Source organism: Ammospiza nelsoni, chromosome Z (assembly GCF_027579445.1).
Source record: "Ammospiza nelsoni isolate bAmmNel1 chromosome Z, bAmmNel1.pri, whole genome shotgun sequence".
Taxonomy (NCBI): Eukaryota; Metazoa; Chordata; class Aves; order Passeriformes; family Passerellidae; genus Ammospiza; species Ammospiza nelsoni.
In genome coordinates this window covers 38,833,580-38,977,758 of record NC_080669.1, presented here as the reverse complement: position 1 = coordinate 38,977,758, position 144,179 = coordinate 38,833,580, and the positions used below count along the sequence as shown (strand labels likewise).

The window sequence follows — 144,179 nt, the reverse complement described above, 5'->3', positions numbered from 1 at the left end:
TTTCCACTCCCCCAGTCCTGCCCCGCTCTTAATACATGATTCTTTGAAGATTCCTCTGATTTTATTGTTGAGAATGAAGGTAGATTATGATACAGAAATATTCACGGGGTAAAAACACCATTTATGATTTTATAGATTATCATCTATGAAATCAGACACAGGTTAGCAAATGCTAGACAGACACTGGTTTAATATATTCTGGGATATCAATTTCTTCAACTGCATTGATTTCTGTACTGCAATAAGAATTTTTTTTAACTGTTTGCCTAAAGTTTTTACTACTTGTTCTTTTGTTATGGGACAATTTAGAGATTTATTTGTCAGCAGGTTCATCGCAGATTAGCTCATGTCAACATTTTGTTTCATTACAGGGTTTTCCATGATAATAAGCCTGCAGACACTGATGACCTCCAACAATACGCCTGACCTCTTATGTGTTCTGTATTTTTGCCGTTGATTCTTTCCAGTTCAGCATGCATCACTGAAGTCATAAACAAAGTAGAAAGGACATACAATAGGGCAGATAGCTAAGTGGAGTATGTGATCAAAACAAGAGATGGTTTTTGATGTTATCTTGTGTAAGGTACTTGAACTGGTTTTGGCTGGGGTAGTGTTAACTTTCTTGGCTGGTATGGGACTGTGTTTTGAGTTTGTGCTGAACACAGGATTGATAATACAGGGATGCTTTTGTAACTGGTGAGCAGGGCTCACACACAGCCAAAGCCCTGCATTCCATACTCCAGAAGGTTGAGGATGCATGGGAGACAGGGAGTAGAGACAGCAAGGACAGGTGATCTCAGCTAACCAAAGGGATATTCCATACCATGCAATGTCATGCTCAGTGTATAAAATGGGGAAAGAAATACAAAGGAGAGAGGGAGCATTTGGAGTGATAGAGTTTGTGTTCCCAATTAACCATCATTCGTAATGCGGCCCTGGTGCATCTCCCTAGGATGGCTGAACAACTGCCTGAACATGGGAAGCCGTGAATTAATTCCTTGTTTTGCTTTGCTTTTATGCACAGCTTTTGCTTTCGCTACTGAGCTGTCTTCATCTCAATCAATGAGTTTTCTAACTTTTGCCCTCCCCATTCTCTCCCCAGTCCCATTGGTGGGAGAGTGGGCGAGCAGCTGCAGAGGGCTGTGATTTAAAAAATGCCAGTACTGTAGGGGCACCAGCATTGGACAAGCTAAATATTTTACTTCAGATCAATAAATAGAGGAACTGAAATTATGCTGTGCAGGCACATTCATATCCACATAGGTGAAAGACAAACTTATGCCAACTTACTGCAAAACTTCCAGAACTCTGTTTTATTATGCTGGCATTCTTTCAGACAGTGAATGGCATAGTGTACAGGAGCCTTACAGCCTGACAGAATATATTTATTTTTTCTCCAGATATTTTCTTTTGTAGATGATTAGACCACAAGGTATGAAACCAGTGTACTTTCCTGCAGTGCAACTATGGAGTGCTGCAGTTTTTCTCAGCTGACCACAGTCCCCAAGGTAACATGACACTGGGGAAAATGGCAGGACCAAATCTGGAAAAAATATTTGCTCTGTTTAAAAAAACTTCAGTAACTTCTGAGATCTAGGTATTGCTTTGTTGACTTCACCATGAGCTTCAGATACATAAATCATTTCACTTCTTGGCACACTGGAAAGACCAAAATAAGGTAAGATCAATCTCTGCTTTGTATTTGTTGATCTATACAACTCTATGGGGCCTGATGGGATTCATCCAAGAATCTTCAAGGAGCTGGCTGATAGCTTTGCAAAACCTCAATTGATGATTTTCAGGCTGCCTTGGGAAACTGGAACAGTCCCAGCTGACTGGAAACTGGCAGACATTGTCCTGATTGTTAAGAAGGGCAAGAAGGAGGACCTTGGAAACTATAGGCCTGTCATTCTTACTTCAGTGCCTGGTAAAATCATGGAAAAGATTATTCTAGGCAGTATTGAAAAACATCTGGAGAACAATGAAGTAATTGGTTAAAATTTGAGCCAACACAGTTTCATGAGGGGAACGTCCTATTAATCAAATCTGATTTCTTTTTACAACAGAGGAACCCACCTAGTTGATCCAGGAAAGCCAGTTGATGTAATCTTTTTAGGCTTCAGCAAAGCTTTTGATGCTGTCTCTCACAGGATCCTTCTGGACAAAATGTCCAGCACACAGCTGGATAAACACATCGTGTTGGGCAAGCAAGTGGCTTATGGCTGGTGCACAAGCTATTACAGTGAGTGGGGTGACATCCGACTGGGGACCTGTCATTAGTGGGCTTCCACAGGGCTGCATCCTCGGCCTGGTGCTCTTCAATATCTTCATTAACAACCTGAATGCAGGACTTGAAGGAATAATAAGTAATGTTGTCAACACTAAATTGGGTAAAACTGTTGGCTCCCAGGAGGGCAGAGAGGCCCTGCAGAGAGACCTTGACAGAATGGAAGGCTGGGCAATCAACAACCATATGAAATTTAACAAGGGAAAGATGCTGCATCTGGGCCAGTTCTTGATGTACAAACACACTGGTGAATGAGAGGCTGAAGAGCAGCCCTGTGGAAAAGGAGGAGGGAGTCCTGGTCAATGAAAAGCTGAACCTGAGTCAGCAGTGCCCTGGCAGCCAGGAGGGCCAACCCTGTCCTGAGGGGCACCAGGGACAGCATGGCCAGCCAGGCAAGGGAGGGGATTGTCCTGCTCTGCCCTGAGCTGGGACAGCCTCACCTCCAGTGCTGAGGGCTGGTTTGGGTGTCACAATATAAAAAAGAAATTAACTGTTAAGGGGTGTCCAAAGGAAGGCAATGAGGATGGTGAAGAGCCTTGAGGGGACACTGTATGAGAAGTGGCTGAGGTCACTTGGAGAAAAGGAGACTGAGGGGAGACTCACTGTAATCTTTATCTTCATTAGCAAAGAGGAGGGACAGGGACCAATCTCTTTATTTGTGACCAATGACAGGTCTTGAGGAAATTGCATGAAAGTGAGTTAGGGGCAGTTTAGGTTGGATATCAAGGAATGATTCTTCACCCAGAGGGAGGTTGGGCACTGGAACAGCTCCCCAGGGATGTGGTCACAGCAGCAGCCTGACAGAGCTCAAGAAGCATTTGGACGCTGCTCTGAGGCACATGGTGTGATTCTTGGGATGTCCTGTGAAAGGTCAGGACTTGGGCTTGATGAATTTGATGGGTCCCTTCCAACCCAGCATATTGTGTGATTCTATACAATTACCAGTCCATTGAAAAATAGAACAAAAAGATGAAGCTAAATAGGCATCTTAGTGGGCATATTTACTGCAAAAGTCGCTCTCTATTAGAATTGGAAAGTACCTAGGGATATAGGGTGACATAAATGATTGCTCTTTCTAACATTTCAGACTGATATTTACAGCTGTTATTATTATATGTACCAAAATCTTTGGGTTGAGTGTTTTTTTCCAGGGAGCCTATTGAAAATAGTTTTTTTTCTTTGTCAGTCATTTACATTTAACTAATATGGCTGGTGTAATAGTTTTTTGTTCTTCATAGCACAAACATATTTTCTCTGATCAGCCATTCATCAGAATTGCCAGTTCAGTGGTGATGAATTATTGGTTCATTGGTAATCACAATTACAGTTTTTTGTTTGTTTGTTTTTACCTAGGCCATGATTTAATTAAGAATTGTTTGAAACAAGTTAGACGTTCTGCTGATAGCCTTTCCTGCCAAATTGATAATGAACTCCAAAAATTATCTGACATCCAAAAACCAAAGAACAAGTAAATATTACATGGAAGCTAGTAAAAACGTGTTATTTTTAACATGACAGCATTTCATTTTCAAACACCGAAGAAAAATCCCTTTCTAATGTCATTTCTTACCACCATAATTTGAGACAAACCAGAAAGAATTTGAATTTGGCCATATCATTATTTAAGCAGCTTTACCCTTTGGGTAACACAACATACTACTTTGTATTTTCTCTCTGCTCTTGTCTCTCTGCAATAAGACTGAAGAAATTAACATTACAAAATAAAAGAGATTTTGTTCTGGCCACACAAATGCAAAATCCCGGTGAGTAATATTTGGAGGAATGCTGTTGTCTGATTTCCATTTATAACTGTGACATATACATATACAGAGAGCCAGGGCACAGCAATAGCAGGCCATATGAAAAACTGTCCATGATAAGTATTTTTGACTACCAAAACCAAGAAAAATCTAAGGGAAGAGCCCCAAAAACATGTAAGGCGCATTCTGGCCAGAGAAAATATTCTTTTGAATATCTGTTTTTATGTCCTTTTAGAGAAGAAAATACTACATTTTCAAACTTTTCATATTTTCCTTCCTTTTTTATTTTCAGAGCTGCATAGAATGTAATTGTCTCTAGGGAACGGATTTTACCAGGAAGATGTGCAGATGTAAGGAGCAAAGGTTCCATGAGGGAAAAAAAGTTATTTGCATTTTCTGGCAATTATAGAGAAATCCTAACCATAGATTTCAATCTGCAGCTGCTTTTATGTTATTTTCATTCTTTACTTGAAACAAAATTGATCACCTTTGCTTTCAAAAGAGTTTTGTCAGGGCTCCTCTTCACTCTATTGCCATTTAGTCTGCTAACATCTCTTTGACAATAAAGTATCTGGACCCAAAATTAGCATTGCTGCTCACTAAGGTATTTATGACCACACTTAACTGTCCATAATATCCATGAAAACCACATTGGAGAAAGAGGAAAATATGAAATACAGTCCTATGATTTAAGCTACTTTAAACAAGAGTGTTAAAAGTGTAAGCTACTTATACTGATCTAGTAGGTATAGTAAGAAAGTGTGGGAAATGACTGTAATTGCTCTGCAGTTTTGCAGTTTCATCATGGAACCCTTTATAAGGAATTCTGATTTTATAAGGAATTGTCAGGATCACAGAAGTCAGCTCGCTTTGAGTTTTCAATTCATTACCAATGTATGCAAAGTTTGCAGAAATGCATGTAGGAGTAATAGTTGGACTCAATGGTCTTGGAGGTATTTTCCAACTTTAATGATTCTTTGTTTCTGTGAACACTTATTCTATTCCTCATACTTCTGTATTTCTGTCTTCTGCAATGTTATTTATGCTAGAACCCTTGGCAATAGTGACACAACCTTGCTTTCTGCTCTGGACCCATTTATATAGATTTCAGTTTGCTGAAATAGGAGATCTAATGTTAGCATTAATCACTGGTTTTCAGCTGTCTCGGTGCTCTATTTATTAGATATTTTCTAGGCAAAGTGGAAAGTTTCTGCATGATCAATAAACATTTAAGCAATGGTAGTTTATATTATTTTCTTTTTTTTTTTTTCTCCCAACAGTTCATTTAACATCTGAAGGTGATCTGTTGTAGGATATCCTGATTAATAGTATTTCTGTTCCTTTGGAAATCTGGAGCTCAGCGTGAAACGAACTGCTTATAAAATGAAGACAATGAGACATAACTTGTTCAGAGTTGATTTTATTTGGAGCAAGCAAACTCCTCTTTGCCTTTTTTTTTATAAGTAGATAGATAGGTGGATAGACAGATCAGAGTACACAATATATTAAATATTTCTTACATGTATATATATGTATATATATACATATATATATATATCCTTATATGCATGCGATGGGACTGTATCCCTATGCCCCCCAAGCACTGGCTGCCAATTACATTCCTCAGGAAAACTGCCAGGATGTGAGCAGTATGTAGGGAACAACTTACGCTGAATTTCCTCTTATGCCAGTGCTGAAAGAAGTTTAAAGGATTTTACACAGATACTGATGCTGTCATGTTGTTAAAGGTTTGAATGTTTGCTTCATTTGCAAATTGAACTCTGACCCTTAGAGCACTAGGAGTTTTTTAAGGTATCTTTCCTGAGATTCAAGTTTCAGTGGTCCACATCTTTAGGCTCAATCAGTGGTGTTTTCTATTACATTCCTTTTTTTCTTCCTGGTATTTACCTTACCTCTATGAATTTCAACATTGCAGTTAAGTTGGCAGGCAATACCACAAATTACTTTGCTCATGGAAGTGGAAGAAGTCTTTGCTTGTCTATTCATGTTTGACTAGAAGCCTTGTTTTTTTTTGACTTCAGCACAGTGCTGACTATGGGACACCATAGACCAATGTTCTAAATTTCCATTCTTTTTCTGTTATTCTCTGGGGAATCCGCTGCTTTGTAAATTATGGGCAAGAGTGAATATTTCCTAAATGGATTCCTCATTAATTATTTAATTTTTCTAAATATTATTTAAGTTTTTAAATTATGTTAAAGCAAGGTTTTTCCCATTCTAGTAGGATTTGTTCTCTCCACATGAAACAACATGTGGCAATCTCCACTAGCTATTGGATGTATAGTGCTTTATACATCATCTTTGCAGAAAAACTGCCCTATAATTATTCAATATGCCAGCACAGATCAGTAGCAATTCTTTACTCAAAAATTATGGCATTTCAACTTGGGGCCAAAAATTCCCAAGTCCTTCATCTATGACACCACAAATATCATTTCTGGGACCATTGCAAATGCTACTTCAGTAGTTATTTTAAAATTTCATCCTAATTTATGATATTACAATAAACTTATACTTAAAGAAACCAGGCTTAAATGTGAAGAGAAAACTTGCTGAACACAATTTAATCCTGGTAAGGAAAAAATCTGTAAATGCAATAATGTAATAAAATCTGTAATAAAATCTTATAGATCTGGCAGGAGAAATGTACAGACTATGTGACCTAGCAGTTGTTTAGCATAGCCTGAAGAGTTACATTTAAATATCGCAAAAGGAAAAGACTTGAATTTCCCACCTGCCTCTCCCCGCTTAAATAGGCTTTCTGAGTCATCAGTTTTGGAGCAAAAGTTATTTGTGTCCAGCTCTGAAGTTAAGTTTAGTGCAAGTGTCCTAAAATTCAGTGAAAACAGATTTCCTTAGATGAGCAGGTTATAAGAGTTCAAGATATCTAAGATATATAAGATTTCAAGATTGTGCTTTTTCAAATGCATGTATATTTTTTGTTCATGATTATGCATCTAGAGATTCCTATTGACTCTATTAAGAAGTTTTTTATATATTTGGATATGTAACTATATATATAAATACATACATGTAGCAAATTTTACACTTAACTATTTGCTTTTATTTATGTTTTTTTTTTTTTTTGTTAGGTGACATATAATGAGTTAAGGAGAATTCCTCTTGTCAAGGAGAGAACTTACTTCTTATTACAGCCTGAACACATGCTGTTATCTTACTTTCCCTTGCAGCTGTCATTTACTGGTATACTGAGTTGGTCCTTGTTTGAAAACAAGCCCATCAGCTTTTTTAGCTAAAGGATTAGATGTTCAACATGAAACTGAGCAAACTTCTGAATCTCTCTCTGATATATTGATGTACTGATGCACTTCTGCTGGGATATGTGCCTTTCAGTGTAGGAACCCCTGTAGTAACCTTAACAGATATCAGCAGCCTCGTTACAGCAATGTGGCACTGCTGTCACTCTTACGGAAACACCCTCGAGACATCCATCCTCTCTTGGAAGTACCCTAAAACTCCCTGGGAAATTTGCACTTGACAGCTCACAAGTTACAAGCAACTGTGGTACCTACTAGTTTTCCTTTTTGGTACGTCTCTCTGGTATTTACAATCCTCTGCCTAGCGAGTGGTAAGGGCTGATGTGTTTTGATGACAAATTTAATTAAGTCTAGTCAGTGGAAGCAAGCAGCACTGCTTTACTTGTAGCAGATTGCTCTGTCTGAGCAAGAATACAGCAGCTCAAACTGGCTTACAAGTCTGGCTTACAAGTTACCAGTGGTAGATTGAGCAAGGAGGGTCTTCTTATCAGTGATAAGATCAAGCAAGAAGGGTCTGCTGGTTTTAGTCCTGAAGAATGCTGAGACCTGCTTGACGGTCCATCAAACCCATTTGTGAGGATATGCAAGAAAGATGCTCCCTGGCCGGGCCTGTGAGCAGCAAGGATATGCAGGCCCTCATATGGAAATGAGAGTCAAAATTTTCAAGCAGCAAAAAACAAAGAGCTGATAACATCTTTTTCAGCAGCAAGGAATATTTTGCTGAGTAAACATGACAACACAAAATCTAAAAATGCGTAAAATGATAAAAATTAAATTCACTCTATACTATGAAAGGCCAGTCCCATTTTGGCACAGTAAGGACTTCTAGCACAACTCCCAAAGGTGAAAGGACTCAAATAAATCATTTAATATGCTTGTATAAGTACATTTTATTTGGCATCCTTAATTCTGTGGGTAAAATCATATAAAGGTCCATTTAGACCTGTATAATTTTAGATATAAACTGTTGACTAAGTCTGGGGCTAGGATTGGACTTACCTAGACTCCTCTCTAAGAAGTTCATAGAACAAGGGGATTCTTTCTAGACCACATGCCTCAATGGAAAGTCTTTGCTAACAAACTTTATTTGAAGGTCCCTCTCTGCCCACCACGGTCCTGTGAGGGTCTGACTGGCAGCCTTTAGCAGAGTGGGAGCCGTGCCCAGCCCTGCAGCGGCAGGAGCAGGGCAGCAGTGGCCCCGCAGGCCGCAGTGCCCTGTGCCACAAGGGCGCCCCAGCCACGCAGGGCACACCCCGTCCATCCTGACCTTTCTGAGCGAGCCAAAGGCTGACTGATGTCAACCATTGTAACGGTGACGAGAGGTAACCTTTGCAAAGGAAAAACCTGGGATCAAACCGATTCCCTGGAGCCAGTCCTACAACCTGCCTTCACCCTTCATGAGCAAAGCTTTCTTCTAGCGGCAGTAAGAAGAAGCTCTTGATTTTTGTATTGGACAGTAAAAGCCACAGTTTCTGAATGATTCATGACAAGCAGTCCCAACTGAGACATGAGTGTCCAAAATTTTCTCAGCAATTTTAACACTGTCCTTACCTAAAAGACTGAAGGAAGAATAGGTTTTGTTTTGGATACCCACAATGATATCCATAATTAAACTTATTTTGTTACTGAAACTAATGCAGATTTAAAATCTGCATATCTACAGTAGAACAACCTTGTGTTGACCCAAATACCAAACCAGCATCCATTCAGTGCTAAATATCTTCATTTTTTAGTTAAATTTGCAATAGATAAAGTCTTAAACTCATTTAAGATTGTGATCAGTGTTTTATAACTGTTAAACCCAGTCTTCTGCCAAGTAACAACAGTTTCTTTTTCTCAAAGCTGAATGCAGGCTGTTCTATGATGCCTTTGGTGATGTCACTCTCTCTTCCAGATCCAGTTTGTACAGAATAGCAACAATAAATGGAGAAGGCACTGAGGTACTTAGGGGGACTGCTAGATGTTTTCTGTTTTAGTATTTACTTCTTGTTGTCCAGTCTGCCTTTCCTCAGAATTAATAACATATTGTTTTTCCCTCAGCACTGGCTATATGGCAACACAACCATGTATTAATAAAGGGCTTAAGATCAATAATTTACAACTTGTGACACAGGGATTAGTACTGAGTCCTCTTCAATGACATTCCAGTTACCTGTGGGTCAGTTTTAATGGGCATGAACAGATTTCTTAAATCCAACACTTTTCATTAGGAGTGGAGTTGATCTCACTCAACTTTGGTTGTAGAAAACATTAACTGCCTGGATAGATTCCAAATTTAGTCATTAGAAAACATCATATTCAGTGTCTGATTCATTCCATTCTGAGGTAAATCAGCCACAGGAAGTGCAAATCTCAGTGATTATGTCCAAAAAAGCAACAAGATCTCAACGTTTGATACTGCTGAGAGCATCTAGTCATCCTGGAAATGCTTCTGAGCCAACACTGCAGGTCTACAGTGCTTTTTTAGATCAGCTTTGAGAACAAAGACCCCAATGCACAGAAAGTGGTGCCTCAGAAGGCCGGTCTGCCAGTTCCCTCTCCTGTTGAGCCTATCCTTAAAGAAGTCTGTCATAGCTGAAGTAGTATTCAACTTCCAGATTTTCTGCAGTTAAAAGTGCTCAAACACAGGGAATGAAATTCTTTTCTGCGGGGTTTGGGATGAGTGTGAAATAATTTTTTTCCAGAATGGAATCTCATTTCCATACAAGACTGCTTGTCTGGTGCCAAGGAATAAAATAAATTGGTAAAGATTCAAAGGGGAAGGTTTAATATGCTATTCACAACATAAGGCAGAACAGCAACAGATTACTTAAAAATTTTATTTACAGACCTTTATTTTTATTTGACCTTTGAGCTGCTCTTCTATCAGAATATAGAAGTTCTGTATTAACATAAGAATATAAAAACCTTCAACATGATGTAATAGAATTTTTAAATAATTATTCAATTTTTGTAAAATTTTATTTAAAAATAAATATTTTGCAGAAAAGCAAAAGGTAAAAATAAGCAAATACCCTGAGGAGTTTTCAGCTGCTGACAGCAAAACCATTCCAACAATTAAAATCTTGCATATAGATTTCTGAATACAAGAAGCAAAATAACAGGCAAAAGTCGTAAGTGGATGATAGTCAAAATATATGCAGAGAGGAGGCTTTTTGAATGTTCAGTAGAAAGAACAATGACTTTCTTATGTAGGCTGATGCTCTCAAAATATTTACTATGGACATATATAATCCAGACAAATTTCACTATCAGAACTCTTTGAACTATGGAAAATGTTGTGGTTTTACGTCAGTGTCTTCTAATACCAAAACACATGAAAAAAACTTATGGAAAATAACTGGAAAAACAGTTACTCATAGATCAAGACTTGAACATGTTTGCTTACATTTAGGAGCTTGAATAGTTGAATTTACAACACATGAGTATATTTTCATCACTGTCTTATAAAAACATACACTGGAAACAATGGGAAACCATAATCATGGCAGAAGACATGATGCTGGTGTTTTCAGATGAAGTTTCTTGAGCACTAAAATGCCTCTCCAGCCTCAAACATACCAGAAAAATGCTAATACACCTATCCATGTTTCCCAACATTGAGCTTTACTTTGGAAAACATACTTTTAGTGAGCTAATTACTTCTTAGTATTTACTGTTGAAGTCTTTTGCTACAACTTAAAGTTGTTTTTAGAAAGTGAATCCTGAGTATGAGATCATTAAACTGGAAATCATTGCAGTTTGCAAAAATTCTTGTAACGTAAACATGCCCCTTGGCTGACTTTTGCTTTGATAGTGACAACCAATATAGCATAGATCAAGCCATTGGAAGAGAAATCCATAGGATATACCATAAACCAACTATAATAACCATCATTTCCAATGAAAACTAATTTTCTGATAATCAGTTCAATTTGTAATCTAAATGGAAGGTCCTCTCTTCTCTCCTAGCAACCCTAATGCAAATCATTCTCTGTAACAACTGATCCATCATCTGCTGCCACTTGTATGTGGGTTTTTTTATACATTACCAGGATTTACTTCAACAAGGTAAACCTATACTTTTTGGAAAGGAATGGAATTTTTTTATTCAGAAGTATTCGCTCCCATTAACCACATTCCTACAAAAAATTGAGTTTTATTTCCTGGTGTCTGGAATAATTTCAATGACTCATAAATTGTTATCTAAGACACTATCTGAATAATTATCCTTAAGGAAAATCTGGTTGTGTTCTTTTCATACTTTTTTTTTTGTACTTAGAGTACATATGAAGTTGCCAAACTGAAAGGCACAGTGAGGAGGTAGTAAAATCCATCCTGAAACCCCTGTCAGACAGAGACATTCCAGTAACTCTTTAATCTCCACTGTCATAAATCAGAAACCATTTTTAACATTCAAGATCTGAAAATTCATAATGTGTAACCTTTCAAAGGTGGTGAGAAATTGAATGATGGGCCTCTTCAACAACGACCTGCCTCATAACTCTTGCAATAATCCATTGACTATGCGGAAAAGAAGTTTTAGCAACGGAATTATCAAATTCCACAGAAGTACTGTATTACCGCGACCTGTGTGGGTCGCAGTTGGTGAGAGAGAGACGGTGAATCTTGTATCTTGATCAGAAGGCTGAATTTATTAATATATGATATAATACATTATAATTATACTAAAAAGAATATAGAGAGAGGTTTGCAGAGCAGCTAGCTAAGCTGAAAAGAGATAGAAAAGAACCCACAACAAAGTTGTGGCCAAGGACTCAGTCCCCTGGCTTGAACTGGTGATTGGCTCTTAATTATAAACATAGAAAATGAGCCAATCAAGGTGAATCCTATTGCATTCCACAGCAGCTGATAATAATTGTTTACCTTCTCTTCGGGGGCCTCTGGCTCCCGAAGACACAGAAATATGAAAGGAAGGATTTCTGTGGAGAAATGTCTGCGACAGTACTGGTGAAGCTCTGTTTGCTTTTCTTCTCTGTACTTTTTTGAGGCGGGTCAGCTGGGAGCTAGGTCACTTCCCAGGTCATATTGTTGAAAGAGCTCACCAACAGTCTCTGGAATTACGTCTGCAGGTTTTTGCCCTTAAAATAAAACTGTCCTGTGACCTTCTTTGTATCTAAAGCAAACTCCAGCTGATGAAGTGGGTGGCCATTTTACATGGGTAAGAGAATATTCAACTTATTTCATCAGTGAGTGAGGAAGGCATGGAACAAGTTTTTCTTGAGGGTATCCCCCACATGCTTTCTTAGCACCAGTACTCAGGTTCTCATTACGTTAGACTTCTGAATTATTCATACTATTATCAGGATGTAATCAATCTCTTCCCTCCAGAACTGCCTGCTGAATGTCTTCCTTCCCTTCAGAACATGAATGTGCCACCTCTGTATTACTGAGGATGAAGAACGTGCACTGCAGAGAAGTTATCACATGGAAAGGTTAACAAGAACAGAGAACCAGACGCCTCATTTTTCTTCTTAAAATGATTTGTTTATTCACACTTGACACTTGGACCCAAGTGCTGCAATGAATTATACTAATGTAAATTTAAAGTAAGCTCCATATGAGTGCAGTTCAGAAAAATTCACAAAAACGAAACTGAAGGTGAAACCTACCTGGCCAAACTGCTTTATTTAGCTTCTTTAGAGCTATGTTTGTCTCCCCAGATCTTTCACTAGGTGTGACCTGACTGGAAAAAACCCATGAAAATTCTGTCAATGATGTAAATAAAACATGTGGAAGAGACAAATTCTTAAGTGGTTGTATGTGCCAATACCTTGGGTTTTCATCCAATTTGGAATAAGGCCTAACATCCTGAAGTTTGGCTTCCAATATCAAAATATGTTCTTCTGCAATTACTTCAATTCATTACAGTGACTTCCATGTAATACCAGGAACTGTACTTTTTTTGTGTTATCATAAAATCAACTCTACTGAAGCAATAGCCTTTTTAACCAAGAAATTTTATTGTAAACTCATGGAAAAAAAATTGCTTGGGAAAGCATCCCATCTTATTGGGGAGAATGTCAAGACGACACAATTAATTCAGGGTTTACTCTACCTTCTCCCACTCCCCCTGAAATATTCCTTCCAAAAGGGATCACATAAAGGAATTGTGTGTAAAATATTAGTATATTATTTCCTCAAAAAATAGTCTTAGCTATGGCGAGTGGGCTTAGTTGCCACTAGAACTCTTAGAAAAAACCCTTAGTGTAGTTCTATCTCCCTTTCTGGAGTTTTAAACCAAGATTTTCTCCACTGTATTTTTAAATCCATCAATCCATGCCATCAAATACCTTTAGTGACATTAATAGTACAAATAATTATCTTGAACAAAGAGCGCATCCTTGAAAGCTGCCAACCTACTTCATGATTGTGCTGTCATCCTTTACAGCAGCGCTGTTTTTCCCCCAGTGATCATAGTGTCATACTGGGCTGGATCTTGGTTCAGTCTGCTGCCTATCCTGAAGGAATGCAATAAACACAGTGCTGAAATATCTTACATGTCACTCGTGAATTTTGTTTTCATTTTGTCTCTACTTTAGGGCAGTGCCCAAGAGCAGCAAGAACTTCTAAAAGAGGAGTGTTTTCATAGTGATGTAAGAAATAAAACAATCAAGTATGTCATCAGAATCTTATTGCTGCATTGAGGTAAAGAAAATACTGAATTAGCTAAAGTAATTTTTTAAAAGCTAGTGAGTATTTAAATATCAATTGCTATTTTACCATTTGAAGTACCCTGGAGAGTCTAAAGACAGCATGTTTTCCAGCCTTAAGCTATTTAAAATTGAGGGTGGTTTCTTTCTCATCACAGTTTACCATAGGTTGTCCAGAGTTAGCTTTTTTTTCTATAGGAAACAGAAATTAAAGAATACTCTGGGTATTTTGGAGAATAGAAGTGTGGTTACTCCATGTACAAACCTCTTTACTTGAGATAGGTTGTGAAGCCTCCACTGCAGATGGTTTTTTAAACCTATTTTCCACAATTAATTTGCAAAATCCGGAGACAGAATCACAGAATCATCAAGGTTCAACAAGATCTTCAAATCTTCTAGCCCAGCTGTCAACTTAGCACCACCATAATCACTTTTAAACCTTATCCCCAAGATCTATGCCTCTTGAACACTTTGACAGAGGGTGACTCTCCACCTCTACTCACCATGTCTGCTGTCTAATCTGACATCACTTGAGGCTGTTTGCTTTTGTCCTTTCACTGGAAATGTGCCAGAAGAAACTGATCCCCACCTTTTTACAACCTCCTTTCAGGTTATTGTAGATAGAGAGAGCAATGTCATTCTCAACTGGTGTAACACTGAATGCGGGATTTGGGATGCGGCCACATCAGTGCCAAGGTACAGGGAGACAATCCCTGCTCTGCTCCTGCTGGCCTTGCTGTTGGTGACAGCAGGATGCCATTGGGCTTCTTGCCAACCTGGGCACACCCTGGCTCATGTTCAGCCATTGCCACCAGGACCCCCAGGTCCTTTCCCAGTGAACAACTTTTCCAGTTACTCTGCCCCTGGCCTGTGGCACCACCTGGGATTGTTGTGACCCAAGGGCAGGACCTGGCCTTAAACCATCTTGTTTGACTTCATATTGCTGTCCTCTGCCCATCAATCCAGCCTGTCCAGATCCCTCTGTCGAGCCTTCCTGCCCTCCAGCAGATCAACATTCCTGCCCAGCTTGCTGTCTGTGAGCTCACTGGGGGTGTGCTTGATACCCTCATCCAGATCATCAGTAAAGATATCAAACTGAACTGGGCCCCGGGGAGCACCACTGCTGACTGGCTGACAGCTGGATGTAGCTGGATTCCCCACCACCCTTTGGACCCACCCACCCAGCCAGCATTTCACTCAGCAAGGAATGCACCCCTTCACAGCAGGAGAAGCCAGTTTCTCCAAGATGCTGCGCAGCACACTTTACTATAAAGTCCAGATACACAGCATCCCCAGCCTTTTCTTGATCTAATAAGTGAGTCACTCTGACATGCAAGTTATTAGCTTTAAATTTTGGTGTTTCACTCAAATACACAAAGAAGAAACATTATTCAGGGCCTAGTTATTATATCCAAGCAATAGAAATAAAATTATTCCTCCACTTTTACAACTGAGGACTTCTGTTTTGCATAACTAAAAACATGATGCCTGAGGTCTGTGGTTAGTTTCATTCATATTCTTGTGATTTTCTCAGAAATATTTACTGTTAAAACTCATTTAGAACTTATTTTCTAATATCTATAGAAGAAAAGTAAGCTGAAATAAGATTGTGATTGTTAGATTTAAGGCAATGAAATACCTCTCTTCAGAAAATTTCCAGTATCACAATATTGTCATAATAAAGTTGAATGCAAGTTTAGTGGCAGGAGTCTAAATTCAGCATTGGTTTGATTCACGAGAGGAAATCTTGAATAATACAGCAGAAAAACTTAGAATGTCAAAATATTCCTTCTCCTTTTTTCTCTCTTTTGGTCCTTATCCTGGAGTGGTCCCCACAATATTTGTTTTTTATCCCTTTTTTTTAAAGTCTAGACATCTGCAGTAAAAAACAATCTTGAAAAATAGTATTATCTTTGTTGACCCATATGCTGACTAGTAAAATCTCATTTGTCTCTTGTGTTTAGAGAGATGAAGAATTAGAATCTCTATTGCATAAAGTCAGATGGTTAAGGGATTTGAAACAAATCTGAACAAACCATACATTTTGGTTTGTTGCATTAGTCACTGTTTGTAGTTAATGCAAACTTTTCAAGGCTCACCAGAATAAGTGAACCATAAGATGTTCATACTTAGAAGTGAATGGAGAAAATGGAAATACAAAAGAAAAAATATAAATCACTAGTAAACTTAGCTCTCTCTTTGTTCATAGCTTTTATCCCATCCCAGTTATGTTAAAAATGTTTCGCTTAATCTTGAGCATGCAAAATGAAAACTGTCAGCCTGAAAATACTAATTCTGCATTTCCTGCAGACTCAGGTTTGTGCTAACAGTAGCCATAGGCCAGTAATACATCCACATCAGCTTCTCTCTTTAGGTACATAACTAATCCCACTGAAACAAGTACAGCTACTTGAATATTTAATGCTTTTTTTGTCAGATAATTCCAGTATATGGCAGTTGTCTTTTATCATGAGCTAACTAAAGGAATATGCATACCACCTTAATTCTACCTAGATTAAATATTAGTTTGATGAACTTCAAAAAAACTGGCATTCTGCTGTGAGCAGAATGAAAAAATATGTAGGACCATTAGTGGAGACACCCATTATTATAAGACAATGTATGAAAAGTCTAAATTTAAAAACCTGTCTCTATTTGATCTCTGAGTCTAATCATTTTGCCCACCACAAGCCCAGGAGAAACACCTGGCTTTATTGCTCAATGTCTTCTGACATCTTAGCATTCTAGACATAGGAAAAGTGCATTGAAAACATATACTAGTTATGTGAAGTCAGTTCAAGCTAAACAGCGTCCCAGTGAGTTGGTTTTGTTTCAGTTTTGAAGTACATATGTACTCAAATTAAATAGCTCCAGCATACATGCACAGCACTTCCCTCGTCTAACTCAGAGCCCCTGGGCTTCCAAAGTTGCCTCTTTGAAGCAAAACTCTCACACATCTGCCCTTTGGAATTTTGTTGTAGACTCTGGGCTTCTCTGAGCTATGCCCAATCCTAGACGTAAGCCTGGAATTTTTTACTTCCTAGATGAAGCAGGCAACATCTCACAGGTTCTTCAAACAGGGAACTGAAAATTTCACAACTGGCTGAGTCAGTTGGCAAAGGGACTCTACCCAAACCTGTGAGAGTCCATGCAAGCATGGATAACCTGGAACTGTTTAGGTGAGCTATGACTACTCTATAAGCTGGTCTCCACTGCCAGAGATGTTCAACCTGCCAGAAGTTCCTGCTTTGAGGAACTGAGATACAATAATGAACATGTTGGAATGCGTTTTGTGTAAAGCTGTACCAACTTGTTCACAGACTGTAGGAGAACAGCTTTTCAGGATTCACATGCTACTGAACCAGTTCAAGCATGAATTCTTAGTGTGTTATTAAAATGGATTTTCATAGAATATCATGGTGTGATGCTATCACATAATGTGTTGGAAACAAGTTTTTTCTGTGAGAAAGGCTCTTGTGTATCCACCCTAGACCACGTCACAAAGATAAAAGAAAAATCACTGTCTAAAAATGACATCTCTGAAACTGTTTTGGGTTAGAATTGCAATAGTAACCTATAACAGACTAATAATTGTGATGACAGTGTTTTTACAGCATTGTTTCAGCATGACTCAAAAGGTAAAATAGAAGCCAGCCATACAGCAACAGGTCATTGGAGTCTGCTAGCCTGAATTAAGACAGCAGAAAGCATAGACATCCAGGAGGTCCTGGGCCAGCACATCCCAGAAGCTAACCAGCTTGCCATCTGTATCCTGTATTCTGAGCTCTTCTCTCCCTGATTTATCTAACTGCATGCTATATTTAGACTATATACCAGAGAACAATGACTGTATATCAATCATAGCCTCGGAATCCCCCCCCATAGAAATATGGTGCTCTGTTGAGAAAAGGAACAGTCCATTGCCACATGCATTAAGAAAACACTATGAGAAGCAGTTGCTGAATCACATGATGTTCAGAAAATATTATGTGAAGAAACTGCATGTGCTGTTCTTTTGTAATTATGTTTATAGGTAGAAAAAAAGTTACTGGAAGTTTAAGTTAGCAGAACAGGATAACATTTTCAGAAAAGAGTTAGTCTTTTTCTTAACTCCTTGTTTCTTGTTTGTTGATAAATTTCATCACTAAGTAATCACCTATAACAAGGACTGAGAGTAGCCTGCAGTAAGTATCAAAGACCTCAAGGATGAACTGGTCCAACCTTTCTTAGCAAAAGCACAGTCCAGAGAAGATGGCCCTGTTCTTTGTCTGGGTGAATCTTAAAAGTGTTCAATCTTGAGGAATCCACAATTTTCTTAGGGAGATTATTACAATGGTTAGTTATTCTAACTTTAAAAAAAAATCTCTTTTGTCTAATTGGAATCACCCCAGAAGTAACTTGTACCCATTGCTCCTCATCTTCTCTGTGTGACTCCTCATAAAAAGGGAATCTCCTTCTTCTTTGTAGCCATCCTTTGAATATGGGAACATGGTGATAAGGGTTCCTCTAAACTTTCTTTTCTTAGTCTTTTCTTTCTCAAGCTAGAAAAGCTAGATATAGATATAGTATAGATACAGCTAACCATAGGTTAGGTGGCCTTTCATGCTCCTTAGGGCATTCAAAAGCCATGTCCTACCTTTCCTCCTCCCTCCCGGCCTCCACAGCCAGCAGGCTTGTCCATGGTGAAATAGACATGAAGCAGGATGCTCTGTAAAATCTGCAGAAGGGAAACACACACCCATGTGCTCCTCAGGGAGCCACCCACAGTTCAAGGTTTCTTGGGAAGGGACAGTCATTTGTGGGCTGAGAGGCAGGTTTTGCTGAAAATGGTTCAACTAGGGTCAGTTAAAGTTTTAGCCTGGTGTTGAACTGAAGTTCCCGGGGGAGCAGAGAAGCAGAGTCGTGAGCCAAGCCTTAATTCACTGTGCAGAAAGTCAAATAGTGGGCTAGCTCAAACTAGATAATGTGAACCCCTTTTAATGACCTGCCCATATGTTGCTGCATAGATCATCTATTATTAAGTAAATATGCTCTCTGGGATTTGAGCTCCAAAACAACACCAGGTAGCTATTTATTAATGAAGGGAAGTCGTACAGACAAAATTTACCAAAGTTAGGTCATATAAGGTAAAATCCATGAACAATTTACTGTTTAGATAATAGAGGAGTGAAACACTATTACTTTTAATATGTGTGGAGGAGATGGCTCAAAAAAATTAATTTGGAATCAGGAATAACAGGACATAGTGGCTACAGGATAAGAGTAGTAGAAGAAAAGCACCACCCACTTTTGAAAAACATGCTGTAGCTCTTTTCATCTTCACCAGCATTGTTGGGAGGAATCTAAGCACTAATGCAGCTCCAGCTTTGCTGTCCAAGGACCTATATTGCCAAACACAGGCACAAGATTTTAAAGAGTGTGACCAAAATAATAAGTCCTTGCAAGGGGATTGTCTGCAAAGCATTTCTCAGTCCACAACTCTGGAACACTTTCAAACAGCTTCAAACTCAGGTTAGTGCTCAGGGGTAGCTGAAAGCAAGCATTTGAAGGCAACTCAGACTTTTAAACCATGTATCAGATGACACGAATTAAATCCAATTTGCTACCAGATGACTGAAAAGTGAGCTGAGGTTAAACACAAACCTTCATTTTTGTTAAAATTCTTATGAACTCAACAGCACTGCTCTTCCAGAAGCACCAGCACCAGTACCAGAAGCTGCTGGAGAGATGTGAGCAGTGTGTTGTGGTTGTGGCTGCATTTGAATTTGGATACCTTCATCCTGTATATTAGAGCAGAGTGCTTGTACCTGAGCTGTGTGAGCAGCCTGGTTCCTTCAGGACTTCATCTTGCTGTGGAAAGCCACATACACCAAATACAGACTCAGAATTCCAGGTCAAGCACCAATCCTAGGAGATTCTTTGGGATTTGCTGCCAGCAGAGCAGGCTCCCCTGAGCATATTGCATACTGACCTCCCTTTGGTTGGCCACAGGACTGTGTCTGAAGTGAAACATTTCCCTACATCCTGGCTGTTGCACAGAAATCATCTAGACCAAGAAAAAGCACAAAGGCTGCTCAGGCATGGCTGCAACTTTTTAAAAAAGCTGGATAATTAATCCTGGTAACAAGTTGGTAAGAGAAAGTTAGATCTGTTGCTTGTAGATAGAGATGGGTTGGTGGGAGATGGTGGTTGGAGGTCGCTTGGGGCACAGTGATCATGGAATTATAGCATTCTTGGTATTTGGTGAAGTCAGGAAGAACATTAATAAGACTTTTAGACTGGACTTCTATGCTGCCTTTCAGATGGCAGACTTTGGCCTACTTAGAAGGCTTATTAAAAGAGTTTCTTGGGAAGCAGTCATCAAAAGCAAAGGAGTTCAGGAAAAGTGGATGTGCTTCAAAACAGAGATCTTGAGGGCAGAGGAGCAGACTGTCCCCGTGTGCTGAAAGACAAGGCAACAAGGCAAACACCCAGCCTGGATGGGCAAGGAGGTTTTGGAGGAACTTAAGAGTAAAAAGAGGGTGTATCATCTTTGGAAGGAGGGTAGGGTCTCTCAGGAAATATTTAAGGGAGCTACTAGAGTGTGTAGAAGGAAAATTAGGGAAGCCAAAGCTCAGTTTGAATTTAGAATGGCGACTTTGGTAAAGGATAATAAAAATGTTTTTACAAAAATATTAAAGATAAAAGGAAGTGTAAAATCAGTCTTTGTTCTTTATTAGATGCAGAAGAGAACTTGGTAGCTGCAGATGTGGAGAAGGCAGAGGTTCTTAATATCTTTCTTGCCTCTGTTTTAGTGGGAAGACAACTTGCCTTTGGGAAAACTGCCCTCTTGGGTTGCTCAGTGGTGTCAGGGAACATAATGGTCCCGCTGTTATCCAGGAGCAGACAGTCAGAGAACTGCTGAGATGTTTGGATGTTCATAAATGCATGGGACCGGATGGGATCCATCCCAGGGTGATGAGGGAGCTGGCAGATGAGCTTGTGAAGCCCGTCTCCATCATTTGCCAGCAGTCCTGGCTCACTGGTGAGGTTCCAGATAACGGGAAGCTGGCCAGTGTGACACCCATCACACAAAGGGTGGGAAGGAGGACCCTGGCAATTATAGGCCAGTCAGCCTGACCTCAGTACCAGGTAAAGTCACAGAACAGTTTATATTGATTGTCATCACACAGCACTTACAGGGTGGGCAGGGTATCAGACCCAGCCAGCATGGGTTTAGCAGGGGAAGGTCGTGTTTGACCAACCTGGTCCCTTTGTGTGACCAAGTGACTCACCTGGTGGATGCAGGACAGGCTGTGGATGTTCTCTGTTTGGACTTCAGCAGGGCCTTTGGCACTGTCTCCCACAGCACACTCCTGGAAAAGCTGGCAGCCCCTGGCTTGGACAGGAGCACTCTGTGCTGGGTTCAGAACTGGCTGGGTGGCCGGGCCCAGAGGGTGGAGGTGAACGGTGCCACATCCAGCTGGGGCCAGTCAGCAGTGGTGTCCTCAGGGGTCTGTGCTGGGCCAGCTCTGTTCAGTATCTTCACTGATGACATGGATGAGGGGATTGAGTCTTTCATTAGTAAGTTTGCCAACAAGACTAAGCTGGGATCATGTGTTGATCTGTTGGAGGGTAGGAGAGCTCTGCAGAGAGTGGACGGGATAGGCAAAGTCTAACAGGATGAAGTTTACTAAATCCAAGTGCCGAGTCCTGCATTTTGGCCACAATAACCCCCTGCAGCGTTCCAGGCTGGGGACGGTGTGGCTGGAAAGGGACCTGGGGGCACTGGTGACAGCCGACTGGACATGAGCCAGCAGTGTGCCTGGGGGCCAAGAAGGCCAAAGGCATCCTGGCCTGTGTCAGGGACAGTGTGGCCAGCAGGAGCAGGGAGGTCATTCTCCCCTGTACTCAGCACTGGTGAGGCCACACCTCGAGTGCTGTGTCCAGCTCTGGGCCCTCAGTTTGGGAAGGACCTTGAGATGCTTGAGCGCATCCAGAGGAGGCAACGAGGCTGGAGAGGGGCTGGGAACACAAACCCTGTGAGGAACGGCTGAGGGAGCTGGGGGTGTTCAGCCTGGAGAAAAGGAGACTCAGAGGTGACCTTATCACTCTCTGCAACCCCCTGAAAGGTGGCTGTAGTCAGGGGGGGTTGGTCTCTTTCTCCAGGCAAAAAATGTCAGAATGAGACACAGTCTCAAGATGCATAAGGGGAAATATAGGTTGGATATTAGAAAGAAGTTTTTCATAGAAAGAGTGATAAAACACTGGAATGGCCTGCCTGGGATGTGGTGGAGTCACCACCCCTGGATGTGTTCATAAAAAGACTGGATGTGGCACTCAGTACCATGATTTAGGGAAGGTGTTAGGGCACGGGTTTGACTTGATGATCTTGAAGGTCTCTTCCAACCTAGTGATTCTGTGATTCTGAGAATGGCATTGGCCCTGCTATCAACTGTCATGGAACGGAAACAGTCACTGAGATGGAGAGAGAAAGCCACCATTTGTTAAACCCCAGCTGCCCAAAGTTGATCTTACCCTCTCCAATCCAGCCTGATGTCTGCCACAGAAGCTGGTGGAACGTTGTAAGACCAAAGGGTTTTTTCTGTGACAGAAATCTCTATCTCTCCATCATTGGCAGGAGCAGCAAGTCTAGAGGGTGGTGCAGGTCTTCTACAGCTTGATGACCCTGCCTGAGCTTGTTTTTTTTTTTCTGAAAATCCTGTCAGAAAAATTTCTGCCTGAAAATTTCTGCCAATCCTATCTGTTCAGACAGCTCCTGTCAGCAGGAGTGGCCTCCTGTTGAGGCTGAAGGAACCTTGGAGGCATTTGATGAACTGAGCACAGCCCCCATTCCCTGTCCTCTTGCTCCACTCAGGAGAAGGAGTTAGAGAATTCAGGAGCAAAACCTGGCAAGAAAGGAGATGTAGGGGGAAAGGAGTTTCAAGATTTAGTTTTTATTTCTCATTATCCTGCTCTGATTTGATTGGTAATAAATTCAACTAATTTTCCCCAATCAAGTCTGTTTTGCCTGTGACAGTAAGTGGGAGTGATGTCTCCATGATGTCCTTATATTGACCCATAAACCTTTTGTAGTATCTTCTCTCCCCTGCTCATCAGGTAGCATGACTTTGATGGTCACATGGCATCTAGTCAAGGTCAACCCACGACACATCCATTTTCCTGTCCCAGAAGAGCTCCTTAACTCTTCCCACTGCATGACACACAAAATTATCAGTGACAATCTTCCCAATCCTCAGCATGATGAAGCTACATGTTCCCCCACATCCCATTTTTCTCCCCCTAACTTTCTCCTTCCTTTTCCAGGAGCACATTAACTTACTATATTTGAAGAATATGTACTGATGGCCACTGAAAATTCCTTTGCAATTTAAAAAAACACAAACCAACTTAAAATGGAGTTTATTGTAGTATTACTGATGGTTTTGTGACTACTGACAGGGTAAAGCTCCTTTTCTGTAAACCTAGTTCTGCTATGTAAAACTATACTCCAGACAAATCATAACTTTTCTCAGACAGAAATTGTAACTTTCCATTCCCTTTTGCAGTAACTTTGGTGGCTGATCAATTCCTATCTCAAAGGGAAATATTCCTCCAAAACAATGTTATAGTAACACAGTGCAGATGAAAGAGCAAAAGAATATATCTCCATTGCTAACAAAACACCTTCTTTACTCATGTCAGGATGTTCTAATGTCTGGAAGAACAGAAAATGAAAAATTCTCATGCATGGGCTGATGGCAGAAGCATCTGAGAAGGGAACCCTTATTTCAGACCCTGCACTTAACTCAAGGTTCTTCTTAATGTTCTGCTGGTGCTGCCAATAATGGGTGCCCACCAGTCACACAGACATCATAACCAAAAGTTTAAAAAGTTTTTTTCATCTTTACTGAAAACCGTCCTCATCTGATAGGTTCCCACACCATCAGTAGAGAAACAGCTACATTTAGAAATCGCACAGCATCCTTGAAGATTAAATATGTGGTCTAACTACTGACAGAGAAATAAGGTTACTCCTCTTAAAGCAACAGAAGCAGAGAGGATTCCTGTTTGCTGTCTTTTGTCATGACCTGGATGCGAATGAAGGCCGGGAAGAGAAGAGGTTACTGGAGTATATTTTACCACAGTCTGTTGCTGCTGTATTGCTGGTAGCAGTCCTGCTCTAGTCACAGAAGAAGGGAGGTTTCTGTCAAGCTGGTTTGGGTATGTGCAGTGTACAGGTGTTTATCTTGCTTTGTGCTCAGTGGGGAGTGAATGATTCACTTTGACTCAATGTTTTTTCAGTCGTTGAAGAGAGGTGCTGTGTATTTCCCTTCTTTGCCAAACACCAATGTTTAAGAGTTGTTACGGAACAGTTTGTACCTTGCTTGGAGATTGTGAGATATTAAAGGAGAGAGAGGATGTAACCTAGTACTTCACAATGTACATATACAGCGTAGAAATGCTGTCACTACACTGGCTGCCAGCCCAAAGCAATAAGATGGAAATTTGAAAAATTAAGACCAAAGTCCTAAAGTTCCTATTTCATTATGCCAAAAAGCTGAGGGTACTTCATAACCCCCCATTCTGCAGTTCATCACACAGAAAACAGGACACAAAGAGTCTGCTTCTAGTTGTAACATGATAATTCACCCATTTATCCTGAGTATAACTCCTGGATCCAGCTGACAGTGGCAGAAAATAGATAGAATTTTATATTACATTATGTTTTCACTATTCAGGGAGAATTTAACCATGCCTTTGGGCCTATCAAAATTTTCTACTCCCTTCTGCAGCCTGTGCTGCATACCAGCCACAATTCTTCTCAAACACACCTCTTCATTCAAAGGTTATGCCACATGGCTGTGGAAAATCATTATTTTCAAACTTCATTTCTATTATATTTTAAAAGCAGTCCCTGATGCTCTCAGAAAGGAAGATAAAGGTTATAAAGAATAAATATTTGAAAAAAAATGAAAAGCTTTTTTCACCACACAGAGTAAACAGCCTGGAAAATACATTGAATTTTTACTAAATACCAGGTTTCACTCAGGGGAAATCTATGGGAAAAACAAAGGAAAAGATGCTCTCCTGCCGTTCTGTTTCTCCCAGTAAATCAACATCAGCATTTATAAAGAGAGAAGAGACCACATGCTAATAATTCCAGCTTCATTTCACATGAAGATTAACCCCATTCATAGGAAGATTCTTACCCATTTTCATACAGATTGCCAGTGCTCACAAGTGTGAACTAAGCCCTAAACCAAACTTTCCCTGGAGAAATGTCTTTAATCTGAAAGAGCAGCAGCCACTGTGGGTTCAGTCTGTTTTACCACAGCATTATTACGTTGTCCCCTTGCGGAGCACATGATTATCTTGTATGTACAGCATTAACCCACTCCAAATTGTGGAGCTGATTTGTACTCTTGGGCTGTGCAGGATGGGCAGGTGCTCTCATGGGGTTGTTATGATGTGGTGTTCACAGTGTCAGTGCTCTGAACAAAAAGGCTTGGCAGATCTTGTGCTTCTCTTCCACACGTGTCAAGAGGTTTGCTGGAAAGGACAACTGTACTCTACAGCCCACTCCAAAGACCTCTTGCTAACTACCTCAAAACCCCTGATTTATTTTAAAGAGTGGTTTATGAAGCCACAATGTCCTTGAAGGGGATATGTCTAAGTTCCCCTAAAATGTGTAACACTTATCATACATTATGACATTGAACAAAATATTCAACCTTAGTCTAGTTGTCTATTTGTGGAACAGCTGCTACAATGAAGTGTGAAAAACAGAGCTAATTATGGCTCTATATTTAACCCATACACATTGGCAGTAAAACTGTAATTATCCTGTTTAAAAAAATTTTAACTACATATATATTAACTTAAATCACCAAAATCAAGTCTTTCCACAGAACACTGCATCAGCATGAGGTACTGGTCACTTGAATAGTTTTTTTATAATTTGCAAGGCCAGCAATATGTTTTTATTAACATATTCATGGCAGTGTTACAGGAATTGAATTATAGAAAAAATCATTGAATCCATGACATGCAATCTCTGTTCAACATGAGTGAAATTGTTTATAATACAAAAGCCAAGCCTTCCACAAGCAGGGGCTATTAACTGTGCCTTGTTTATTTGTATCATTTTCATATGAAATTACAGATGTATTTTAGTGCCGCTGTGTTGAAACACTAAAAAGTGATACTAAATATCCTGATTATATCCTGCTCAATACCATACAATTTGCATGCCTCTGAAAAGGAAGAAAATAAGGGGCTACTGTTGTCAATTACAAAAATCAGTGTGCAGATACTAGGAGGAAACCTGATGCACACTGTGGTGGCAATTTTTGAGGTTGCCTCCATGTTTCCCCATGCAAAGCAGAATTGTGCTTCGTACAATAGCGCAACTGAAGCTCCAAACTGAACAGCCCTGCCCTTTGTGCTGCCCCCTCACTTCCAGATGGAGCACATGGTCTGTTCCTTCATTGCTCTTCACCCACACAGCAGAGGATTGTCAGGGAAGGCCAGAAGAAATGAGCTGCCCCCGTGGTGCTTTCACCCTTGCAGCATGATATTTGTATTGATTTCAAGTGTTTATTTCACGCACAAAGCTTTTGACTGCAGCCCTCAGGAAGCTTTGATGCTGTTAATTTAGCTTAGTTTATCTACCCAAATCTCCTTTTCTTTGATTTGACAGTCTGTAGCCTGGCATTTAAATGTTCATTTTTCTGTCAGTGTATTTCAGTTGCATGTTTGTAAATAAGTATTCTCGCTACAGTAACTGAACAGAATTGTTTTCCATCATTGAGGCCTTCACACAGAGCAGGGCCTCTAGCAAAACAGGGTTCTAATTTCCATAGATTTGGAGTTACAGAGTTTTTATAAATCAGCGAGGGAAATACCACAACAACAAGCCCCAATGTAATGACACACATTACACTGGCTAGTGAGGAACTTCTACACTTGTTAACAGTAAAATATCATTTCTGGAAACACAACCTGCTAACCTTGGAAAAGGGATAGCTTGAAGACTAGTTATTTGGCCACAATAACCCCCTGCACCGATATAAGCTGGGGACGGTGTGGCTGGACAGTGCTCAGGTGGAAAGGGACCTGGGGGTGCTGGTTGACAGTCGGCTGAACATGAGCCAGCAGTGTGCCCAGGTGGCCAAGAGGGCCAAGGGCACCCTGGCCAGTATCAGGAACAGTGTGGCCAGCAGGAGCAGGGAGGTCATTCTTCCCCTGTACTCAGCACTGGGGAGGCCTCACCTGGAGTATTGCATCCAGTTCTGGGCCCCTCACTTTAGGAGGGACGTTGAGATGTTTGAGCGTGTCCAAAGGAGAGCAACGAGGCTGGTGAGGGGCTTGGAACACAAGCCATATGAAGAACGACTGAGGGAGCTGGGGTTGTTCAGCCTGGAGAAAAGGAGACTCAGGGGTGACCTTATCACTCTCTTCAACTTCCTGAAGGGTGGCTGTGGTGAGCTGGGGGTCGGTCTCTTTCTCCAGGCAACAACAGACAGAACAAGAGGACACAGTCTCAAGCTGCGTCAAGGGAGATACAGGCTAGAATTAAGGAGGAAGTATTTCACAGAAAGAGTGGTCAAATACTGGAATCATCTACCCAGGGAGGTGGTAGAGTCATCATCCCTCGACGAGTTTAAAAAAAGACTGGATGTGGCACTTGGTGCCATGATCTAGTTGAGGTGTTAGAACATGGGTTGGACTTGATGATCTTAAAGGTCTCTTCCAACCTAGAATTTCTGTGATTCTGTGATTCTGTGATTTGCTCTGCCTAAAAATGTTTTAAAAACTGATTATTTTTTTATTCCGGGCAAGAGATGGAATCTCTTGCCAGGAATATAAAATCTCTAAGAATGTTGCATCTGAGATAAAGTCAGCAGACCTGAGATTCAAATCCAAACACATTTCTCCTTTTCTCTCCCACATGAGGCTTTTGTTATGTTTTGTTTTGTTTTTTTTCCTTAGCCCACGTAAAATTATTGGGTTTTAATGCCAGGAGTATTCTGAATTATTTTTAATGAAACAGGGAGTTGTGTCCATTGAACCAGCCTGTAACTAAAAATTTACAAGTTAAAGGTCATCAGCAGGAAAAGGAATTATATATAATAGAACCACAAAAATACAACTCCTTGTTGCTGTAGTGACAAGACAAACAAAAACGAGTCATGGAGAAACACTTTCAGACTGAGGGTTTTGTCTGTCCAAAGTACACAGGAGGTTATTTGGCAGCTGTCTTATCACTGGGGTGCTCTAAGTGGGATAGGAGCCTGAGCAGCCTCTACTCACCGTGGCCACACAACAAACAAATTACTGCAGCCAGCAGCCTCAGATCCTCACAGCCACAATCGACTGCTGCAGGTAGTTGGGGGATGAAATCTGTGCACAATAGAGAATTAGTTTGCATTTTGGCATGTAAGAACAAGGAAAAAGGAAGCCAAGATGGAGTCCTGCACCAGATCAAAATGGTTCATCTGCTGTAAATATCACTGGGAAATGAGATCTCCCTGTTGTCTCTATTTGTTTGATTATTTTTTAAATCCTTTTTTAACAGTGTAATTATCAGAGATGACATTTTGCCTAGTTTGAAACAAATGCAACTTATGACAAAGACACCGTGCAAGTCAAATATTCATTGTATGCTTATCTACATGACTGATTGCCAGAGACTACAGTCAGTAAGCTGACCTTCATAACTTTATAAAAATGCTATTCATGTAATCTGTTATCATTTGTCCAGTAAATCATACTAAATTAAATGTTGTCATTTTACTGCATGCAAACTATTCTAAAATCAGTTTATTTTTATTTCTTTGATTATTTCACTTTTCGCTTTCAGAAGAATTGTCATGACATGCTTGCCTTACTCTTGGACACATGTGATTAAAAATCTTTTAAGAATAACTAGGCTGCAGTTACATCTGATATTATTTTAAAGAAACTTTGATTTAAACAGAAAAAAACATGTAAATCATCATGGCTCAAAAATCAAAACTGCAAGGAACTAGAAAATTTATGATAGTAAGAATATGTCTAACAAGTAGAATTTGTTTGTTAAACCTTTGTCTCTGATTTAACAAAAATAAAAGTTTAGTATTCATGCATGCTAATAAAGTTCTTCCTATTAGCAAAAAACTCTATTAAGATATTTCAGATATTCACAAATCTTCATATTTCCACATATGCTATTCATTTTTCCAAAGTACAAGAGACTACTTCTATTATCAGAGCTTGAGAAGAAAAATGCACAGTATGGTGCACAGTTAATGGGAAAAAAATGCACATAAAATACACATAAAATGTAAAGGTATTGAGGAAGCAGGTGTATACGTGAACTTTTCCAAAAATTACATTCTGAAAACCTTAAAGCTTCTCATTCTTCTTTTCTTTCATCTCAATAATATTGCTGTTCTAATGTTTTGTTGTCAATTGCTATTTAAAAAAAAACAAGGCAACAGATCTTCTCAGTAATGCAGGCATTGAATTGTCTGTTTCTAAGCAGTAATGTGAAAGAGGACTACTAAGAGATAGCATTTCGAAAATTTAAACCCTCATAAATTTAAATATAATTTTTAGCATGTTCTATGTTATAGAGACATTTAGTGTCCTGTAATCCTTTCTAAATATTTTTAGCATTCAGGCCAGGCAAACTTAAAAGCATACTTTATCTATCAGACATCTTAAAAAAAATTATGGAGAGATAGAAATAAGCTATAAAAACAAATAGGAAAAATTCAAGCATTCTGGTCCCTCAGCTCATGGCAGATTATGGTGCCAAACAGACTGAACAAAATGAGCGAGGTGAGAAGTCTAAAGCATTCATACAGCTGCAGAAGAAAACCCCAAATGAAAACAACTGAAAAAATGGAGAGGGTCAATGCCATTGGCCTGGTGGTAGAACATGTGGCATGAAAAAAATATCCACCTGCACCCTGTCAGTGTGGGCAGCTGGTCAGGGGCTGGCAGAATGCACATCAACAGCCAGCAGGAAAACAGCAGTTTCTCTGCTTGACATTTTGAGGAAACCTTGCCCCACTTACTTGCCTTCCTTTTCCTTCACTTGTGGGCAGATGTAGTGCTTTTCAACGTCTTCAACCTTTTGACACATGCATGTGTCTTCTTCTCCAGAGCACCACTTCCCACATGATCAAAACACATTAAAAGAGGGGTTTTGTCCCTTGAAGCCCCAAGTCTGGTCGTTGTATTTATATTATATCCTCAATACTGATCTATTGAAAAGCCTTAAAAATAGTTGTCCTAAAGTCCTGTCTATGCAACAGACCACTGCTCTCTTGAAGTGTTTGCTTTGGTGCTCATTGGAGCAGGGAAGTCAGAGATGGGATGCCAAGTAGCACCACAAAAACATGTATTCTGTGACCTATGTCAGAGCATATACAAACACCCAAAGCAAAAAGAGCAAAGCCTGTCATAAAAGCACAGTATTAAGCACTTTGCTTTCCACAGAAGTTTTCCTTGTCGATGTTTACAAGTGGAGTTTTCCACCTGGTTAACAGCAAATCATTTTTCCAATATGTATCAGCTTGGTGCAGTAAATTGGAAAAAGTTGTTGGACTCCAAACAGAAACACAATATAAAAAGAAAAACAAAACAAACACAATATAAAAAGAAAAATAAAACTCATGTCAGAAGTTCAAACCAAATATTTATCTCATTTATTCACCAAGCCCATGTACCACTGTTCCTATATCATTAATATTTTTCCAGTCCAACCTATATGTCTGCTTTCCTACATATCAACAGTGACTTTTCCTGAGCACAACTTATTCAAAAAAAGCTTCCTTCTTTTCACCAAGCCATATTTATGCTAACAAGAGCTGGTAAATCTTTCTACAGCGCCTCTCACCAACTTGCATAAGGTTTTTTTAACTTTCTTATGAAATTATCAAGTCAGAATTAGTCAAAAGTTTCATAGCTGTCAGATAAATTTACAGGGGACTGCTATTGCAATATTTTATACAGGAAAAGCTCTTGAATTTGATTAATCCCAGCAGAAATCTAGATTTTTCTGCATCAATTTCAATGGAATAACTTTCAGATATGATCCCAAATCACAAACATGTTATATTGTATTTCAATTACACACCAGACTCCATTGTCTGATGCAGATGATCAAGACATAAATATGTATGTATATTTATATAAAATACATGGCACCTTAAGTATAGTTTCAGATGATTATCCAAAAGATTTTTTAATATAATGATGCTTAAGTAGACTTGGATCACTAAGATCCAAATACTTTCATTAATTTATATTCCATGTGAATAAGGAGAGAAAGATTCAGTGGAGAAAAATAGCTCAGACCAGTCAAAAACACTGTTAAGAAATTATGACTGTTTTCAGAAATACCTGTCATGAAAAAAGAAAAAAAAAAAGAAAAAAAAAGGAAATATTTCTACTCAAAACTTCCATTTCTCCTAGTATTAAGGCAGTCTTGACAGTCCTACTTGACTTTTTCACCCATAAACATTCCCAACATCTGCTTTTAGGATAAAAATCTATCTATGGTACGTTTCCCTTTTTCGTTCCTCAAATTAAGAACTTTGATTTTCTCATGTTTATGCTAGCAGATATTGAAACAAAAAGGTCTGGCAAGCTGTGTTAGAGATATATTGTGTACGTGTTCCAGCGCATTTTTCTCCCGAAGTCCCTTGCTGCCACTAGCATCTCCTGGCAAGCACCAAAAGTCAGCATGTGCTCCATCTCTGCATTCTGGGCAGAGCATTGAGAGTGGGGGAGTCTGTTCTTCCCCACTCCACACGGATATTAAGCCCCCTCCACAGACTTTACCGTGAGACACCCTGTACCTCTGAAAGGAGCAAACAAAATGACCGATTTCTCCCTCACCCAGCACATTCAGTGAGTTTTTGAAAGGTATATACACAAATCATGCAGAGAGGAGATAAAACTACCCAAGCAGAGGACATGGAGAGTTGCACCTTGGAAGGTGAAGGTATTAGGAGGTGTCCTGATTTAGGAAAGAAAGCATAACCTCTTCAACCCGTTTTGGAAGAAGACTAAGACAGACCATGACTATGTGCACTTCCACAATGACAAGGCACTTACAGGATTATTTCAGGTCATCTCTGAGATCTCATATCTGATCCACAAAGACTTTTTGCAAGGCTTGTCTCAATCTTCTCTGTGATTAGAAATGTCCTTACTGTAACAGCACCTAGCTTTGTCATTTGCAAGGACAAGGGTGTCATGTCAGAAAAAGCAGAACTCAAGAGCAGAGGAACACAAGAGGCACCAAAGTGAACACATATTCTCATAAGTATGGACAGTGCTCTCTTCATAGTGCTGAAGGTAGAAGTGGTACATGTCTTTAAGTTTAACATGGAAACTAAAATTGGTATGAAATTCAACAGCAGTGTATCCAAAAAACAAAAGTATGAAAGGCATGACTTCAAATGTACCAGATGTCTTTGAGTGTTGTCCCTGTCTTAAGCATAAGTGTTCAGCCATTCTGTGACAGGTAGAAAGAAACAGATTTTCCCACCTTATGCAGATACTTCTATGTTGACAATCAATCTTTTTCCCCACTGAAATTATTTCTTCCTCTCTAAGAAATAATTTTGAAAAACATAAAAAAGAAAAAAATATCTTAACTTGGAAATTTGTTCTTATTTCACTTCCATATCTAAAGAAGACTATCCTGTGAATAATGAGCTGAAGGAAAAGCATATTTGTTTACCTACTTCCCTTTTTTTCCCTTATATATTCACTGTGGTACATCATGTCATGACTTGATTTTTTTTAATATTCTTTTGCACCCACACAACAAAGGTTTTTTATTGTTCTCCAAAGCAAATTACCAGAACCTTCAATGGTAGTCTAAATTAAAGAAAAACCTGTTAATACATATAAGCACAGAACTATCAGTGTTGAAAGAGACCTTTAAGATCATCAAGTCCAACTACCAATGCAACACCACCATAGTCACCCCTAAACCACCAAATACCCCCAAGTGCCACGTACAGAGGACTCTTACTCTTGACTCAACCATATCCTGGGTAACTTATTTAAATGCCTAAGCACTCTTTCAGGGAAAAAAAAAAATTAATATCTAACCTTAACTTTCCTTGGCACAACTTCCTGATATTTCCTTTCCCCACTTCACTTGAGACATGACCCAAGTGAAGAGCCCAACCCCCTCCTTGCTACAACTTCTTTCAGGCAGTTGTAGAGATCAACAAGGTCCTGTGCGAGCTTCCTTTTCGCCAGGCTAAACACCCCCAATTCCCTCAGCTACTCCTGAAGAACTTGTGCTCCAGAGCCTTCACCAGCTCCACTGTACTTCTCTGGACATGCTCCAGCCCCTCCAAGTCTCTCTTCTAGTGAGGAGCCCGAAACTGAATCCACAGTTTGAGGCGCAGCCGCACCAGTGTGGGGTACAGGGTATAATCAGCGCTGGGGACAATCCCTGCCCTGGCCCTGCTGGCCACACTACTGCTGATCCAGGCCAGGATGCCACTGGCCTTCTTGGCCCCCTGGGCACAGCTGGCTCATCTCCAGCTGGCTGTCAGTCAGCATCCTCCTGCTCTTTCTGCCCAGCAGCTCTCAAGTCTCTCTGACCCAAGCCTGCAGCTCTGCCTGGGGCTGTTGCAGTGCACATGCAGGACCCAGCAGGGATTAACTAACTGAAGCTAGTGTTGGAGACTGAAATGTTAGGGTCTATGGATATTTTCATGAAGGACTTTAGTTTACTATAGAAAAATTGTGTAAAAAAGCTGCACAGAAGACCATTGCACCCTGAATAGGCCTCCTGACTGAGGCCCTGGACTGCAAGTTGGTAAGAGGCAAGAAAGTGACACTATTGTTCAAAGCATCTGGGAAGTGATGGATAAGACAGGAAGAGCACCCCTGGCAGGGCTCACACCAGCAGCTTGGGGTGGCAGCTATAGTCCTATGCTTATTATTGCCAGGCTTGCACACTCCCATGAGCCAGGGGCATGGACAAAGGTGTTGGATTCATGGCCAAAAAAGGCCTCTGGTCAGCCTGCCCTCCCTCCCTCCCTCCCTCCCTCCCTCCCTCCCTCCCTCCCTCCCTCCCTCCCTCCCTCCCTCCCTCCCTTTTTCTTTCTTTCCTTCTCTCTGTCTCTTTTTCTCTTTCTTTTCTCTTTCTTTTCTCCTTCTTTCTCTTTCCCTCTTTTACTATTATATAAAATATATTGATTATTTTTTGGTGTCAACATCTAACCTCATTTGGTTTTAATAATATTTTTGGGAATATTTCAGCGTCCTTTCTCCTTTATTCATAGAGAGTTGGTTCTATTTGCTCTTCTGTGATTAGAGTGGATTGCAACAATGGGCCATTGCATAAAACTCCAGTAATAAAAGGGGTTCATAAATTTTGTTTTTACTAACTGCGAAGTCTAGAGCACAGAAGAAGTTCTGGCAAATACTCTCTCTAAGAGGTGTGGTCTATCACAACATGACTACTTTATTCCTCTGTGTGGATGTTACTAATTAGTAGCTGCCTAGAATCAGTATTAGTAAAGTAGTGTTCAAGCATCAAGACATTTAGCAGCCCCTGCACTTTTGCAGCCATAGGATGATTCCAACACTGTGCCACTCAACAGTATATTTAGGACACCACTGCCCCTAGAGATGGCAATTTTCTGTTGTTATTTTAAATACACATCGTGATCTCACCTCTTGGCTCAGAGATTTCTGCATTCTTCCATAAGCTCCCACACAAAGACTCTTGTGCTTCAGAGCAGATGCCAAAGGGACTGTGTCATTGTCTCGGGAGCCTGGTCTATAGAAAGGCAGATCCCTGCAGAGAGACTGAGATCCTGGTGCTGAGTGTGGAACCTGTGCCCCCACTCTTCTGAGGGACCTGGGGAGTGTCTTCCCAGGAGCCACTGACTGGCTGACTTTGCCAAGAACAAGTCAAGGAGGTTCCTCGTCAAGGGCTTCTTTCATGCATGCCTTCTTGTAGCCAGCAATCCCATGCACAAGGAAATAGAGCAAATCTTCCAAATTGATAGCAATCTAAACAAGCTGGGTCTCCAGTCCTCTAAAATTTAACAAAGGAAAAATTATTCATCTGCTTCAGATGAACACATCACATCTATACCAGGTGGAAGGATGTTGGCTGAACAGAATTTAGAAAAAAGACCAAATACTGACAGGCTATGGATTAGCAAGTCTTTTGCCACAGCCAAAAGACGGGAGAGGATTCAGTATAACACTACTGCACTTATAATGGAGGTGTCACTTGCATTTAGTGGCATGCTTTGAGCCCCTTCCAGTAAAATGGTCTATGGAAAATGACCATTTATCTTCAGGATAGCGGAGGAATGGTCATAACAAGTTTTGAGAAATGCCAGATAGCAAAAGGCACTCCTACAGTTTCTTGCTCCTTCCTACCTCAAAGTTTATATTAAGTGGTAAATATGGTATCCCAAAGAGTTTTTACCTACATTTCCAGTTTCACCAGAGTAAGTCTAGATCTGATTTTTCAAGATTTGTTCCTGTGAATAGCATCAGTGTTTCCAGCAGGATCATTAACACAGATGAGTATTACTCACACATACAAAATGTGCTTTATTAGGTTCTTACATGATGATATCATGGAAACTCCAGTCTGGATTTGCCCAGATGAACACACCAAGGAAAGAATAGCTAGACAGCTGGCACAAAGATAAGAAGCAAAACAGAAAATCCAAAATCATCACTCCATATTAGGTAGTGCAGGTAAGATATTCCATACCAGCTCTCTTGTAACCTACCTTTACCGTCTTGCAAATATTCAGCATCTTTCTTAAACCGACTTCATGCTGAATTAATGCTGAACAGTTAGAACACAAAAGCAAGCCACTCATTGCAGACCAAATGCACTATGGTGCAGTTTTCACAAGTTCCAATAAAAAATCAGCGCCATGGTCACCTCTGGTTAACTTTATGGCACATTTTGTCTCTCCCCTCACATCACAGAAAGCTTTATTTTGTACTCCATTTGTGGGAACAGTGAGAACGGGACTTTTTCCCCACAGAATGAAGTTGTTCAAAATTATTTTCTTTTTGTTTTTAAATGCATTTTATAGAACCTAAGTTATTAAGGTTATATAAGCATGAAAATATAGTATGAACACAGTTATGTAGCATCCAGGAATCTTCAAATTTTTGGAGGGTATTATTATCAGATAAAGGGCATTCACAAGGTTCTTGTTATTTCTTACCATCTCCTACCTCCTTGTCAATTTTCCTTCTTGCCAAAAACAGCATCTGCCAACATCTCCTATACCCTGGAGGTGCTTGCACGGATTCTCCAGAAGGCAATCATTTGCTGTCACTGCAGGCTAGTGATAAATCATGGAGCATCACCACTGACAAAAGTGTCATCACTACACCCAATACAGGAGAAGAATATTTGTTTGGAATAGCACATGAAATGATCAGCCGTGCCATGATCTGTATCATGCTGCAGTCTGGTAATTCTTACACAATTCTATTAATTAATTGTGAGTTGATGAATGACAAATGATGAGTTCTAATGACTTAGAAACTGAGGAGAAAAATGGTTTAAAGTACATCCGGTGAAATACAATTCCAATTCAAGGCAAGGAGGTTCAATATTTTCCCAGTTTCCATGGAGTTTTCCCAGTTCCCAGAAGGATTCCCACAGCTGGAAAGAGAAATATTTGTAGCATTTTATTGAGATCACTAAAATTCAAAGTGCAGAAGCATATGCACTGTTTTCTGCAACCTGTTTTTCAGGCCTGCTGTAAGATCAGGAAGACAACACTGCCATGTGTCATAGTTGGGGCACTTTCCCAGGGAAAAAGGAAGGTCAAAAAAGATACCCCTATGTTCATGCCTAGCAAAGGGAATATAAGTACATCCTTCAAGCACAAGATGAGTAGCAAGCCAAACAGCCAGGAAGGGCAAAGAAGCAGTATGCTCCATATCAGCATTGGGAAAAAAACAAACACACTTTCCTCAGATCACTTCTCATCTGAATCTTGAATTCCAGAATCACATTTACTTGAATCATCTGTATGAAATTAGACAAAGAATTACAAATAAGCTCTCATCAGCTGTTTTTCACATCATTCAATGGCCAAGCACTGATAATATACATCAACCAGACGCAGTCAAGGCAGGAGAGAAAGCAGTTTGAACCAAATTCCTCTTTTGGCCTGAGGTTTGAATCTGGCTCCCAAATGCTCTGGGCAACACAGGCAGAGGGCAAACTGTGCTTCAAAATACAGCGTGTTAAGAGATGTTCCAAGCACCTGTGGCATATTTTTCCACAGTGCAAAGCCTCACAGAAATATTGCATATTCTGGAAAGAGTCACTGTTGTATTTGACCTAATAGAAGAAATATCACACTGAATCCATTGTCTCGAGTGTCATCTTATTAGCACAAACCAAACCATGCTTTAGGATTATGTGGTAAATCACACATCTAGAGTGCCCACCCAAATATTTTCACTGCAATATCTTTTTGATTTTTAGGCTGGGACAGATGATGAGTGGAGGGGAGGGGCTGCAGGGTTGGGGAAGATTTACCTCAATATGCAGGTATCTTACAACACCTCTTGGTCAACAGGGTACACAAGAGAAATGTCCAGCATAGAGGAAGGGTGAAAGAGGCACAGCTCAAATACATGCTCTCTGTAATTTGCAGTAACGTATTTGTACTATGGATTTACAATAAATCTTTGTTGCTTCAAATTTACTAGTATATTTACAACTCCAGATTTTAACATTCCTCATAAGATCACAGATACATTTAAAAAAATAGTAACGTTCCTGGGACATGCTGAAGCAGATGGACTAGTCAATGCAGCTACAGTAATTTATAGAGAGGAAAATTTATTTGTTTATGCCTATACTGTGATACCACCTACCAGCTTTTTTATCACTCATTTGGTATTTCAATTCAAACTTGGTCAACAACCACTTCTATATTTCAGCAAACTTTTTAAAAGTAGGCAGTTGAATGCACAGGATTCAGCTGAAAATCTTCCAAGTAAATTAAAAAATCAGGTGAACAGGAATACATTATGCATTACAACTTCATCTGAAAAAACCAATCAATGGAATTCTGTCTGTAACCTCAACACGAAAGATAATTTGTGTAGAAAAGCAAATCAATGTCCCCTGAATTTTCTGGAAGTTTAACTGATGCTCTCAATAGGGATCATTGACATTGGTTTATCGGGAGAGAAACTTAACACGTTTGCCTCAACCAGTTGTAAGTAAAGATAGGGAAGAATAAATAGTCTGCCTAAACTCAAGGAATACCCTAAAATAACTTTCAGAAGGCAACAACATGTTCAGTTAAACAGAAGCTACACTAAAATTGGTATTTCATAACACTGACACAAACAGGTGTGCATAACCTTCCATGGGTAATTTTTTACATATAATTTATGTGGTGGCCTTAAGCTGAAATACAACAGTCACCACTAACATCCTTGATTCTTTAAAAAGTTCTTGTTTTATGTGAAATATTACTTTTCTTCTTTGTTGTCTTTGGCACCAGTACCTGCAGGAAATAAATTCCATTCCTAGAACAATAGTGTCTTGCATTACATGTGCACGTTCACATGCAAGCATGACCATGCTACACAGCAAGGCCAAATCATTTGGGAGTAAAATACAGAAAAAGGACTTCCATCGAGTTCTGATACCTATGAACTGGAAGATCCTAGCACTAACTTTATTTTGCCATTAACTTGAAGGAGTTTTCTTGCTCTCACCTGTGATAGGTGACTGAGACAAAAAAAGGAAGATGCAATTTCTTAATAGGTACAAGTTACCAGAAAATTTAAAGGCAATTATTCTTGGAAAAAAAACCCCAATCCTAAAAGAAAAAAAAATAAAATCCATGTAATGTCTCCCAGATGTCATCTGTTTCTTTAAGAATCAAACACAATGTAAATATTTAATTCAGAGTGTGGCAAAGTTAAAGGTATATATGAACATATATAGAAATTTTATTATACAGGCCCAAATCAACATATTATGTGCTTCTCATTACCCAAAAATATCTGGTGAAGCTGAGTTTCAGTCTGATATTGCAGACTGGGGAGAATTTACTATTGATTCCAAAAATTATTTGTATTGATGGCAGGAAAGGAAGTACTTCATGCAGTAAAGTTTTGAAACAGATTATGTAGAGAGCTCAATAATACAAATATAGAATGCAAACCATGTTGATTGCTTGAAAAATGTATGCAACCTCCACTAGAATGAATGAACACCATGGCAATTAACCTCTGACAGCCACATGAACAAGCATTGCACAAAGCAGGCTGTTGGGCAGTGCCATCAGCCTTGAAGAAAAGCAGTGTCACTGAAATGGTCACCCAGTAGAAATTCACTCTCGAGAATTAAAGCTTTAACACTCAGTGCCTTCCTGTTTCCTGAGACAGAAAAGCTGTGTGAGAGAATGGGGGAGGGCACTGTCTGAGCAGTCCCTGCCAGCAGAGGGTTAGTTACAGGCCTTGTGTGTAAGGCTGCCACCGAAGGCAGGACACCCGAGTGACCGAACCGCGCTCAGCGGCACCGCGTCGGGAACAACGCGCACCCCGGAGCGGTGGGATGCAGCTTCTCAGAACAGCCAGGCCAGGCCAGTTAAAACTGAAATATCTGGAGCTGAGCATTTAAATGAACAGACCAAATTATGGGTCCAAATTAAAAGCTGTCTCACTGAGCTGCTCTTTAACTCCCAGAATGTAAACCCAGGACCAAGACTGTTTTCTTCTTCCTCGATCTGTAAGAATGAAGAAGAGGTTAGACACAACATTATGAATAGGCCAAGCTGAATTCCAAGAAGCCATATCAGAATTAACCTATGACTTCCTACTCATTAAATCCAAGCATGAAACCTTTCTTGGTACAGCAGTTCAAACTCCCAAGCCTGTGAATGTAACATTTTTGTCTCAGATAACATAAAAGCACCATTAGACAACTGTTACAAATTAAGTGATGGAAAAAAAGAAGCAGCATGGAAAGAAACAAAAAGTTATTATTTTTAGCTGTAAATCACCAGGTTTCAAAAACATAATGAAGGACTGCTAAAGTCACACCAGCTGTTTTAAATACATGTAGCGGAGGAGGGCTTAGTTAATAATTGATGAAGTACTAAGAAAAAGAAGAAGACAAATCTGAAGAACTAAATAACCAAAGAGCAAAAACATTACAAGAAAGGTGGGGCGTGGGCAGACAGGGAGGGCATCTATTTTCATAGGGCAGTTTTCAAGTAAAAAGGGCAGTTATTTTAATTTCACTGATTACAGAAATCTGCCTATTAACATAGTCAGAGATAATGATTCCTAATATATTTTTGCTGACCCAGTATTCCTGCTGGGCATTCTATGCTGTCATTTCCATCACAAAGGCATGTACAACCAGCTTGCTTCAAGCAATGTGTTTTCAGCAATCACTCAGTTCAGACATTTTGTGCATTCACATCCAGAAAATTTTGCAAATAAATAACAATCACTAAAAAAAGGGAACAAACTCACAAACTCCCCTTTATTCAATTTTAAATTCACCACCTTCTGGGTGAGTCCAATTGGGCTCCCTTAGTCATATGGAAAAACCCTGCACAGTTTGACAAGACAAGCACAAATAAAAAATATGAAAGAGATGTTTGTCAGATCACATATACACAAGAGAATTCAGATATTCTTGCCACGCTGATAAGGCACTTGCAGATTTTTGCTGATGAGGAAAGCATCAGCAAACTGGGGAAGAAGAGCCACTGCCTGGAGCTCTCCAGACCAGCTCCTTCCTGCTGCTCTGCCCTCTGCCACCAGCTCCAGCTACATCCTTACACTGGTGGCTTGGTGGTTACAAACAGTCCTTAGATTATGCTCTTGCTTTCTTTCTTTAGAGTTTGCAATTTTTATGTAGGTGTTTTCTCTCTTACAAAATGCTCTTTGATCTTTATACACCTCATGGTGCTGTGCCAATCACCCTCCATCTGTTTGTAATAGTCTCATTTTTATTTCTCTACAGAGTTTTTTCTGCTCACTTTTGCTCCCTGTTGGTGCTCGCACTTCTCTGAGATAGGATTGTGCAGCTGGGTGGGATCCAAGCTGAATCTTTATCTTCTAGGGCATCCCACCTAAACAGCATGGGTTACTCTGAGACAGAGATTCCTGTTTGGAGAAGGCACTTTCCCACAGAATGCAGATCACTTTTCTAATGAGTGTCAGTGGAATCATATCTGGACGCTGCTTACAGAAATCCTATCCACAATTTTCTTCACTATCTCAGGGGAAGTCAGAGAATTGGGAGAAACAGAAAAATCCCTCATTAAGATAATAAGATTGACAGAAACCAGGCTGAATTGCAAAATATTCTTACTGTGATAGGAGGATCTTCCAGTGCTTGAACTCAGGTTTTAGGAACAGCAATATGAACACCTCAGATAAAAGTGCAAAAATTTTGCATAATATATATAATGGTGTTATTTATCTCATCTGGCAAGAAGACTTTCTTAAAAATTCAAATGAGCTGTTTTAGAGAATTCAAATCTGTAGGGATAATACACAGCCAAAATTATGAGAGGTAGGAGTGGCTATAATTTCTTCCTACTGACTCATTTGACCCTCTCAGCTTCCTGATTCCCGACTTTTTAATGCCTACACTACTCCTTTTCATGCATTTTGGGTTCTTTTCCATAACAAAACTAAAAAAAAAAAAACCTTAAATAAACCAAGGGAAGAAAAAAAAAATCAAACACGTGCTACAGTATCAATCACTTGTTACAGTTAAGATTTAAGAGGCATTAACACCAAAAGGCATGTTCATTTTAAATGTAAATAGGTAAAGAGAGTTCAGTGAGGTTAAAAGTGCTGCCATGAATTGCAGACAAATTTCCAGAATCACAGGATTTTATTTAGACATCTTATCACCCTTGAACTTACTGGGAAATCAGACTAAAATTTCTTAAATAAATGTATACTGGGAAGGCAGCCTGGGTATGAACAACAACCTAAAATCAGGGTCACATAGACAATGTGCCTGCCACTCAGCATGAGATGCCCACCACTCCCTGGCAGGAGTTGCTGCTTTTTGGCTAGTGGCATGTATGCTGCTTTACTATGAACTAAGAAGATTTGCATAGACATAGGTGCAAATCCTGCACACCAAAACAATCAGACCAAGTGCACATGATGGTTTTTTCTGCCAGAACTTCTGCTCTGAAATGTAGGTAGAAGCAGATAAATGTATTCACGTAATTCAGGATGATTTGTGGCTTTAGAAATGAGTAGGAAGCATCAGTAGTTTCCTTCTCGCAGGAGTTTTTTGCTTTTAAAGTGGAAGGCACAACAAAACATTCTCGGACAAAGCAAGTCCAGAAAATTAACTGTATTTGATTGAATTTACTCTTCCACTATTAGAGGAGAGGCAACTGTATTTTGTCACAGGCAACTGTATTTTTCCATGATTCAGAGGAAAGCAACTTCTTTAGCTCAAAGGACTAAAAACTTCAGTTGAAATAAGGAGAACAGACTCAGGACAAAATGTTGTACACCATTTTATGACAGCCAGAGACAGAAAATATTTTTTGACCTCCTTTTCAAAAGCATAGTGCAGTAGCTAAGCATTAAATAACAGCTCAATAGGTTTTCATCAATGCAGAAAGAAAATTATCTAGGAAAACTTATATAACCTCCAACACACAAGGTCAAAGATGAAGATATTTTTACCCATGGTCTGTAAGCTTCCCTCCTGCATGAAGTAATTTCTTGGATAGAAAGAACTCACCATCTTCACAGGGCTGGACACCAATTACTTATTATTTTAGCACCAATTAATTTTCCTTCATGTTGAGCCTATTAGGGAAATTCATTATGGAGTCCCACTGGTTATTCTACTTCTCTCCAGGCCTATCCATGAATCCATACTGACCAACCAAACTGCATCTTTCTTTATTTCAGAAGTAAATCTAAAAGTGTTACTTTTTGTTCTTTACTAGAAACAAAATGTTATGGGCCTCTTCCAGCTTGTTTCATTGACTTGCCTTTTCTCTTTTTCCTGGAATATGTAACTATTGCCCTTGTAACAAAAGAGATCCCAGTGCACAGTTAATCTACACCAGTTAACAGCCAAATTCTGATATGAATAAAGGGCAGAATCTCACGTCCTTGCAGTAGGAGCCAAGAGTTTCAATTATTAACCCATCACACTTACTGCATTAAACAGATCATTAATGTTCTCAGCAACCATAATTGAGTCAACATCACACAGCAATTGTAAATGCACCTTATGTGAGTACTGCTGCTTACCTGTCTCTATGTATGACATCTTCAGGGCTGGTATGGGAACAATTCTGGTACAGACTCCTATTTCTCAGTGGTGCCTCATTTAAAGTTTTATTTTCCTCTTGCTGAGATTCTGCCATTTCTGACACTAAGCAATAGACCTCCCCAGTGAAATACTGCCTTCCTTAAAACCAGAGCGCTGAGATTGGTTTCAGTGTGGTCAGAGTTTATTCCGGTGAGCGCGGGACTTCCCATTGAAGCGTGCATAACAGGTGGTGCTGCAAATTGTGGAGTTGAAGGATTGAGAACAAAGAGTATTTTTTTAGTCTTTCATAAGGTTCTTGCCAGGTTTGGGGGCAACTCTGCAGGCTATATAGGAAAACCCAGTTTAACCCAGTTGGCTGTGAGCCAACATGAAGAAAAATTTCACTGACATATCTGGGATGATATCCTGGCAGTTTTTTCCTACCACCTCCCTCTAAACCACTGATTCTGACAAACTGGAGGTGGATCTTGGGCTGATAGTTTGACCATACTAATGGAGTGACATATGATACATTTCCAGATAAATGGAGTTCTCCTCACTACTCCAATTTGTGCGTTTATATGTCACGGGATTCAAGCTTGACAACAGCTACGATGAAATTTTTAGCCTATAAATGTGATCCATTTTCTATGCCATCTCCATCGCAACCAAATCCCATCTCAGCTTGCCAACAGCTGACGCAAAGTCTTTGGCAGTCTCAGAAATGACTGTCAATTTTAAAAACACGCTTCAGGTTTCCTTGAACATTTTAACTTTTCTCTTGTGTTAATAGTTTCAAGACAAATACAAGTTCCCTGGTCAACTCTGTATCAGATACAGTATCTTGCTACAAAAATCTACATTTTCCCACTTGAACACCTTTATTGAATAACATTGATGCTGGCATTACTGCCTTTCCAGTCCTAGTTATTATTAATTCTCTATTAATTTACTATTAAGAAGGGAAAGCTGCTTCCAATGAATATCTTACAATAGCTTAAATAATTTAAATCCATTAAAAATTTTATAGCTTTATAATTATCACTTATAAATTAAGTGATGCAATTAGTGAGCAATATAAATAGTCTCACCCTCTACAGGTGCCAGCCCAAAGAAATTTCCAGTCCTTTGCATAGAGCAGAACATCATATGATTTGTCACTAAGGCAGTTGTGAGCTGGTAACTCCCCTGCTAGGTGCTCCAGTGGTGCTGCAGGTAAACAGCTGGGTGTCAGCCTTTTTCCCCACTGTGCTGGGAAGTAATGTCTTCCTGGATGACCTTTCCTACCCTGAGGAAAATGTTCAAGATTTTGGACACTGGAAAGACTGAGGTTCATAGCCCTAACTGAATGAAGGCTGAGGTGATGTGTAAAACCTAAGAAAGCAATTCAGTTAACTAGTGTGGGTGGCAAATTAATCTGAGAACTGTTGGTACAGACTACTTGTGGATATTTGACTTTTCCTTTATTCTGTAGAGAGGCATTTGGTAGTCCCAGTGGATGTTCAGACAACAAAATACTTGGAATGCTGTGTGCCAGAGCTCTTCTAAGTAAAGGAAGTGCTATTTTGAAAAAAATCCTTGCCTTAGAAGACTATACACACACACACACACCATATAAATATATATATCCCAGATATCTCTCAGGGGAACAGTGATAGTGTGATAGTTTCTACAGCTAAACATTTTCCATCTTCTCTGTTCTCTTTGACTGAACTGATTTGATAATTTGTATTCTCTAGTAGTCACTGCCATGTGGAAAAGATCTGCTTCTACTGACATTTTTCTGCACATCAACCATGAGAAATGGCAAGTGCTCCCTTGTCCGTGACAAGTGTTTCCAGTATTTGAGAGGACAAGAGGAGTAGGGTCTGAGGACTAAGACCATCCAAGTTACATAGACAATCATTTTGGTTACTTGGACGTAACCAAGTTCAGCTTTCTTTTAGGCTTACAGTCAACTGGTCATTTCCAGAATTCCAAGCAGTTTGTATGGAGCTCTTCCAAGTCAAAGCCCCTGCACTGAAGTCCTTTTTCGAATGAGCTGTCATGTGACAACCCAAAGACAAGTGCACACTGCTTCTCATCTCTCCAGGTGTGCCAGATCCAGCACACAGATTCCAGCAAAGTGCTGGAATTTGACCTGCCTTTGCTCTGATGCACCATGCAATATGGAGCACAATAGAGGGGGATCCCTGCTGAAAAAAGTGCACCAGCTTTTTGGGCCAGACCTGGCCTGCTTCTCCAGTCCAGCTGCAATTCCCTCTGAACAGAAACAAGTGTCTCACACATCTTCCCTGGCACACCTTGTCCTTTTCATTCCCTAAAGCAAAAAGTATGTATAATATGATTCTAGGGTTTAAACTGTAATTTTTGACATTTCACAGAGCATTAAAATGCCACATTTCTAAGCAGTAAGCAATAATTACATATTAAGGCAAGATAGAGAATAGCTTTAATAATGTGCAAACATGTACCCATGGCAATGAATAGGAATTTTTACCTTCAATGGGTCAAATTGTGCAGCTGAAATCTCATCACAACTACATTTTGGCTGAAAAAATATACATTTGGATGAAAAATGGGCATTTGCTCTGGCCCCTTGAGGGCCAGGGAGCTCTGATGACACCACTGGACTGATCATGCCTTAAAGCATTTGGACTGCTTGACAATTATTTTTCCATAACCGTAGTTTCTGCGTATATTTACAGTACAACTGCTGGAAACTTTTATTGAACAGATGATAAAGGATGAGTTACTTTCAGATGATTTGGCTGTGAGGAAAATTTATACTTTGCAAATTTAATTCAGATCTGCCCTGCTTGACTAGTTCAGTATCACAAAGACAGCTGCTTACTATAGTTGTCTAAATTCCATTTGCATGTTTTGTCTGCTCAAGCAGTAGGTCTTTGGAAAAGCAAAGAAGGAAACAATGATTACATGGATAGAGAGGGAAAACGTTCCAGCTGAAATTCGGATTTATTTTCCCACATCACCTAAATCAGGGGCCTATCAATGAAACATACAAAACATGTAACTACTTCTCTCTTGAGTTGTGCTTAGCTTCAGACATTACCCATCTTTTGGACTGTCTGCTGCTTACTTTCAGGTCACCACGTCTCTCCTCTGAACACTACATAATCCAAAGGCAGTTTTTTGGGGTTGCTACACTTTGAAAAAGACAAGTAGTTTTGTTTTATTTTGGTAGTGTACCTGGTTAATCTTAACTGTCTTCAGGGATTAAAATACAGCAGTCTCAATCTCTGGTGTGTCTGTAGGACATGTAGAAGACAGTCTGCTGTTTAATGAAAATCAAATGGAGATGGTTTAGCAGGTGTCATAGAGCATGATTTTCCCAAGATACTTGTTATCAGCAGAAACGCCTAGGCAGGAATGTTCTCACCCTTTCTTGAGCTGGGCCTTTTACTCAGATGTACTGTAAGCACTAGAACAGGGTCCAGAGAGCACCAGAAAGGCAAAGCCTGCCTGCACTTCTCCTGAGACAGGATAGCGTAGTGATATGTGGCTTCTAAAGTTTTCAGTCAGATACCTTTGCTAATGCTTGCTTTTGGTGACTGTCAGCAACCACACACAGCACTGCTTATGTCTTGCACACACCATCTCTCTTGCCATCTCACACGTTCACTCTGCTTTTTCAGGAACCACATGTGTTGTTGACACAAATTCTGTCTTTTCCAGCTGACAAATCCCCCTGCCAAGCACATTTTTTTAAAATTAAATAATGCTTGGTGGTGTATACAAGCAAACAATTACCCACACAAATTTGGTGCAAGCAAGTATAAGACTACAGCAACAGAGCAGAGGAAGTTGGGTTTAATCATTAAAATGTGTCAAGTGCGGGTTCAGCAATTGTTTTTGTTCAACAAACCATGCTATATTATTGTGTGGTTAGCTTTTCTGGGCTATGGATTGAGCCTAAATCAAGCTTTAATAAAACAACCAGCTTTTGTGACAAAATGGAGGACCATCTCACTGTCACTACTCTGCCCCTGCTCTGACCTTTTCTCACAGATGAGGGCTGAATGACCTACCATTTTGAGACTTCACTGCGTTGCAGACACAGACAACACTGTATTGAGGACCAAATACAGTTATCAAGGAGGTTTTGTGTCTTCCCAAATACAGCAGCAAATAGGTTAAGGAAATTAAGTTTGGCCCTCCAGCTCTTGAGGTTGTTTTGCATTCTGTCAGTTCAGATGCTTCTGCATGTACCATTCTCACCTGGTCCCACTACTTCACCCAGCAGCTGGCCATTGCAATCCACTTGATTAACTTTTAGCTACAGCAGTGTTCCTGGGATTTTGATTATGACTTAATTCCCATGCAAAAAGTAAAACAAGGAAAAATTTACCCATGGTAATTTGAGAAGCAGTCCTGCATCTAAATGAAGTCATACCCAATGCTGATGAAAGAGCACTTGAAACCAAAGGGTAACCAAATGCCTCAGGCCATTTCATCATCTGAGCTACACAGGAGTAAATATGAAAGGCCTCTGATGTCGATTAATAGGCATCACAGGTATGTAAATGATATCTCAATTTGGCATGCTATAACTTACTTGCTCTTAGATCTTAAAATACCCTAAAGTGTAACTTTATAACACAAGAAAACTGTTCTTAATTCCCTACAAATACTCCATGTAAATTTAAAATTAAGTTAATTGGAAAAGAAACCTTTTATAAAGAAAATAAATACTTTAAACTATATATTCAAGATCAGAGATTACTTGGGGGAAAAAAATCTTGCTTCAGGTTTCACTACAGATTAGAAATACTATCAGAAAAAAACCCAAAAATCTAAAACATCAGTTTCTGTTCTCATTTTTCCTACTCTGCACTAATGCCATCCTACAGCTTCCAGGCATTATAGTCTGGTTTACCAAAGCATGTGTGCCTTCACTTACTACTTCCTTGTGGTAACTCCAGTTCCTTCAAAAAGAATGGCAAACAAGGCTCCAAACTTTCAAAAATAACTGGTTAGAATTGTATGTTGGCAATTCAACTAATTTTTACAACCTCTAATATGCTGAATGCAGGTTGTCTTATGCCCAAGTGTTTCATACCTTTGTCTTTACTAGGGAAATCTTCCCCACTCTAGCCACACACAAGCTTATGGGCACAGCCTTGACAGGTCTCTAAACTCACATGAAAAAGATTCTCAGTGTTCTAGCAGCAGGTTTCCAAAACAAGGACTCTCCCCCCTAAAAGAGTTATTGAATTACACAACTCATAATCTGCAAGGCACCGTCCCCACACCCCACATAGAAAAAAAAAAAAACTGCAATAAGCAGGATGCTGCAGATAGGTTTCTGAGATTGTACTTTACCCTACCTAGAAGTTGCTTATACACACATGCACAGATGGATTCACACTGAGACTTTACACATCTCTTGGCCTTCTCACTGTCTGGCTGTAAGTTAATGGGTGTGAGAACAATGCCAGTATGTGCCACTTTAAGAACAGCCTTTTATGTAACCCAGATTAAAATTTAACTGGCCTGTTTCACTATTCAGTATGTGCAGCTTTTTCAATGGGATCTGATAAAGATCAGTTTTGCTGGAACTTGTTTTCATAGCACTTAAAAAAACAGCTTCCCTGCCACTGGCACTTGAAGCAAAACAAGCTGCATTTGAGAATGAAGTAACACGTTTAGTATGGTTTTACATGTACAATAACTATAAGGTCAAAAAGGGGCTGGAATGATTTCTAGTACAGTGTCAGTTGCCAGTCTTTAGTTGCACCGTCACACTTGTTCACCTCCTAGTCCTGTAGGCTTTACTGGCCTGGCAACTGCAAATAGCTGCCAACTACTAAAGGATGCCTGAAGCAGCCTAAAAGTGTGACAGAGAACCTTACTCAGCTCCATCCTCGCATTATGGCCTCTTATCACTAAGGAAGTTCAGCTCTCCAAGCTGAAGTTGAGGAACTGGCGTGGGAGGAAACAGGAGAGCTGCAAAATCTTCATTTAAATTGTGGAGAAACAGATGATCAACCTTCAGTTCCGTTAAATTTCTTATCTTGTTTAAACATGTGCCTCTCACATACTGTCAAGAAAAGGTGAATTTATAGAAACTGGTAGGTAATGATTATCTGGGTATGCTGCAAGTGCAAGCAAGCCTCAAAGACAGCCCATGCATCTCCTGATAACAGGCTGTCATTTCTGCAAGAAACAGTTCACTGGCTCAATGAGTTCACATATGCATCAGCCCAGTCCACTGGGAACTCTTGTGAGCCCGTATCGATGACAGCCAAGACTGAGGTGCTTGAAGTCCCCATTCCTAAGATGAAGCACACCTATAGCAAACAAGCCCCAATACAGTTGCACAGTTTGATATCAGTCTGTTTAACGTACTTCAGAAGCAAGGCACAGGTGGTAGATGCCCTGAGCTGATTATGAATCTCTCCTTCAAGACAAGCATTTAGGACACATTACTCTAGGAGTTCAAGACCATCAAGCTTCAGATTTTAGATCCTTGTGAAAAACTCTTAAGACATTATCATGGGAGGATGTGGCATTTGGTATAAAACCCCTGTTAATAAATAACAGAAGAATTTGTGATTACTTTGAAGTTATTTTGAAACTGAATTGAGGAATGCAGTTTTCAGAGGAGACACAAAGTTCTTACCTCAAACTGCACCTACAGCACCATGCATACCTGTGGGTATTCCTCAAGACTGCCACAAAAAACTTTATGAATGTGCAAAACAAAATTACCTACGTGCATTAAGTACATAGTTTGCAAAGAGGACTGCAAAACCTATGAAAATGCACTGTAGATGCAGGCAGAAACCCATGCATTTCTCCTAAAACCTTTATGCCTTTCCTTACCCGAGTTCATACGGGACTTCTTGAAAGGCTATCAGCAAGGAAATCGAAGCAGTACCTTTATAGCTTTCATAGCAGAAATGAGAAAGATCAGTCCCTGCATTTTCATAGAGGTCATCAGTAAAGATTTCTTCAAGATCCTAAACTATACTTGAAAAAGTAAAAGTGATGAATAATTTTGCAAGGGACAAACTTAGAGACAGTGACAGACTTTTTATTCTCTCTGCAAATAAACTGAGGATTTTTTTGATGCATATTTTTGGAAAGCATAATATCCCTATAGATATTTTTAGAGGTGTTTTTATTTTAAAGCATTCATTTTGTGATGCCCAGTGTTGAACATTTTGGATTTAATGCATATTTTGTTGAAGCTTGTGGTTTTCAATAAAGTTCAAAAACATTAAAACCAGGGTCAGAATAGGGCAACTGTTGAAGCTACTACTATGTGGTTTTCTGCTTGGAAATATATCAGTGTAGACATTTTAAATACACCAGAAGGTAAAATAACATTCACCTGACTGAATAATTTTCATTAGGCTGCTGATATGAGCTGAACACCAACAACAGGCTCCAGTGGTTGTTTGTTTTGGAGTGCTTGTGTTCGTTTAAATCTCTGCAACCCATGCAGTTTGAGATTTACCTTGATTCTCTAGTGCTATCTAGTGGCTATTACTGAAAATTATTAATGTCTATGAATGTAGCAAAATACAAGTCAGCTTTTATCAACCGATCTAGGTCCTTCTTACAGGGTTTATGCGTACATATGACTTCAAAGTACGCATATGGGGCTGTGCAGTAGAGCCAAATAGCCTCTCCCACAAAGCTTCAGCACCTGGAGCTCCCAGGCTAAGTGCACAAGCTGAAACCAGCCGCTGACTGCACGAACACTTTGCTTGTTGGTTTTTTAATACAAGAGAAACACTCACGGAACCATCTCCATGCCTATTTGTTCTTAAATAAGTGACCACTTCCCCTTTCCTGCTACACCTTAATTTAACTTACCCCTCTCCTTATAACTCAAGTCACTTTTGAATTGGATGTTCATACTATGGCAGTTGCAGCCCTCTTTCAAAACAGAGAAACTACACAGGCTGCCAGATGTCAGTAAATACCTTTGTCTCCTTGCTGCTGGCTGCCCAGCATTTCTGTTTGGTTCACCTCCTCCTTGACATGTAGAATGAAACCAACACAGTTCAGGTTGCCACTTCTGGCTTGATCAGTGATTTGTTAGCTTGGCCAACAGATTCAAGGTTTACACTCAAGTGAGAGTCCAAAATATATGTACATTGAGTTCAAGCCATCAGTAAAGTAAAACTGAGTATAATTTCTGTATATAAAAGGAACAATTCTATGAATGTGAGATCTTCCACATGGGCCTAAACAGAAGGCTTCTGTGAGTGAGGAACTGTGAAGTGTATTCACACTTGTTGAGGTGATTTTAGCCCCAGAAACATAGCATCAATATCCCAGACCCAAACATTTCTCATCTTCAAATAGGACTTCATTGTCCTGAAAGCAGAACCTGGAATGTGTTCCATTGTTAAACTTACCAGATTAACAGAAAAGATGTACATTCACATTAGAAAAAGGTTCACTGGAAATCACAAAATCACAAAGAAGAAACAGATAATGCCTCTGCTGCAGTTTTTTTCTGACATTAAATAGACATTTATTCTATTTCTAAAAAACCTTTGAGAACATATATATATTAAATAGGATTAGATTACCAATTTAAATTTCTTCTGTAAGGGAAAAAAACCAAGCATATGTGGTAGGAAATATCTGCAGGCCAATAGTTGGCACTCACACAGTACTATTCCCAGATCTACACATGCACACATGTGCATGAGCACACACAGAGCCTTTGACATCCTCCCCTCACACATAATTTCCTCCCCCTCCCACCCCAGCCCAATGCACACACTCCAATCAAAAGAAATGGGAGCAGGAGAAGTGCAGGCAACAATGGTTTGGCTGCTGACATAATAGCATGCTTTGAACAGACTCTGACTTAGAGTGGAAAGTAGAGAACATATTGCAGCAAACAAACTGTTAATGAGCTATTTCTACTAAATGTTAATATTCCATAAATCTGCACTTAAAGCAAAGGTCCGGTTGTATTCTTTTTCTTCCTGCTCTAGCAACTACAATAGAAAAAAAGCTTTTTTTCAGAGGGAGACTGTATACACAGAATTCTGATGGTCAGGTTCAATTTGAAACAAACAAAAGCCCAATTGTTCCTAGGAAGATAAGGGACAGATTGAAGACAGCATGCTCAGTCACAATAGGAAAATCAGCTCAGATCAGGAGGTTCCTACCTTGTCTTAAGCAATTCTCCTTCCTGCCCAGATTTGTCCTTATTGCAAAGGACAAAAAATTCGTTAATTTAGCAAAAAGGCAATCACTACTGTCATTCAGTGTTGTGAAAGAGGCTGTAAAACTCTTATCATGAGAGTGTGTCCATAAACATTTTTGTGAAATAATCAACATACATATTTAGTTAGAACAACCTCTAGATCTATATTAACAATAAATTCAAGTGCAGTACTTTTCCTTACGTATATGCTTAAAAAGGGTATGAAGTGAATATATTATGAGGTAAATACTAGCATTTTTACCCTTCTGGTCTCGGTGACAGTAACAAAGGTTAATGCTTTTCCCATATGACAATCTTTTACTATCACCTATCCTCAGTGGTCTATCACAAACAGGAATTCCAGTGAACATCTGCTGCCTTAACAGTTAGGACTGTATTGAGGGCGGGCGGGCTGGCTATCTATCTATCTATCTATCTATCTATCTATCTATCTATCTATCTATCTAATCTATCTATCTATCTAATCTATCTATCTATCTCTCTATCTCTCTCATTTGCAATACTGGTCTTTCTGCTTTCAACAGACATATTCACATTTAACAACAAGTAATGAATATATTTTTTTCAGTCAAAACTGTATATGTTTTTGACAGTTTTTGATAAATATTCCCCCAAAAAGAGAGTAGAGCTTATTACCTATTAACTACCCAAGGTGCTGCTCCCAAAGCTTTTGTAAAATTCCCAATAATATGAAACCTTGAACTGTTGGACACAGTGGCTTTGGCATCCCTGTGATGACAAGGCATTTCAATGTTACAGCCTGAAAAGACCCTTCATGTGCCTCAGCCTAAGTGCTTGTGTGAGGTGCACACACTAGAAACTTCATTACCTCTAACTGGTGTGCAGTAGTGGAAATCCGATAATGTGTCATTTAAATGTACCCCATGCCCTCAGTTTTCTGAGGCCTGGTATTATTCTGTGGCTGTGGACAGTGAGGAGCATGAACAAAACACTATGACAACACACCAAACTGACACTCTGTTGTTGAACAGTGCTGCACAGAACTCAAAAAGTCAACCGACATCCCACAGAAATACTCGAGAAGAGCACTCACTCTCTTTTAGGTAGAACATCTACCTTGGTCAGTCAGAGCATAGTTTTAATTCAACTGAATTCACTTAATGAAGTGCAATTGTAACTAATAAAATACCAAAGGCTGAAATACCAGAAAATACTAACAAGTGTTAACAAATTCAAAGCCTCTCCTTCTAAACAAAAAGCTGTCTCTTGTCTGCCTATGGACAAACTGGACATCTAATTGCAAGCACTTAAAAAATCTGTGTAGTACTGGCAGTCACAAAAACAACTTACCTGTTTTTATATGTGATTCCAACACTCCTTTGATGTAATAAAAAAATATTTGTTATGTAATTTATGCATTTAAGCCACCTATATGAAGATCAAAAACAATGGACTGAACAGAAAGCAGTCTGAAGTGAAATAGTAAGTGAAAACCTGCTTGGCTCACTTTCATAAACCAACTTGCTGCTGTAACTAAAGAAAAAAATCTTCAGTTGCAAACAAATTAATTTAGTTTGGAAAATTCTGTTGTTTTCAGCTCAGGTATATGCAGCTTTTAGAATTAATATCTTACCAGAATTTAATCTCCTTTCTACTGAGACATGAGAAGCAGTATGTACATTTTTTCCACCCATTTCAAACAATCATTTTCACAGAGAGTAGAAAGCTTAGGAAGATTTTATGTCAGGAGAATAAGAACACAGGAACCTCAATCTACTTGGGCATAATTTTCTACTAGGTGTATTCTTCTCAAGTGTTTGAATTGGATTTTCTTACCTGTCATGGTTGCCACTTCCAAGAATACAGGTGGCCAAACTTCACAAGTAAATGCATTACCCTGCAACACTGGCTATGGACTAAAACACATTATATTAAAGATCTACATGTCTGTTGAGAAGCATGCATGATGACCAGTTACAAAAGAAAAATCCACTGTATTCAAAACAAGAAAATACTGTTTACTATTAAAAATATTTACCATTTTAATAAAATTTGTAAAGAATGTGAAAACTTTATTCTAAGTAGCTTCAGTTGGAGCTTAAAAGAGAAGTGTCCTCTACACAGAAATATTTTAGATGCTTCAAACTATTTGTTTTTAAAAAGCAAGTAAAAGTGTGTGTAGAAATCTTACAAATGCCCCTTTCCAGTGTCACTCCCATTTTGAGGTAAGGCTTTCTTTGCAAATCACTATTAAATGACCTAAGTACTTCCACATCACTTGCAAGTGTCTGTCACCAAAACAAAACATCCTGACACTTAACAACAAGGATGACACTCTCTTCTTCTTCTAGGTCTGTAGAATATACAGTTTCTTTTTTTTTTTCCTTATAAAAAAAGACTGAATAGATTGAAGGAAAGGGGATCAGCAATAGCTATTAAATTCCAACCCTTCTCTCAGCTGAAAATTAACAATACTACTGCTACCATAAAGCTAACCCAGAAATAAAATCTAACAGAAGAACGAACAAAAAAGCAGCCATGCCAACAATACCTCCTCACTGTCAAGAAATGAAATATATGCATTCCTATGAATCAGCTGTCCTTTGTTCAGACCCATACTTTCAAAAAGTGACAGTCCCTTTCACTAATACCACTCTAAAATTAAAGTTTTTCATTAATACCACTCTGATTACCCCTCAGCAATACATAGTTGAGAGTTAAAAAAAGGGCTGGATATCTGCCCAGACAATGGGATGGGGCCTTTAAGATGCCAGACCCTTCCAAACCTGTAACATGGTAACATGGAAAAAATGTAACCAAACCCATAAAACTTGGCAGAACTGGCCCACAGCACCTTAGAAGACTAACTCCTGTGACTGGAAAGTTGCACTGAAAACAAAATGATACAGAAAACCAAACATCCTAAGCCTGAAAAGCCTATTACTACATGGTCTAGTGCATGGCAGCCACTAAGTAGTGGTCATGCAACAATTTCCTGGCAAGGGGCTTGGGGGAGAGCCCATTCTCTGAGCCCCAAGCTCCATGGCCCACTATTTTTGTCCCTCATGGCATATCCCATGCCTGAAGGAATGGTTTTTTTAACAATGATTAACGCTCTGTTACAAAAAAGCAAGACAGTTTCACAGTTTCATGAATTTGCTAAGAGTTTGCAAGTGAAGATAACATTAAAAAAAATCAATTTTTAGAAGATGCTTTAAGGTTTACATCAAGAGTAATGCCTTTTTTCAACTATTAAATTGTTTTGAATTAATCTTTTGCAACAGAATGAATAACGCAAGCATGCTATTATAAAGCAACTAGTAACAAATCCAGCACTTCACTTAATCTAGACAGTTTGAAATTTATTAATTTAAATCCCCCATTGTGACACAAGAGCAGTAACAAAATAGCTGTACACTACTTCTGTTACAAATATAGATACTATTTAAAGTGACTTTACATACTCTAACGTAGGCATTTCTCACTCTATGCAAGGAAAAAGTACAAAAGCAAATCAATAACAGCAGCATCCAGCAATGGTACCATCTAGTTTACTGCATCTTAGCCTACCACAATAGAACTACTAGAATAGTTAAAAAGACAAAGAGTGGGATTTTTTGTTAATTCACTTACACATAGCTATCCATTTGTTAATACTATTTGAGAGACACGCCTAATACTGCTTTTGTGACCCACTAAAATGAATGCCAGTATTTTGTATTATCCCCTAATAATGGCCTGACCATTGCCTGCATTTTCAGTTCATATTTCTTGTAAATGGTAGTTGAAATAACGGCCTTCTTGCAAAAATTCCATTTTTGCTAATTAACACAAAGCATTCTCCTGCTAAATATCATACTAGTTTGACAGGTATCTTCCTCTCTCAAAAGACTCAGCTAAATCTTTCTGCAGGAAAATAAATCATGGGAGAAGCATGCTTTATCTGTCAGATACCTAAGAGCATGGCAGGCAAGGGCAAGCAGGTTACAATCAGCTAAGTGTTTCATTGAGTGCAGTTTTTAGATAAAGTTTAGGTAATGAGAAAGTGATGCATTTATTGACCATGCTGCTGATCAAAGAAAGCTCCACAGTTGCACTGTATTTACTAGATGCTTTTATCTGTGCCTCTAAAATTAATATCCCCAAAATAATAGTTGTAGCTGTCAAAGCTCCTCTTCTGCTTATTACTGATGCAAAACCTCACTACTGTCTTACTACTCACCTCCACTGTGAGGCATTTTCAGGTCTTTACCCAACCTCAACCCATCACTCCTGGCTGTATGCCTCCTCAGTTCAAGGAGGACTCTACCTTTGCTGCTAGTGATAATGGCAGCAACACCATTAATGTCAATTCCTTCCACACTGGCAATATCCAGATATCTGCTGGCAGCTAAGCAGAGCTGCTCTGAGAGGTTTGTTCAAGGCTCTGAAGCAAACAGCTTGCAGAAATGTCTGCAGTGACCCTGTACGTGGTGTTGCACATTGGAAGAGGACAACCTTTGCTTACAGACACTTCATATTAGAAAATCTGTTTTCACCCATAAGGACTATAAAATATTCCTACTTTAAAAATGTAGTTCTTCTAATACTGCAGTTGTTGGGCATTCTCAATCACCAGGAAGTTTCCACTAGTAATGGATTTTTCAGCCCTGAGCACAAGTCCCACAAACAAAACAAACAAACACAAAACAAAACCATCATCACCACTACCAACACAACCCCCTGACACCAAAATAATGAAACCTTCAAACCCAAGCCAAGTGAAACACAGTGTTCTTTTTTTTTCTTTTCTTTTTTTCAGATACACCATGACTTATAAAAATTTAAACACACAAAAAGACAAGCAAAAAAATCCACCCAGGTCACCAAACTAGTTTCTCCTATTGATCATTGTGAAATAATATGGTCATTGGAAAGTCTGGGTTGAAAGGAACCTTAAAACTTGTCTAGTTCCAAAGAACCATCTAGTCTATTAACCATCTGCCTTCAGACTACATACATTTCCCCTTATCTCCCAAATCTCTGATTTAGTAGTATTTTCTTTCTTCAATAAACTCATTCCTGTTTTCTGCCTTCTGCTACTCCTGCAACCTCCATGCTGACTTGGTGAATTTATCATTTTTCCAACATTATTCAAATATGCAGCCTCTGCTTTTCAACTTTCTTGTGTGGTTATTAATGGCAACATTTTTTTTGTGGTGAATTACTAATAGGAAAAATATCCATGTGTTTTCATTGTCAATATAATTTCATTCCAGTGGTTTGACAGGAAGAGAAGTACTTCTAATGTATACAAAAATATGTTTAAATGTTATTTTTCTTCATTGTTGTAACACAGTCCTGTGAAGCTGAAAGAGCAAGAAGACTACCCAAACATTTCCATTCTCTTTACTATGTGGAAAGTAAGCAATATTGTCTTATTGACCCAAGCCTGTCAGGCAGCCAGTTCATGACAACACAGTCAAAGTGACTGTTCCTTTGGTCCTTTTCAGAATAGCAACTGCTTCCTCATGAGTCACCCCTTCTAAACTCTGCCCATTCACAGCAATGATTTGGTCCCCCCGCTTGAGGCGTCCATCTTCTGCTGCTGCACCCTGGAATGATAAAACAAGTAACTGCAGACTCACACATTTCTTTTTCTCCCTGACACACAGTCCTGAAAACAGTCCAGCAACATTTTTCTTTTTCAGGGATACAGATAGAACCAATTGCTGAGAAGACTGCCAGTTTTGCAATACACTCTGCCCAGTCTAAGTTCCACATGTAGAAATTGGAACTACATGATTGTTTGGTCAACCCTGTTTTTCCAGCTAGTGTAAGATTTAAACCCTAGTGTGGTGGTTTGACCAGAAAGAAGTGGGAATTCTGGGATGTTCTGGTCAAACCAATGTGTGCTTGGATTTTGATATTGGCACCTGGGCTAGCCAGTGGGTTTTAGGACACACCTCCGAGAACACCCAGGGGTTAAAAGCAGAGCTTCGGGCCTGGGAGCCTCTCTTGGGACTTCGAGGGACCGAGGTCGGAGCTCTCCCCTGTCCAGCCGCTGCCGCTGGGCGGGGGAGGGGCAGCCATGCGGTAGGCCTGGGCCTGGACAGACATGGGAGTGAGGAGGCCCTAGAGGATGGAAGGGTGGAGAGCAACAAGAGACATCGGACAGCCTTCCCCCCCCCCCCCCCCCCCCTTTTGGAGACAGAGAGACAGAGAGAGAGAGAGAGTGCAGCCTGTGTTACCTTGAAATTCAGTAAATATGTGCTGGCAGCAGGCAGCCCAGCTGAGGAGATGGGGGGGGGTGCAGCCAGGAGTCCAGCCGCCTGGAGGAGTTTTTAAACCCCTTTGGACAATGAAAACCCTACAGAACATTAACCCTTCCTAGACGTGTGATAACAGTGAAGGAGGACGAAGGAAATGAGTGAGTGATGAAGGCCTGGACCAGAGAGAGAGAGAGTGAGAGATGTTGAAAGAATGGAGAAGATAGAGTGGCATTTTATGCTGGACTGTTTTGTGTAGCCATGGACAGAGCTATCTTTCCGTGGGATACAGAGACTGAGTCCAGGGGGAGAAATGTCCCAGTGCCAGAGAAGATTCAGTGTGGGTACCCCTCGGCCCCAGGGGGTATATAAAATATGGGGGGGACGGATGTCCCAAAGGTGAGAGTGTGAGATACTGTGGTTTTCTGGAACTGGACAAAGCATCCTTAAAAAAAGACAACCCTGGAAGCAGCCCTGATCCCTGTTCGGTGGTGAGAGCACTGGAACAAGGACGGAAGAGGCCACCATGACACACGGAAGGACTCCCTCTCCTCTTGAGGAGCTGAAAGTCTAATCTGAAGGGTGGTGTTGGACTTAGAATTGGTGATTTTGGAGGGATGTATTGTATTGGGAATTTAGGGGGGAGGAGGAGGAGAGTGTTTTTGTGAGGTTTTCATTTTCCTTTTTTTTTTTTTTCTTTCTTTTGTGTGTAGTTTAGTAATTGTTTGTGTGTAGTTTAGTTAATAAAATTTTCTTTATGTTAAGTTTGGAGCCTGCTTTGCTTATTCCTGGTCACATCTCACAGCAGACACCAGGGAGAAGGTGTACCCATGGGGCTCTGGCTTTGCCAGGCCCAAACCATAACACCTAGTATTATAAAAGTAACATTTTCAAGACCTGCAGAACTTTTCACCAAATGGCACAAAAAGACAGCTTTATAGTTTGATATACCTTAAAAATTTAGCATTTGTGATTCCAGTTTTCTCTGACTCTCTGTTGTTTCCTAGAGCCATCCAAATTATCAAATCCAGGTCAGCATCTAAACTTCTCTGAAGGTGCAGTCTGAGTTCAATAAAACACTTTTGTATACTACCTGAAGTAAACACACTCTAAATATAAGGCAAGGGAGCTTTTCTTCCTAAGTATTACACAATTCAAGTCTCTACAGGCGGACAAGACTCTGCTGATAGGCTGAATCATGTATATTTGGGTATTCTCAATCTTTTGAAGACTGCAGCCATCAAATGCTGCAAGCACATTTGCAGCCTTTGCACTAAAGAGGGAAAGCTGTGAGAAACTGTAACAATCTTTTGACTGCAAAACCAGGCCAAGATTTAGAACAATAACTGCAGTGAACTAATAAATAGATTGATTGGACAAATTTCCACCTACCTTTGCAAACACTGTCTTCACATAAATGGGTAAGTCTCCATGGGGACTGCCATAGCCACCCACTATACTGAAGCCAAGGCCATCTGGTCCTCTGTCCAGAGTAATGGTCTTGTACTGAGGAGGTCTAAGAAAAGGGAAAAGAGTATTTTGTCTGAACTTCAGATTTAATACATATAATATTCAACAAAAAACATTACTTCTTTTAAGCTAACTAATATAATTTTCTTTCCACTACAACTACAAATACTTTTGTTATAAAGAACTGGCTATTGCAGTTAATGTAAAACTCTGTAAACTACCTAATGCCCACATTATTATAAGAAAGCAGCTATTTCAATACACAGCTCAGGGCATAGTTATGGCTGCTATGTGCCACTAATAGTAGTTAGTAGTGAATTAGAGAATTATTACCAGTATCTCCAGATTCCCTAATAACTACTTTAAAAAGCCTGTAAAGCCTAAAATAAGCTCAAATAGCTTATGCTATTAAGGTTGAATTGCTGCTCTCCTAATAGACGACTGTGTATTTGCATATATGTGTTTATTATATAGATCATTTATAGGTGTATTTCCAAACATATATTTTGATAGTAAGAAATTTTGCAATTCTACTTTTCAAAGTAGGTATGTGTGGCTAAAGAATACTTCTTCTCTTTCCCCTTTCCTAAAAGAAAAAATGCCTCAGATTTATGACAGAGTTTGACACAAAACTTGTTTACATAATGCATCTTGCAGAATACCAGAAGCAGTATACCTTGTATATCAGAAACATCTGACACTCCTGATTGCACAGCACTAGAGAGCACAATACAGAAACACAGACACAACAGTGGAAAGAGAATTTCTGGGCATATCAATTAATCCTAGCTACCCAGCCTCAGTGAAACAATAGAGGCTGTAGAAGAAATCAGATCACACAACAAGTCTACAGAGAGTCAAAAAAATTTGCAGCACAGTAAATTTCATCATGAAAAACACAGAAGAGGACCTATGGCCCACAGGTCTTATGTATACCTAACATGTTAATCATGATTAAGCCAAAAATGCCACCCACTATTAGGTAGATTTGTAAGGTTTATAGGTTGATTATCATCCAAAGTAACAGGCTACAGAGGCTGTACATTCTATAGTTACTGACCCTAAATCATCCTGAAAAATGCCAGTTGAAGTTAGTCCTGAAAACGAAAGACTGGGCGTAGGTGGATCCTGCTGCTGACCAGTTATGACACTCACTTCTCCTCCAGCTACAACCTAGGAATAGAGGTTGGAAATCAGTGGCATAAGAATGCTGACACTAAAATAGTTCAATGTAGCAGCTGGCAAAACAGTACTCAGAAAATATTCAAAATGTCACTGAGGATTTTTTACCTGCAACTCAATAGTGCCTGAAGCATTTTTTAAGATATTAACAGCTTGGGAATGAGTCATGCCCTCAGTAGATGTTCCACAGATGCTAACAATCCTGTCCCCAACCTACAGAAGAAAATGTAGAAAATCTAACTTAGTTACATAGATTTATTTGTCACTTTCAACAACAGCAGAACTACAAATGGCCCAGTATGAAGGCACGTAATTAAACATTAGAATTAGCAAATTACACTGGTTTAGTGTAATCAGTGTAAAAAGTACTGATGCTTTACAGAACTGATCCTAAAACTGTAGAAATATATGTTAAAAAACAGAGATGCATTTTGCATGTCACCTAAAGACAGGCAGACTGATGTAGTAAATTATCATCAGAGATTCTGTCTGACTTCATCTTGAAACAACATTTTCTAAGAAACCTGAGCCAAATTCAACCACTTTTGGTGCAGACTGGATATAGCGTGCATTTAAGTACAGCTTAAAAATCTGTTTAACTCAGAGCCTAAAATGTACTCTCTCTATCCTAAGCATAGGAAACACAAGAGATAAAACAGACTGCACACCTACATTTGCAGGAATGATCACTACACTCAGCAATGGCACTTGTTTATAGAATGCATGCTTCTGAACCACTTTCTATGCTTCTAACTTTCACAAGCTGACAAACTCTAAGATCCAAGACTGCTTTAGGACTTCCTTTCTTAAGTTAGCACATGTCAGTAATTACACTTTCCCATGCCACCAATTTGAGTTCCTTTTTCATCAATCCAAACAGCAAGAATTCTTTGCACAGCCAGAAGCACTTATGACTGCATCACTGAACTGCTAGTTTACTGCCTGTCTAGAGTAATCACATTACCCACACAATCTTTACAGCCTTCTTAATAATTAACTTACTCTTAATTTCTGAGTCTGAGCTGCAAGTCCATTCGGGTGCATCATGGCAATAAATATAGGAACATCTCCAAGAGGACTTCCTACACCTCCAGCAATGCTCACGCCTAGTGAATCTGTAGGGTTCTGTTACAGTAATGAAAAAAAGATTAGATTTTTCTGGAAAGAAAAACACAGAGAACGGCAGGCTTACCTCAAAAGATGGCCAAACGCCCTATTTTATGAAGATCAGAATTCCTGTGTCAAGCCAGTTTTTAAGCTTACACACTTTGCACTACCTCAGGAAAGCAGAGAGACCAGAATGGATTTCTTTCTCTCAGTGGTAGGAGAAAATTTGCTGATTTAGTTGTGTGTTTTATCTTAACCAAACTAAATAATTACAGAATTCAGCACCTGACTCTTAATGTCAGCACAGAGGTTTGAGCAAGGAAAACCAACGAGATGGGATTGCTGTCCTTAGTACTGTCTATATGAATATCCTGTTATGAATCTCCTGAAGACTAGAATTAATCTTTTTGCTCCCCCTAGTGCCCAAATGTTGAAGGGCGAAACCAGCTGCTTACCCCTGTACCACACCCAAATACCTCACTGGAAAAATTGCTATTGCAAACTGCTATTTGCAGATTCTACTATTAAAAGAATGACTGAATGCAATCCGTGTAATCAAGTGAACTAGATGCCAAGCAAAAACATATAAATATTTTGGAAAAAAAGATACAGTCTGTGACTAAGCACGCATGCATAATGAAGGTGACTGAAGTTCACACTTGAAAATCTGGCAGCTGTCATGCAAGAACCTACTAATTAAAAATACGTGTGAAGAAAAATATCAAATATCAAAAAACAGCCTTCCAACTTTGGTACAATTCCCCTGACTTTACCACAACAGAATCTGCACTTAACTCAATCTGGTAACAATAAAACTAGGTCCCAGTATCTCTTCCTTCGTTTACTTTCAACACAACTCACAAAACATGATACCATAAGTCACACTATTTACATAAAAATATAGGCAGTGCAGATTGTACAGTCCCAAACTGAAAAGACAGACAAATTAATGTCCCGTTCCTTTCCTAAAACAATGACTAGGCCTAGACTTACTTCATGCTGTAAAGACAGCTATTGAAAACATCTACAACCTATTCCTGATACGTGCCACTATCTTACCTTACCTATGCTACAACTTACCTTTTTTATTTCAACTGTTCTTAGTCCCTGTATTTCAGAAGCTGCTGTCAAATGAATTAAGATAAATTAAAAAAACAGTTAAACAAGCATTCCTAGAAAACCTTTTCAATAAAGTCATACAAATCAATATGATGATTCTTTCTGCTTGTTTGTTATATACATTTTAATCTGATTTTTATAGTGACCATCATTACATCATTACAATAATTGGATTGAAATACTTCTAGAGTAGATGAAAGAATCCATCATTTTCTCCGTTTAAATAATTTTTGGAATAAGACTGCTAAGCTCAAATGGAATAGAAAAAACCCATTATTTTCTAGCAATACTATGATCAGAAATAACTTTGTTCTAAATTTACGCATCACATAGTTATGTTATAACTATAACAGAAAGATCTCGGCTACCAGTTCACATGTATAAAATACTGAAAGCACCAAAAAACTCTACAACTTACTGGTATGCCTCTTTAGGCCACTTTCAAAGACCTCAGGTGCACCAGACCCAGACACTGGGAAACTGAAGGATGAGAGACTTCCACTTCCTTCACTGACCTACACACAATGTTAGAGTGGGATTAGAGACAAGCTTCACTGACCCAGGTGCTAAAAGTAAAACTGTAACTCACTGTATTCATTTTATTTTCTGCAGTATTTCATTTTTTTTGTGCCTAGTTAAAACTGAGTCAGAGAACAACACAAATGTTTTGGTCACTGTAGATAGCTCTTTTTTGAAGCATCATTGGACCAAGACAGATTGTACTTCTACAACCCCATGCAAATCTTTGAAGTGCTTCTTCTGAGGGCCAACAAGGTCCTGGTATTTGCACCTTCTATCACCTTATAGAGATCTTCTACTGCAAGTTAGCTACAAGTACCACAGTAAGGACAGAAAACAAAAGACAGATATCAGTACATCCTCATGTGGGCTCTCAAATGTTCAGCTACTGCATCAGCTGCAACTAAAATTAGGCTCTCCACTCAACTTGACCTGCACAATTTCCAGGATGATTTTCACTACACTTGAAGGGCAAGTAAAGGAACAACATGGTTCCCAGTAAAAATAGTCCACTGACTGTGACACACTTTTCAAAATATTCAACATTGTGAACTTCATCTTAGAATAAGATCAGCCAGAGTCTGCACATTTTCATACTATTTAGCAATACTAATTCTGAAGATAGCCTAAAACGTCAGTCCTATCTAAACTACTCACTTGAATTTTAATTATGTCTTAAAACTATTTATATTTAATACTTGATAATTTTCATCCCCAGTTCACAATCAAGGCAAGCTATTAAGGTAATTTCTAAGCTTTCAGAACCATAGCTCCTACTGGATAGAATCACAGTACAAGCTGTTATACCATGGAAGACGCTTTCAAATACAGAAATTGATTTGAGATTGTAACAATTCACCATCAGACCAACAATAAAATAAAGAGAAGTCTGACAGAAAGAGCACATGTTTCCTGCTTCTGGCATGCAAGATTACAGTAAGGACATGCAAGGAATGGAGAAATTCCCTATGGTTACTGAAGCAAAACTCCACTGCATGCCAACTACTCAGATGAGTTTAAAGTTGATTCTAACTTCTTCTCGTATTGATAAGAACTGGAGTTCTCTATGCTTCCAAGCTGGAGTCTGGAGCAAAGTCATTTCTGGATTATATTTTTGGCTGGATCTTGTTTATAACAGATACAATTTGCTAAACTGAACATAAAATGGCTACTGAAGAGCTGCAAAATTTTTCCATCTCGGATCAGGCATGTAAAAAATAATTGTCATAATAAAACAGATCTTTCTATTCAACATTATTCTTTATTTTATTCTTTATTCTTTCATTATTTATTATCTTTACTCTTTCATGATTTAACATTATTTCTCCTAAATTAACCAGTTTTATAGTTACATACCTGGCTGCTCTGGGATGTTCTCCTTTCAGAGTGAAATGGCCCAGCTTTTATTCTTCCAACCTCTAGTCTTACTGTACCTAAGGAACACTAAAGAAACAGTTACTTGTAACATATCTCTCCTCTTTACAAGAGTAAAAACTACAATATTTAAGTGACTTTCTAGAAAGTGGAGGAAGAAAAAAAACCACATGGACAGGTGGAAAAAAACCCCCATGGAATAGCAATCCTGAAACGAGTGCTTTGCAGACAGAGTTCATGGCAGGACCAGTGACACACACAAAGCACACCAAGGTACTCAATACCAAGCAGTGTACTTTTTTAATACTGGATTAATCAGTATTACAATGCAGACATGAAAATCACACAAGAGGAATAATTCTATTACATTGCACTTAATAAGGAATAGCTTCTGAACTGAAATGTCAACATATAATTTTTACAATAAAAAGTAAAACCATTGCATCAAAGTCTCAATCATTATTTATCTTAGTATGACTGAGAACATGGTAATTGAACTGGAAGTTACTCATCTCTCTCTAACTTTTGAAATTATCTGTTACTCTGGATAGACACCAATGTAACAAAGAAATTTTGGACAGAAAATTTCCTAAACATCTATAGTTTAAGTGAATTTTCTGCCTGCATCTGACTCCCAGCAATAAGCTGGGTGATATGGATTGACTGCATATCGGAAAGTCCTTTCACTAGCCTTTAAGATTTTAACTACTCTATTGAGTATTCACACATCTACATAAAATGTATGTCTCAGAAGAAAATTCATCCTGCAATTAAATATTTCAAAATCAAGACATTATTTTGAAAAACTAGAAAAGTTGTTACCACAAGGCTAAGAAAATGATACTTTCAACATAATACAAGTAGTGTCAAGAGAAGACGTCGATCTGCAATGTATTAATAAAGAAATTTCAGTTTTGCTGTTATTTTGATTTTTTTCTTTCACTGGGAAGTTGTAAGAGGAAACTTCTGCATTCAATTAATTTAATAATACATGACGTTGCCTTTATTTGCCATGTTTTAACTTTATTACCCTAAAAGTGATTCATGCATTTGTCAGAAAAATCCATAGTACTAAGCCAATATATCAAAACCAACCAGACATATCCATTCAAACAAAGTTTCAATACCTCATAGCCTGTTGCTATTCTCTTAGGAATGACACTAAAAAAGATTTATTACTAAATTGCTTTTATAAATAATGTTGATTTCTCAATGTCCTGGAAAAGACCTGATCAAAGCTCAGGCAAAACCATTCTTCTCTGCTTGTATGAATCTAGTCACATTAAACCATATGGACAACTCTTTTTCAAAGTGGAAAATGGAGGAAATATGTACCTAAAATTACCACATCCTCACGAATACACAAACCCGCAAATGAGATTTTAGAATTGTGTAAAAGTAGGAGCTAATACTTTCCAATGGGACTCCTGAATAAATCAATTCACATTTAGTTTTACTACACCTTTCTCCCTCTTCCTAAATTCTCCCATTTGATAGATGCAGTAAGTTTAGTGAGGGGAAAAGCTGATAGTTTTTTTACATACTTTAGGGGATACTTCAAAAGAAACACTGCAAGAACAGACAGAATTCTCAGACCGATGACACATTCTATTTGTATCATTCTACTTAAAATACACAGGAATTTTCCAAAGATTATGAAATAATTTTCTAGCAAAATACATTTTAGGTAGTTCACGACAATTCACTCTAGATCCTACTCTCACGAATGAAAACCTAATGGACAGCTGAACAGGAAACAGCGACTGCCTACATGTGAGTGACCATGTTTTATTCCACTTACACTATGTGAATGAAACAATTATTAACAATAATATGTCTAAGGAATTTTAAAAGCCTATTCCTCAGGGCTATGACAATTAACTACAACTACTACTGAGCAATGATGAAGTACTTAAAACTTGAATATATGAATGGTAACTGGAATCAATTAGATACTTCAAAATGCTTGTCAAAATGAAACAAATTTCCCACATGTAAAGGCATTTTTATTCAGAGGAGAGGTACAGCATGTGAAGAAGAAATGCTGTGTTCTTAAATAAAAAACTATCGTGTAAGAAGGGAAAAGTACTATAACCAAATAAGAGTATACTAACAAGTTCAGTGTCGCAACATAGATCCTGTTCCGGCATTCTCACTAATGGGTGCAGACTGAAAATACAGAAATTCTCATATCCCACTGCTCTCCCCTGGGACCCCTGCTCCCCAATAAATCCAAAATTTCAAGGACGAGCTCAAGATCTGAAAAAATATACCTTTGAATCTGAGTGTTAAGAAGCATGAACATGTGCCTATGTATCCAAGAGACAGCTACAACGAGCAATCGGTAATTTTTTTCCAGTGAAACAGTTTTCCATTGAAAATGCTGACTCAGTGGAATCCTTACCATGCAGCATGTCTCAAAACTCTGGACTGACAAACAGACAAGGCAGTTAACCAGCTGGATTTCTTGGCAGACTACGGGAAATACTGTATTTCTGATTTGCAAATAGAGGAAGGACATCCGAAAAAAAAATTATCAAGAATAGGTTGGCTCCAAGAGCTGCAGGTAGTTACTTCAGCAAACTCTGAGAAAGCAGTTTCTTACACCAAAAGCTTGGTAACTGAAAGATGCATTGTAGAATTTAATGGATGCAAGGTGGTACAAAACAAACACAATAAAAAAAAAAAAAGATTCATGTCTCCTAGTAGACCAAGTTATTCAGAGCCCCATTCAACCTGGCCTTTTACACCTCCAGGGATGGGGCATCCACAGCTCCTCTGGACATTCAATTCCAGTGCCTCACCATCCTCATTTCATCTCCCTCCTCATTTCTTTTATTAAAGAATTTAGGCCTAACAAGTAATTAAACTTACTCTTTTGGTTTAAAACCGTATCCTCTTGTCCTGTTACTACAGGGCCTTGTAAATAAGCTATGAAAGTAGTCATTTCTAGCGCAACTACTCTGCTGAATTCTCCATCATTCAAAGTCAGTTCTGCATATCTTTCTGAAAATGCAAAACAGTTAACCAGCTATCAGTGTGTTCGACAGAACACAGTGTTAAGTTTTCAGCTGTTCTAGGTAATGATATTCTATAAAGGTCGTCTATCAGCCCCTTGTTCATTAATATATGGCTTTCTGCACCACCACTACTCCCAGTTTTATCAGGCAAAGTATCAAAATCTGAGTGCTCTAGATTTCAGGAAGCTTAAATCTGGATCCCCAAGTCATCTCACTGACATCTCAGTAACAGTCTCATCTCGGTCTGAATAAAGTTAAAGCTTTCACAAAACCTGAATCTGTTTTTCACTCTTATCCATCTTCTCTTTTCCCCAATACCTTTAGCAAAGCTGCAACAGCCTCCTGGTTAGCGTTTCGGACATCTTCTCCATTCACTGTCAATATCTGGTCTCCTTGCATCAATCTCCCATCTGTATCTGCTATTCCTCCTTTGACGATGTCTGACACAAACACACCTGTGTCATTTCTGCAAGTACACACATGAATTTTACATTAAAGTATTGTTTGATGGCAATGTTTATGGGAGCACAAATAAACATTGTCTCATTTTTCTCTTGAGTAACACTGACTTAGTTCCTCTAGGGAAGACTGGTTAGCTTAAGCACAAAAATAAGATACATGGCCTTCAAGCCCACAGGATCTGAGCACCAAACCACAATGAAACATGATAAGCAAGTTGCAGACACTGAATCTCCAGGTACATTACATACCTTTTCCCAACAATACTCAGCCCAAGGCCTTTACCAGGCTTCTTCTGGAGCTCTATATTCAGCACATCATACATGTCTTCCTCCTTGTACTGGGCTTCATCTCTGTACACAGTCAGGCGAACTTTTTGGGGTGTCTGACGGAGGACATTAATGGCCTCATCATGTGTGGCATTCCTGAGGTCAATTCCATTCACCTGCAACGAAAGCGTACAATGGCAAATCATGCAGCACCTTCCAGCAGACAAATACAAAAGGCTTAGCCAGCAATGAAAACAAAAACAACCAAAGAAATCACCATGCCTCTAGTATCTGATCACCAGCCCACAGTCGTCCGTCTTTAGATGCTGCTCCTTCTTCATATACCTCATGGATAATGATTGCTCCCTGACAACAAAAACAACATCAAAATTTCATGTTGAAAGAACAGCCACCATTTTGAACCAAAAGTAACTGAAAATTGCCACTATAATTCATCAGTGAAAAAGTCAGGAATGAAAGTCAGATGCATGATGAAATATGACCAAAATATTTATGAAGCTCATTTTTACTTTTAATTTTAGAAAGGGTTTTTCCTTGTTTTTGTTTCTTTTGTGTCTTTCTATAAATACTTTAGAAACAAATGACAAAAAAATCTCTTCTATCAGACTTTATTTTCATTACTGTTATTTCACATGAGTGACACATATTTTTCCAACCAACCAGCAAAGTGTCTGCTCCTCCAACAATGCTCAGACCAAGACCAGTCCTTCCTTTGGAGATATCAATGGTTGTTTCACATCCAGGAATGATGGGACAAGTAGCTGGGTCAGAGGTTAACATGGCTGGAGTTGAAGACCTGCTTGTGTCTAAAACAACAATGAAACACCCTGGTTACAGTAACAGCATTTTTCAGAGTTCACTGACAGCTGTATAGCAGTAACTGAACACCTGATCCACAGAGAATGAGGCTCCCAATTCTCCCTCCTCCTCAGAGAAATACTATCCTGTAGTTTTATTTGCCATGCCTCCTGTAGCTTTTATGCCATCAAGTACTTGGATTATAGTCCTGACAGCCAAGGCAGATATTCTACACAACATACCCTATTTAGGATAGAACTTAATTTAAACATCTATATGATGAGTGCATTACTTGAATTATTATTAACTTTAAAGTGTCTTGATTAACCAATGACTATCATCCATCAGAAACATCTTGATTCTCCACTCTGAAGAAGAGCCAAATGTGGCTAGTCATAAATGGCAAGACATTCTCAACCATCCTTTTTTTTTGCAAAAATTGACATGACTTTTCTCCCTCACCTAAAGGAATGCCTTTCACTTAGTTCTAGACAACCACGGCAGAGGCACCTGCTGCATATCTGAGATGGAGAAGAAAATCTTTCATCCTCCTGCCTCTACAACAGGTAGCCAAGAGGTAGGTCTTCAGTATGGGGGCACAATGCTTTATTTATACATATATGAGTATGTAATCTGGAAATACCAGAAAATGCAGAAGACAACTCAGTGCACACAAAAAGGGAAAACTTACAAGCTGGGTCTTTGTTTTTATGTTACAACCCCAGTTGTAATAGACACACATAGGAATACAGACACACAAGGAAAACAATACTTTTGACTGCTTCTGGTTCTGGTGAGCTGGAAGTTGGGACAGCTGCTGCAAGTTGCATATTCCTCTTCTCTGCTGGGACAGTGCTGGGAAGGGCTGGTGCTGCAGTTAGGTTATCTGTCTCTGCTGGGTTGATTGTAAGCCTCACCACAGATTTGGATGTCTTCAGGAGACCAATAAACTGAATGACAAAGAGAAAAGCCTATGAAAACTGTAACTGGATTGTTCAGTTGCAAACCAAAAATAAAGTAGAGTAACAGTTCCGCAAACTGGAGCTACTTGTCACAATCTTGCAGGTTTTCTCATAAGGAACAAACACAAATATTGATGTTTTTTCTAAGAAAACTTTTTCCATGAAACTTTGCCAAACTATAGTAGATGACAAAATGGCAGTCTTTCAATTGTTTCTCTAGCTAAAATACTATATTGTATACCAATCATGAGAGAAACAGAAGTATTGCCTTTTAATGCTGGGTGGAGCCCAATTCTGATCTCACAGAAGTCAATGCCGAAATATCTAGTGAACTAAAGAAATGTGCAACTGTCATTCTGGAAGAAAAACCTGAAAATACTACCTGAACTATGGAAGGGAAAGATAGACACCAAGGTGTAATGCAAAATCTAGTTCAAAGAGATACTGAAGACCCTCCAAAATCAATTGCCATCTTACAGAACAGACACCAAATCCTCTTGAGACTTTACATTTCAGTAGAGATATTTTCAGAAATTACTTACTCAATCTCTGTTCTTACAAAGCTTATCTACCCCTACCTCCTTACAGGCAACTTCACTATTTCTTACTTATTTACTGCCTCAGAGATAGCAGCACACCAAAGAGTAAGATTGATGCTCTCCTAATTGCCCTTTAACAAACAGAAAGTAATCTGCTCATGCCTAAAGAATCACTTTTCTTGGTAGCAAGGTGGATGCTAGAAAAACAGCCTCCTTGATTTACTACAGAACATAAACTGAGTTTGCAGAGCTAGAAGCTAGAAATAAATTTTGTTATTTAGGAATGGAGATATTTTTCTCCAAAGGTTTGAAATACCATGCTTGGAATATAATGAGACTGTTACTACAGACAGTTCCCATGGATAAGCACAGTTTATGACTTGATTTACCACTGAAACAACTCACTCATGCAAATTTACACATATTAGTTTTACTGGTTCTAACACCTTTAAAGTGGACTAGCTATGCAGAGTCATTACTGAGCAATAATTCATGGCTTTTATCACACTACTAAGTCTCTCAGTCATCAGGTCTGAACCACAGGGAAAATAAAATCACATTCGAAGCAGAGATAGGAGGACTCATGTAGTGCATTAATGTAAAATAACAGCTGAGCTATAAATTTATTAGGCTTTAGCTTATTTCGCCGTAGTTTTCTTTTCCAGACAGTGCCTGGAGATCTTTGATTTTTTTAGTCAGGTTTAAAAATTAAGTATAGTCATGAGACCCTCACTAATTTAAGACACCATCACCTCCTACATTAAGCAGTGTGCTTTCTGTAACATTCCTGACACTTCAGAAGCACCTTTTCTACAGGATATCCCACAACACTTTCATCATCCACTGCCAGAATCACATCTCCAACTTTGATACGTCCATCCTGGAAAAACATAAAATAAAAAATATGAACTATGGATGCTACTCCAAAAAACATTCTTCATTCCCTTATTAGATTTTAAATGTATCTCACACCTTTGCAGCTGCACCATGATCTGTTAAGCTTTTAATAACTACTCCATTAGTTGTGTCTTCTTCACTAATGGCAATTCCAAAGCCTCCTTGATCCTGGGGCAAACAGAAAATGCAAATGGTTAAATATTGTGACATCAAAATGTTAGAATACAATCACTAAAGACCAGTGAGGCCTGCTGACATATCAAGTCTGAGGTTCCACAATGCACCAATATTTTTGTTTTAAACTATTTCTGGAATAGATTCTGCCAAACAAACAGTATACTGACTACCAAGATAAATCTGAAACACTTCTAAATTCAAATCCATTCCTTCGAAATCTACAAGGTAAACTGTTATTCACTTTTTACTTTGAACAATTAAGGCATTGATCTCACCTGAGGAACCATCAGTAGAGATGGTTATAAGAAGTTGGGCAAATAGAACAAAAGAATACTTCTTCCAGAGACACAAAGCAATTAGCAAATCAAAAACAATCTTTCTGTGAGGAAAACTCTGAGATCCATTCCCAAACAGGAAGAGTAGATCTCTAGAAATCTCTTTTCCAGCTTCTAGTAACTGAGAGTCTGTTTGCTGTAAGAGGGACAGCATTACAAAATTGAATGGCTATTGACTGATGTAAATTCAGTACATACCTTAGGAAGTTCCACATACTGAATGTTTTTACATGAACTTAAGTCAGAAAATGCACTCGGGTTTGCAACACTGATGTCAATCTAAGAGAAAAATAAAATGCAGCTGTAAGTGACTATATCCAACATTTTGCACCAAAACAAAGAAGTGCACAAATATTTAAAGCGAGTCTGCTCATTTTCTAGTTCCACCTAAGCTTCTAAAACTCTATTGATGGGAATATTAGACATACTTCATAGTATAGAAGAATATAAAATGAAACAAAATTTATGACAGCTTTATTAAATTTAGCAACTTTACTAAAATCTCACTTGTTTTTCTATGAGTTTCCTTTTCTTTTACTGTATTTACTAAGCAGACAGGATCCTCCTCTATCCAGAACCATGTTAGTATTTTGGTCAAATAAGAAAAACAAATATTTACTTTACCTCTTGATGTTGAAGTGTCCCTGAAGTACACTGTGAAGCCCCTACTGACTTTGCAGGGCAAACAGCCATCTGATTTACTGCATCCTTGTTTCTGCAATATATTCAGTTAAAGGATGTAATAAGAAGGTAATAGTACCGCCCCACATTTCTTAGGACAAGTTTAAGTCTGGTTCTTAATTTCTGGCACTCACAGTACAAATATCAAAACAAAAAACTACAAGATATATTTAACAAGTAGTAAGATTGTCTTCAAAAGTACATCTATGTTACCGAAATTAAAAATAACGAACGCTATGTGCAACGTGAGCACATTAAAAATTAAACCTTTTCAGCCAAATCTTTAACCAGAACTTACCTGATAAAGATTACTTTAACTTTAGATGGTGCGCATTTGATTATTGAAGAAGCATTCTGATGAGTCCTTCCATAAAGGATTTGGCCATTTATCTAGATAAGGAAAAGCAGCAATTATTTATCAAAATATTTTAATTCCTTAAACTTAAACTAATTTTTTAGCCTTAAAAAAATCTGTATCACTGACTAAACAGCAACTGTATAAAAATAAGAGTTATGTTATGTCTTACTTTCACTCCCTTTTTTCAGTAAAAATATTCACCATAGTTTGACTTCAGACTAACACTTTCACAGTGCTAAAAATGTTACATTGGGTTGACCTGGCACATGATTTATTTTCACATGCCATTGATCACTTCATGACTGATGAGGTGATTAAGCAGGGCCATGGGAAATTCTAACCATAACAAATAAATGAATTGCTTACATCCTGCAATGAGATTGCTATTCTTTATTGAATCTCAGGCACTTCAAATCCCTGAGCCAGGCACTTTATACACAGAAGTCTGAACACTGGTACATTTAGCAGAGTTCTAAACGAGATTTGATGAGGAAGAGGGAAGGGGATGTACTAAGGAGGCTTCTTCTCAGAAGGTGAAGAGGTTGATAATCCAGCTTAAGTGCCTCTACACCAATATGGGCAGCATGGGTAACAAGCAAGAGGAACTGAAACCTGTTCCTCAATTGCACCAGAACCATGCAATTCAAATCTAGCTAGACTCATAGAAACCTGGTGGGATGAATCACACAACTGGAACATTTCAATGCAGGGCTACAACCTTCTCAGAAGAAAGAGGCTGGGAAGAAGGGGCAGCTCAGGAACTTGTGGGTAAAAATTAAGGACAGCATCGGTGAGGGACACCTTGTGGCTGGGGTCTACCACAGAGTGCCTGATATCTGCAAGTCTGTTGACTTCTTGCTTGAGATACAGAAATCATCATGCTTGCATGCTTTCATCCTGATGGGGGATTTCAACCACCTGCATGTCTGCTGGGAAAGTGGTACAGCTGACTGCAAGCAATCCAGAAGACTCCTGGAGTGCTCCGAGGACAACTTTCTGGTCCCGGTATTGGCCAAACCAACCAGAGAGGCAGTGTTACTGGACCTGGTGCTCACCAGTGCAGATAAGCTTGTTAGAAAAATTGAAATGGAGGCAGCCTTGGCTGTAGTGACCATGCCCTGCTTAAATTACTGATGTCAAGGAACATGGGCTTAGAAAAAAGGCAGAGTCAGAACTGACTCTTATCTTTAGAATAATGGACTTCCATCTGTTAAAAGAATTAGTGGATGAGATTCCCTCAGAAACTGTCCTTAGGGACAGAGAACTCACCAGCGCTAGTAGCTTTTTGAGGATTCTCCATCCCCATGTGTAAGAAATCAACTTAGGCAAGCTGGAAACCAACATGGCTAAACAAGGATCTGCTCCTCAAATTAAGGAGTAAGAAAGAAATGAATAGCCAGTGGAACTAGGGACAGATGATCTGGGAAGAGTACATAGATATGGTTTGGATGGGTTTAGAGATGGGTTTAGGACTATTAAGGCACAGAAGAAAGAGGTTTTGGCAAGGGATGCAAAGACAAATCAGAAGGGGTTCTATAAGTAGAAGTCAGAAAAGAAAGACCAAGGAGACTGTACCTGCCTAACAATTAAGAATGGACAGCTGGTGACAATGGATATGGAGAAGGGTGAGGAACTCCTATAGTTCTTCACCTCAGTCTTCAATGACAGTCTGGCTTCTCACATCTCTCAAGTTACTGAACCTCTAGGTGGAGGTTGGGAGAAGCAAAGGCTCTCCCACTGTAAGCAAAAAGCAAGTTTGAGACCCCTTGATGAAACTGAATATGCACAAGTCAATGGGGTTTGAGGATCTGCAATCCAAGTTCCTGAGGGAACTGCCTGATGTAGTTGCCAAGGCACTCTCCATCCTACTTAAGAAGTCAGAGAGGTCAGATAAAGTCCCCAGTGACTAGAAAAAAGAAAATATCACTCATTTCTTGAAAGTGGAGAAAGGAACCTCCAGGAAACCATGGACCATTGAGCCCCATCTCTGTACCTGGAAACATCCTGAAGCAGATCCTCATGGAAGCAATGTTAAGGCACATAGAAGACAAGGAGATGATCTCAGCCAGCACAGCCAGTGACACCTACTTAGTCCTCTACAAGGCCTTTGACAAAGGTACACACAATGTCCCTGTCTTCAAATTAGATAGAGAGATTTGAAGGGTGGACTATTTGGTGGATAATGAACTGGCTGGATGGAGGCAGCCATAGAGCTGTGAACAATGGCTGTGTGTCCAGGTGGAGGCTTGTGACAAGTCAGGGCTCTGTGCTGGGACGGGCTTTTTAATATCCTTACCAATGAAACCGATTTAGAGATCAAGTACACCCTCATCAGATTTGCAGATGACATGAAGATGAGTGGTGTAGCTGACACAATATAAAGATGGGGTGCCATCTGGAGAGACCTAGACACACTTGTCAAATGGACCTGTGGGAATCTCATGAGGTGCAACAAGTCCAATTACAATTGGGTTGGGACAATCCAAAATAAAGAGTATGGACTGGGAAGGCCAATGTCATCCTGGGCTGCATCCAAACAGTTGTGACTAGAAGGTCAAGGAAGCTGTACTCTGCCCACGTGAGACCCCACCTCAAGTACTGCATCTGGTTATGGAGTTCTTAGCACAAGAAAGATGTGGATATGTCAGTGCAGCTCCACAGGAGGGCCAGGAATATCATCAGAGGGCAGGAGCACCTGTCCTGTCAAGATAGGCTGAGAGAGTTGTGGTTGTTTAGCCTGGAGAAGAGAAAACTCTGGAGATACATTATTGCAGCCTTTCAGAACTTAAAAGGGGCTTAGAAAAAAGAGGAAGAGTAACTTTTTATGCAGCGTGATAGGGTTATGACAAAGGGCAATGGTTTTAAACTGAAAGAAGGAAGTTTTAGATTAGATGTCAGGAAAAAACTCTTTACCCAGACAATAGTGAGGTCCTGGAACAGGTTGCCCAGAGAACCTGTGGATGCTCCACCCCTGGAAGTGTTCAAGGCCAGACTGAATGGGACCAGAGCAACTTGATCTCATGGCTGGCAATTCAGGCCATTGAGGAAGACTTGCAAGTAGATGACCCTTAAGGTCCCTTCCAACCCAAGCCATTCTAGACTCCACACTTGTTATCTGAAGATGTGACCTGGCAATCTCTTTTCCATTTGGTAGAGCAGATTAGTCACTGTAACACCTTGAAATGTCTACAATTCAGACAGGAGATGAACTATCAGTGTGAATTTGCAGATTAAGGCCATTATTTGTTTGCATTTTATTAGCTGCATTTTTTCTTGAAAAAATGAAAAAAAAATTCTCAGTGCTGAAGTTAACGGAAGAAAAGAGAAATGATTGAAAAGGGACAGTCTGGACCCACACAAAGGGAAAGTAATAAAATGTATATAGGTAGCACTAACAGAAGCAAAACACAGCAAAGCAACAGATGCAAGACACTGTACTGAGGGATGAGCATCACACCAACCACCTCCTATGCAGGGTGTGTGCATCAGGCATGGTTACAGGGATTCCAGTCCTGTCCTTTACACTGGAGTTCACAACCCAAATGCAGCACTCCCTCCAGTGTTTGCCACAGCCGTATGAAAAATACATGGTCAGGCTGCCAAGTGGGGGGGATGGGACATGGCCCTCAATGTTGGCCCTATATTCCCAAGTAGCTGACGGACAGCTATTTGGGCATATAGGGAGCAAGCTCAGACGTCTCCTCTCAGAAGAGGTTGATGCAATTTCTTAGGAGTAGCCTGCAAGTTTATAGTGTGGACAGTACCCAAGAAATCACAAGATGATAGCTTCAGACAGACATGTGTCAACATGTTTTCAGAGTATTCCACCTCTTCCACTTTCGGATTTTAAAAACAGATGCTTCAAGTGAACTGTCTCACAATACTGGAATCTGAAACAAAGTTCCCTCCATTAGACTTGGTCCACAGTGCCAAAAATCCCTTAATTTTTTTTATAGTCTGCAAATTTCAGCCGATGTTATTTACTTTCTCAATGTCTCCCTCAAGCTGTTCCCACCATTACCACTCTGTACCACTTTGCCAGTACATCCCCAAACACTTCCACATAGAGCTTTGAAGTTACACAAAGCAATTCTGTGAGGGTAATGTTACCTACTGCTATTAGAAAGAATGGGAAAAGCTATAGTAGAGAATACATCTCCGAGTACCATCAACTGGGCTGTGGGAATATAGAAACAAATTATGCTCACACATGTACTTGAAATGTTAGTAGCATGTTTAGTGGTTCAGTCACTCTACTCCACTAGAAAACAGCACCCAAACATATAATGAGTTAGAAGTCTATAATAAAAATAGATCTGTTCCTGTTTCCCCAATTTAATTTCCACATTCTGTGTTACACAATATAAAAATATTCTGCTATTATCACACTTCTAGTAAAGGGAAGTAATTAGAAAGTCTAGAATACTGCATAGATGGATTGGAGGACTTCAGTATTTTTCATGGCCTGCAATTCACTGCCATTCCATACAGCTCAGTAACTCAGAAACAGCTGTCATCCCACATTTCTATTCAACACACCTTCATTCATAATTGCAGAATCTTCTGAGCTGGAAGGGACCCACACGGACCATTGAGTCCAACTCTTAAGTGAATGGTGCATACAGGGATCTAACCCATAACTTGGTGTAATTATAACCAGGAAAAAATCCACTACACCTATTTGGCATAGATATAAGGAAAATCTTATAGCATAGTGATATGAACTTGGATAAACTTGGGATTTCAAAGTCTACTGAAAAACCTATGCATTTCAGCAAGAATCTGGTATTTGAAGTCAATACATTTGGGCTTCAGTACATATTGCAAAAACTCACCTCTAGCAACTCATCTGCAATCTGCAACCTGCCATCTTTTCCAGCTGCTCCATTGGGATCAATTCCCACTATAAAGACGCTCATCCTGGATCGGTCTTTGTTACCAGCAAGACTAAGTCCCAGACCTGTCTTTCCTTTTTCCAGCTCAATCATGTGTAGCTCCCCTGGTAGATTTCCATAGCGCTGCACAATCTTTTCTAAATGTAGAAGTGTAGGGTTAGATTTACATTAGAAAGTTTCACAAGTTACCTAGAATCAAGATCAGTGCCCAGTGTGCAGTATCTGACAGAAGTAGCCCAAAATGGATGATAAATTTTCAGTGTAAAGGACACACTCTTTTAAACTAAGCCTTAGGTGATTTATAATAATATTTCTAGCTTCTTGTTTTCCTTATACCTTCAGAAAATATTTTAAGTTTTCTTTAAAAAAATTTATACACAAAAGAAGTAATCTTCTCTCCAGTAACACTTTCAGGTAATAGATACTATCATATTGATCACTGCCAAACTGTTACCTGTAGTACACTGAAATTCTTCAAGTCATCCTACATTGAACTGGAACCATGGACAAAATCTTTTTCTTTTTTCTACGTGCATCTGACCAAGCACCACTAAAATAGCAACCTTAGCACCCAAACCATGATGCACATGAGAAAGAAACAGTTCAAACTGGATGCCTCCAGACTTGTGTCTTTTACAGTACAATTTTAATACTTAGCATTTCAAATATTACCACAAGAAAAACTTACTCCAGCTGTAACCGTACTCATCCTCCTTCTCCACATCTTCTGGGACTCTGATAGAAGGTGACTGTGCAACATCAGAGCTCATTCCTGAAAATGCTGAAGGAGGGGGCAGAGGTAAGTTACAAAGCGAAGTCTTTTCTGGCTCCGTATCAGACTGACCAAATGCCTGTGGAGAATAAGAAAAATGAAGTGGTTAAGAAGATGCAGACTCTCTGTAGGGCAAACTAGTACACAAAAATGTCAAAATGGCAATGACTATAGCTTCAAAGTTTCAATATCAAGCAGCTGAAACTCTAAATTAATAACAGTGCACAGAAAGGCAGAGAGATCAAAGACAGAAACGAACACCAGGCAAGGTAAGAAAAAACATCACTCCAAAATGTATCCGGAAGCAAACAACTCACAGTAAAAGCCCAATTCAGTAAAGTTTTATGTGCCACTTTATGTTTCAGAAAAAGCCTCTAACAAAGACTCAAGTGCCTTTGTTTTAATGCCAGATTTGTAAAAGATTTATAACGAATTTTAAGTCATCACATATCATTTCCTCCCATCATATGCTTAGGAAGCCAAATATGAGGAAAGAGAAAGCAAAAAAAAACAAACTGGGAACTTTCAAAAATACCTACAGGGAAAAAAAAAAAGCAATTGGCATATTAACTGAAAGGAGTGTTAAAAACCAAAATTAAACAGAAGAAATCCATAGTGACTGGACCTTTTCAGTCTCATTTACTAGTTTCTTATGAGCTGCACAGAGAAGATCAAATAAATGAGGACACAGGTTACATCACAAGAGACAGATACTTGATGTGTTCTATTCATATTCACACAAAGTTAAGAGGTATAAACACACTACTACTACAATATAATGGTTAAATGCCCAAATCCACAGCCTTGAAAGCTTCCATTCAAGACAGTTTTCTTGAGGAATATGGACTCTGATAAGGAATTTTGCTACGTGAAATTTGTATAATTTTTCCTTGCTTAAAGTAAACATGCAAGCAAGAAACCTCTCTCTGAATATCATCATTCTTTGCTTATGTACGCCCAAGAGACCTTGATACTTGGCAGATCAGCTACTGAAGTAAACAAGAATATTAAATAAAAACCAAGTTTTTACAACACTCAAGTTTTCAGGTGTGTTGCCCTCACTTCATACCCCTATTCTCATAATTTCAGTTCTCACTACTTTCATCATAAAATTTGAACACAGTACATCCGATCGTGCCTTTAGGTGGCAAAATCACTTAGGTAATAATCTCTTCATCAGAGGCAACAGTGAAATGAATAACAACATACACCTTGGAAAACTTCATCAGTTTTCAAATTGAAGGTGTTGAGAAACCTGGGAAGTTACCAGTTTAGTTCATTTTGAAATTTAAGAAAGGTTCCATATCTAAATAAAAATTACTTATCTTCACTCTTAACTCCAAAAGATAAAGATATTGAAAATGCCCTATTTCAGGTCTCTCATTCTGCTTCTGCTTGAGAAAGAGGAAAGGAGTTCCTTTCATTTAGGAACTTCTTAGAGGAACTTAACTAAGAAGTCACTAAATCTCAAAAGTGTGGGAAGTGACCCCAAAGCAAATAATTTATCTAAGACAATGTCATCCTCCTAAGATGATACCTAACATTCCTAAGCTGAAGCAACAAAATTCTAGCACAGACATTGTCACCTACCAGAATCAGAGAACAATAGAAACACTGCCTAGTAACATTAAATGTTATTTTTCACAATCAAAAATTCATGTGTGCACAAGAAGAAAAGTTGGTAATACCTCCACGTTGAGAAGGGGCAAAAGGGAGAATTCTAGAAAAACTCATTTTTCAGAGGTCTTTCTAGAGTTTTACTAAAGCTAAATAATATCCTGGGAAAATGAGGAAACATGGTGTCACAGTGGGTTTACCCTGTCTGAAGGCTAGGTGCCCGCCAAAGCTGCTCTATTACTTCCTTCTTCAGCTGGACAAAGGAGAAAAAATATAACAAAAGTCACCCCCCACAGCCTCCCCAACTACCATTATCTTGCAACACAAACCCAGTACCAGTGTGAGATCAAACCAGATCAGCAAACTTTAGTTTTTATATTTTAAAACCAAAACTAATATATTACTTTAGAGGTGCTGTTTGTAAGTGACAGTGTCGAAGAAAAGCAAAACTTAATGAAACCAAAAAAGGAGCAATATATTGGTGTAAAGGATCTCTGGAAGATTTGCAAGGTGTGGATGTAGGGCTACATCCTGACAGATTAGCACTTATTAACTGCTGCCACCATATGACTCACAAAAAAAAAGCATCTTTTTGTACCATTGTGAATGTATAAAAACATAACGTAATCTAAACATTTTTGAGGTTTAAGGAAATGCTGAAATGAAAGTAAAAGCAAAGGTCCTTTGTAGGAGGGTAAAAACTGTGCTACAATGCCATTTGGGGGGAGTGGAACATGTCCTGCCTGCAGAACTCAGCCTGACACATTTGAACAGCCAGAAGCAGAAGCCAGTTCCCACAGTTTACATACACATAAGACTTTTGCTCCCTGAATCGGGCAACACACAGAAACCTAAAAGGCTTTAACTCATGAAATACTTCCAGTGTGCCACACCACAGTATTTCATTTAAAATGCAAAGCACCCAACAGCTGCCGAACCCATTTAGCTACCAGGGTCACTCTGATCACAGCCAAGCAAATACTGAAAATTGCAGCAAGTCTGGAACTTGAAAAGATGAAGGCACAGGCAGAAAAAGAAGCAGTAGTCCAGAAGTTATCACAGTCCATGTACAAATGTACAGCACACATACAGTAGGACCAACTGATGGGAATTAAGACAAACCTTGAATGGTGTGGGAGCAAAAGGGTTAGTTGGGGAACAACGGAAGGTAACCCTAATTGGATTCGATACCTCCTACAGTAACAGAAAACAGCAATCCACATGTTATAGCATCTTTGGCAATACACAGTAATATTAACCAATATCTCATTTTCAATTACGGATTCATTTTGCTAACTGCAACAACTTTATTAACTTAATTTATAAATGGATAAAAGTATTTGAGGGGTTACTAAGGACCCTGATTCATCAAAGTTTCTCACTACACATGAACCTGAGTTCAGAAAAGGAGAGATGACAAAAGGCCATTCTTAGATCAACGCTAAGAAAGGAATTATGCATAAACTACAGGATCATCATGTTTTCTCTTAAAATGCATGCAATGTTTTTTCAGAAATACTTTTAAAAATATAGAAAACATAAGTCATCATTTATGTTACACGTCTACTCCCTTTCCTCAGAACTGTAACAAACACAAAAAGAGATTTCAAAACACACATGCAATTACACACCACATATCATAAGTGTTTGTTGCACATGCAATATTTTCAACAACATGAGAAAATAGACAAAGGGCACAATCACTTGCAAGATGCAAAACCAGCTATAAATTATTTTATTAAATCAAAAATGCATGCATATTAGGATAAAGTATTTTATTAGACATTAATACTGTTCCTATTGTGAATAACATGCAGTAAGTATGCACTAGCCACAAAAAAGAGTCTAACTTTTTTTTATTTCCAAAGACTTCAGCATCCTAATCATGGTGCATGAAAAGAATTTTCAAGAAGCAGAGGGAAAATATTTTCATGAAGCATCATAAAAAAAAAGCTGCAAGTTTGGTGTTTTTTTAATGCAAAAATAAAAGAGAAATATCAAAGCTGGAATGTCATAACCACAAAAAACCAAAAAGAAGTACATAGCAGCAAAAGACCTTACACTGATGAGTTACACTTAGATATTTTAAAATATACATCAGGGACTGATCTTATAATTGAAAACCTATTCCTTTGGTGGCTCTGAATAGATCAGCTTTAGTGGTTATGATTAATGGAGCTGGCATTTTTTAACTTCTCCGTAACTTTTCTACGTATATGCATGTCTGTGTCTTTAAATTTACTACATAGAGTTCTCAAGCTCATCAGCACAGCACATAACTCAAACTAGTATAAAAGAATTTAAATGCAGAGAGACACCAATGGGAGAAAAGCACACATAGGATGTTTGGTGAGTGGAAAGATAGTGTGTCATCATCCAACCTTAGCAGTGTTGAACTGAGAAGAATCAGCAAATGGGTTAGTGCTGCTGAAGACAGCTGGCCTACTGAAAACACTGTTCTGCAGAAAAGGCAGGGAAGGGTTCTAAAAGGAAAGCATAATAGAAACTAAGCAAAAAAAAAGTTTTAAACCAACCCTTTTTAATCATGAACCAAAACATATTCATTTTGTTGTCTGGGCTAACTGAACAAGGTCCAAGTTCTGCACTTGCCAAAGATATGTGAAATTGGGCAAAAGTGTATTTGCCCTGTTTTGCTGATGCTCTGTCAGCAGGCTAATCCTCACACCTGTTCTAGACCATGAAGTACATCAAGTGCAGAATTATGCTGCATTTATGTGCTGTTGCTGTGATATTTGAAAATTTTTTCCAAACATATGGGACACTCTTACAGATTAATTAATTGTGGATTTCTGGGTTAGGATTAACACAAACATCTGTCATAATGCAATAGCTTTAGTCTTATTTTGAAAACTGCAGATTCTCATAATTTGATTTAACTTCTGTGGTAATACATTCACTGTTTATTTTGTAAAAGTGAGGGCTTAGTAATATTAGGCATCACTAAGCAGATTTCATATCTAATAATAAATTTCACAGAACACTTTGTATATGCACATATGCATATGTAACTGCCTGAATTTATAGTTTCTTGAAAAAAAATACTCCGGTCTTCCCCTGAAGCAAGGTACTCTCTCTTTACTACCTATTTACCAGAAAAAGAGTTTACACATTTAAACCAGATAAAAGGATATAATTTGACCATTTATATTCCTTATGCAGTTTTTGTACTGTATTCTATTTTGAGATCAGAATCTGCTTAATAAGGAGGAAACAGTTTTGATTTCAAATTGTATGTTGGAAATATACTGTGTATACTTAGAAGTAATTTCTATACTGGTTGTATCCATCTGGCAATTACCTCTAAGCCTAAGGGCTGTAAATTTAACACTGCTGGAAAATAGTATGGACAGGAATGTGAAAACCTTCCAGGATCATTCATACCAAGAGTAATTTAATCAAAAGTTACAGGGCTATTTAAAAAAATTCTTAAAGCATTTGTTTTTTTAAATGCTCCTGAAAATAGTAAACACATCCCTAAACATTTCTTTTCAAATACCATGTTGCAAAAAAGTAATTCCATTTGGTAAGACAGCAAATGTCTTGGCTCTACTGTATCTTCAGCAGTGACAAAGTAATGCCATGAATGACCAAGGTTTCTTTACTGGCAAATCATTCAAAGTCAACAGGCTGTTTCCCTAGGGTACAATATTTTCTGTATATGTGATTCCCATTTGATTTTTAATACTATAAAGAAAGGTTTGTGAAAAGTAAATTGTTACTGTAATCACCCTATTACACTTTAAAATTACATGTTCTCTGCATAGAAATTTAAAATACATCTTGTTGAAATTTTAGGCAATTAAAATAAGTATCACAAACACTTCATATATCAACAGTACAATCCTAGTAAAACAACAAAAGTTCAGCTACAGTCATTCAAATTCTTGCCTTTCTCATTTTGTCATGATGTCCTAAAATACTAGCCCTAATACTAATCCATGCAACAGCATTGTATTAATATGAAATTACTATTATGATAAAATATGGGGCATTTGAATTTGCCTGAACAGTTCAGTTTAGCATACTTTTTGTGCAGTCTAGGACAAGAGGAGCAAATGCTAAATAAAGGGAGTTCCCTCTTTAACTATCTTTTAAAATTCAAAACACAGCCTAATGTAACAGGATTTTTTCTTTCTGTTACTACCTTTTTTCAACTAACTTCCATTCAGAATTTTATCCATGTGTCCAAGATGCTAAGTTATCAGAAACTAGCTAGCATTTCAAACAGCATAATGCTGTAACACTACAATGGGACCATAATCACAGTGATACATTGTTTCTTACTCAGAAATACACAGAGGGCTATAGGTATGAAACACAGACTTGATGGGTAACTTGCCATTAACAAAACTATCACAATCTTTTCACAGGCCACCTGCATTATTCAGGCTGTTCTGGAGTACACACAGGCTCTCTCTCAACTACTAAACCTTGCATGAAACAAAACAGAAGAAATGGACTCCTTAACCACATGCCACTTAAAACCAACTGCCTGGTTAAATACATAGTGGTACCATAATAATTATAGCTCATGTGTGCAGGCAGCTAGCTATGTGGGTGACTGGACACGAACGAAAGCAGGAAATTCTTATAATGTAGCAGGATCTTACTAAGTACAAATGCAAGCTTCAAAACATGAAAATAATAAACATAATGCCATTTATGATGATCACAACATAATGTATGAGTACAGGAAGAGCATTTGCAATGTTTCTGCTTACAGAGAAACAAGAGTTTGTTAGTACAGTCAAGAAATAACTGACAAGCTTAATTTGAAAATAGAGAATAAAGAACTACAATCAAAAATAGCAAAGGAACATTCTCTAAATAAAAGTAGTGATATTGTAATGGCATAATTTCCATCCCAAATCGGCCAAAACACTCAGTAGCTGCAATTCTGTTCACATCACAGCAAATACAAAAGCATTATTTTAGTAGTTTGAGTGTCAGTAATCAACATTCAAGAGAGCTTTTTCATGCAACTTTACCTTAGATGACTGACGATAAAATGGGTTAGTAGTTTTCTGCCCACAGGGAGCAGAAGCTGAAGAAGGGCTATAAAGAGACTCTGGCTGGGGAACAAGAGTTATGAGACAACTAGTAAATAAACATGCATCTTACACAGACTCTAAAAAGAGGAAGTTTAGTTTCTAGTGATGCAAGCAATTTATAGTAAAGCACTGTAGCTTTTGTCTGCAATGTCCATGCAGCTTAGTGACAGAAAACTTCCGTGTACTTCTAGGTCCTTTCATTAATGTCCACAGAATTTTTTAACAGGTGCTGTATTTCTGCATGCGCTCCTCAGACATGCTGTCAATCTCTAACAGATGGTTTTAATTAGACTCCTACTCTGCCCCCCAGCAAATTATCTTTCTTGAGGCTTTTCAAAATAGTTTGAGGACGGCGTGCTGGAGGGTATTTCCAAATCCAAATCGATTTCATTCTAAATGGAAATAATACTTAAATCAAATCATTGTTCCTAAAATAGTTGAGATGGCACTTTCAGGATTAAATATCCCATTCCCAAATACCACCATCTTGAACATTTGCTTCATCTATTACTATGTATTACATCTCTTTGCACATTCTTTATGCTTACCCTTGGTCTGCTTATAATGCTCTGTACCATAAAGACTACAGGATTGCCTGCCTTCCGTATGGCTTCCACAGCTTGTTCGTGGCTGGCATCTCTGAGGTCAATTCCATCCACCTGTAATTGGAAGGCCTCATCTTAACATTGTAAGAAGCTACAAGAGTCATGAGTCAGTTCTGAGTTTTGGTTAGGAAACTTTGACTAAAACCTAAGCCCAACCCTCTGTTTTTAATGGACTTTTCTACAGACTTGGCCTGAGGTCCTTCAAACACAGGTTTGGGATTTCCAAGAGCACAAATAGAACATCAAATAAATATTCTCTTATTCCTCTGTTTTAAAAATGTTTTCCAACATTTTTAGTTCAGACTCCGTAAGTTTTCCCACAAGCAATGTAACAGAAGAGAGATGATAATCTGAAGAGAGTAGGAGTGTTTACCAAATACTGCTTCTGCAAATCCCACCTTAAGAAAAAACTATTACCCAGGACTTTAGGAGACTTTAAAACTGAAACTTGTTAGGGGCTGAAAAGTCTTTCATACAGTGTACTTTTTTCTTTTACCTCCTTTTTTTTTTTTTTTCTAAAACAAGATAAGATTAATTTTAGCTACTAGACACTTTCTTCAGAAGTTAAATTTTTAGAGCTGAAAAGTTTTCTGTCTTCCAGAAGAATGCATGTACACACAGGATAGCTAAGGACAAATTTGCACCTGGTTGTTTTTTTTTTTTTTCATGTCCGTATATGTATGGGTGTGTAAAAGATTTTGTCCGGTTATCCAAGTAAGAACAATGTTATGGTGAGGTTAGCATCAGTAAAGTATTGTCACAATGACCACAATAAAAGCTAGAAGCTAACACAAAAAGGTTATTTGTTAGTGGCAATTCTAGCACACAAACTTATATGATGAGGATTACCCTGAAAACTTTTCAATAGTCTAACTCTACCTTAAACTTTATCATCCAATGCAAATAAGAGAGAACAAAGACAATCTGAGAGAAATTCTAAACCTATGAGGAACTGAAGAAAAACAATAATGCTCTCTGACTTCCCATGTCTGAAAAACTGTATGCGCTGCAGAGATGGAAGTTTACATATGCCACAACTTAAGAAACTGAAATCGTTCATTCAGAAACAGGCACATTAACATAACATTTTGTTTTCACTCACCCATTCCAGTTTCTGCAAGCATCAGTCTCAGAGACAATTGCACTCACAAAAATCCAGTTATTCCGGTGAAATGAATGTTTTTAACTTTGTGGCCTTCAAGCAAAATTCCACCTCCCAACTTCTTATACACTGCAAACTGTTCCTGTTATAGAAAGTGCCACCTATACTAAGGTATTATTTCCTCAATATCAGTACTGTAGCAAACAGCAAACTGCAGTTTTAGTACCACCATTAGTCAAGCCCAGTGTGAGCCAGAATTACCAACTCCATCACTCTGCTTGTAGGGCTTCTTACTGATGGACAGTCAGCTAAGGACATTCAGTAGGGTTACATGGAGGCAGTTTCTATTAGCCTGACACTGGAGATAGGGCAATGTCTGACAGGAAAGATCTGTTCCCTTCAGTATGTTCATTCTGTAGTATCTTTAAGTGACAAAAGCAGAAGTGGCTGCATGAGCACAGGACTAGCTAAGTAGAAGAGAAATGAAGATAAATTCTACCCTGCAATACCACTGGCTACATTATACTGAGGAATGGGCAAAATGTTCATGTCTCAAGTATCAAACACAGATTTCTTCATGTCAGGAGAAAAAAAAATGTGCCCCCCTTTACTCTTGCACAAGATGCATAAGAACTACTTAAATCAGTTAAGATTTCTGATGGAAATAATTTTGGCATTCATTTTACATGATTTGCACTGGCTGTTTCTATTGCTACCCAGTGAAGAGGTGCAAAAGGTGTAAAATCTTTTCGTTTCACCAAACTTAAGCTTTTTCCTAGACATTCTGGTTTTCAAATAGGCAAGCCAAACTGCTGACTTTGTAGACCCCTGCTCACACAGTCAGTCATATGTTTCACATTGAACATTCAACTTAACAGGCAGCTGTTTGCACACAAACATCAGCAGATGGTACTACAGTCTGTGTGGTTCAAGTGGAATCAGCTGCGGCAATTGCACAGCTGTCAGCCCACCATCCATCTCAGTGACTCCTGAGATGCTGGGGGAATTGCAACAAAAGGCATTCAGATGGTACCTCTACAATCCGATCTCCAGTTTTCAGTGTTCCATTTTTGCCAGCTGGGCTGTCTTCCAGGATGTGTTTGATAAAAATCCCTCTCATCACTTCTCCATTGCTCAGGCGGCTTCCCATCCCTCGTCCTCCAACAATGCTGATGCCCAATGACTTGCTAGGCTCTCTCCAGAGTTCAACCCTATTGTGATAAAAAAAGGACCAAACTAAATTAAAATCTGTTGTGATTATGACAAAGACGCACACTGAAGACACCTGGATTTGCACAATTATTGTGAAAAATTCTTTTGAAAAATTATTTGAAAATAACTCCTCCTTGCAAAGTTTTGTCTTTCAGTGGAAATTATCTACTGGCTGATCAGAAATTCTGTAACTAAGTCTAGTATTAGTCAGCTTGTTTTGAGTTCTAATCGAAACTTTGAATCTTTCTCTTCTTATTTTCTGACTTGATCCCTGCAAGTCAGCTTGGAATAAGTAGAGATAAATTACTATAACAATCAAGACACTTCTAGACTGCAGGGATTTAGCCCAATGGCAGTAAAAGTCAATCATTAATTACTCCAGCAATGCACAACATACATAAGTGCAGCGATTCTGTTGTTTTTTACTCTTCTCAAAATATGTTTTGGAATTTTTGAATTTAAGATAACAATTTAAAATGTGCAAGATCTGCACTTACTTTCTGGGCTGGTTCCAGTTACTGAAAGCTGCATTTTGAAGTTCGCTTTCTTCTCCCTCCCCCTCTTCACGTTCTGGAAGCTCTGGAAGTTCCCTGATGACAAACACAATCATGCAACTAATTTCTAAACAATCCACATAATCACTAGATTTTTCTGAAAAATTTCATATATTGAGTAACCCTGACAGTTTCAGAATTTGTACATTGGATTCAGATAAGGAACTTTTTTTTCTGTTGTCTTTTAGAATACATACGGTGTTCAGGGATTCCCTATCCACTTCTTATCTGCAATGAAGTTTCTATCCACAACACAAAACAACGAAGTGCAATTTGGAACTACAACCAAAACAAAGCTAAAGGGAATTTACTGTTTTCAAAATGGAAGAAATTACAACAGCAGCATTCAACTAAATTTACTGCTTTTGGAAATAAACTGCAAAAATCCAATTATTAATCTCCTTGAAAGTTTGGACAGTAACTGCAATGAATTTTTGAAACTGAAGGAAAAGAATGACACAATTTATTCTTTCCAGTTATGTTCTGGAATAACCATCGATACCAAAGCCTTACGTTGGAAGCACTTCATTATTTGTGGCAATCCATAAATCCAATGGCATAGTATTTAAGAGAAATCTAGGATAAGAAAGAACTCAATCTCCTTTTTGGACAGATCAAACAGACTTGTAAAAATGCTAAACAATTTGCTAGTCAAAACAAAAACCTCTCTTTTTAATAGCTTTTTACTGTTTTTGCTGCCGGTCTGAAGAAAATCATCCATCTTTCACCCCTTCTAAAATAAAACTTATACTTCCAAAATGTGCAAGGTGTATGGAAAGCGAGCTACTCGGGAGAAAGCTGCATGCCTTTCGACTCACCTGACAATATGTGAAGGAAAAAGTTCAAGTGGCACTGTTCCCTCTGTCTGTTGTCCCAGACTGACCCTGTACTCGTCTAAATTTTCTGCTGGCACATATGTAATACTGCAATAAAATGGGACATGATTAAACTACCATAGGGAACGCCAGTCCTCCCTTAAGTGGGTGTGAGTTATGGATATGAGGAAGCCACTCAAGACTAGTTTGTTCGACTTCAAAGCAACAGTGCTGGTATGCAGGGAATAAGCACTCACACAAATCCTTTGTGACTTTCAACAAGTATACATCTATAGTCAAATTATGTAGCTGAACAGCACATAATTTTTTCTAATTAAAGTAAATGGTGCTTGAACAGTGACAGTAACAAGAGACAATCCAGCTTCATTCAAAACATAGATTCCCCATGCAAAGAGAAACACTGAAGGATCTGTGAGGTTTGAGGCACAATTACCACCCTCTTAATGACTGCTGAAAATGTTTCTGAAAGTTGGCCTGTAGGAGGTTTTGTGCTTTTATGGGTGGTTTTGTATTTATTTTAGATTTCTATGCTTTTGGTAAAGAATGCTTCATAGGTTTTGACATAAAAATGTGTTACAGCACACCACCTATGCCACAGGGACCAATCCCCTGCTCAACTCCTTCCCTCAGATCTTCATGCACTTCTAACCAGTTTAGAACAGTCAGACAGTTGTGTTTCATCAGAAAAATGATGTACAGACTCCACTTGATGTTTGAATGCCAGAAACAGTCCAATAAACTGGGGAGAGTGAAACAAAGAGGGGAAAAAAGATTAAGACGTGGAGAATATTTCTTGAAAAGCTTCCATCTGGGAGGCAAAAGGATACCACAGTACCTTCCACGATATAAGCACAGCTACTTAGGTAGCCCTCCTTTAATGATGCTTTGAGTTCTAAAAAACTACAGCTTAACTATCATACTAAAGTCTATCAAGAAGTAAGGCTGATGGAAAAATGGCAGGAAAAATGTCCGTTTTGCTATACATCACATTGTTCAAAGAAAAAAATAACATATATGTCGCAGACATCTTTTATGAAAAATTATTTCCTTAGGATTTTTCCTCCTGAGAAGCTGAGAGGCCTCAGGAACAAAATGTAAACCATTGATTATTTGCTGCTGTGGAATGCAACCAGGTGGATCTTTGATTGGCTCATGCTGGATGTTTGTAATTAATGGACAATCACAGCCAAGCTGGCTCGGACAGAGAGTTGAGCCACAAACTTTTGTTATCATTCCTTCCTATTCCTTCCTATTCTTAGCTAGTCTTCTGATTAAATCCTTTCTTCTATTCTTTTAGGATAGTTTTAATGTAATATATATAATAAAATAATAAATCAAGCCTTCTGAAACATCGAGTCAGAGCCTCATCTCCTCCCTCATCCAAGAACCCCTGTGAACACCATCACACATATTTCCCCATAGAAGAGACAGGGCTAAATCAAAAATAAAAGGCCTTGGCCACTTCACGAGGATATGTAAGCTGCTGGGAAGAGATCCTTTCAAGTCTGAGGCTTTCATATGGAGCTGTCTCCTGTCCATCATTCCTGACTGACGCCATCTTTGTCACACCCTGATTACCACTGATTCCCTCATGTCAGTAGTTTTCTGCTGAATACATCAAGCTTCAGAACAAATGCAAATAAAATTTTATATGACTAATGCCGTCAGTCTAAAACACTACCAAAAACTATTATAAGGGTCACCTTAATTTGTCCATTTGTGTATGTGTCCAAGCATGTTCCCTACCTTCTCTCACACTTACCATATCTAGAAAAGTGAAAAGAAGTGTCTAGGGTGCTGAACAGAAGGAACTTCCTACTTCTTTTAATGGAAATTTCTAAAACCATATAATCCATATAAATCTCCCTGTTCTGCATTGGCCTTTTTTCAACAATGTAAGTAAGTCTTACTCCACTTGACACCACATATTTTCATTTTGGAGTGCTGAGAAGTTAACATACACTTTGAAACAAACTTTAAGCACTATCGGCCTTTCCTGAGGGCATTCTAGCACTGCAAAATGCTAAAGACATGCAGCATCTATTCTGCTAAGACCCAGCAGTAAAACAGGAAGAAGTAAGAGAGAAAAGAATTTTTTTGGAGAATAATGACTAATATTTCTCAGCCATCTCCAAGTCCAAGTGCACTGAGCTACAGCAAAGTACTAGTATTACGCTCACAAAACTCTCATGGTCAGATGCAGCAGCTTCACCCAACAGGTCCACAAGAATACCTTGCCTCTACAAAAACTGTAAGACCTCTAAGTTACATTTCAATGTAAGAAAATGTAACATTCGTTCAGTTATATTCATCACTTATAAAAATAAGTAGGAAATAATGTAGCCACAGAAAGATACAGTAAAGAAACCAGAACTTCTGGCTAGAACACCTGGACAACGTCCTTTGTGCTAAACTGAAGCAGGAAGCTATAAGTATGAAAAGGAGAATGGGACAGTCCTACCAAGGAAATAGGTTATCCCAGATTCAGCCTGAATATATATAGCAGAGTGTGATCTCTGATAGCACAGTGGCCATTATATATCAACTCTTGTCTAGTCCTTTTCTGCAAGGAGCACAAGGCAAGCAATTATGCAGACTGCCAAGGTCCAACGACAGCAGTAGTCCTTACCCTATGCATGAGTACTTGGGTTCAGCTGATCTCAAGGGGGAGGCAAATCATATGCATTCCAACTTATGGGATACCCTACTGTGTTTTGTTATACGATTAAATAACTGACATTGTGCTGAATCATTAAAAAGGTACAACTCAAAGGATGCTCTCCAAGAGTTTTAAATGCTACTTAGAAATGTCTCTGTAAAGCTGCCTTAGCTTCCTTTTCTGTGTACAGCACTGGAATTATAAAGAAAATAGGGTTGTTCTACCATTTTTTAAAAATGGATCTAAAACTAAACATCTGAATTATCCTAACTGATTTCCACAGATGGAATAAAATTTAGATAATCTCACTGGCACCTGTTACATTTTAGTTCTTTGGAAAAAACACATTAATTGTATTCTAGTGCTTAACTACAGTTCTAATAGCCTAGTATAAAGCGCTCAAATGAACATTCAGTATGTTTTTAACAGCTCATTCTTATCTACATGTTCATTCCTACCTAGGTCTCCGTAACACTTCAGTTGTTTTACAGACATAAACCAGAACACTTGCATTTTGCAAAAAAAATAACATACAAAAAAGAAAAACAAATTACATGGATCAAATACATGAGGAGTTATATTCTGTGTGGAGTTCATCTTTGTATCTCGCTAATGACTTCTAAAGTCCAGTTAACAGCAAAGTTAACTGCTCTTATTACCTGTATTACTGACGTGACTGTCCTCCTACTCTCTCTGTTCTGCATGTTATTATTGAAATGAAAGAGTATTGCCCTGCTTAATGCTCATGGACAGACACCTCACATTTATCAAATCCATCACTTGTTGGACTGCTGCTGGAGCTCACTTGGAAGTCAAAGTGAGGTCTGAAGACATTCAGCATCATCCTGAACAGCTCAGCCAGTGGCTAGGATGATGAGGGAAGGGGCACAGAACAAGAAGTGTTTTTGGCTCCTCTGGCCAATTCTGTTGAACTTTGTGCTGTAAAGCAGAAATAAAACCCCACCAAGGCACCAGTTCATCTGCAAAACAGACTGGTAATAGTCTTAATACAGCTACAGGGAAGAACGTAAGAAAAACAAGGGCCAGAAAACAGACATGAAGGCAGAGAAAACAAAATAAATAAATGTACGCTCCACTTCTGTGTCATATTTCTTTGCTGCAAGAGAAATTAAAGTTTAACAATTTCAAAGAAAAGCATATGCATGGTTTAACCATCTTCTTCTCTTTTGTAGCTGTACAGCTTGAAAGAAAAGTGTTCTGGTTTTCTTTCTTAAGAGCTATCACCACTTCTCCTACCCCCAGAAATATGCACTAGCAACTAGAGCAGTGACAATGGAAACACCAATGGTTTTACTTATGAAAGTATCTTGTAAACACAACACTGCATGCAGTACAGAGGAACATTTATCACATGCTTGACTGAACACCACACAAAACCTTGAAACACCAACAAATAAAATACAAAGTATGGAAAATGCTTAGGACAAATTACTGTAATTAACAATTAAGGTTCAACTTGAACCTTTGCATATATGAAAGAAGTAAAATGTAAGTGCCACAGAAAATATGACACTGAGATTAATCCAGATATCAGCACATTGTACTCATGCCAATTCTAGAAGTGAGCCATGTACACATACACACAACATGCACACGTGCTCTGAGCACATCTTGGGTGGCTGTCATAGATGAAATTTAAATATATTAGCAATATTTTTTTTCAGGTATTCTCATTCCAGACTTAGAAAGCACGTTCCAATCTTCAAGTTTAAGGCCACATATAAATATATTATACAATTATACACACACAGTTGTATCTTTCTTAATTAAAAAATATATATACACATCCACATGTGCAGCCACATGTGCATGCACACACAAATATACATGAGAAGAAAGAGAATATGTACCTATATCTGGATATATCCCTGACATTACTATTGATGTCATAAAAGCATGGAATGATTTTACAGACAAGTTGCAACACAGAGCCATAATGAGTTTCTGAATTGCCAATACTCACACATAACACAGGGCCTGATCATCAGCAGGTGCTGGAGAAGATCTAGAACGTGAAGCATACGATGCAGCATCTTTTTACAATGGTGTTAATTAATATCAATGTCTCATGCTGAATGTGAGAGGCATACTTAGGTATGTAGAAGTGTGAGCTGGTTTTTTTTTTCTTTTCTTTTTTTTCTCCTGTTCCACCTCCACTTCATCTAAATCTAACCCAGAAAACATCTGCTCTTTAAGAGGCATGGAAAATGGAATTGCAATCTCTCACATTTCTTGATCAGGAATTCATCCCCCCCATTCAGTCAGGTGAATTCTAATTCAGCTTTATAATTATCTGACAGATGCTACAAGCCTCCGCTGCTGAGCACAAAACACTGGCTTTATTACAGAAATACAAGAGTCTCTGGCAAGGTAGAGTGAGAAGTGAAATGGAATACATTCAGTAAGGCACTTTTCTGCACACAGAGGAGAAAAAAATTAAATACGCAATTCGGAAACTCAGGCTGCTTGTTCTTGAACTATTCAAAATCAAATATCATTTAACAGAATTAAAGAATGCCTTTACATGGCCGGTAAGAACAGCTTTGTGTTTTATCTGCAAATACTATTTGAAATACAGATTTGGAAGCAAAATACTTCTGCTTAATCACTTTTTTGGGCCACCCAACTACCCAGAAAATGCTCCATCTACAAGGGGCAAATTTTGAAGTAAGGACTAAGAGGAATGATATCTAGATGGTCACGTCTGAGTGCTAGCATACCCTTGTTCTCCAAGGAAGACACCAAAGAGATTCAACTTAAATCTTTGAAATGATGACCCTTAAATCAAAAATGCTGCAAGGTGACGGACCACATCAGCTCTGAATTGACAAATATGGGAGGGGAATGGGGGAGGGGTGTGTATCCTTCTCAGCAAACAGAAAGAACTATCTTAACGTGAAGCTCCTCATCTCCAAATTTCTGATTTGGGGTGTTAGCCTCATGTTTGTATCATAATATTTTTCTGGGATCCTCTACTGCTCCTTCAAGTTAAAAATTAAACAAAAGTTTGATTATGCTGAATAGTACTACAGCAAAACTATGTAGTCACAAAAATACTGTCATTTTTCTTGCAAGACTCCTTTAGAAGCTACCAATGGATTTAGTCTTTTTGTTTCTAAAGCGGAGAAAAAATACTTTCTAAAGTGGAGGGAAAAAACTCTAAAACTTGTCACAGGAATGCAAAAAAGAAGATCAATACAAAACAAAAGACAAAAATCTTGAGTAAGAATATGAATAGCAACTGCTCCTTTTCTGCAATATCTTTCAGAAATGGGATGCATTCTTCTCTGGAAAATCTGAATATCCACACCTAAGGCAAGATTTTAGTATTTCAAACATAACTGCAAAAGTATAAGACTAGAAAACAAAATTTGTAGTCACACAGCATAAAATAGAGCAGCTATAAAAGCATAGCACAAATAGTGAACATACTATGTAGTACTATGATTACTAACTATAGCATGAAAAAAGACTCCTCATAGAAGAATAGTGCTGCAGCATTTGTGTCTCTAAGCAGATACACATACACATGCATGTGCACATACAACTGACTTCAGTCATGACAACTAGGAGTCATCATTTGGAACCCTACAGTAATAATCAATGTCAGACTTTATCAACACTGACTCACTTATATTCCTGAGAGCATTAAGAATAATGTAATTAATTTTATGAGCATATTCCTTTATTTAAACAGGCTTACATTAAATCATAATCTTAAATGCATGACAGCTACGGGGCAGGCAAGTAACCCCAGTAGCCATTGTGAAGGTACTCTGCCCACCTGTTCCCAAAACACTAGATCTCTTCCAAGCTACAATACTTCTGGGCGAGTATGGAATGCCCTGCTGTCCATTCTGAACCCAGTTCTAATCTCAGTTACACCCGTAACCACACTAGGGCTGGAATGATTCTTTCAAGGACACCCTTACCAATAAGTAGAGGCTTCTACTACCAACAACTCCATTAATCCCTTTCCATATCTGACCCAATAAATCTTACCACATGCTAAACAGAGAAAATAGTCACTAGGTTTTGAAGCTGTAAACTCAGCATTGGTGTGCCTACAGTTCAACCCACATCTTCAGGAATAGCCTCATTTCCAGATGCTTCTTGTAGGCAAAGTTAATTCCACAACCACAGCAACTAGAAAGAATTGTACTTTAAGGCAGTTAAAATTTTGTAATTTTGTGAGCCTGAGGAAAAGAAACTTTCTCCTCAAAAGGGATTCTCAAAACTTGTATTAACTACTGGAAATTTGAAACTACTACTACCAAGAGCAGAGAGCTATGCACAAGAGCAACAGCTCATTCATATGTACTAATAAAAAATTGGAAGTGCCTACAGAAAACAGTGTTTCTAATGTTTGTCATAGACGTACTGAAATGTTTTAAGCATTAATGTTCTGCACTGACATCATATTTCACACTTTCTGTCTGGCGCCCAAAACCAAAAGCTATGAAAAAAACTAGATGAAATTACTTGTGCAAGGGCTGGGAGAGTTCACCTTCAAGAACCACAAACATCTTGAGAAAATTGTAACTTTCCTCAGAAGAGTCATAATATAAATGCAAAATTCTGTCTAATCCTATTCTTTCTGTAAAACTAGGCAGGACAGTATTGACGATACTTATGACCGTGATTTCTAAGAGTATCTGAAGCCTCTCACTTAAATGATCTCATCTTTGAAATCCATGCAAATGTGATCTGTAGGTGAAATATCCATCTGACGCTGCAACTTAAAGATAAATTGATGTGTAATAACAAAATTTGCATTTAAAATAGTTGCATAAATTATAAAGAAAACCAAACTGATTATCAGCTTTTTCCTACCATAACTCATCATCTAGTTTTACCTACTTTATGTCTGGTCCAATGAGCGAATGTCGTCTCAGCATAGCCCGGGCTTGTGCATTGGTTAAGTTAGTGGTTGACTCTTCATTAATGGACAGGATGCAGTCCCCCACACCAATCCGTCCATCGCGACTTATTGAGCCTCCATGGATGACACTGCGAACTATCATTCCCAAACCATCTTTATTGGAACTTACTGTCATCCCTATAGTAAAAACACATGAAACAGTTAATGTCTTTGAGCCACAGCTCTGGGTGCCAAGATAAAGAAATGGGGCACAGGGAAAGGAAAAGTCAGCCAGCCAACCTGCCAATATCACCAAGCCTATAAATATTGCTCTTACTCTCCTCCTTTGAGAGCAACTACAAATCACAGTCACAGTAACTTTATCTTGTTATCAGTTCACATACTCAGTTCAATACAAGAAAAATTAAGACAGTGGAATATTTAAGCAAAAAATAAGAAAGATAATGAAATTGCTTAAAAACCATTTAAAATCACCACTCTTCTAATGGTTCAATGAGTTTATACACATTTACTTTTGTTTATGACAACTCTATTTGGAAAGGAGGAATGATTAAACAGGTAATTAATAGCTGAAAACAAATACACACTTATTTTCAACAGAAAGCATGAATCTGATCCCACTAAGATGCTGGTTGTCTTCTTGCTCTCCTAGGTGGGCCTTAGCTTAGACCCAGAAGAGCATTCTGACTTCTTTGAAAGTCTGTATATTGCTAATGGATACAGCCCAATATTTTACTTGAAACAGAAGGATACTGCTTCTGAATATTTATACCCTTTAACTTCACTTTCTTTCCAGTAATGGGAATAAGACGGATATCCTCTTGGCCTCTCCTCTCCCATGGGGAACCTATAGGGACTGACTTATGATGGCCCTCATGCATCAGTGTGACTGTTCTTACACACATGAGTTGTCACTGTTATCTTCAGGGCAGTTGGTGCTCATGAAACAGACCCTAGTAACAGTTTAAGGAAAAACTTAGTTCTTCACTAAGGCAGTGGGAAAGGCAGGGCTGGAATCCTGAAGTCCACTCAGTGCACTTCCACTATCTTAATACTGCTTAATAAATACTTTTTATTTTTTCAAAATGTTGTTTGAAAATCTGAACCTAACCTTGCTGTTTGGCTAAAATAGTAAATAGTAAAATAGACATTACTGAGGGTAGTGTAGCAACACTTTAGGAAAACATCACACATACAACAGACACCCTCTCCCTTTTTCTATGCTGACACCATCATTACAGATCTGAAAGCCTGATGTCACACTTTGGAAACCTACAGTTTCAGATTAAAAATGCAAATTCCACTGTAAAGTTGCCAAACTTTTTTCAGGACAATGGCATTTCAGCCCTCCTGCATTTGGGTGCTTCTCATCTTTTAAAAAATCACAGTCAAAATGTTAGAGCTCCTGCAGCGGCTGGCATTAAAGAGCTGCTCCAAAATGCGGGTGACACCATTTGAAAGGAAAAAAGAAGTGCCAGCTCCTAACCCTCAATTATTTAATCAATGCAGCTGCAGCTTGCAACATCATTCACAGCTCTTGACTTAGCTGCTTTTTCAAAAATGAAGGGTAAAAGCAGTGCAGCCATGTGCTTAAACTGGTCATTGTGCTGAAGTTGCTTCCCAGGCCACAGCACACTCAGACTGGAAGAAAAACGCTTCAGTCAAAAGCCAGAAGAAAGTAATATTCACACTCATATTTTGTACATATCAAGACCGGTCTTATTTTTTATGCATAAAATGTCTGCCAATATGGACCCTGCTGAAGTTTGTATTTTCATGCTGTATCAAGCTTGAGATGAAATTTGCTCTGATGTTCACTGCACTTAAAATATTCATCCATAAATGAAAACCTACTCCACTGAACGAAGAGTTTATTGCAAAGAAAATGTTTTTTTACGAAATCCAGATGCTTTGAAATGCATTGTGACCTACACTTCATACAGCCTGGCAATGAGGCTGTATGAAGTGTAGGTAGTAGTAGCAGTTAACCAAGGTAGTAGTTAACCAAGCCTCTTACACCAATGAAAGATAAACCTTACACCCATATTACCCTTTCCTACATATTTTTAATTTTCAGATCCTGATTTTAAACCAGATCCATTTTGAAGGATGGCTGTCTGATGAAGGTGGTATGTGGCAGACTGAGCATCCAGCCATCAGAAAGCAGTTTATTCCAGGTTAAGACGCCCACTGAAATACAGCATCACAGCTGTAAAAAACTGACATCCACCTCTGCACAGCAAGGAAGTCCTGACTTGGGACTGTTTATAAACATCTAATTCTGTGGACAGCCCATTTTGAAGCGTCTGCAGAGTTATTAGCCAGCACCTACACAAAGTCCTGCCCTACCAATCCCAAAGAGTCTTCAAGATTATGCAGTTGGCTGGAAGAAACAATACTAGGAACCTAAATGAAACCAAATAAACAAACAAGCCACTAACAGGAGGCATACATCACTTCCTTTCAACACAAAGCCTTCCCTTTCAACACAAAGCATGGGCTCTCAGAGGGTTCTATTCCTGTTCTCCTCCTCACACTGCCCAGGGCCACACCTGAGAGTAGGATAGGACAATGAAAAACATTATCTGTTGTGTGTGCTCCCTCCAAAATAAGTTTCTAGTCAGTAAGCTCAGGAAGTTGCAGATATCAAAAAACTTAGAACTTCACTACAAAATGATAATATTATTAAGCCAAAAATACGGCCTATTAAATTTATCAATTACATGATTTTTAGAAACATTGAGGCACTTTGGATTCAAACTTGAGGCAAGGAAGCAAGCAGCTTGTTTAGTCCCATCTGACCATCCTCAGGAAGCAAGATCATTTTGTGTTTACAAATATTTGAAAGCCTCATCTTCAGCTCTTTGACCACAGTGTTCCTCTACAGCATTCCTTGGCTATACCTTGGTTTTCCACTACATTAGTACACTGAAAAATGATGCATTAAAATTGTTCTGTAAACACTTAGGAAACACTAAACTCCTTTATGGGAGAACAGATTGTCAGCTAGACTGCACATTTCACTTCTGTCTTCACAATGACAGCAAATGGATCCAGTGTCATCACTGTCAAACAGGGAAAGAGCAGCAAAGAATGAATATCCTGTTCCCACTAAATGGAAAATACTTATTTTTTACTAATTAAACTCGGAACGTACAAGGGAAACCAACAGCCATATTCCTGAAGAGTTTACAAAAAAAGTTCACTAACTTACCTAGGCTTGAATTGCCTTTTGCAATAGTGATAGTCTTCTCATACATGTTTTTGACTGAATTTTGAGGTGTGGAATTTCCCTCCAAAGATACTGGACATCTCTTTTCCATTAAAAGCAATTGATCCTAACATAAGGGAAAATAACACCAGCTCAGTTCACCAAGATAAAAAAGATTGGTCACACTGATCTCAACTACTTTTGCCTTACACAAAACCCATGCACATAAATAAGTCAGATTCCTTTTACAGACAGAGAAGTCAGTTCACCAAAGATCAATATTTTCATTAAATATCATAAATTCTGTTTTCATTCAGGCAATGTACCACATCTATCACAAAGCACGCTTTTAATTTAGAGATATCAAAATTAGTATAATGAATTCAAGGGATTCACATTCATTCACCACAGATGTCTAACAATTTGCCAGTACAAAGTAACAAATCCTGTAAGAAATTGCAGCTCTTTTAAGCATTTCTTAATAAATCACTGAATGGAATAAATAAGAAACACATGTCACAGTGACTGCCATATAAAGGAAAATTATGTTTGCACACTGCACTATCACAGATCAGCTTGTGAGCTGAACTGCACAGGTTTACAAGAACAGCATGATGCAAGACATTCACACCAGCCCCCCTTGGCTTCCTAGGCCCAATTCCAGCTGTGCACCTCCTACGTGCACTCATGTCCCAGTGAAGGTTAACATGAGCTAAGAAAATTCCCATCCTGTCTAGGAGGTGCCCAGCAGTGTCAATGATGCAAGTTCTGAGAAGACTTGTATATACCCTTGTACCGCCAGCCTCTGAGAAAATACTGTCTTGATGACAGTAAAATAAATTCTGTCTTGCTTTGGAAAGGACTATGTCCCAAAGTTTTGATGTGAGCTAACATATTCAAAGCAAATTAATAATCAAAGAAATATACATGGCTATTGGCTTGTGACAATTCCTGCAGAAAATTCTTTGGTCTAATTACAGCCTTTCTGTATGTTTTTTAAATGATTGTAAAAAAATAAAAAGGCAAAAGAATTTACTTTTTCATTGGGATCAAGCTGTGTAGTAGTAACAAGGCTTGTATTTAGTACAACTTCTGATGCTGTCTGAGATGTTGCCCACGTTGCTGTATTTTCACTTTCATTCTGGTTGATATCTGAAACCTCCAGAGTCAGAAGATCTATTTTAGTAAAATCACTTGCAGTTTCCAGGCTACTATCCACTACAGATTTTTCATCTCTCAGTCTCTGATTCAGATTCATGTTGTACAGACTCTTCTCAGATACATGGAAATCACCTGTAGCATTTGGGCATTCCTCTCCAACAGACTGTTCAACACAGGAGACAATGAACAATCACTATTCATTTGTAGTATAATTCAAAACCCCATTTCATGCTAAAACCTTAAAAAAATTAATCTAATAGAATATAAACATATTGCTGTGAGATCAGCAAGACCAACCTTATCTGCAGTTCCCTACAGGCATTAATTCTACTATAAAGTGAACTTGATTTCTTAGACCATTTCTTTTGCTTTACAACACCAGAAATCAGTACAAGTTACTAACTCTAACTTGAATAACTCCATTAAGTTTTTAAAATTCAAGCATACAGTTGTTTTTCTCAGGTGAAAGAATTCTGCAGTACTTTCAGCACACTTAGCAAGCAAAGAGGAATTTCAAGCAGCTCAGACAATAAGAATGTACGGTTATCTTCCATTTAACTGAGCAGAAACTTTCAGACTTCTCTTCCTTTAGAGAGTGACAAGTAAAAACTGGGTCAAACCTCAAAACGTGAATATGGGGGATTTTAAATGTGACAACAATGAAATACAATAAGGCAATTGCAGAACCCTACTAGTTAATAATTATTGCAAATCTACCAATTATGGCTGCAGTACTAGAACTAAGTTCCCTACACATTTGTTTAGACTTCCAAAATTCTGAGGCCATGACTTTGAAATGTTTCAAGGGATTCCAACAATCACAACATTCTGGAAAAAAATAACCCAAAACTTCAAATATTCTCTAGCTGACCTTTTAAAGTAAGTTATTTTAAAAATAGTTAGGCCATTAGATTTTAAAAAGATATATCAAGGACTCAGACTTAGAGGCTCTGTATCAATATTAGAGATTTTTTTCTGAAATGCAATAAGAGAGCTCAAAATCAACTACCTCTATCTGTCTTGTTATCCACCGGTCCTATTAATTCTTCTTTTGCTTCTCCAAAAAGCTGGGGAGATGTGCTTGGGGATATTTTGCAACATTTTGTCTCAAGAGTCCTAGAATTCATTTTTGTCAACTTTCATGAAGTACATGCAGGTTTGTTCTGCCCCCAGACAAGAATCAAAAAAGGCTTACCAGTAAATAAGTGGTTTAAGTAATAGCTGAGAAGATAATTGAGTAGATCCTAAATACAACTAATCTGCATGATACAATCAATGACATAATTTCCTACCTTTTTGAGAACAGAACACAATACTATAATCTATTTTAATTATTTTACAAGGTTTCAAACGCAGCTGGGACATCTACTCTTAAGCTTGTTTCATATCCATTTCCAATTCAGTGAAAACAAGCATCAAATCATATTCAACATTTATTTTGTATGCCATATTAAGAGTTGCATCATACACTCATTTTTATTTTTGTTTCACTTAAAGAAAAGCCAATGATACAATTTTTTAGGACAAACACAATTCCAGGAATTCGTAACTATAGTAACATGTGGCCTCACTAGAGCATCTGCATTATTTAAAATTGGTTTTTCAACACCTATTTTAAATGCGACACCAAAGTGACCTGGCCGAATCAGCCAAGTGTCCTGTAGCCAGAAATAACTGAAATATCTTTGCATTCCTCACAGCATCAAACAGTGCTGTTTTAATTTTTACTGCATTTCCTTGCTTCAAATGTCTTCATCAGACAGATCTTCCCACTATGTTTGTTTTTTGAATCATGAATAGGCTGTTTGATGAGAACTTAGTACTCACTTCATACTAGTCTACAGAGATGGACACTGAAAAGTCAGGACAATGGTATTTTAATAGAGTATGTAAAGTAAAGCTATTTTTAAGTCAATGGTGAAAATAACTAAAGTCTTTCTAGAGCCTCAATGTGATATATAATGTAAATCCAGTCTCTATCTCACAAAATGCTCCTAAGCATGTAAAATGCATAATCCATTTAAGTAACAATTACGGAGTTAAACAATGCAAGCTGTCCCACTGGCACAGCAGAAATGTGCTCTTCTGTGGATTAGGAGAAACCATTAGAAGATTAATCTTGCTTTCTAACCAGCATCTCATAAGAGCTAAACATATTCCAGAAAGGTTAATGGGAGTTACTGCAGCTCAGGTGTGGCAGAAAAAGCAGCAGCTACTCTATTCAAGACCACAGACTGCAAACCCGGTGGTTTTCAATGAAGACTGCTAGGAGAATGGAATTGGAAAGCTCTAGGTTAGTGATATTAAAATCTAAAGATTAAAAAAACCATGAAAAACTATGGAAAGAAAGATAATGCAATCAGATCATTATGGGTATGTGACTAAGAACCAAAAAAGCTATTATCTTCTTATTACTCTGAAATAAATCTCCATTTATTGCTTTACATGAAAACAATTAGCAGAGTTTGGACATACACAGATTTGCTTTTCATGACAGCATCATTATGAAAATTTCATTCAAAACCACAGAAACAAACAAATTATTAAGGATAAAAGTAAAAATAAGGATAAAAATTTACTCTTGTTTTTCATACTAAAATACAGAGCAACAGAGTAATTTTGTGTTGCCACTCTTTACTATACTTTGAAAGACAACTATTTTTTTCTAGCAGACTGCTCACCACACCTTTAATACTACAAACGGTTCACCATACTCTGGCTAAATCATGCTTTATCTAGCAAAATCCAAACTTTGTTGAACAGAGAGGCACATAGTAGGCACAAAGACATCTGCAAGATATCAGCACTACTTAAAAAAAAAATTTACCCTGCTAGCAAATAGAGCATTTTGAACCAGGATGACACAAAACGTTTCTATCTGATCATACAGCCTGCTCACACTTAAAATCAAAGTTTGCCGTCAATAAAACCATCCTCAATTTTACCTTGGGAGTTGATAATGGAAGAGAGAAGCTGTCGTTCACCTCACCGCTACAGGCACTGTTGTGCAGAGCTGTCACTGAGTCCTGGAAGATGTCTCTCTCCAGAGAATACTGTGATGCTAAGGTGGACTCATCCGCTAGATCTGCCTCGCCAGAGTCCACCTAATAACAAAAGCAATTCAATCAGCCAGGCTGTTGCCATCACACCACATAAGCCTCAAACACATGCACACCAGCCACTACATACTGATACTTTTCTTCTTTTCTGTTTCATTCCATGTTTTAGATTGAAATTACATTTGCACAGTGCAGTAGAAAAATTTTCTGCTTCCAGTAAATCTGTGTTACTACTTCTTCAAAGGTTGCAAAGAATATCTGAAGTAATGCAAGAGTCTGAACCAGAATAAGTTGTGGGGCTGAGGCACGCTCATGCCTCTTAATGGAAGTACAACGTGTTGGGAGAATTCCACTGTAGTTTTTGGTGTCTATATTTTGATTTCTTTACAGCTTTTTTTGTTTTTCTTTTTAATTTTTTTCAGCATGGAAAAAATAGTGAACTTCACTTGGTAGCACGTGTCAGGAATGTTCTCTTCACTCAACTTCTTAGGATCAGTTATTTTTAAACTCTCTTAAAAACAATTTTGAAAACTACAGAGCTTTAAAGTGTATTTATATGAAAAAATCTTTATGTGATTTTTTTAACAGATTTTAAATTATTTTGCTTTTGACAACAAAATTACAATAAGGATTTGTGTATTTCTATTATGCTTACATGAGAAAATTTTTAAAAGTTTCAGACATTGACACGGGTAGTATTTTTGTCTTTTTTTAAAAATGAAACATATTTTTTTCAAAGACTCATATTCTTTTAAATACGATAATAAAATTAAGCCCTAAAACCCCTAATTTATAGTGCTTTGCACACTACACTTTGATTATTATTTCATCTCCCTGGCAGAGCTCAAGAACATATTCAAGGCCAACAAAATGATCACTGGATTGAAAGCCATGTTCGTATGATAAACTTGTATGAAGCAGATGAGTGTACCTGAGATGGGATCTAACTTGTTTTTCAGCCCCTGTGGTTCATCATATTATAAATCCATTATAGCAGTAGCAACAACCTGCAGTAATTCAACACACTGATTCCTTTTCAGGGTAAAAAGGATTCTTTTTTTTTTATTATTTCAAGCCTACATACTTAACTGCTAATCCAAACTGCTTCTTTGCTGTAACTTACTCTCAGCTCATCTTCTTGAAAAAGCATATTCGTTTTACCAAAGCTATGCCCTAAAAAATATTGTGAAAATTCAGAACATATCTCTAAAATCTGAGTACTGATCTATGAAAAACAGTGTCTCATATGTGCACTCTCAAAACATATCTTAAGCTGGGCGACTGCACATTTAGTTTCTCATTTTGCACATTTAATTAAGACAACTGACAAACTTGACTGACAATTTTATTATGTCATGTATTTTCATTGCTTTTTTCACAAGTTTTTTTGGATTGGAAGCACAGATGGAAGTCAAATTTTTTAGACAGTTTTAATTTGATCATTTCAACACATCTTCAATTAAAGGTTATTTAGAATACAAAATTCATGCTTCTTCTAAATTAATGGAGCAAGAAAAATACTGTTACCTAACTGCTAAAGGTAACAAACTGAAGAATTAAAAACAGGCAGTCTTCTTTAAAAGCAAGCTATTAATCAGCTTGCCAAATAGAAATGTGAAAAAACAGCAAACCTGCTGGAAGCAGTAATGCAGAGATTTTTTCCTTGACAGGATGCATTTCAGGTTTCTGTTCAACTTTGACTTTTTCTCTAATGAACTAAGTTCTCATGTTTAGAAGCTGCTTCCCTGCTCAGGTCCTCAGAAAATGAGGGCCTAATAATTTCAATATCAGACCCATAACAGAACAAACAACCATGAGAATACAAACTTAGAATACGTACATAAACATGTGTATTCTGGGTTGTTGCTTCATTGTTTTTTTTATTTTATTTTGTGGAAGGAGAGGTTGGGGGATTTTTTGCTGTGCCCTAGGTCCTATGTCTTTTTAATCTGAGATCTTATTGGCAACTTCTGGGCTATGTAAGGCACTGAATGCTCAGGTAAGCCGCATTGTTCGTACAAGTGAAGACCTTTCGACCTTGTAAATCTCATAATCACTGGCTGATGTTGAAGGCCGAAGAATATTACTAGGAGGAAGTATTTGCAGCTTTTGAAGACAGAGTACTCCTTGTAAGGCTGGATTACATGCAAAAAGGGAATATCAAAAACCTTCCACAGCAGAAAAGTGATGTATTATGATACATGGAAAAATAAGCACATGGAAAAGGTGCACATCTGAAAAGATGAGATTTCCAAAGGGCTGCTCAATGCATGCAAGGACAAGTGGATAGCCATGCACTTTTGAAAACATCAGCAAAATAATTTTTTTCCCCAGCATTGTACATATCAGAGGCCAGATTCACAGCTCATGCAAAAAGACGAAGTCTCTAGACACCAGTTTCTACAAAGTCAGAATCCATCCCACCTACGGTGGATGAGTAATGTGGAGACAGTGAACACTAAAAAATAAGCATGGACAGTGACAAGGCAACTCCTTTCACTACAAAATGCAAAGATTGAAGAAATCTGTGGTAAGTTGGGCCACTAACCAGAGCCAGCTCAGCATGGAAGAGGGCTGCATCAGCTGGCCCCTCTTCCTCAAGTGACTGGGCAGTGTAGAAAAAGCAATCTTCCTTAGCAGAGACATAGCCCTCCTCAGGTGAAAGCTGCAGAAAGAACGAAGCTCTGAGTCGGATGAGTGGCCTGGACACAGCAGGTGCAGTGTGCATTCTGCGAGAGGGGCAGGGGGCTGTTTAGAAAGGCAAATGGATTCCAAATGCAGCAAAGAGATCATTTTAATCACAGTCACAGTATTCAGGTTTTTTTTTTCAAATTTACCTGAATTGATTCAGCTTCACACCTCATTCTAAAACCCCAAATAATGAAAAAGGTCTGTCCAGGTATACCACAGAGCCCACAGCTTAAGTCTAGGCTCATTTTCAGTTTCTGGTCCTAATAAAGATATACTAAAACTGCCATCACAGCTGCCAACAGAGAAAGAGCCTAACAGCAAAGGTCTTTATAATCTTGCTAGCCACAGAGCAATCTTGCTTGGAGGCAGGAAAACTTCATCTACTCTCTGTGTTTCACAATTGCATCTGTCAGCCTCTAGAGGACAAAATGTAATTCTGACTACAAATCAAGACCTTTTTCCAACATAACTTGATAGTAGGTGCATTTGTCCAGTACTGCAAAAGAAGCAGGGATTATTTGCAACATTTAATCACTTGGCAAACTTAATACATGAAATATTGAAGTGCAAATGCTGTATATTTACAACTTTAGGGAAACAAAACCCCCATGCATTTTCTCTTTTAGAGTGGCATCTTCTAGAGTATAAAATTTCAATTGCAATTAATATGGAGTCTCCAATTAAAAAAATTATTTTAGCAGAGCAAGTTAAAATGTATTCTCTTACTACAAAAAGCAAGGTTTCTGGGAACTTAAACAACAAACATTCCCTCCCACTCTCTCCATAAAGATCCACTAAGAATGAAAATTTGGTATCTACATCCATAAGGGTTACAAGATTATAAATTTATGAAAAACAAAAATGAACCCCTTAAACTGTACTTGCACTTACTAATATAGAGAAAGGTATCTTCCTTGTATGTATGGACTAATGCCATTCTCCTGATTTGAACTTAACCCACCAGGAACGCTCGTTCACTAGCATTCTTACTGCTATACTATCTCAGTGACCATAGGTAATCTTTAACTACCTTAACTAACAGACTACCTTATAAAACCAAACCTGAAATAACCAGTTAGATGTATACAAACTGAAGACTACACAATATAACATAAACAAAGTGTGCTGTTTAAATACAAAGATTGCATAGATACTTGTGAGGGGCTGGAATGTTAATGGTGAATGCATAAAACATTTGCCGAAGGAGCAGGCACTTTGCTGACCAAGCACAAAGTAACCAACCAGCTACAGAGGGGGTGCACACCCACCACCCAAGGCTACAAGCTGGGTTTTGAGCCAGATAAGGGAAGAGGCTAGTAAAAATCAAATCCTGCAAGGTGCCATAGTGCTTTTTACCATGTCCATGTCCTTACACAAGTGGCTCAAGTGTGAAAACTCCCCTCTAGACACCTACCAGGACACTCACATGAAGCCTGAAGGTGTTCATACCTTCTCATGGGCTATAATTGGCTCCATCATGCTAACCTGAGAGGAAGCTGTAACATCTTAGGTGTCCTAAACCATCAAAGAGAGAAATGCCCTGTGATCTATGGTGTTACATGAGACAGTGTAAAACTCTTCACCTCACGGGAGGTAGTTGGGCATTCTCACCTAGCCTGAGCGTGGATTAAGTCCGTGAACTTTGTGTTTCATGGGTTTCCCCCATCCCCAGTGGATCAAGACTGTGACCAGCACATTGAAGGGGTACTGAAATTGTAACAATCAAGTCTTGTCACTGGATCCATGGGTAGTGACTATATACCTTTCTACCCTTATCCCTTCTTTTTCTCTCTTTTCCCATATACATTGTCTGAAGTGTTATTTTTTTGCTTTTATATGGTTGCATTTCTAACTAAAATACCTATATTTTAAAATTTGCCAAGTATTATTCTACCTTAATGTTCTTAAGCTTACAAGTAGAAATTTGTTATTGAACCTCTTGAATGTTTTCTTGTTTCTCTCACACAACACCCAGAATAAATGAAACAACCTCCACAAGCAGAATAGCAGCTGTAACAATACTATACCTTGCAAAGCAAAGGAATCGGTAAATTCCACACAAATCAAAACCAACTTTATGTCACCATCTCATACATTCAGAGAACCATGTAAAGTGTACAGTGTACAATATCATGGCAACTTTCAGCCCTGAAAGATTCTGCTGTTTGCAAGGTGCTTTGCTGTTTTTTCATCTGCAAGACAGGTGTGCTAGGTCCTGCAATCACTACACCAGCAATATACTACGCAGGCAACTCCTACATGTGAGATAATAGTTGGGCCACCCAACTGTACCTCAAAACACACAAAATGTATGGAGAGGTCAGGATCAGCATGTACCAGCTTCAATTATATGAAAAATACACACTGAATTCCCAAATCCTTACAGGCAATGGTTTGGCAACTCCTATTTTAACTGTTCCTGTTGGGGCTCCTTTCAGTGCTTGCACCGCTTCCTCCAGGCTGCCATTTTCCAAGTTGATATCGTTGACAAACATAAGCCGATCTCCAGGAAGAAGTCTGCCATCTTGCTCAGCCACACCCCCGGGAACTAATGAGCGAATTACAATTACAGTGTTTGCTGGATCAACAGGATCCTAATTAAATAAAAGGGAAGAAAAATATTTAATTGTTTTTACTCTTTTATATCGTGAGAGGAGAATTTTTATTCATGACCTTTTATTGACTAGAGTTGTGTTATTAAGAAGTTGCTCTCCTCTAGATGAACCTTCAGTAGGAGCAAACCATCCTGTCTGTACTGTCCATACACTTAGACCTCCATTAATTTCAATTCTTAAATGCGAAAATTATTACTCCTGTCTAGGTGATGTTCCATCATGTATCTCCAATATAAAATGCTACTATATGTGCACAGTGTCATCCATGCACATCAGAAACTCATACTCATAAACTTCCTACTGTAACAACAGTGTTGCAAACTTCATCCTCCCTTGCACTCAGAGGACGCAGGTGGGGAATGTAGATTGGGGGGGGGGGGGGCAAATATAACACATGCACTCCAGTGGAACGAATTACTTATTTTCAATAACTGACTTATACTTCATGATATTGCTCAAATGAGAAAGCATTTTCAAGAGGCAAGGTCTTGTGCATGCCTAATTAAATGCTTACATGAGAGAAGAACATACCAATATAAGACTAATCAACAAGACAAATCAAAGGGATGTTTGCTTTTAAGGAAGAAAACTGCTTTTAAGTGACCATCCTCCAATATACTGAATTTTATTAAAAAAAATCTAGCATCAAATACTATTAACAGGAATATATAATTCTTCTATAACAATTATCACACATGCAAAAAATGGCTGCAATTCTTACAGAACTACATTCACAAGGAACATCATGTTAATACTTCCAACATGCAGTTCACTTGAGAGCATGAACAGAAAAAAAACCCCCAAAAAATGCAACCCTGTAACAGTTTTACTGAAAGCAAAAGTAGAGAAAAGCAAACATCTACAAACCAGCATGCAGCTGTAACAAATTTTCATGTCAAGATGTACATCTGAAAGGACAGACACCATCAAAGCAACATAAAAATGCCACAGGAATACAGAGACTGCTAAAAGCTGGTGTGAGAGAAAAGTGTTGATGGAGGGAGCGGAGGGAGGGAGCAGAGGGAGGGAGGGAGTGAAGGAAAGAAGGAAGGACATCAAGAAGACACTTAGCACTTGATGACAGTAAAAAAAATGCCATGGAGCAATAAAACACTTCCCAAGTCAAAATATAACTAGCAGTGCTGCTGAGCATTGACATCTTCCTTACTATTTTAACAGTAAATACACTGTCACTTTAGATGGCACTGCATGACACATATTTGGGAAAAAAAAAGAAACAAGCCTCTGTGGTCTATGTTGCAGTCCTCCTTAGGGTTAGAAATTATGCAGACCTTTCTACAGGCCTGCCATTGTACAAAACATAAGGAATGCATTAGTACAAGCATAATTCTCCTTAAGTTTAGTTCACCCTTCACTGAAAATCAATTGAGAATATGATGGAAACAGAAAAATAGAAATGTAAATCTCCCGGTAAATTTACTGTTGACAGTCTTATAAGAAAGCAAAACTTTGGTGACAAAGTGGAATTTTTAATGCACATCAAAAGAGAGAACATATGACAGTACCCAAATATTACAACATCAAAAAAAAGCTAAGTGTCAGAAAGCTGAGTAAAGCTGGAAGACTAACTTCTATTTGAAAAATATAAGTTATACCACCTTATATTTGAAAAATACATTAACCAACTTAAGGCACTTCCCACAAGCCTTTGGTACTATTATTCATTAACCATAAAAAAATTCAGTCACTAACCACATACACACCCACCATTTGTGTTAATGCTCAGAAGAGGCTGAAGCAAAAATACTTCTACTGTGTGCTGACATGGACTTAAACACTCAGGCTAATCTGTGATGTCTCACTGCAGAGCATCATGAGCAACACTTTAAAGAGTAGTCAGTGCTCAGCGTTCATAAAAGACACTTTACCATGCCTTTATCCTTCACATTACACTACACTGCTCTTCACTTTATCAGTGTGCAAATGCAAAATCTAAGCCACAGCTTAATTGTAAAGAGTGCCCTGGGGCCATAATTCCCCCCTGGAAGTTATCTCCAGATGTAAATGCATTTCTATGGACAAGATCGAGCGGGAACCTGGAAAGAGATGTGATCCCCATGGCACCACAGAACAGCTCAGCAAAAGCCTACATTGACCTCAGGGAGAAATTACTTGATATTCAATTAAAAATTATCCACTGGAAAACTGGGAACAGGAGGAATATTTGTTCTGGCATCCTTACCAAGTGAAGGCAAGAGACAGGCAGTGAGCTGTTGACTGGGACACACCAAGAAACATATTTTAGGTATCCATGAATTCTGAAGTCAAACACAAAATGAATGGGGATGTTTAAGCATGTCCCCGACAGACAGCAGCTAAGCAAGGGATTTCAGAATTACAGTTCTGGATTTTAGTAAATCCTGCTTTAAGCATTTAAGTCCTTTATTGGATCTTGCCCTAAACACCTCACTGCAGGTGCAAAATACATGGCTAAATGCCTAAATACGCTGGCTACATAATTTGTTGTCCTTGGGTCACTAGAAGACAGGTTTCTGAAAACCCTAGCATATAATGGATTATCTGTTTTTCTGAACTAGTAGTACTATCATTAGAAACTGTAGTCTTAATACAATGAGAGAAATATGTAATATAATTACTGGAATGCTTACCAGCTGTGATTAGTTCTACTCTATTGCTTAGTTTCAATTAATGTTGACCCTTAAAATGCATAGAACATACTGCAAGATCCAAACAATACAAAGTATTTTGTCCTGCATCCAAAGAAGTGCAGAAATTACCTGATAGTCCAATATGCTAAATCCAAGCCCCATACTCCCTTTCTCCAGCTCAATGTGCTGTATTTCTGTTTCCCACATTGCCAGAGATGAGCTTTGCACCTCTTCCATACTCTGACCCTCATCAGCTGTTTCCAAAGTTGTTCCCTCTGTGTCTGAGGAGCCAACGAATCCAAGTTCTATGTGACCCTGAGAAAAACAGTAAATGTTCATCAATAAAATGTAAACACTTGAGAATCTTTAGAGACAAAAACCTAATTACAAAAAAAAAGATAAGACCTAAGTGATATCTCTAAACACAGAAGAAGTGCAAGCACTCAGGAGATTTAACAAACACTGATAAACCTCACACAAAATTCAATTATCCTTCATAGGCAAGCTGGAAGTACTCACAACAAAAATATTTACAAAATTCTGTCAAATAAAAATCTTCAAAAAACTTTTTAGTATATGCATTCAAATATTGGGAAATATATGTTATTAAATATTATGTCTAAAATATGCCTTCATTAAATGTAATCATACTGACAGTAGCCAGAATATTTAATAAAAGTAAAAACAAACAAATATGTACATACATATGTACATACATATGTACACAGACTTTTCTTCACTTGGTTTCACAGAGAAGTTTAGAAACTATAAGCTGAATTTGGTGCCTTGCTCAGAACTCAGAGTTAACTGTTTCTCTTTTCATACAAATGCTATTGCTTTTTATACTACACCCTAGGCCATTCCTACATGTTTAGTTCACCAGGCTGCCCAGAGCTGTGCACTTGCAAGTGACAGAAGTGTCAGTCAAGGAAATCAAACACTGCTATGTGCAATGCAAAGCCAGGTAGCAAAGTTCAAAACTAGATTAAATACATTCAGATTCTAAAGAACCCAAGGTCAATTTACTATACTCCTATATCTCGCCAACAGAACAAGAAGCATAGTACTAAGAGAGAAAGCCCCACATCCTACAATATTTTGCCTATGACCAGCCAGGATTCATATCTTCTGAGAGCCTAAAAATAGCATATAAACATTATTTGCTGTTTCCTATTAGATTGGCTCCAATTCCAAAAATATTAAAATATATTTCTAATCCTATAGAAGAACTTAATCTTTTTTTTCTCAAGGAAACTCTCATTTTCAGTGATTGTTTAAAGACAAAATACCTTTTCTGTGAGCTGAACTTCAGACAGGCTTAGACTCTCTAGTATTTCTGGTTGAGTAACAGGTGGAGCTACTGGACGACAGCACACCATTGTCACCTTAATAGGCAGCTCTTTCAAGATACTGACCACATCCTTGTGGTTTTCTCCAAGCAGAGAGATGTCATTCACCTCAATAAATAAAGAATACACACTGATTAGAACTAGAGTGTATTTGAATCACAATAACAAAAATGAGTAAAAAAAACCCAAGCCAACCCCAACTCACTAATCACCTCATTAAAAAAAAAGTAAAATAAAAGCAACAAAAATCCCCATGCTAATAGACACCTCCAACCCTTAATTTCTACTCAATTTGGTTCTCAGTACCAAGATACATATTGAAATAAATGTATGTATGGTCTTTTAAAATGCATGACACTGCCCTACAAACACCATATACAACAAACTTTCATGTTTCTTGCATTAATATAAACCAAATTCACATCTTAATTCTAGAAGAATAATTTAGAAAAGTAATTAGATGTTTAGTCCATTCACTGAGTTGGGATAATCCTATTAAATCTTAATACTTTCGCTACATATTCTTTTTCGGTGACTGCCTTGGTTTCAGCTGAGATAGGGTTAATTTATTCTCACTAGTTGCACAGTAGTGTGTTTTGGATTCAGTTTTGGATTAGATAACACACCAATATTTTGGCTGCTGCTAAGCTGAATCAAGGAGTTTTTGATGTTTCATGCTCTGCCTGCGAGGAGGTACAAAAAAGGAGAAAAAGCTATGAAGGAACACACAAGGAATAAGTGACCGAAATTGGCCAAAGGGATATTCCACACTCAAGAGCGTCATGTCCCCAGTATATAACAGGGTAGTTAACTGGAAAGTGCACTGATCAGAGCTCAGGGACAGGGTCTGGCATTGGTCAGCAGGTGGTGAACACTTCCATTGTGCATCACTTGAAGATTTTTCTTCTTTCTACTAATATTTCTAATATTACTATTATTATTATTATTATTATACTTTACTTTGTTTCAATTATTAAACTGCCGTTATCTCAACTTACAAGGTCTTACTTTTGACTCTCCTCCTCATCCCAGCAGACTGGGGGTGAGGAGGGTAGGTGAGCAAGTGGCTGCATGGTGCTTACTGGCCAGCTGAGCTCAGACTACGCAAGAGACCTTGGACTATCAAAAAATCAGCTGCCAGCAGAGAAATGTATGTAAGCACATGTACTCACATAAATACATGTAAGTACATATGAAGTGACTACTCAAACACTAACTGGCATGCTGTTAGGCATACATCACTCTCATGGTCACAGCCTATGAGAAGAAACTTACTGCTCAAAAACCTTACTAAATGCAGATTAAGAAAAAGCAGTACTTATTCTTACTTCTAGCAGTTCATCTCCACTGAACAGCTTGCCACTTCGTCCAACTGGCCCTTCAGGTAAGATAGATCTAATAAAATGATGACCCACTGTAGCTTCAAGGCTTATCCCTAATCCACTGCTTTCACTAAATTTGTTAACCACAGCCACCTAAAATAAGATGAAGAAATGGTTACATTTGTCATATTTACAGCCAGATCTGTTACTTTCCACTTCAATTTACATGCAATTAGGTCAAAATTCCAGAAGTGAGAAACCAGAAGTACTATCATGTAAAATGGGGAATCAGGTAAAAAGTGACTCATTGATCACCACTTGGCAATACACAAGTGGGAACTGCTTATGACAACAATGTATCTAATAATACATAGTTCTGCAGACACTACATCTGTGACATGTGATCTCCTAAAATGAGATACTTCTTTTCTTCTGTATCTACAGTATATGTTCTATGCATTATTTAGATCATTACGTGAAATCATTTATTCAGTATGCAGAATGAGAATGAAGGTTCAAGTCCTAGCTAATGAAGTGAGCTTTGAAGTTCACATTAAATATTTTTTCTCTAAACACATTTATTCTCCTGAAACTAGAAAATAAGTGAAACAATAGTCAGGGGCACAGTAATCATCCAAGTCTGCTATGGTTTTGATAAAATACAGAAAAATACATATCTATATTCAAAGTCTATAATTAGAATAATCTTCAAGATACTAAGGAGCATATGTGTTATTTTCATACATGAAGGAACAAATGCAATACAAACATATTTCTATCCATATGTTGTCAACATAATAGATGCACAGATGAAAGAGATGCATAATTAACAAGAGTAAACAAAATTTACCTACCACTATTTCATAATTCGAACCCATAATCCTCTGCCATTTTATCTTTGCAGCTGCTTCTTCTGTACTAGTTAGCGGGAAATCTAAAATTTATATTTAAGATTATTGTGACAAAAAATTAAAAAAACTAGTCAACTCCTACAACTGATAAAAGTATATGGAACATGCACAACGACACAATCATTCCCATGATGCCAGAACTCTCCTAGATATGACTAAAAACTTAGTTTAGTCTCATGTTTAGTCTCACCAAGCTTGGGGTTACCACAGCAAAAACTTGCAAAGCAATATAAAGATTCTAATCGTGAAAAACTAACTGTGTATTTTGAAAGACATGAAGTTCAATCAAATAGTTTGGTGGCTGGGAAAAAAGACACATACTAGCCTCCGAGTTGAGTCAACTATTTGCAATTTTTCAAGATAACAGACACAAAGGAAATGAAAACATTGTATTCAAGCCCTATGTTAAATCAGACTACATGTGCTGATCAGATTATTTCAGGGGGATGGCTAAAATACTTAAAAATGCACACTGATCCTTTTGGACAGACCCTGTATTTTACAGAGAATGTCCAAAAAACACAATCTGGAGATCTTTTTTTATTATTATTTTTAAAACCATGAGCGCAACTGTGAAAGACCTTTCTGAAACTGTAAGCCCTAAAGGTCAGTAACAGAATGCAAAAAGTCCAAGTTCTTTGCTTCTTTAAAAAAAAATATTTTAATAGCTAAAGAACAGTAACAAACTTGGAAAGGAAGGAAGCGGGAGAAGTACAGTCATACAGTGACAGGCTAGGTAGAAAACTGCGGCAAATCTTAATTTGACTGAAGGTTTATTTGCAGGTTTAAAAAACAGAGAAATGCTTTCTTTCTGCTCATTTCCTCCTCATGCACATTGTCTAGGCTCTATGGCAGAAACCAATAAAAAGCAGTATTTGGATACAGCAGCCAGCAAACACAGCAAGTTTAACAGGATCCTACATACTCAAGGTCCATGGTCTAGGCTGTGTCTACAGTAAGTATCAAAATAAACTCTTCAGAGTGAATGCTCATCACAAGCAAGGAGAAGAATCTTCATTACAAAGTTCTCAAAGTGATTTTTGTAAGAATAGAAAATGACTAGGAGCCTCAGACTGTGTTTTAAGTCTAGTCATTGCCCAGAGACATTACTAAATATAAAGTCAGATGTTGCATTGTATTCAAAGAGGACAATACTTTCTCCAAAGCCAAGATACAGCAGTATTTGAAGGGAAGGAGTTAAAAAGAAATTCCTTCAGCTATCCAAGAAAATCAGAAAGCATGAGTTATGAAAAAATATATATCGCAGAACTTTTCAGTTCCTCCTTTTACTTCAGAAGCACAAAAATGTTCCACAACAAGTTGACCCATCAAGTTATGTCTAAATCTGAAAAGCATATCATCACACAGGACTTCTAAAAATGCTGAACAGTGGTCTAGGAGATCAAGCAGGAAAAACACACACAGTAGAAAATAGGAATTTTGACAAAAAGTATGGGAAAATTTGGAGAGTATCAGTAAACCAGAACTGACTGAATTTTAGACATTACCAGAGAATACTAAATGAAATGTAAGCTCAAGAATTTGGGAAAAGGAAATTTATCAGAAGGTGCAGAAGTGCTGGAATGTAGTTGCACAGCTGCAGACAACTGGAAAGATAACAGGGAATGGGAAAGAAATATTTTTTTTTTCTAGGCTACACTAAGAGTAAATACGCAAAACTAGACTAGGAGAGGGTTGAGCAAGTAGCCAAAGCAGACTGCTTCATGTGATATCTTCAGCATATAATTATTTTCAGTCACATACAGCAGTCCTGTTCCGACAAAACTTACAATTAAGAGCCCATGATGAAATGTATGACTACTTTGACTTTCTAGTTCTACCTCAGCTACAGAGCTTGCAGAAGATGGAAAGACACACAAAACACCTGATCTTTGTGTAAGCGCATAGAAGGGCATTTTCACAGAATAAAATGTTAAACCTTGAGAACCTGTTTCCTGTTGTTTCATGTCATCTCCAATATTTACCACACTGGCACAGCATGGCAGTGATGGGGATATCTGTTCTGTTTCATTGTTATCTGAAAAAAAGAGGAAATCTTTTCAGCTATTTAGCTATTTTATATGTCATAATACTCATCAAGCTCACAGGTACTCTCTCCTTCACTGGACTTCAGAGTACTCGTATTCAGCAAATAGAATCTGGCATGTGTGGCCCAAAAAAAAAAATCACATTTCAAAGACATTGTCTTCTGTTAATGCATTGCCTTCTCCAGTGAGTTCATCCGACAAAAGAACCCACCACAATCATCAGTACCTGCATTTCTATGACTGACTAAAAATACATCTAAATATAACATTCTTTAACATTCTTATATTAATTTCTTTTTTTTTCCTTTGTGGAATTCAGAAAGCTAACATTGGAAACAAAAATGCTTCAGCCTTGGAGAGCTGCATACCTGGCACACTTTTCATACCTAGGAAACCTCTCTTACCACCAAATTCTGTTATGTCTGTTGTGATCTGTCAGATGTCTTGAATACCTGTTGGCTGGAGAAACAGCATCCTGAACACTGGCCTATACCTTCTGTTAATGGTGGGAATGGGAGGATGAAATACAGGTAAGATACTACTGGCTCTTTGAAAGTCTTGTGCATGATGGAGATTAAGCCTCTGTTGACTACTTGTGACATATTTTCACTGACATCAAACCATAACACAAGCAGCTATTTTGTGCTTCCAGCCCCTGTGCAGATAGATAACTTTCATTCAAACACTGACTTTCAAGACATGGCACATATACTTAAATATGTGCAGAGTATGTAAGATAAAGCTGCACTAATCTCAGCAGCAGCAAAATTACTACTGGTCTTTGGCATCTGAACATTTTACACATGCATTGTCAATATCCTATCAGCCCCTAAATACCGGCTACTCCTCTCATTCCTCTACCTTGTAACAAGCAAGAGTAAAAGGGGATGAGATTGATTATGCCCATCAAGGAGGGCCTTTCTCTGATTGCTTTTGAATGCAGCTCTCACTCCTGAGTATGAATAAAACATTTGCTGCCTTCTTACCATTCAAAGATTTGCAGGATCAAAGGCTTGAAGCAATTCAGCTAGAAGTGCAATGCAGGAAAGAACTTTCAACACTCACTTTGAAAATGTAGCAAATAATACCACTGTGTCTAAAAGATTAATCAAACCATTGCAGACAAAACTCCACCCTCATGTACAGCAGCTACCCAGTACCATCTGTAATGGCTACCCAGAATGAATCTGGCCCATTTTACTTACAGTTTGCAATTGAAAAGAAACATGCTTCTAGCCAACTTAACAGCAAAGCCAGTTTTAATTACCTTTGGCTGTGGTACTATCCCTTGCTTGAAATAGTAAGTCCTGCTCAACAGGAGCACTGAAGTCTTCCTGGAGTGGAATACGATTTTCCTGTTTAAGACCTCTTCTGATCAAAGTAAGCCGAACCGTTTGTCCCGTGTGCCGCAAAACATCAACTGCTTGCTGGTTAGTAAAACCCTGAAGATTTGTTCCATCCACCTGCAGGATCAAGCAGCTTTTCAGCTCACCCACAGAGAAAAAGTTCAGGGCAAAACAATGCAGTGAGCTCAAAGCATTTGTTAGCCTAAGCAAAAAGCAAGTGGAGGGGCAAGAACAAAACCTATACAGTTTTATGGAATTGGATATGCTAGGCACACCCACTGGAGTAGCTCAGAGCTAGGTGACAACCAGCACCACAGCAAAGAGGGGAGGAGCACCCACCATGGTGCAGCCAGGCAGATCATTTCTGCAAGGTGGGAGAGGGTATAGCATGTGCTGTGCAGGGCATATTGTACAGCCTGTCACTCAGCCACTTCAGCCATCCCTACCTCTGAGGGATAATACTGGGTGAATAAACAACACAGCCATGGCTAGGAGTTCTGGAGAAACAACAAGGAGACACACATTGATCCACTAGGGCAGAAAGACCTACAGAGCGCAGTCGTTCTGAGGTCAGCTAAACTTAGATACAGAGAAGTCTACCAATGAGCACCATGAATCCCAATTTACAAACAGAACACTGTTGCAAACAAGTAGACATTATCGCTGGTTCATCATTTTAAGAGTTTAAAGAATAAAATTTTGGCCTCCTCTGTTTGAAATTATTTTATTATCTCATTAACTTGAGTTTTTTTCTGAAATTCAAAACTTTGATATTTCTCAGTTCTATCCCATTACCCCTACCTAGCATCCACCATATTTTATTCTTCTTCTCCCTGCAAACTCCATTATATTCTATTATTTCTACATCTACCTCACAGTGCCTTAAATTTCTCAAATACTTCTTACAATACTATGCTCTGTGACTCCTGTATTTGTTTCTGCCTATCTACACAATCTTCATTATTTTAAGTCCTCCTAAATTAAGAATAAATCTCCTGGACCCTTAGTCATTTGTTGTCCCTCTCTGAAATTCTTCTAAAGTAACTAAAAATCAGGTGTGACTATTTAATTTTTCCTCAACACTTAAACCATATTTAAAAAACATTTTTTTATGCTTCAGCGTCTGGGATTACTCAAATAATTTTCTCCTTCTGCGGCTGCAGTAGAAGAAGAAAACAAACTTTGGAATAATCCATTTTAGGCATTTGTATTCAGCATGTAAATCATTAGAAAAAATATATGTACTTCCACAAACAAATATGCAGGCACTTCTGGAGAGAGACCATAATCTGTTCTTAAGAGCTCTTTTCACACAAATGCAAGGACAGATATATGAGAGACACAAAAATGCACTCCCTGCATTCAGGATCTGATTTCCACCACAAAACCAACAGTTTACGGATGAAAATATGTTCTTATTTCTCTGAACACCTAAAACTTTTGGACACAACTTCTTAAAATAATTTTGAAAACAGTTGCACAACTTGAATCAGACTTTGAAATTTCACACTTACCAACCTTGTACTGATAAGGAGGATATATAATGATATAGTCCCACATACAATATTTTTTTTAAGAAATACAAGTTACATGCAGGTAGCATAATCAGAGATACTGCTATGTGGTGAGATACTCTGTCAGGAAAGGACTCAGAATTGCAACACTGATCCTGAGTATTTTAAATAAGTAGTTCATGAGCTTTTCTTTGCAACATAAAGAAGCAGAGTCTTGTAGACAAGCGATCTCAGTTCATCCCGCTTTTACTTACAGCTATAATTTGATCTCCCACATGGATTCTGCCATCATGCTCAACAGCACTGCCTTTTGTAATGCTTTTCACAAAGATACCAGAAGGTTCTAGGATAAAAAAACAGGGAAAATTAAATTAACTGATTTATTTAGAAACAACTTAAATAATGCAACTAAAGGCACCAATCAAAAAAGGGGATAAAAAAGAAAAAAACTATCTCTAAGTAAGATAATAAAAGAATCATAAAGAAGGCAATGATTTAGAAAAACATATATATTATTATCATCTTAAACGATGAGCCAGATTGTCTGTCTGCATTGGCTCAGATTTCATTCAAAACCTTACAATGCCAAATACACAATTCCCGATGCAAAACAAGAAATATTCTTGATGCAAAACAAGAAATATTCTAACTTCCTTTAATCTAAACGTTGAAACCAGCATAGACAAAAAACATATTTCTGACTTTTGCCAGATTTGGACAGAAAATTCAGCTGGAGTACACTAATCTGGTAATTGCTGAAATTTCTATGTACCTAATAACAGCTTAAAAAAAATGCATGTTTGAATTGCCACATTGATAAAATTATAAATGAACAGGAACACAACTTTGAACCAATTTTTAACTGCCGTTATCACTATTTGATAAAAAGGTTACAAAGTTTTAAAAACTCAAACAGAACAACAAAATTAAACAAAAAAACACCCATCAAAAACATTTTAGTTACTTACTAGTCACTACTTTTGAATAAAAAGGAAAATAATACATAGAAAACACCTACAGAAGGGACATTTTACTAAAAGAAAACATTTCAAGAAAAACACACTTGCTTTGAAACAACTTCAACAGCTCAATAAAATACAAATATATGGAGTTCCTACATGCACATTTTGCACAGCTTACATTAAATCAGGAAAAATAACAGCATAAAAAGGCATGAAATCACTCTGATGGTCTCAGGCCTGTAACACTGGTATCAGAAATCTTAACAGCATCTACTTTTTCTCAACAAATGTTCTTATCTGTTAAATGAATATGCTTGATGTGAAGATAATACACTACAAAATATATTTTGAAAGCTGTCACACCCTTTGCAGACCTCAAGCTATCTTTTTACTGGCCCTCAATATGACAAAAGTTATAAGGAAGGAGGGTTAATGACTCAGCTTAGGAAAAATAAGATTACATATATATTCAAGTCACCTCATTGACAAGTCTCTCTATTTGTGTCAGGTTTTGGGGTTTTTTTTGGGGGGGGGGGGGGGGGCAGGGGGTTGGGGTGGGTTTTTGTTTGCCCAGGCTTTGTGCATAATTACATGGCTGGTCCTCCTAACTTCCAAGCATTCTTATATCCTGTAACAGCTGTAAGATAACATGAAAAGTTATTTGTCACTTATAAAAAATACAGAAATGTTATTTGTTGTCCAGTAGCTCTATTGCTCCTTCTCTGACAGCCAAGTTCTTCCACAACTGTTATGCCACAAAATGAGTTACCTAAGTAGTTCCTGAGACACGGATATTCTCTAACATAGATACATGCAACACAGTAATTTCAAACCGAAGACCAATGACACCCAAACACTAAATCAGTCAAGATGTGCTCTCAGATCTATACATGTTCTACGTCTCAATTTGTCTTTTGAAATTCAACTGGAAGCTGCTAAAGAGTGGACTTTCATGAACTCTGACTGTCTTGTCCCATGGAAGTCCATTTATCTCTCATCCAAAAAATTATAGCTAGAACTGCCAAGAATATGGAATGTACCATAATCCATACATTTTTCAAACAACATACAAACCAAAGCAACAGCTCTTTGAGAAGTTTTATGACACATTCAAAAGACATCCCTTCCTAGCATTACTCAATTTGCCAAATTTCCCCTAAGAAAGCTCAAGAGAGTTCTGGATTATTTTTGTGAAAAATGTAGTGGAAATTACAAAGTAAAAATAAGTAACTGTCCATGAACATTTTTTCATTTATTTCTTTAAATAAACTTATGTATTCTCTGCCACAGCACACAGATGAAGAAACATTTATTACATCCAGAAGTCAGTAAAGAATTTGTGATGCACAAGCAGCATTATGCACATTGTTTAAAAATTAATAACAATCCCTAAAAACTACTCAGAATGCTACTGTGTTGCCTTGTAAGAAGGCTACTTCTAACAGAAAGGGCTCAAACTATTTTACCATTGCTTTTCAGAAACACGCAACTATGAGTTTAGCCAAAAGTGAAGATAAAAAGAGATTTAAAAATACTGAGGTGTGATTTTTTAATAATATCGATTGCTTTTATTCTGAACATCCTTTTTACAAAATGAAAACAATTCTTTCTCCTTTTCAAATTTCAAATATATTTTAAATGGTTAAGGGTTCTTTTAAGAGAAGGTATATCAAAATTAAGTCATTGATGCACATATACCATAGTATGCAATAAACTGCATAATAAAGTGCAGGAATCAACAATTACCTGATGTCTTGTCTCCAATGTAACCAGCAATAGTTATTCCTAAGCCCTGGTTGTTTTTAGTGAGTTCAACATTGAATTTCTCCCCATCCTCACAGCTATCAACAGAAGCATCATCCTAAAAAGAAAAGGGGGATTAGAAAGGAAGCTCTTTTTCTTTAAATATTCACCACATTCTTTAATGTCAGTAACACATAAAATTAGATAAAACCACAAAAAAGGAAGTATGAAATTTGGTTCTGTTCTTATTTGCTGTTCATCTGTCAAGCAAGAGTAGGTAACATTCCTCACAGTAAAGCAATGCAGGGCAGGTCATGTCCTCCTTCACCCCACTGTTCTGGGATACCACCTTCAACCTATCAAATCATTATTTAATTAATAAAATGATTGGCAAAATTTGCCCAAATTGAACAATTCATTTCTTGTACCGCAAGTTACATACATATGTATATGAATATGTAGCTTGCCGATTTTCTGGGACCTCCTCAGAACTAGCTTTAGACTGCTGTGTTTTTAAAAAGAAGAAAAAAAAACAAAACCAAATTGTATTTTCTATTTTACTTGTCTAAATTTCTGTTCATTACCTATAGGTGTCTTTTTAAAACTTGCTAATTTAAAATATGCTAAAAGCTATCACGAGTCAGGCAATTATATTTTTTGCTTTTGAAAGGCTTAAAAATTTCATTTCAGCACATAACAATTATATTTCCAGCTAGCTAAATAATTACAATCTTCATTAATACCTGCTATAACTCTCTGAATTTCAGTACCAATGGATTTTGGATCTATTTAATTACTTGTCGTTAATGAAAGTGGAATATGTATTAAAATCCTATTTTAACATTGGGGGTTTGTATCAAAAGTTTTTATTCTGTCCCTTCTGCATGCCAAATAGCAGTTAATTTTTTTTTTAAGTGCCAATATGGAAACCAGGCAGATATTAACTAAAGCCAGTTTGACTAGGTAAGTATGCGCCAAAAAAGATTTCAGGAGAGCTATGATGCTACTTCCCAACAGAATATGACTTTAGCTCTTTATCCAAGCAACTCCACCAGAAACCAAATTGAACACAAGAAAAAAATAAATTTCTAATGTATTAATCATCCCTCTCACTGATGATTAACTATTTAGGCCACAAGTAATGCCACTAAAAAAAGATCCAATTCCTGTAGCCTCCTGAATTTATACAAGATAGACACCTGCAGGTAACATGACAAGAAGTACCCATTTTGCAAAGCCATTCTGGTCCCAATAATAGTTTTAAGAGCATCATGAAGACTTCACCTACATCACATCTGACAGGAAGAAACTAAAAATCAAGCTGTTTGAATCATCATCTTCACTCCAGACCCAAATCAATGAGTTTTGCATGACTGGTAACAGGGGTGCTCCTTCCAAGAACGTGACTTTGTGTACGCAGGAGCAGTTTAAAAATAGCCTGCCTCCTGCCAGGAAAGAAGTAGCAGGAAAAAGGTTTTGAAAAGTATTAAAATTGGGAAGGTGGCAAAAACCTCAAATTGTGTCCCTTTGCTATTTTGTCAGTATTAGAAATCACATATATTCTGCAGCTGCAGATAGATCTTCAAACATTGCATAATATAACCTCAAAAAGGCAAATACTGCAGAAATAATGCACAGATTAAATTATCAAATTCAGCTTTTATTTTGAGAGATGCATTTCAGACAACTAATACTAGCGCTAAATATTAATCTCTTTATCTAAAATGCAGAAAGATTTTACATCTCTGAGCTGTAAAGACACAAAAGTACTAGTTTGTTTCTTATCTTTGATGCTCAGAAATCTCAACGTTAAAATCAACTTTCTTTGCCTTATAGCCACAAAACAAGGGATGAATATATGTTAATTTTTCACAGATATTACTACAATGGACAGAGACAAAAGGATGGTAACACCATCTAAATTGTAACATAATATCCATGCATAAATTGCAAGGACTTCTCTTCATATGTGACTTGACTCAAATCTACATTGGAACTGAAGAAAATGTCCAGAAAAACAACAGGAAAAAGTAAAACAAAAAATTCTATCTAAGGATAGGCTCAAAAGCAAAAAACCTTTTCTTCTCTCATTAATTTACTTAAAATATTTACATTTAAATGTATCTGGTCATAGCAATATGTGGCAAAACAGTACTGTTTCTGAATCCCATGAAACCAGACTTTGTTACAAACATGTAAATTACCTATTTTGTAGAGGTTTTGAGCTCACAAGTCATGATAATATATACAGCATTTTTAAAGGGGCTGACACTTGTAGAGGAGTAAAGATACAAAGTACAATCATCAGCAGGGGAGTAAGGGCAGCAGCTGGCTTACTTTTTTTAGAAAATATCTAGCAAATGAGCAGTGACAGGTGATGTAGGAAAGGATTAGCATCTGTGTGCTGCTTGGCACAGGGAGAAAAGTTCTGATGAACAGATGAAATTATACAGAAAAAAGGCAGAGAGAGAAATGCTAAAGACTCAACTAGCTCAGTCCTGAAGAAAAGACTGCATTGCTTCAGTTATCCCAATGTAATAACATACCTTACAAGCAACTCAGAACAAGTTGTTAATCAGATTATACTTATTGAAGTCCTAAATCTTAATCCCAAAAGTCTTCAAGAATACAGTTCCTTGCACTGTGGACTCATTACATTTAAATTCTCCCAGAATTGCGCTACTGGGGAACAAAATCCTAGCTTCTGAGAACATTAACACAAAAGACATTCAAAGAGCAGTTAAAAAGAAAGGAAATTTGCAATGGGTTACATATGTTCACTATTGCGTACCTGTTTCTCTGGTGTAGAGGTGGGTACTGGTGTTCCTGGAGGAACTGCGGGTAGAAGGGGTTCCTCAACAGGACCTCTTGCAATTACCAATTTCACTCTATTTCCACACTGCCTTAGAACTTGTGCCACCTGCTCACTGCTCATTCCAGCTAGGTCTGTATCACCAATTTTCAAGATGTGATCTCCACTACACAGTCTTCCATGCTGAAGGAAAAATAATGATGAAAAAATGCCATTTCTCCCATGTACTATTCAACTAGAAAAATAGCACATAGCTTTAGTCACTTCTGACAGATGAATCAGGTGACTTTTTTTGGATGCCAAGCCAATATCCTGATAACATGGAGAAGAAAAGAAGGCTGCCTAATGGCACACAAGTTTTATTAGGAATTTCCCCAGAGATATCCAGGAGATCCTTTAACAAGACACCATCCAAGCACAGAGAAAAAAATGTGCTTAGCTACAAAAATGTGCTACAGCTACCAGCTCCTAATGGTATTTAACAATTGCATGTAGATTGCAGAACTTTGGGTTCCATTTTCAAGCACACATCCAAAAAACAGAATACAAATGCCTGTTCAGTTTTGCACTGATACTAAAAAGCTACTACTAATAGTAACAGGATTAACCATGACTTCAAAATAAAATTCATTTCTCTCTTCCTATGATCCAGCTATATAAACTGATTTACACTTGTTTAGTCTCTTACTGATTAACCTTTATTTAATAAAAAAGCTTCATATGAATTTAGGACATATGATGAGTGTTAGAAAGACATGTTTGTAAAAGGAACCTATCTACCTGTTCAGGGGAAAGAGGACAGCAGTAAATGCTGTCCATGCCCCTCCAGGCCCTGTTATCAGGCCACTACTACTATTATTGGAAGACTGACCAGTCTCTGTGCCTACTCAATCCTTAACCATCATAAATGCAGCCCAAGGTACCTGTCCAATGAACAAGCTTGAAATGAGGTGTGATAACCAAATTCAATTCACATGACCCCTTCAGGCAAGAGCAGAGCCCGTGTCTTGAAGCAGACACACGAAGCCACATATCTACTACCAACTTCAGTAAGCTCAGCAGAGAAAAGCAGATGCTCTTCGCTATTAGGGCACAGAAAGTCAATCTTTGCAATCCGCACCACCCCTGATTACAGCCTCGTACACTTGTGAAAGAATTAAGACTGTAAATGCACACAACATTTATAATGTTACTAGATTTGAAAATGAAATTTAGAACCTAATTAATCTTTAGATTTCAAATGCAGACTCCTGCATTAAAGCCACTTTTACAGAGGAAAATTTTCCATAATTACTGTTTCTTTTTCTTCATTTATTTGGATAAAAGCTACTACTATTTGGTCTGATCATAAAAGTAATGAGTAACTTCACACCTTACTGAACAGTAACAGAGAGGTAGGTTGAACTTACCTGATCGGCCACCCCTCCTGGAAGGATGGTTTTAACAATCACGCCAGTTGACTTTCCTCCCACTATCCCAAATCCCAGACCTGAGCCATCATTGACCAACTCTATGGTCTCCACATGCTGCCAGTGAACCTAAAAGGAATAAATAAAAGCTTGCAAATGATTAAAAACATAGCATCATAGAATCGTTCAGGTGTAAAAAGGCCTTTACAATTATCAAGTCAAACTATTAATACGTATATAGGAATTTGCAGCATATTTTCTCTTATTTCTTGAGTATGTTTTTAATAATGGAAAGTTGGAGGAAGATTTACATATAATACCTTTTTAACATTTACTATTAGGTGTGATATTACATAATATTTAATCAGTAAATAACTAATTCTATAACAGGTGGAACTTCTCTGATACAAACCAGAGTTGAATAATGAGTCAGAACTTCCAAGAACTCGTTAAATGAATACAGGCAGCAGCCTAGCGCTGCCCACCTTCATGCCCCTTTGTAGTCAGTAAATACTGCTTCTAGAAAACCACACAGGACTGGAAATTAAAATTTTCAGATCTGTTCTTCAGGCATGTTCACATCAGCCATTACAACAAAGCAAAAGAGAAACCAAAATCCCAATTCAGTACTTCTAAGGCTGAAAGCAGAACCAAATATTGTGAGGCAGGTAGTAAGAGAAATGCCCCATGTAGTATTCTTCTGGGTTGTCTGATGGCAACAGCATGAGAATGAAGTCATTCTGACGGCAGACTGTGTTCTGAGAGGGGCAAAACTGCTCTGAAAGAAAGGCAAATCCTATCTCACTCGCATGGGGCACTCCTTGAAGGGACAGCTGGAAGCTCATGGTACTCCTTCTTCTGAACAAGAACTCCTACAGTAAACTCACCTGAAACTTAAAGACACAGCTGGTACTACACCAGGTACAATCTTAAAATAAGCTTTTCTTTTGAATAATCAAGGTATTGCAAATTCAAAGGCCTGTGGTACCTGTTTGGAAATCCAGTCTTAACATAAAGCCAGTATAATAAAGCAAAGCCTGAAGGAAAAAGAATGGCTCCTAGTATGTTGCATTTCAAAGCAAAGAGAACATGAAAACTGGGAAAGGTATGCTAAACAAACCAGAAGCAGCTATGGAATGTTTGTAAAGAACATCTTTTCATGCAAGGGAAGCTGTTCAGCGACTACAGAGGCAATCACATAGATAACAATTTTGTCACAGCAATACTGGAAAAGAGCAGGCTTCCCCTATTTGCTGGCAGGAAAAGTTAGGTCAGTCAGCTGCCCTCCTGTACACAGATATAAAGAACATTTCTGACATTCCTCCACTAAAGGCTTTATACTAATGATTAAAAAAAACAGTTCCTTTTTCCAGAATGATTGCTCTCTACACTTCTGGTAATTGACTCCCTTAAAGAAGGGCCACAGAAGACTGAACTTGAATATAAAAAAATTGAATATAGGCTGCTTCATCCCAGGACAATCCATTACATGAGTGAGGTAAGAGGAAGAGAAAGTACAGTTTATATCAGCCTGACACCACCATGTTTCTGAACTGTGCTGTCTGCACCTAGATGTGCAAAAGCTCTCATAAGAAAGGAATTGTAGCAGAGCTGCTTTTTAGGGAGTCCTTAAGCGCATCTTGTAATTTCACTGGAGCTCCCATGCTAACAGATAACAGAGAAACAAACACAAAAGCACCCATCCAGCTGGTGGTGCAGATCAGATTGCAAAGCCTCAAAAAATTGTTTGCTTAAGCAGAATGCAAAGAAAAAATATCCTGTTTAGTGCAACCTCAAAATAAAGCTTCATCAAGTAAGGTAAACATGCTGCATTTGCACTGGTGGATACAGATAATTTGGCAGATGGAGCAGAGAATACATCCAAGATTAAGATTTTTTCCCCCAGCAAGCAAGAATATTTTCTAGTCTTGAAAGGGAAAAGGTATAATAAAGATAAATAGAAGAAAAACCTCAAGAATTGTGAAGGAATGTACATACAAGTTATAAAAAATTACTCAAAAGACTATATGCAGTAAGTACATGTACATCCAGGAATGAATACACAGATGTTTGAGCTATACTCACCGGGTTGGAATGGGCTGAAACTGTGCTAGCAGCAGATGGAGACCGGGAAACTACAGGACTGATGATATGAGGAAAAGTGCCTCTAGCCACAACTAGCTGGACATTATCTTTTGCCTTCTGCAAAATGCTGATAGCCTGTTGATGTGTAATTGTCTGATCAAGAGCTTGTCCGTTAATAGCAAGGATTTGATCTCCTTCCTTCAGCTTTCCATCTCTGTCACACAGGTGTAAACAGATGACAAAATAAACAAATAAGAAAAATCAAGGAAGCACTGACACAGAATTTGCAATATTTTGACAATTCTACAGGATTTTTAATAACCTCAATTCCCCCTACTTTTTTAATCCCCCCTGCAGTGTTGCTGAAAGGAGCTGATGTGCCACCCTGGTGATGGCTCCCTTTGAAGCTAATCCCACTGCTACTTTCCCCTCGTGACTACCCCCTAGCCAGCTTTCTCTCCCTGAACCCCCATGCGAGACTAAGTACATTAATCTCAGTTGCTCCCAACCACAGCCTGGGAATTTATGTTTATCCTTGACTTTGAGCCTCTTGCTTTACAGACCAAGTGCTCCACTTTGTTCAGTGCACCCATTCTGAATATTCATCAAACCACAGAGTGGAACACACTTTCATCAGTATGTTACAGAAACAAATTTTGTTTTGCTGAAAAACAAGGCGGGGGGGGGGGGGGGGGAGGAAAAGAGTAAATGAAAAAAAAGGACAAAGAAAGAAACCAAACAAAATCCCTGAACAAATTAAAAAAACCTCTTCACTTTCTGACAAAGAAAGCATCACTGTAAAATCACATACTGAGTCCTTCCTCAGATCTACACCAAAGGAAGTGCATGAAGCTGAATTACCCTCTCTTTCTTCCACTAATTCTTTGCATCCCAAAGTGGGAATGCTTTGATAAAAAAGGGCAGCAAGGGCAGCAAGGAAAACAAGAATCTCTATTACAACACCCTTTGTGAGCCCCCACACTCAAGAAACCCAAGTAGAGCACCAAGGTAGGGAAAAACTATTTAGCTTCAACTTACAAGAAACAAGCAAACAGAAGAAAAAACCAAAAAACAAACAAACAAAAAAAAAGCCACCTCGCCGAAAAGAAAAGAAAAGAAAAGAAAAGAAAAGAAAAGAAAAGAAAAGAAAAGAAAAGAAAAGAAAAGAAAAGAAAAGAAAAGAAAAGAAAAGAAAAGAAAAGAAAAGAAAAGAAAAGAAAAGAAAAAGAGAAAGTGGAAATTGAGGAGACTAAAAAATAACATAGGGTATAAAGCAAGCTGCATTTCATACCTGATTAACTACAATTAAGTCTGTATACCAAGTTCTTCTCTCTTGCCCATGTTCTTATTAGACTTACAGTGAATATTCAGATCACAAATAATCCAAAAATATCTCCCTAAAGCACAGTGAGAAGCAGCACCAACATGTCTCAGCCTCTCCACACAACGTACAGAGTACACCACAAAGCAGCTTGGACCAGTGACACACTTTACTAGCCTGCAGTGAATGAGTGCTGCTGCCATTTACCTTTGAGTTTGTGTGGTTCCTCAGCAGTTCTCTCAACATTAGCTGTGGAATTTGAGTTTAAGTCTGAAGCATAATTTCAGCAAGGCATTATTGCTGAGCTTCTGTAATATCAGCTGAGTATCTCTGTGAATATCCCTGACTTTAGGTCAAGACTTGCCTGATGTCAAATCTGGGTTTCACACCTGCTCAATGGGACTCTACCTAACAAATAACACTGCCAGATACAGCTGACTTTTTTGCATCAAATTGTTCTTCAGTGCATTCGACGATGGCAAAATATGTATTCCTACTTTAAAAGACATGACACAGAACAGTAGCTTCCTCTTTTTCCCTATTTAAAAATCCCAGGGAAAGCCATCTGTAATTTCTGTAAAATAAGAACAGTTCATATGATGCCTGTTTCAACATCATATCAATTGTGGTAAGTAATTTTACCTCTGTGATGATGCTCAGAATATGAAGAGAGAACCATGTAAACATGTCCTTGTACCAGAAGGTCAAAAATAACAAAATAACAAAAATAACAGTAGTAACACAACTGAACTGCAGCGTCACATACACACATGGTATAGTAAAATATTCAGTAGTAATGTTACCTATGTGCCACACTTCCCTCCTGGATTTCTTGCACAAATATTCCTAGTTCTCCTCTGTTTTCACTCTTGAGTCCCACAACACTGAAGCCCAGACCACCACTTAGAGGTTTAATAAGGTCAATTGTCTCAACAAGACGACCCTGTTCAGCAAAAGTTAAAAAATGCGTACAAATGTTAAAAGGTTAAAAATGAACAAAGGTTAAATATGCTGAAAAGCAGCAACAATAAATGTGGCAAACAACTGGAAATTAATTTTTGAAACAAATAAGTTGTCACTAATTAATGACAACTATAGCTGAGCAAAACTGTACAAGCTAATAACTGAAACACAGTTGTTCCTTTCCAATTTCTTGCTATCATACAGAAAATGTTTGAGAAATAAATATTATTACAGCCCAGAAGAGGAAATCAGGGAAAAGAGGAAATCAGGGAAAAATGATAAATATATAAAGTTTTGGTTTAGTAGTGACTGAATAGTATATATATACAGTATATATACTATATATATATACTATATACTAATTTATATATATATATATATATATATATTAGAGGGTACAGGACCACAGGACCACTTTCAAGCAGCAAAACCAGAAATAGATGAATTTCAGACAGATGAAAAAAAATTGGACTATGCAAAAAGGCTCTCCTGTACACCACTAGGCTTCTCCTATCCTGGTCTCTTACAGATTAAATCGATAAATCCTAGAAAATATGCTTGGGCTCTCCCAGCTCCAGCCACTGAAGGGACTCGTGCACCACTTCTGCCTACTACAGAAAAGTAGTAAGATTAGAGAACAATGCACAGCAAGGTCAAAATTTTCCATTTTATTTCCAAGAAACACATAGATTTCGTTAATTATGCATACAAGAGCAGGCTCTGACAAAGTATCTCCCTCATGCACAGAGCAGCAGTTTTACAATGAGCATGAAAAAATAATGGCATGCTGATCTGTAATACACACACTGGTCAGCTAGGGACAGTAGCTCATGAGTGACTATGTCAGGGCTAGTTTTTAAACTACTTTCTCATTTACTAATTGTTTCTCAAACTAAAAGGTTACTTTTATTTATACATAAATGGTATTGTGGTTCGTACAGTAACTCAATTGCTTTTAAATAAATATACGTATACCTTAATCTTCATATAATCAGTAATCCATATTTTGTAGTTATTATATGATAGGGTTACCTGGGACATGTTTCTGATCAGCTGCTCAAAGTCATCACTGGAGAATTTCCCATTAATCTGAGGAGTAATGGACCTCATTGATGTTTCTAACACATTAGCTAGGTTGCCATTCTGCTGAGCCAACAAATATGACTCATTAAGTGGCAAGGACCCCATGTTCACACCATGATGGAGAAGCTGAGGGAATTCACCACTGGAATGTATGGAAGGAGTAATATTTACCTGTAAAAGATTGAAGGCAACATAGATTTATAGACACAGCAGAAACCTCCTTAGGTAAGGACATTATCATAAGCCAACTGACCCCCAAAAGTACGTGAAATTCCAATTTGCAATTTTAAACAGACATTTTAAGGAGAAAAATTACCTTCAATATTTATACCCAACTGAGTACAATTGAGTTGCACGCTACAACCACAAAACAAATTGATTAGAATAACTTAAAATTATTTTCCATACTCTGTCTAAAATTCATTTGTTCCCATCACGATAGCATCTTGAAGTACTCCATCACTATGCTAGAGGTAAACAAGAACAAAGGTTTCCTACAACATCAGTATTTAAGGAAAAAAAAACCCAAAAAACAAAACAAAAAATGTTATCACTTGTTTTACAATTTTAAAAAGAAGCATGCACAAATTGATGAAAAAATAAGTAAATCACACAGCTACATAGAGAACAAATTTCACTGGTCAGGGTTTCTGCATCACTAGGTACTACACCTACCAGTGTTACTATCTGCATGAGCTAGAATTAAATACAAGATTAGTGAACAAGTCTGAAATCACCAGGCTGATCTGTAAGTCACAATCATACATTTACACAGACTTTACAGCCACTTTTCTCAGAACAGAAAAGAAAAACCTCTGTTTTGCACAGCCATAGTAAATCACCTCTTCCCAGCTATCTGTGCCAACCAATCTAATAACTGCTGGTGGTATAAAGCTCAGGTAAAGCAGAAACCCTCATTTGTATTTTGTCCCACATGTCTGTTGACTTTCAATTGGTACTGCTTTACTCCAGATAAATTTGCTTCCTACTGGCCTGGCATACTATTATATTGCAACTTCAAATACTTTTCATAGTTTTACAATGCACACTTTCTAGCATTCTGCATCACAGTACAGAAACCTAAGGTTCCCCTCCCTTAAAGTCGTACTTTATACTTCAAGTATCAATAAAAATTTCAAAACAGTAAATATATTCTAAAATATCTACTCCACCAGTCTCAGTTGTTCAAGCATTTTACATCTATTGGGTTTATCATATCAGTTCTCCAACAGTCCAGTTATTAAAAGGTCAATATTGTTCTCCATCATACAATTCCATCTCATCTGAGTGTTTTAGGAAAATGCAGTAAAACAAACATCATTTGTTGAATAACTTATATGGCTGGGAAGGCCTCAAGTTAAAGAAAAAATACCACAAGTCAGCATTAAAAAGAAAAGTTTTCATTAGCATTTCTAAGTCAGCTCTGACCTAAAAAAAACTGTAAAGAAGAAAATTTGGATGTTTGGAACTCAGTGATTTTTATATCCCAACAATTATGTTCTTTATCCATACTTGTGAGGAATCATTTGGGTTATGTTTCAAACAAATTGTAACACCTAAAATGTGCACATATGCACTTTCTTTGATTGCATACATTCGTGTTGGAAAGCTTGTAATGCACAGATAGATAAGCCTTGTTTCACAGTTCATCACACGTAACAATACGCAGAGACGTAATCAAATTCTACCCTTTTGAGAATGTCAGACTTCCCCTTACATTATATGAATGGATTTGAAACTAGTAAAGTCTACAACATACTTGTGTTTCTTATCTGCATAAGGCCATATAATAGGTTAATTCACTTCCACCTTCACAGTGTTGTCCATTTCAATGTATAAAACTGTATAGCTGAACTTGGTCAGTTATGTGCTTTATTTCTTATTCTCCTCCATCTTCAAATCTTCTTATAGAGACTGTTGCTATGCTTATTCCCACAAAATTTGGTCATTGTTGAAATCATTAATCCTAGGAGTATCTAAAATTATGGCAACTAACCATTCATATGAAACAGCCTAAGAATATATGAGATACACACCAAACTACCTTTCATGTGCACCTAAAGGCCATAGTATACAGGTCTGGTATCACAAATGTTAGTAAGTCATAGGATTCAAGTTCTCTTTCTAAATCGCAGTGGTCATTGCAGAAAATAGCGCAGAGTTACCCTTTCTGCTGTAAGTTACCATCCTCAGAGCACTCTTGGTCAAAGCAGTCCCTAGAGAACTTATCACCTGCTCTGGCAAAGCCAGCAAAGTTAGCCTAAACAAAGAACAGAACAGTATGAGTAAAAACTACCAATTTTATCCAATGTTCATTAGTGAGGGCTCACTAAACTACTTTGGTGCAGCTTTTGGAGTGGTAACTTCAAACTAAGTGAGACAGGCTCAGCAGCTGAGCATGGTAATGACTTCAATCAGTATGATTATACCTAGAGAAAAATACATTAAATATCTGCAATTTCATTTAGCACCGTTCTAACTGCATTATTCTGTCCTGAGGGCTCCTTCATCCAGGAGCTTCTGGATGTTTCACATTTCAGGGTAGCAGAAGTAGAAAGTCATTGGTATTACTGATAGTCTTATAAAACCCAACTGTGTGCAAATTCCCTACTTTGAGTAGAGTGTGTAGTCAGTTTCTAAGACAAAAAAAGGAAAATTCTGTAACAATGCTAAAAGCAAAATTTGAAATGTACAGAAAGCTAGAGCACCTTCTACTTTACAAAAAACAAGCCACTTTAGCCAAAAAGGAGAGAAACAGAATTTTATGTCACAGAAACTGACTGCAGCTGAGAGCCCCCTGCTTTGAATTTATTCTACGACACCACACAATGTTTCAGACTGCTAATGCAGAGACAGTCCCAGTTTGTGAAACCCCTCTTGGCATAAAAAGCCTATGTTCCTCATGTATCTAAAGCACTTCTTTACACACAAATGTGTAGGGAGCAAATTGCACTAGAAAAATCATACATAAAAATCTACATCAAACCACAGTAGACAAAATTATGTCCGTTTTACAAGAGTATGGATGTTATAAATGGTGTTTGCATTATGATACGGTTTTTCTCTAGTATACCATAAAAGACTCTCTGTATATATAATCACAAAAGAACAAATAGAACTACACATCAAAAATAAAACGTTTTAGAGTATGACATATTGCCATTATGACTAGTATTACATGCTTAATCTGAATCCAAAATACTACTTGTACCACTCAAACTTGTACTGTGATTTAAGTATATTCTCCTAGTACTACTGGACAGTGGATTGATTGCTTTAGGTAGCTCACTGCACTGTTTACAGTGTTCTAAGAGCAGAGTAATCATGATGGGAACTTCAACTTCCACCTGAACATCTATCCAGTATCACCATGCTTTTCTCCACTCAGGTTTGAAGGACTTTTTCAAAAAAGGTAGGGCAATGTCCTTAGGGAATTCTGGATTTCTCCCTGGTAGAGAATTTGCACATTCTCATGCTGAAACAGTAGTTGTTTCACGCCAATGATTTTTTTTAATTTCTATATTGCATGTTTTCACTGACCAAGTCCTGTTCAAACTGGCAAATACAGTGGCTATTTCCTCCATTTGAAAGTTCATCCTTTCTCCATACTTTTCTGAGTATAGATATATACAGGAATAGATATACAGGAATAGACTGACTTTTCCCATTGTCTTTCAAAGCAAAAGATGGAAACTGTTCTTGTTTTTCTAATACACATAATGCGGTAACAACTCCACTATTCTGAAAAAACTGGATTATATTTATTTGCACAATGGTTAAAATACCACTGAAAGGAAGTCTTGCATACTATATACATAGCAGGAAAAGGAAAAAATAACCTTCCAGTTCAGACTAGAAATACCTAGTCCTCAAACCTTCTCCTTAAAATTTCAGTACAACAGCAGAGCTACAACACAGTATTGAACACAGTCACATCAATAGCAACTGACAGCAATATCTCATTTTCATTACACCCTTTTTAAACAAACACAGCTCATATTTAATGGAAAATGTGCTTAGTGCATGAAGCCAACCTCACATAAAATTTCATCTGACCTCTAAAACTCCAAGAAACAATAAAACTAAAAAAAAGTTAAACTGTTAACAGAATAAAGTTTTCTCTGTGTGTGTGCAAAAACCTCACATTTCACATCTCCTCTTTGGAAACAGACATGGTTACACCTTAAGAACTATTAAAACATTTATAGTGATATTTACGGTAGTTCTTAATGTAGAAGTTCGGAATTCCAAGACATATTTATAAGCAGAAATGTGATGACCACTCTCTTCCACATGTCCCACGAAATCCAGGTTTATAGCATGAAAAACTAGAGCGCAACTGCTATATATTCTTGGTAACCATTGCTCTCCAGGGGGAGCAATAAACCTCAAGCGCAAATCTTAAAATGATGTATTTTTCTTAACTTACAAATTGCACTACTTTCTTAATTTACATATTGCACTACTTTTGCAAACTACCATAATTCCATTAAAAAAGAGCTTTATAGCCCCTTGACTGTATAATTACAGAATGAGACATTACTGCTTTGTTTTATAAGCTTGCTTATGCTGTTTTTCCTTGATTGGCTTTCTCCTTATGGTATAAACATCTCCAGCATGGACAAAATTTGCATAAGATAAAAAGGAGAAATCATAAATACCACTTAGTATGACAAAATATATGTTTTAGTCCCACAGACAGACACAGAATAAAATCAAGTAGTGCTTACAGGCAGTAGCTCAAAATACTTTAACATAAAAGCAACACAATCCATGTCTGTACTGTATCAAAACTTAAAGCAATGTCCTCAACATCTCTAGGTCTCAACTTATTCAACAAAAAGAAATTTTCAGTATTTTTGCACTGCAACCACTGAGCAGCAACCCTGGACACCCCAAGAAGCACAAGACTGATTGCAAGATTCCTGAGTAGCAAGAAGGCCAGCTGCAACTGCAATCACACTGGAACTGAGGAAGCATAAGCTAGAGAACATGCACAACAGCAGGAAAGGGCCCTGAGCTGCCAGGAACAGGAATTGGCACCAGCACCACTCTGCTCGCTGCACCTTTATGGCTCCATCCACAGAGCAGATGAAGTAGATCCCAAATTAGCATTTCTTGTTATCACTTCATTTAAAAGCACAAACAGTATTGTTGCCAAGAGGAGCTCAAAACATGAACTAAAAGTCTCTAGTTGTCCAAAGTACAGAGTTGAGTTAATAATGTTAAGTGTTCACCAGCAACAGAAAAAGACAATATCCCACTTCTTCCCTAAATCCTCCCTTGTACAGACACCCAGCTGCTACCCACTACTACATTGTGAAGAAAAAACTATGGTCAAACTCACAAGTAAAACAAAAAAAAACAAAACCAAAAAACACAACAGAAAAACAAAAAGAAAACAAAAACCAACAAAAAAATCCAAAACAAACAAAAAACCAACAAAGAAAATCCAAAACAAACAAAAAACCAACAAAACAAAACAAACTATCAAACCAAAAAAAAAACCAAAACTGAGAAATGCAGCCCTGCCATCTGAGCCAACCACTAGATATTTTGTTCTGGCACAGCTCTGAGTGGAAAGGAGACAGGACAAGGTGTAGAGGAGGAGGTGAACAACTGAGAGACAAAAAGGAATAGAAAAGAAGCAGGACAGGGATGCTAACATAGTCCAATCATTTTCTTTAAAATATTTCATAAAGAAAATAAAATAATATTAAGATATTTAAACACCACAATCTCTATTTTTCTTCTCTGTCTCTGTCTTAACTTCAAACAACAAGACTGCTCTTCAACATCAGAAAACAAGCATTAACTGAAGAACAAGGACAGAAAGAGACAAGAAAAAAATCATTTTTTCCTTCAGTGCTCCCCAGTTCAAGAGACTTCTGAAGTCAAAACAATAATTCACAAAAAAACATCCCTTTGTTGTGCTTAGACTTTTCCACTTCAGTTAACTTCACAATGACAGTTTAGCAGTACAAACAAACCCTGTTCGCTCATTTAGGGGAAAAAAATACTCCTCGACATTAAAGCCTACTAATAAGAATCAAGGCATCAGATTTTCTGACTTTAGACCATGCCTCAAGATAAAGCAACATACCACCCAGTCCACATACTGCCCAAGTAGAGGTCATGACTTTCACTATCATCTCTGTGCTTTCAAGACACAATGCCTCAAGCCAGGAATACATCTTTACCTTGAAGTTTATTGATGACCCTAGAGGTCCACAATGAAGTCTCACTGGTTGACCTACATCTGCTGGGATACTTGCAAAGAATCTGTTTGACTTGTAAAGTAAATTGCCATTCTGTCTTCCCTGCTCCCTTCCCCTCTTTCAAACTACACTGTCCTAAAAGATGACCTCCTCAAGAATTTTGCAGTAGTCTTGCAGCTGTTTAAAAACTCATTGAAAAGAGAGGGGCAGTTAAACAGACTGTCACACTTCACCTCGAAAAGAAGCAAATGCCCATTAAACTGTCACTGCAGCTCATCATTAAACATAAAAAAATTAGCCATCCTTATCTCCAGTGGGTAGAAGCTGCAACATCTTGTCATTGCACAAGCCAGCACCATTTGTCATCCTGTCTCAAACAGGGCTCTGACTGCAACTGTAGGGATACAACTTCTCTCCTTATTCTGACACAGCTTGGCCAAAAAAACCTGGTCACTACTCACATGCCTTGCAGTTTTCATCAAACTGCTGCTTAAGAGCTTCAAGAGCATAGTACCCTTACAGTTGTGAAAAGGGTGTCCTTGAGTGGTGTCCTCAAAAGTGCCCCTATGAAAACACAGGTTTTTTAACATAACTCCCTATTTTATGATTTTATTCTGTGTCCTGTTTCAGTATGCCTTGTAAATATTTACCACAAAATAAAAACAAATAATCTCATGTCATATTGGTAGGGAAGAAATTCTACAGAAAAAATATAAGATGAAGAATTGACAAAATCTAAGAATGCTGGAAACATATACTTACATGTGTAAGTGTTCATATAAGCACACATAAAAAAAAGGGAATTCACATCCAAATAGCTCCCCTGTCAAATAGAACAGGGTACATACCATGCAACATGCACAGAGCACTAAAATTACTTCACAGACAAACCTGCAGTCAGGACAGAAAGTGAAATTATTATTTGCTTTTTTAAAAATACATGCCTTAAATTACCCATCCTAGCATCTCCTGCTTCATTTTCTAATTTAGCAAAGTGTATTTAAAAAGATAGCCATCCTTTAACTTCATAGCTGATGTCCAAAAGTGAAAATTTAATTTGCCATTTAAAAAATATTTATTAAAGTTTCAGGCATACTTTTACTTCTTACTACATGTTCCTAGGGTCTTCGCCATGTAATTCACACAATTTCTGGATGTCACTGTTAAATTCTCATTTCCAAATGGCAGTGCAAACAAACCCTCAGGACAGCTTTTTTTTCCTGAGATTTTTTTAAATTACTCCAATGTCATTAAGTCTCTAAATATTAAACAGACAAAATTTGAAAACCATTGTGATGAATACAACATAGACACCACTCTAATCTGTCTCATCATAGTCTGGTCAGAGACCAGATGAGGCTCCACACTGATGATAAGGTCCATGCGCAGAGTCTGCTCCCTCCCACCAGCAATTCTGCATACCTGACAGAGCTGGCCATCTTGGAGGAGTCAACAGGAATGACAATTTGCAAAGCCAGATACATAGTTTAGTCCTAATTCAGTTACTGAACTACTTTTTATATTCTTCAAATTCTTATTCTGCTGACCAGAAAATTATAGCAACAAATAAAGTCAATCTAGCCAAGTTGCTGACCCTTTTTTCAAGCTCATTGAAAACATGCAGAAAATTAATACTTAATACCCTGAGCAAGCAAAAAGGAGGCAAAAGCTCTGGCTTCTCTTTGATCTTTTATTCCTATACAAAGTACAAAATAGATCTTCATTTCCTTCAGAAGTCAACCATTCTACAGCTTCCCTCTACATCCTTATTTTAGCAGGGTAAGACACAAAGGAGCAATAAAAGGCTCCTAGGAAACAAGTTCTAGACCTCATAGAAAACATGCTCCTTTTGAAGGTCAGAGAAAAAAAGCTTTATGTTACCCCCCCCACCCATATCACCATTTCCCTACCCTGCACATTTTAAGTAAGAAGGATACACAAAAAAAATCACATATACATAAAAATCACATACACAAAACATAGCTTCCCAAAAAGTCCATGTGGTATGTCCCCAAACCTTTGGATCAGATGTTTGGTTTAAGCTATTTCACTGTTCAAAAAGCAGAAACACAAACATATTTGCATTACCTTAGCAAGTTTCCCCTTGCACTTGCAGGACTACTTTTCCTACCTGATCTCTCAGTTGTTGAACAGAAGTCTGAAGGCTCAGAATTTGATTAAAAAGAGGACTCTGCAGCACTGATTTTAATAGGCTCAGTTTCTCCTCATTTGCAATGTCACCTCGATCCCGAAGTTTTGTCTGCAAGCGCTCCATGGCCTGGAGGGCCCGATGAGTATCTGTAGCAATAATCATTCCTAGTCAGCACCAGTTTCTAGACTGCATAAATCAGAAGCCAATGAAAATTGTATTTTTGTCCATCAAGAAGTGAGTTACAAAATGAAAGAGCCTTCATTGAAATCCAGTTACAGGAACTGTGGCTACAGTCCACTGCAAATAAATAGGGGCATAAATAGTCATAATAGAAAACATCTTTCTTTTCCATGCAAATTTTTAATTCAAGAAAAGATTACAACAATGAAATCCAGACAACAGGCTCAAATTCAAATACATTAAACATATGATTGTAGAAATTTTGTTTTCAAATACAAAAACCCAAACACAACAGCATTTCTAAGCACAGTATATTATTTTTTTTCAAAACCTCTCTCAGCAGTATACACCTATATCCCAAATCTATCACACACACTCAATGTGGCCACAAAAATATCGTGATACAAATTAAAAAAAAATTACCAATTGTTTCCAACATGTTCTCTGCTTCTCAGCTTCTATTTCAAAACTGGAAAAAGACTGTAAATACTTCCCTGAAAAATAACAGAAGAAAAAAAAGGTCACATTTATAGAAATACTAAGCTCTGAAGGGAAAGAAAAAAGGTTGACTTTTGAAAGCAATAAACTGCAAAATAACGATCCACAAAAAAACCATCTTCACAGATAATTAAAATAACCTCAAATTCAAACTCTGACTCACTTTGGTGTTCAAAATCTTCCTGAAAATTGCTTTAGGAATATACTTTGTAACTTATTTGCATTTCCATATCAAAGTAGCTGTCTGCCTACTGTTGCACAACATGTCCTGCACTGCTTTAATCAGACACTATGAATCATAGCTGCCACTGAAATTTTACAGTTTCATTGCTTTCCTTTTCAGTGATTCACAAAAGACATTCCCTGCGGGATCAGTTTTCAAGCTCTGTGTTGACAATTTCAGGCGCATGAGCCACAGCACACTTCTTACAGTCACCTTTGAAAGAAAAGTCATATAAACCACAAGGCTACAAGCTTGTAGGATTCTCACACTAGAGCCTCCACTATTAATATCTAATGCAATTGACACTCAGATGTGGATGATACCTGAGTTTTTATCAGTGTGGGTTTCCAGGAAGGAAATTCCACATTGGGAGGAAGAAATTCTGAAATTGCTTTGCTTATTCTTTTTTGCTGCTTTTTGGGGTTGTTTGGGGCTTTT

At 38.1% G+C, this 144,179-nt stretch overlaps 1 protein-coding gene across 1 annotated transcript; it reads right to left on the bottom strand.

The window, feature by feature from the left end:
* Positions 1 to 55,814: 55,814 nt before the first annotated feature.
* MPDZ (multiple PDZ domain crumbs cell polarity complex component) lies at positions 55,815 to 143,002 on the bottom strand. The gene is made up of 45 exons (XM_059491903.1): positions 142,820 to 143,002; positions 134,420 to 134,641; positions 133,228 to 133,367; positions 131,104 to 131,317; positions 129,019 to 129,147; positions 127,589 to 127,792; positions 124,801 to 124,915; positions 122,347 to 122,435; positions 120,500 to 120,695; positions 119,124 to 119,222; positions 117,128 to 117,207; positions 116,280 to 116,426; positions 114,892 to 115,059; positions 113,732 to 113,917; positions 110,742 to 110,951; positions 105,553 to 105,711; positions 102,483 to 102,770; positions 101,450 to 101,573; positions 98,214 to 98,412; positions 90,656 to 90,760; positions 89,781 to 89,873; positions 89,105 to 89,282; positions 86,913 to 87,023; positions 83,674 to 83,775; positions 82,415 to 82,486; positions 79,592 to 79,754; positions 78,844 to 79,040; positions 73,949 to 74,040; positions 73,594 to 73,684; positions 73,168 to 73,248; positions 72,533 to 72,625; positions 72,366 to 72,440; positions 70,832 to 71,009; positions 69,922 to 70,067; positions 69,523 to 69,606; positions 69,223 to 69,416; positions 68,831 to 68,978; positions 65,475 to 65,561; positions 64,018 to 64,114; positions 63,561 to 63,604; positions 62,376 to 62,498; positions 61,482 to 61,586; positions 61,252 to 61,364; positions 60,114 to 60,237; positions 55,815 to 58,067 (listed from the first exon to the last, which is right to left on the bottom strand). The coding sequence occupies exons 1-45, from the start codon at positions 143,000 to 143,002 to the stop codon at positions 57,921 to 57,923; spliced, it is 6,195 nt and encodes a 2,064-aa protein (XP_059347886.1). The 3' UTR covers positions 55,815 to 57,920.
* Positions 143,003 to 144,179: the final 1,177 nt, after the last annotated feature.

What these genes read in the sequence shown, in the direction of transcription:
- MPDZ (XM_059491903.1), bottom strand. Translation starts at nt 143,002, where the DNA reads ATGATTATTGCTACAGATACTCATCGGGCCCTCCAGGCCATGGAGCGC. An exon ending in TTCAACAACTGAGAGATCAG is followed by an intron (nt 134,642 to 142,819) that starts GTAGGAAAAGTA and finishes AATCTTTTACAG; the next exon opens with GTAAATATTACTCCTTCCAT. An exon ending in CTGTTGCAGCTTTGCTAAAG is followed by an intron (nt 65,562 to 68,830) that starts GTATTGGGGAAA and finishes CTGTTTCTTTAG; the next exon opens with TGTTCCTTAGGTACAGTAAG.